This window comes from Ostrinia furnacalis, unplaced genomic scaffold (genome assembly GCF_004193835.3).
Source record: "Ostrinia furnacalis isolate ACB-3 unplaced genomic scaffold, ASM419383v2 OfSCF5054, whole genome shotgun sequence".
Taxonomy (NCBI): Eukaryota; Metazoa; Arthropoda; class Insecta; order Lepidoptera; family Crambidae; genus Ostrinia; species Ostrinia furnacalis.
In genome coordinates, this window is record NW_021135293.1 from 10,357 (window position 1) to 154,535 (window position 144,179).

The following is a 144,179-nucleotide window of genomic DNA, read 5'->3' on the forward strand; positions in this document are numbered from 1 at the left end:
GCTACGAAAAACACAGCATTTTTCGTAGCATCGTATTTTGAAATCATGTCTTCTTATTTCAGTTCACTTCCATTCTTCTCTGTTTATTTGCTGAGTATTAAAGCTTTTACTATCATTGCTTAAAGGTAAAATAGAATATTTGTCAATAGACAAATCTCAGATTTATCAGCCCTAGTCACTAATTATTTTCAAGAATATTTTGACTAGTTCAAAGTTGTAGGTTGCTCAACAACATGGCCAGTTTTGAACCAGACACTGGTGGAATATTGACAATTTTGTTCCAAAGCGGCTTGGTGTTTATAGTGTTTGAAGTATGTAAGTATGTATATTTTGCGAAATAAATGTACAAGTACGGAAGATGTAGCGTGGGCAGGCCTCCCACTAGGTGGACCGACGATCTGGTGAAGGTCGCGGGAGGTGCCTGGATGCGAGCGGCGCAGGACCGGTCTTTGTGGAAATCCTTGGGGGAGGCCTTTGTCCAGCAGTGTACGTCTTTCGGCTGAAACGAACGAAATGTACGAGTAATAATGTTTATGGCTGGCTATAGAAAAATTACTCGCTTGTTTTTTTTAATCCTTTGGGCTGGGATTACGTGAGATATTAAATATCCATTTATTAAAAAAAAGGAATTTCTTAAAAATAATCTTCCGAGCTATATTTCAAGCTAACTCAATCGAAACATAATTTGCATAGCTCGAAAGAACCAATACCGTAGAATAACAGAAATGCTATCAGAGCCAGAAATTTTATTTTAATAAAATTCAGTTTGGTTCGTAACTTTCGAGAGTGAAAACTAGTCTGGCGGAATTGCTTTTAATGCAGTTTCACCCAGTTAGCCAAAACGGCAATTTTCGGGGAAATTCAATGTTCAGTATGATTTAAGGAACAGCACAGACGCCTATTTAGGTATGTCACCCACAATGTCACCAACTATAAAGTGACATTTATTGACAGAAAAAATCAGAATGTTTTATATCTTTGTTATTAATTTGGAGGTGCGATAACTTGAGAGGAAAAATCACGTAATTTTCTTCAAAATATACGGGTACATGTTTACAAACGAGCTAATATTTTTCACAAACTGTCTTTTTGCATGAGCTCATTGCTTTTATCATACTATAATACTATAATATTATAAATGCGAAAGTTTGTGCACTGGATGTCTGGATGTTTGTTACTCTTTCACGCAAAAAAACTACTGAACGGATTTTGTTGAAACTTTACAGTATTATTGTTTATAACCCAGATTAACATATAGGCTATAACTTATGATGATCTGTGACAAACTTAATTTCACGCGGGTGAAGCCGCGGGAAAAAGCTAGTAATTTTATATTTAAATCACAAAGTCACATAAAAAACGATCACAACCTTGATGAGTAATGATTATAATACGTAGGTAGCGTAACTCATGCCTAAACCTTCGTCTAATAACCCTCCTTCTGGCGCAGTCGGATATTAATTCTTCATCTCTGAACGTTCTAATTACTAAAAATCTGTAAGAAGAAAATGACTTTCATATCATTTAAGGACAAAATGAAATGCTTGAATAAAATTGATGACTAACCTAACTATAAATTTAGATTTTCCACATTTCTTTCCATTACGTTAGAATTGTCATTACTTCAAACCTCGATATTGTGACGTTTCTTTTACCCCAGAGAATCCNCCAATGCCGAAAGGCAAAAAGCTTACAGAGAACGACTCAAAATGGATAAACATGATGGAACAAAAATAATTTTATTAAAATAGTATGAATGATTACTCCCTTATTTTATTTCTAACCCCTTAATATTACCCCGTATTTGGGTGCATACTTACAAATATTTCGAATTGAATAAATGAAGAGCATTCACAATATTTCGCCAATGTATAACAAGCCTTATGGCCTTACTATTTCGTTACTACCGTTTCGTTACGTACATTTTTTTTGAGAAATACTCTTATATCTTTGTTATTAATTTGGAGGTGCGATAACTTGAGAGGAAAAATCACGTAATTTTCTTTAAAATATACGGGTACATGTTTACAAACGAGCTAATATTATTCACAAACTGTCTTTTTGCATGAGCTCATTTCTTTTATCATACTATAATACTATAATATTATAAATGCGAAAGTTTGTGTGGATGTCTGGATGTTTGTTACTCTTTGACGCAAAAACTACTAAACGGATTTTGTTGAAACTTTACAGTATTATTGTTTATAACCCAGATTAACATATAGGCTATAACTTATGATGATCTGTGACAAACTTAATTTCACGCGGGTGAAGCCGCGGGCAAAAGCTAGTAATTTTATATTGAAATCACAAAGTCACATATAAAAACGATCACCACCTTGATGAGTAATGATTATAATACGTAGCGTAACTCATGCTTAAACCTTCGTCTAATAACCCTCCTTCTGGCGCAGTCAGATATTAATCCTTCTTCTCAGAAAGTTCTAATTACTAAAAATCTAAGGCTGAGTTGCACCACCTGACTTTAACCGAAACTATAACGATCCGGCGTATTTTGTATGGAGTTTGACAGATTTTTGACGTTTGTCAAAGTTAAAGTAAGATGGTGCAACTCAGCCTTAAAGAAGAAAATGACTTTCATTTCTCATAAATCATTTAACGACAAAATGAAATGCTTGAATAAAATTGATGACTAACCTAACTATAAATTTAGATTTTCCACATTTCTTTCCATTACGTTAGAATTGTCATTACTTCAAACCTCGATATTGTGACGTTTCTTTTACCCCAGAGAATCCGCCCAAGATTTCTCTCGTATAAAGTAATTACCTGCTTAGTTTACGTTCATTAAGAACAAAGCTTTTCTGAGCTAATCGTTAGGTACTTTAGAAAGCGCTTCACAGAAGTAGGTATGTGGGAGTAATCATATTAAAAGGACGAATTAAAGTGATGGCTCTATTATAGAAAGGACAAAATTTTAGGTGCAAAGTCATCTTTATTTGTCAATTCTTAATTAACAGAATTATTCAAAATACGGATTGACCTATTTAGGTTTAGTTAGTTATTTACTAATAATATTATTTAATGTATTTATTTTCTGTTGTAAATATTGAACCCTAATAATATACCACTGATAACATCATTACTGATATATAAAATATTTTCGAACCTATAATTTCATAACTACTTCACGGGATAGCGGAAAACACATCCATTCACGTCCTATGAGTGTTTTCGTATATTGTATCACAATCGCAAAAATACCGATCAGATTCGTCCACACTCATCAATCTTCTACAAAAATTTCCAGAATCCTGTTTTCATTTCATCAAACTATCCACTCTGTTACATTCCATTATTGGATATATTTCAATCTATGGGTCTAAAGGAAGTTCCATATACGTTTCGCGAAAGTTTGGAGCGAACAAACTTCAGAATGAAGTAAGTTTGCAAATTGGCAGTGATATGTTTATTTGAAGATGTAGTTTTCTAAGTGAAAAACTTTTACACTAGTTCCACACATTTCCTTTTTGGCGAGATCAAAATATATAAACTCAATTAAACCCACATTTTGTTAGTTTCACAACTTGTTTAAAATCTTGTGATTTAGTAAGTATTGATAAATGCTCAGTTCATTTGTCATATTAAAATTTTGCTTTTTTCTTTGTTGTTACCAAATAAGCAAGGTGTCAATCAGTAATGTCCCATTGCATAGCTAGGCACTTACAAGCCAGGTCTATGTACCATCCTAGACTGCATCTCTCAACCTTCTTTGTGCTGCATAAAAAAAACAGAATATTACAATTATTTTCGTCCTTTGGTTTGCCAAAACAACATCTGCTTTAGCAATTAAAGAACTTAAATGAGATGTCCATCTCTTGCTGACTCAACTTCATACATCTGGAAATTCATTTCCTTACGCATTGGCGTTCCGTAGGTTGCGGCTACGGCGGTGATCAATCAAACTCTCATTGGGACGTCACCCCGGCGGCTCGACGTTATCCGTCTTTTCTAATTTTGCCACACATTACGGGCCCATCACACGGTCCCAATGAATAACCGAATTAACTACACTAGAAAAAACGGCGATGCGATCAAGGCTAATTACAAATCTCTCTACAATTCAAAATGTCTATTAAAACGCGACGATAACAATTAAATTACGATTAGATTAGTAAGCTGAAGTGGCAATGGGCAGGGCACATAGCACTCAGAACTGACGACCGAGGGGGCAGCAAGGTTCTGGAGAGGAGGTTACGTACCGGTAAGAGCAGCGTGGGACGTCCTCCCACAAGGCGGATCGACGACATCATAAGCTGGATGGCACGGGATGTAGGCTGCTACCAACCAGTCAAAAAATCATTAGGCCTATGTTCAACAGTGGACGTCCTGATTAGTTAAGATCCTTTTCAGGGCACCCTCTAAGTTCCAAATATAGCTTGCTCTACCACAATATTTCACATGCTCATAAGAAGTAGCAGTTAGAACTCAAAAACCTATCAGATGTTTCAATGACGTCTGTTATGTATAGTAGCAATGTTATTCTCTTGTGTTATGTTTCTACCAGCCACCTCCGTCGATTCTTCGATGATAGTAATAATTTGCGTGACTGAGTACAAGGGTAACATTACGGACCCATCACAAGACCTCAATGAATAACCGAGTTATTTTACTTCAGAAAAAACTGGACCGTCTAAAAGCATACGTCTACTTATCAATCTTTCTAAAATTCAAAGTCTATTACTTACTGGTATGTAGGCCTTTTTCAGAGCACAAATGCCTACATGTTCCAAATAAAGCTAGCCCCACAAGGACGACCTAATGGCATGTTGAAAAGAAGTGACAAAATAAACTCAGAAACCCATCAGATGTTTCAGTGACGTCTGTTAAGTATAGTAGCAATGTTATTCTCTAGTGTTATGTTTCTACCAGCCACCTCCGTCGATTCGCCGATGATATAATTTGACGCGAAATTCATTACGTTTCGTGACTGAGTGCAAGAAAAAAGGGCCTATCACAAGACCTCAATGAATAACCGAATTATTTTACACCAGAAAGAACTGAACCGTCTAAAGCATACGTCTACTTATCAATCTTTCTAAAACTCAAAGTCTATTACTTACTAGTATGTAGGCCTTTTTCAGACCACTTTTGCCTACACGTTCCAAATAAAGCTAGCCCCACAAGGACGACCTAAAGGCATGTTGAAAAGAAGTGACAAAATAAACTCAGAAACCCTTCAGATGTTTCAGTGACGTTTGTTAAGTATAGTAGCAATGTTATTCTCTAGTGTTATGTTTCTACCAGCCACCTCAGTCGATTCTCCGATGATATAATTTGACGCAAAATTCATTACGTTTCGTGACTGAGTGTAAGAAAAAAGGGCCTATCACAAGACCTCAATGAATAACCGAATTATTTTACACCAGAAAGAACTGAACCGTCTAAAGCATACGTCTACTTATCAATCTTTCTAAAATTCAAAGTCTATTACTTACTGGTATGTAGGCCTTTTTCAGAGCACAAATGCCTACATGTTCCAAATAAAGCTAGCCCCACAAGGACGACCTAAAGGCATGTTGAAAAGAAGTGACAAAATAAACTCAGAAACCCTTCAGATGTTTCAGTGACGTTTGTTAAGTATAGTAGCAATGTTATTCTCTTGTGTTATGTTTCTACCAGCCACCTCAGTCGATTCTCCGATGATATAATTTGACGCAAAATTCATTACGGTGCGTGACTGGGTGTGAGAGCAATATCTGGGAAATTAATGTCTACGACAAGACTGATTAATTTTCTCCCGGCTGATGGCGAGATAACATTGTGTTCGTGGCTGTGTTTTTTTAGAGACAGCAATAATAATGGGTTTAAGCTGTTACAGTTTATTAGTTTTCATTTATCGTCAATATTAATGTAAAAAATATCGGAGAAAATACCTACCTAGTTGTTTTTAATCTGAAACTTGTAAAAATGTTTAGAATAAACTTTTGGCGGTACACTTTAAAAAGAAACTAATGGTCTGACTAAATTAGGTTTAGCTGTAACAGTGTTTTCAGTTTTCAGAGCAGTAATTTGTCTCTACCCTAAAAACTAAAAACGCTAATGTGACTCCGCAGGTAAAAGAACACATCGGTGCGCAAAAATAGCAAATTTATTTCACACAGTAATTATAAACAGAAATGAAATGAAAGGAGCCATACTTCAGCAATGAATAAAATCGATGAGCAATCTACGCCACCGCGAATAGAGCCTTCGTGTTCTAAAAACAGCACTTATTATGAAGATAGATGAATACTGAAAGTCGTTTACAATCGGACCTGACTCATTTGACAGCCACGAATAATTATCGTGTCAATCTAACCGAGCGATCTGAACGAAATGAGTGGCACACGAATAGCATATCGCCATCGTTTTATCAGGAAATTGCCGAAGAGCTATTACGCAGACAGTAGCGCCTATACGTAAACTGGGTTGCGATTCTCCTCTAGGGCGGCGGCCGATCTAAGGGGTGGAATCGGGTGCCGTATCATAGCAACGGGCCAGCATCCCTCTCAGTATGGTGTTCGCATTCGGCCCGGCCGCCCGCGCGCCGCTGCCCTCGGATCGCGCGTCGAACACCGCTCACACTCACATTAAGCCCAAACTTGTGCCCCAAAATGTTTATGCTGTTTATCCTCATCACTGTGTACCTTATCACTCTTTGCCATGGTTGAAAAGTGCGTGAAATCTGCGATGATGGATTAGAGTTATCAGAGATAAGAGACGGTATTGTTGCTTCGTTGATACGACAGTTGGTAAGTTATTTCATTGTTATTCGGTTTAATATTGTATCTGATATCGGTTGAGATGAGCGTACATTGTGCCGGGTTGGAGTTATCGTAATTGGAGCCCATGAATACACTGTACAGTTTATGTGTTGTCACATATTGTTAGGATGTACGAGTGTAGCGTTCGTCTACGCGTTGTTTATTAGTTGTATATCCAATATCTATGTATGTATACCGTCTAGCGCTTGATCCTCATAATGTAATTACTTTTGTTTTGTTACTTGTTTTCTTTTAACAACCAACGGCTTGACAAATACAATTTCCAAGTGTTTGGGCATTTGGAATTGAATATTTGATAGCATATGGTGACTTTCAAGCCTATTTAAAAGTATACAACTCAGTTTACCCTTACTTATTTAGGTATTTGTTTATTGACACAGTCGAATTTATTTCGCGTACCTTTCATTGTAGGTATATTTCAATTGTAAAATACCTCGAACCCAAAATCCTCAGAAGGGAAATCCATTCCAAATTCCATCGATCGTAGTTCCATTGAGTTCGAAACTTTCTTATCGAGCATTATTTGATAAATTACTTTTCAAAGAATCACATTGACAGCCAATAAAGGGTTCTCATTTGCCCACGGGAAAGTTCACGGCATGATTACGAACTTTTTCATTGTCCTCGGGTACAGATCACTTTGTACTTCCCCTTACCCTCTTTTGGTTCAGAAAAAACGGAAAAAAACTTCATTTTCCTCGATACCAATCTTGGTTTGTTTGCTTAATGTAGGTACTTCTGGAAAATTATTGGAATAAAACTCCACCGATTCTTCTGGAAATTGGGAAAATGGATACTTATTGTCCGTTATGAATGTTATCGTTCTCCAAATTGAAACTGATACGGAACGCGTTCGGTGTTACGCTTGATTGCCACTAGCTGATGTTTACGTATCATCTTATGTATTAAGTATCTACTTATTATGTACGGTCAAGATAGGCTTGAGATTAAAAGTAGGATAAGTGTTCCTAAGCTTATGTGGGTTATATGGAAATTATAAGCCAAATTCAATATTGCCAATCCCGTGAAATAGAGATCCATCTAAAAATAAATGATTATTATTGATGATTGAAAATTTTGTGGAATTCATGTTGACCTACTCTGGCGATGTCGGTTCGACGAAATCAAAGTCCTCAAATATATTTAAATTCAGTAGGTTGGTATTTACTTAGAAAACTACATGCTTGATATATTTTATTCCGAGAACTCTTAAGATTCGAGCCCATCCTGCTAATAGGTAGGTAAATAAATAGTGACTGAATTTCTTGCGCTGCTTCTTCTCAGCACTGGCCCATATATTGTCCCGAAGCAGTGGAAGGGTTAATATTGGCACGTGTAAAAGTGCTTTTTAAAAGCCTATTTTCAAAAATAAATGACTTTTTTTTAAATATAATAAATGTGAAAGTTTGTGAATGTGAATGAAATTACTCGAATGTTTGTTATTTTTATGCAAAAACCATTGCACTGATTTTATGAAACTTAACAGTATTGTGAATAACAGTTATATATGCTATAATTTATAACGATATTTTATATCCACGAGGGTGAAGCCGCGGGCAAAAGCTACAACTAAAATACGTAAACGAAAACTTATTTAAGTAGACTAAACAAATAAGATTTACCGTAACATTAATCTTATCTCATCCTAAATTAAACCTAGGGAAAAATGTTGACATTACTTATTCGAACTATGATGAGGTAATGCTAATGCCAAGAGGTCTCGAAAGAAAGGTCGCTTTGACATTTGGGAGTGGAGGAGGATGTGGGCACATCCCACGCCACGTTTCACGTTTCATGCAAACAACAATAAGCTATCTGAAACAGCTGGAGGCAATGTTTATTTTTCTTGTAATACATACCAGGCACGGAATGGTAAACAATTTTATTAGGATAAGTACCTATCAATTTCTCCAAAAGTTACTATTGCCATATTTTAATCTTTGTATATGTTACAACTTTTGTAAGGATTAGCTGAATTTGGTTTTTCCGAAAATATCATATCGAGGTAACTTAATGTTAACCTTATTTAGCACTAGCTTTCCGCCCGCGGCTTCGCGCGCGTGGACTACATTATCTACATATTTTACGGAACCCTATTTTTTTTCAAAATAAAATTTAGCCTATGTTACTCGTGAATAATGTAGCTTTCGAATGGTGAAAGAATTTTTAAAAACGGTCCAGTATTTTTTGAGCCTATTCATTACAACCAAACAAACAAACTAAGTTTTCCTATTTATAATATTAGTTTAGATAAAATTAAATGTTGTTGTTGTTCATATCTAGTGTAAAGTTGTTGGTGATCTTTTTAAATAAAGATATTACCTAGTTACGTGCATAATACAATTCAAGTAAATAGGTATGTGTGTCAATGATAACGTTGTGTCCTGAAAAAACCTGAGGCCAGTCAAATTAAATTGTCATCCCTTCGATTCGTATGGATGAAGTCGCTCCCTAGCGCTAAAACTACTTAAATTGTGCCCTTGTTATGTACCTTCTGATCTAAATCATATTCATCGCATCAGCATGTATTTACCCTACTTATTCCCAAACATCTGACCCATGACCTCATAAACAACTTAGAGAAAAATAATGCATAAAGGGCAAAAGCAATTTGTGAACGTATTGCAAACCCAGCCATGTTGCCCCATCCATCATCGCTGGTATATCGCTGTACATGGGGAGTATTAGGGAAATCACCCTAATCTTACGGAACAGTTATTAAATATTACGATGGCGTTAACGTATCAAAAGAAGTTTGAAGGTTTAGGGAAAGGAAAACAATAGAAGTTACAAACTTTTTGCTTCGATGTAAAAGATTCAGTTGGCCTTATACTCAATATGTTTATTGCTTCTTTAATAGTACATTTAGGTATTACATGATAGTTGTAGATCATTAAGGACCCTGTTGAGCGCTGCAAACTAAAAAACTTTATTAGTGTTTACTGCCAACCTATTGCGCAATCTCTACACAACAAACCTGGCTTGAATTAAAAACAAAATTGATTCAAAAGTGTCTTTGCTTACTAGCAATAAGTACATAATTTAACTTTTTTAGGTATAGTCAAAATATTATACAACTTCCAACGGGTGTTGATCTTAACAGTAACCAAAATCTACGCGGTCAGAGCCGGGCAAAGGGCTTGTAATAATTAATTGCGTCGAAAACACCAGAATATACAGTAAATTTCTAGTGTGTTTTCACTGACCGACTTGGGAAATGATGACCACAATTCACGGCTTAATTACATTTAGGAACTCATTCGTCCGATCTCCTCTGGGCCGAGCATTCCGGGCGACTATAAAATACAATGGTCCGGCTGATGCAAAGCGTGTCTCTCAATTTAGGGTTTATTATGGCTGTAGAATTTGAGTGTGACGATGGAAGTCGGAATCGACGAAGTTGGGCGAGTCCGTTTGCTTAAATCGAGGCTTACCTTTCGATATTCTTGCGCTGCTTCTTTGTCCTGATCAGTGGTAGGGTTAATACTGGGACGTGTAAAAGTGTTTTTAAAAGCCTACTTGCATAAATAAATGAGTTTTTTTATGAGTTTTATTTTTGCATTTTCATTAGCAAAGTTACATTGCAAATTATATCAATTTATCTTTTTACTTTCAATTGTTACGACACTGTTGTATTTTTTTATTGTTGTAAGATATGGGATACTCATACGTGGTCAATTAAAAGTTCAAGACCTACCCACACCCACTGGGAAACAGTTCAAAATTTGTAAGCTCTATTTAGGAGTATAACCTAGGATCTCTCTTTTTAACCTTAAACCTCTGTGATATAACGAAGCCATATAGAATCGATAAAAACACGCCTTTATAATAACAATGGTTTACCATTTACGTGGAATATCTCCACACCCAGCCAATCGACCGCGAGCAACCTTGAGGGCTGACAATATCAATCACTCGGTCTATGACCCGACCTTTGTTTTTTAACATTATTTATCTCTTTACATAGTATCGGTCTAGACGTTCCAACTACAACTACTCATGTCAAGCGAAAGTGTCTCTAGAATTCTAGATAAATGTTCAGACGTACCTTTCGAGACAGTCTTTTATCGATATAATTTCACACTCACATTGGATTATACTCTAGGCTAAAATTTGTGTGCACTGAAAAGTGTATAAGTCTAGAAGGCAAAGGAGTATAAGCATTCAGATAACCCTTTCGGGACAGGCCTTTATCGATATAATATCTCAATATTGCGCTTCACGCACTCGCGTTGGATTATTCCCCTCTCTAGCCTAGAATTTGTGTGTACGGAAAAGTGTATCAGTTTATACGTTTCCAAGAGCAAATTACTCATGTAATAAGGAAAAGTGTATCTACACGTTTCTTTCAGGACCGTCCTTTATCGATATAATCTCTCAATATTGCGCTCCACGCACTCTCATTGAATTATACCCATCAAGGCGTGAAAGGTTTGTGACTACGGAAAAATGTATAAGACTAAACATTTTCAAAAACAAACTCAAGCAAAAATGTACATGATAAACGTTCAGACGAACCTTTCGGGACAGTTATATCGATAAAGTCTCTCAATATTGCGCGTCACGCATTCACATTGGATTATACCCATCTAGGCGTGAAAGATTCGTGAGTACGGAAAAGTGGGGAATATTCTGGAATAATAAATCTCGCGCGAAACAGTACCCGATTAGGGGCATATTCCGTATAATTCTTGGGGTCATACGTCAACAGTCTACGTGCTAACGGCGCCGCGGTCGTTCTCACGTGCCCCACCTCATCTCGATGGAGTATCTTAGGGTTACCGCGTGAACGATGCGGACTTTCATAATAACGTATTGTTTTATCGCGCACGACCCTTGATAAAATGTAGGTGAACCCTTGAATATAGAGCAGAGCAGGTAATAATATAATAACCTTTCTTCAGGAATGTTACCTACATGAATAAGAAATATAATTTTTCGTACTGGCTTTTGGTAAATAGCAATGGAGCGTTTGATATGGTTGATGCCTAGCAACGTCGATTTTTTTTTTATTACATTGCTAGGGCTGTGTTGCACTATCTTACTGTAACCGCATCTATAACCATAACGGGAGTTTTTTTGTTTCGATTTTGACAGACTTTTGACGATTGTTATAGTTAAATTAAGATGATGCAACCCAGGCTGTTTTTTTTAACCACAACGAGTTAAGTAACCTTTGCAAACGATGTGACCTATCAGATCAGAAGTTTCTAATCTAAGAAGTTTTAAGAGCTAAAATCGAACGAAGTTCCTATTATTGGTAGGCACTGTTTGCCAAATCAGTATCTAAACAAAGCTTGGTCAACATCTCTAAGTATATACTTGTCTTAATTGAGCAAGTAACTGATCATTTTGTTTATACAGTAAAGTAAAGCCCAAGTCTGGGGAGTTGGATGGAGGTAAACACATAAATAAACGCCTGTTATGGCTATCGTTTGTGTCAACTTGCAACTCTGCTGCTATAAATCTAGTTTATCTATCATAATTAAAATATCTACCTACTAACTTTTATTATAAGTACATTTATGTTATTACATCGACAAAACGTAAAGAACTACATAAGTATTGAATTCATTCATTTTTCGTCTCGTTTGCACTATTCTACAAAACCCTAAAGAGTCAAAAGTTTTTTCAAGTCCTATGTAGGTATGCTATTAAATACTTAATACTAACATTTTTCTCCAAAATAATTTTCGTACAAAATGTTTTAAAGTTAAAAGTAAGCATACGAAGTAGCGGTAAAAGCATACGGAGTCGCGGGCACCGCTAGTCTGGTATGAAACCCTTCTGAAGACAAATTAAGGTGAGCATACTTCAGAAAATATTCCCCTCAATACCCTGTGAATGTTCTGGGAAAATTTTCCCGGTCCTTTGGGGTAAAGTAGGCAATTGTGGAAACTTATGCTTTAATTATACAATAATAAAGCTTATAATATTACAAAGCACTTTGAATGTTGAAAGTTTAACTGCTGGTTAAGAAAATTGTCGACGTGAATCCATTATTTTTACGATTCAACTTAAAAGTAACCCTTTAAAGTAATCTAGCTGTACTCGTATTTCAGAAGCCAAGCGCCTGAGACTTCAAATTGGAGTTGTCATTGCTATAACCTCTAAAATGTAATATTCTTTATAGGATACATTTGATATAAGATTGCTAAAAAATGTAATATGCACATGTACCCTTTGTAGATAATGTTTTTGTGTGTTCTGTAATAAATAAAACCCTTTATTTATTCCAGTACCTACCTAAATAATATTATGCTAAGACAGCTGTCTGAACCCTTCTCGAGATATGTAGCGAAATGGCAAGTTTTTAAAAATTACGAATATATCACGCGTTACAACAGACTACACGTCTTGTTATTTATACATAAATTATTATACCACATTTTTAGATGTTCAGTCGTTTGTACATGATTGTACCTACATAAAAGGCTCAGTAAGTACGTAGAAAGAGCTTGAAATATTCATACCTACTCTCCAAATGTATTGTTGAGTAATTACTCAGTTCAATAGATTCATTTTTGTAATAAACTAAGCTTTTTGTAGTGCAACATGAGTATTAATCTACTAGCTTCATCTCCGTTGCAAATAGGTACTGCACGAGAATATTCATTAGAGTCGTATCCAGACGTTATTATTAGAAATGTTTTCATTAGCACCGACATAATTTACAAATGAAAAGATGGCTTTAAACGTGGAATTAATTCGAAGCTGAAATGAAAGTCCTAAATAAACTAAAGTAAGGGTTTAAACAAATATGGAAAATCTAGGATATGGTTTACAAAATGAAGAATTTTGTCTGAGAGCGAGATATCATTTGACCTTTTGGGGGTCGATATTTATGCGGTTATTAAATATAATGGAAGGCTTACTATGAAATTTCAGGTTAGAATGTGGAATCTATTGCACACTTCGTACAAGTAAATTATTATAACCGCAACTTTTTATAATAATACGGTATTTTGTGGCGCCTTTGACGCTGAAGGTAGTTTGACACCAGTCCAAATTGACAACCTTTTACAATATCTCTACTTATTGATATAGAAATAGAATTGAAGAACATGGAGCTTATTCTAGTATCTAGATAATTGTACTCATGTTAGGCGAACCTACCCGATTAAAAATCCAAATCTAAAAAGAACTAAAGGTTAGTTTACTTTACCTATTTATAAAATTACGTAATCAATGAATTCGAAAACTCTAACCATTCATTGTCAACAGTTTCGAACGACAATATTCACGTACCTCAAAAACTAGTCAAAGCTGTAACAAATCCTGCTATTTCAGTTTCAGTTTTCCAACTGGTTCTAGTACAATTTGAATGTCCAATTTGTTCCGTATTTTGTCGTTGCGACAATTTCGCTGAGCGGTGTGTGGCTAGCCGTGGTATTCAGAAGTTAGTAAGTCAGTAACTTACTTGTTAAGAACTTATGATAGAATGGCAATGAAAAATAACTCTTGGGATAGGTTACCAGTATAATTAATCTCCTTCTATATTTTGTAAAAACACAAACTGAATCATTATTATTGTCATAAACGTGACCTTAGTTGTGCCTTAGTTGTTACAAAATAACTCGTATAAACAAAAATAATAAAAACATAAACTATTTTAATAAATAAGGTTAACTTGTTTGATTTGCTCAGTGAATCTTTCATCATCTCGTAGTTCTGAATTATTTTTTTGTTATGAAAAGTCTCAAGACTACTTTTTTTTTTCAACTGTTTGTGAAATTGCGAAAAATCTAAAACGTTAAAATAGCGGAATCGAAGCCAATGAGCAAGTTAAGTATCCAGTGTTTTATTTATGAGAATAGATCTACCGGCCTCAAACACAAGTAACAAACAAAACACTGCAAATCGTCATTGTTTAATATTATGATTTGATGCCCACAAATCGTCAAGTGTAATATTCGGGAGGCTCCAGATTTGCATATCATCCTCATTTCAGCGCGCCATTTGAATAATTGTTTAATTCCATTTGTTGTGGATGCGTTCAGTCGGGGCTGATTTATTGCCATCGCTCCGCGCTGATAATTTGTCAGTCTATTATTTATTATACTCGATCATTTATCAAATTAATCAAAGGTATAATCCTGTAGAATTCGGATAAACCGAACTAAATGCCAGCTGTGGGTTGCGGCTTCCAATCTCGCTAGAACTAAATGAGTTATGTAATGAACATGAACATTTATAACGGGAGTTATAAGCATATTGTATACGTATATTCAAATATGGCTAAGTATTATTCCTTAGTTTGCCACCTTAAGCTCTACGTAGTTTGGACCTAGCAAACTGATGTGACAATTAACTGCTATTTTTAATAACTTAAGATTGATCTCTTACAAAAGTATTGCGCATATAGGTACCTCTGGGTAGAACAGTATTTTTCACAGTAATCATAAGCTACAGATTGTCAAGATTTTTTAATGGTCTTGGAGAATACACAGTAAACGAATTTCAACCTCTCTCTAAGAAACCTTTACCAGGACAAAATTTGCATTTATCTCTAGCTGACACGATGCTGCATTGTTAACACATGTTCAGCGAGGCGTGTATTCCTTAACCTTTTATCATTTATGAAAAACTGTCGGGAAAAATACCTCTCGCAAAATACGGAGTAATTTTGTAAGGGAAAACGCCTTCATACAAAATTACACCGCTCTGTCGCTGTGGTACGTTCAAATCATTATGAAGATACTCCTTTAGAACTCCCATCAACTTATTATTATTTGATGATAACACACCCAATATACTAATATTTTGGACGATCATATTCATTACAAGTAATCCTGGATTTAAAATCAAATTAGCTACTAATTTCACGTCAAAACTTTTCTGAGTAAACACCAAATTCGACCCTGACAGCCCAATTAATTCTCAAGTGATTATAAAGTGAAATATTAATTGCTTTAATATCAATAAATAGTATTCAATTGAGTTGAGATTTAGTCTCAGCTCATAAATAATAATGAAAATAGTTTCAGGACTTCTACACATTTCTAGGTATTTGAATAATCTACTATATAAAAATAAGTCGGGTTTTCCTCCCTGACGCTATAACTCCAGAACGCACGAACCGATTTCCACGGTTTTGCATTCGTTGGAAAGGTCTCGGGCTCCGTGAGGTTTAAAACAAAAATTTAACAAACGAAATTCCACGCGGGTGAAGCCGCGGGCGGAAAGCTAGTTAATAATAAAATATTTCAGTTAGTACAGTCAGCATCAAATAGTTCGTGACACCCAAAGAGGCCAAAAAGTTGACAACACAACCTTATTCCAATTATAACAAAGACGTGCGAACTTTTTGGCTACTTTGGGCGTGACACCCGTAACTATTTAACGCTGGCTGTACATAAAAAGATTTAAAAAAATTCTTTAGTTCTAGAACAGTGGTTCTTAACCTTTAGGTCATGAGGGACCATTTTACCAAATTTCTGTCTTGTCAGGGACCACCTTATAATCATAATCGGTCAAAAGTAAATAATGTAACCTTGTTGGTGTTCAAATAAATAAATAAAATAAAAGTAAACCAGTTTGACTGCAAAAATCAGTTAAAAGTGGTTTTGACCAAGGCGTGCAAGTGCTCTTCGAGGACCACTTGGAATGCCTCCAGGGACCACCAGTGGTCCGCGGACCACCGGTTAAGAACCACTGTTCTAGAAAATAAAATATCCCAGGCGTATAGTAAAAGGTAAACAAGCAACATGCGTTGTCTCTTTTATTTATATCGTGAAAGGGGAAGACGAATCTGCGCTAAAACTGGGTCGACATGATTGATCATTGGCGATTGTGAAGCTGATATTGATTTAATTCTATTAGTTACTATGATTTATTGTTCTCTGTTTTCCAATTTCAAACAATATTAGTTATTATAATATGTATTACCACTTATGGACACCGTGCTTTAGGTATGAACTCTTTTCATAGCGGATGGAGATTTGAGAGAAACTGGTACATTTTATAATTTGTAATTGATGCCATTCGGCAACAAAAATATTATGATATACATACATAAATAAATATGTGTGATGTGCTGTCGGCTGTACAGTGTTATTTAACATTTCTTGGGTGGACTTGCCATAATTTGTGGTGTGTTCATTGATAAAATATTCCAAGAAAGATAATGGACTGTAAGTACCTACTTACTTTTTAATTAGTGGTTAAGACCCGAAGCAATGGAAACAAAACTACACCTAAATGCAATTATGTACTGAATTACAAACAAACTTATTTACAGTTACAAACTGTTTGTACTTTAAGCTTTATTTGCAAAACGTTCTCAAGTGAAATGGAAAAGGGCTGATAAAAGCAATTTAATGTGAGCCTTTTATAACGTATTTCAACGTGAAAATAGAAATAGACGATTAATAAATCTAAGTAGCGTAAACATAGAATTCTTACTTTAATTTTCATCGAATAAATAAGTTTCAAAGATTCTTATCTAGATAAACAAAATGTTTATGTTTATGCTATTCGTTGGCCGAATTCGTAAACGTGGCCCTCGTGAAGATACATGCACCTTGCATGTTTAAAGATTCATTCGATTTTGTATTACTACGGGTGCGTTTCGTTTTCAAAAATCTTTTCCAGATAACCCTGCGTCTGAAGATATGTCATATTTGATCTGCCTTACAATAAAAATCTAAGAAATAAAATGTATGTTATAAAAATAGACACTTTATGCTATAAAAATATTCACAGATATCCTATAAGTTTTTCCAGTTATTCAAGGCCTGTATTTTAATAATACATTCCCGTTGAAGCCTTCGCTCGACCCTTCTGCGCAAATAACTCCTTCAAGTACTAACCTTTTACACATTTGCTCGTAGCCTTTCAGTGGCTTTATCAATTCCAAAAATACTCNTTGCATGCTTGCTTTTATGAAGCATGCTCTGCATGCTTATCTACTTTATTAAATTATATATGATTTTTAAAAGATACGAGTATGTCTGTTATAAAGTAAATTATTCTGAACAACAACATTATGAGTTGAAGTATGTTCTTAGTAACAAACAACATTATTAATGAAAACAAAATGATCAATGAATGTTATGAAGAAAAAAGATCTGAAAATAAAAATTATGTATTTTAAATGGTTCTTGGCAGTAACAGTATTGATAAAAAAATTATGATCACTAACTGTTATGAGCTCCGTTGGTAGTAATAAAAATGTATGAATAAAAAAAGTATGAAAAATAAAATTATGAAGAGAGATTATTATGAACACAAATCGGTAGTAAGACAAAGAATAGGATTTAGAATTTTATGTGAGCCAATATAGAACCATAGATGACACATTTCTATCTGTGGGGGGACCTATAAGTGGTTATAAAGTGTTATTAATTGTAAAATAATTAATTATGTAAACCCTGGTCTTCTTAATATAAATAAATAAATAAATAAGCATAATTAATTATGTGTGATAATATTATGCTATCGGCTGTACAGTGTTATTTAATTAATCCTAAAAATCTTAACTTTTCTTGGATGGACCTACCATTTGTGGTTCTATCAAGTTATTAATTAAGCCATTGGGATTAGATACATGTTTGTTCATTGATAAAATATTCCAAGACAGTTAATGGACTGTAAGTACCTATTTTACTTTTTAATTAGTGGTTAAGACCCGAAGCAATGGAAATAAAACTACACCTAAATGCAATTATTGAATTAACAAACAAACTTATTTACTGTTACAAACTGTTTGTACTTTAAGCTTTATTTGCAAAGAGTTCTCAAGTGAAATGGAAAAGGGCTGATAAAAGCGATTCAATGTGATTAAAGGCACCGTAATTCAACGTGAAAATAGAAATAGAAGATTAATTAATGAATCTAAGTAACGTAAATATAGAATTCTTACTTTAATATTCATCGAATAAATAAGTTTCAAAGATTCATATCTAGATAAATAAAATGTTTATGTTTATGCTATTCGTTGGCCGATTTCGCGAGCGTGGCCCTAGTGAAGATACATGCACCTTACATGTTTAAAGATTAATTCGATTTTGTATTATTACGGGTGCGTTTCGTTTTCAAAAAATATTTTCCAGATAACCCTGCGTCTAGAAGCTATTTCATATTATGATCTGCCTTACAATAAGAATCTAAGCAATAAAATGTATGTATAAATACACACTTTGAGCTATAAATATATTCCCAGATATTCTATAAGTTTTTCCAGTTATTCAAGGCTCGTATTTTAATAATACATTCCCGTTGAAGCCTTCGCTCGACCCTTCTGCGCAAATAACTCCTTCAAGTACTACCTTTTACACATTTGCTCGTAGCCTTTCAGTGGCTTTATCAATTCCAAAAATACTCGGCGCATATTTATATTGGTATCAATTTTAATTTAAGTAATAAGCATAAACTATCTGTTTCTTTATTATGACTATCATATACGAGTATAGTGTTTAAACTGAAAATTAACTCCCTGAATCAAGAACAATCAAGTTTTTGATTGAGGGCTTTCAATTCAGTCAGTCAGTCAACTTGGACTCTCTCAGAATTAGGCTGAGTTGCACCACCTAACATTGACCGTAATTATGACTATAACCGGTGTTTTTTGTATGGAGTTTGACAGATTTCTGACGTTTATCAAAGTTAAAGTAAGATGGTGCAACCCAGCCTTAGCATCGTGAGGTACAGAGACAGCACGTCAAAATAAACACAACGGGATCTTATGCAGTTGTTATAGGGGTGAATTTGCAATAAAAATGTATACCCTGATGTGTTCTCTGTACACCTTGCATGTGCAAAGCTTTGCCGTAATGTGACTCGGTGGCTTAATTAAGCTATCTAAAGCACAATAGTAATTAGATCTGCGCAACTAGTAATTCCATTACCCTTTTGATTTGATGTGGGCGGTCCTTGTCTTTTAGTATCTAATGCAGTTGTGAGCTAAAACTGGTTTAATTGTTTACTACAAGCATTAAACACAAACCTCATATAGGTAGCGCAAGAAGGCGCTTGATACTAGCCGCTACCAACCGCTCATTACGGAAATAATTGGGGGAGGCCTATGTTCGGGAGGGGACGTCTTATTGCTGAAATGATGATGAAATGCTTGCCTATTGTAAATTAAAATACATTCCTAATATAAACTCAAGCAATGACAGTAAAGTTAAAAGCATCAATTTTGNACAGATGTTAAAGGGGTGAATTGGAGTAAAAATTTATACCCTGATGTGTCCTCTGTACACCTTGCATGTGCAAAGCTTTGCCGTAATGTGACTCGGTAGCTTAATTAAGCTCTTCTAAAGCACAATAGTAATTAGATCTGCGCAACTAGTAATTCCATTACCCTTTGATGTGGGCGGTCCTTGTCTTTTAGTATCTAATGCAGTTGTGAGCTAAAACTGGTTTAATTTGTTTACTACAAGCATTAAACACAAACCTCATATAGGTAGCGCAAGAAGGCGCTTGATACTAGCCGCTACCAACCGCTCATTACGGAAATAATTGGGGGAGGCCTATGTTCGGGAGGGGACGTCCTATGGCTGAAATGATGATGATGATGAAATGCTTACCCATTGAAGATTACAATACATTCTAAATATAAACTCAAGCAATGACAGTAAAGTTAAAAGCATCAATTTTGGCCTAACCATCTCTGAGACTTTCTGTCATGTTAGGACAATTTTGAAGTCTCTGAATGTGGGAAACTATATTTGCGTAGTATGTCCAAGAGTAAGTTAAGTATGGCTGATTATAATATTATGTAAATGTAACTTCAGTAAAACCTTGTAAGTATGCTAGGTAAGGATAATTTTATTCCTCAGAGGACACGATATCAGTCCAGCTACGGTCCAGCTAACAACCTACATAATTTTGAACATTCTTAAATCTGACAGTAAGTTTTTACGTGTAACCAAAATAAATTAAAACATATTCGTAGAAATATAGTAAAGTTTATACACTCGTATCATTTTTTATCATAAATGAGTTTATAACCAAGGATTGAAGTAGGAAATCTAAATATCTCCTTTTTATTTATACACTTGTATGAGTATCGGGCTAAGAAAAATAAAAATAAAAATATATAAATTGAAATTTTGAAAAGGCAAAAGGTATGCAATTGATAATAATCTAGAATTTTACCGGAGTACGGCTGCAATTCCTAATCCAGTCTGAAGCCGTTTAATTACATTTTCCATGGCAGATTAAAAGTTAGAAAATATTTATTATGAAAGCCATGATTCCCAGCGGGGACGGATATATTTAAACCGAGAACGAGCCGCGAGTGCCTCTATTGTGAGCAGGATCTGCACTTGGTTAATTAATGTTTGAGTGCGTTCCTGAAGGTTTTATTTCACTTGGAATAAAACTTAAAATAACTTTAAAAGAGGCTGGTAGACTGGAAAACCAGAGAAAAAAAAAGTTTTGGGAAATGAAAATTCGCAAAATTCAGAGAAAATGTGTGCGTTTGAGGTAAGCTTTTGGCGAGCAAAATAAAATATTTAATATCGCGATATTTTCTGCTTGTCACTGGCAGGGAAAGCAAAAGTTACCATTAAAAATTAAACAAAGTAGTAATACCGACACAACGTGTTCACGACTGAGACATTTTTTTTTCCTTTGTTTTAGCTTTTCTCCAATCTCTATAGCATGCTCCCCGAAATTATAGGATTCTGCAAAATTAAACCCAAATAGCTTTTCTGGGTAACTTAACTTCATTTTTAAATTTCACTAATAATAAATAATAATTTAAGCGGCTACTGATAATGGTGAGGCCCTAAAAAGTTATTAGTCTGCAACAAACCTTATTTCAAATCCATTTCGTTGTTTCATAAAAGGAAGTACCCTCTTTTTCTTTTAAACCAGTTCAGTGACAAAGTTAGATAGAGTTACATATTTGATTTAGCTACAATTCCTAACTCTGGCTCAGTGATTCTTGAAGTTTCTACAGGTAAGTAATTTTTGTGTTAGCTTTTACTACCTAGAATAATTCAAAGAAACAACAAACAACAGAATAACTTACCTTACAAGGTACTTATTTATCACCGAATAAACTTAGTGCTCATTTAACTTTCGGGCTGCCCAATTACAATGGTCTTATTTCGTCCCTAAATCGCAGTACCCAGATTAACTAAGTTACAATCAAATTATACCCTAAATCATGAATGTCCGTCACGTTTTCTTTGGCTTAATCAAAATTTATCGAAGACAAGAGAGAAATATAAATTAACCTCTACTAAACCTCCCGGATTTTGTGTACATAAAAACTTTAATAATGATCAAACTTCCCAATCATTATTGAAGTTTTGTTGGACTTTGGCTATATTATTGCAGAGTGTTCGGAAAGTTCGGGATCCACATAAAACTAGTTGAATTAAATGGACATGGACTAGGTACTTTATTTGAAGAGTTCGACATCGATTCGGTAGTGTGGTAACGCTATCGATCTTCGTCCACCCACAGATTATAGCTACAATAAAACAGTCTACTTTACAATTACAGTAGAACGCCGATTATCCGAACGCCGATTAACCGAATCGCCAATTATCCGAATCGGTTCTAAGCCTATTATAAAAAANGCAGTTGTTATAGGGGTGAATTTGCAATAAAAATGTATACCCTGATGTGTTCTCTGTACACCTTGCATGTGCAAAGCTTTGCCGTAATGTGACTCGGTGGCTTAATTAAGCTATCTAAAGCACAATAGTAATTAGATCTGCGCAACTAGTAATTCCATTACCCTTTTGATTTGATGTGGGCGGTCCTTGTCTTTTAGTATCTAATGCAGTTGTGAGCTAAAACTGGTTTAATTGTTTACTACAAGCATTAAACACAAACCTCATATAGGTAGCGCAAGAAGGCGCTTGATACTAGCCGCTACCAACCGCTCATTACGGAAATAATTGGGGGAGGCCTATGTTCGGGAGGGGACGTCTTATTGCTGAAATGATGATGAAATGCTTGCCTATTGTAAATTAAAATACATTCCTAATATAAACTCAAGCAATGACAGTAAAGTTAAAAGCATCAATTTTGCTCTAACCATCTCTGAGACTTTCTGTCATGTAAGAACAATATTGAAGTTTCTGAATGTTGGAAACGATATGGTAACTCTGCGTATGTCCAAGACTAAGTTATGGCTGGTTCTATGTAAATGTAGTCAGTAAAACCTTGTAAGTAAAATAAGTAAGAATAAGCTCGTTCCTCAGAGGACACGTTGTATCGTCAGTCCAGCTACGGTCCAGCTAATAACCTACATAATTTAGAACATTCTAAAATCTGACAATAAGTTTTTACATGTAACCAAAATAAATTATAATCATTAATCATGTTCGTAGAAATATAGCAAACTTCATACACTAGTATCATTTGTTATCATATATGAGTTTAACAAAGGATCTAAATATCTCCTTTTTATTTATCCACTTGTATGAGTATAGGGCTAACTAAAATGAAAAAATATATAGGTATTGAAATTTTAGAAAGGTAAACAGTCTACTTTACATTTAATAAATCTATAATTTTACCGAAGTATGGCTGCAATTCCTAATCCAGTCTGAAGCCGTTCAATTACATTTTCCATGGCAGATTAAAAGTTAGAAAATATTTATTATGAAAGCTATGATTCCCAGCGGGGACGGATATATTTAAACCGAGCACGAGCCGCGAGTGCCTCTATTGTGAGCAGGATCTGCACTTGGTTAATTAATGTTTGAGTGCGTTCCTGAAGGTTTTATTTCACTTGGAATAAAACTTAAAATACTTTAAAAGAGGCTGGTAGACTGGGACTGTCAGCCAAAAAAAAAAGAAAAATAAAGGTTTTCAGAAATGGAAAATCGTGTGTCTGAGGTAAGCTTTTGGCGAGCAAAATAAAATTGATACGTTGCAATATTTTGGACTGTCACCAACAGAGATGCAGTAAAAGTTACTTTAGTTATCCTACTTTTAAAAACATAGCATTTGAAGTAGTGATTCTGACACGACCGTGTTCACGAGTGAGAAATTTTTTTGCTTTAGCTTTTCACCAATCTTTATAGCATGCTCCCAGACATTATAGGATAGTACAAAATAGCTTTAGTACTATGAAACTTTCGTTCTTTTTTAATTTTCACTATAGGTTATTATTATGCAGCTACTGGTTTTGGTAAAGCCCTAAAGAGTCATTAGTCTACAACAAGCCTTACTTATTTCTCTTATTGAAATAGATAATTCATGGTGAACAGTTGTGCAAAAGTGATTTATAAAATATCGTGCACATTAAAATTTGGTTTCAAATCCATTTAGTTGTTTCATGATAGGAAGTATCCTCATTTTCTTTTAAACGAGTTCAGTGACAAAGTTAGATAGAGTTCAATTCCAGACTCTGTCTCAGTAATTCTTGAAGTTTCTACAGGTAAGTAATGTTTTGTTAGCTTTTACTACCTAGAATTCAAAGAAAACAACAGAATAACTTGCCTTACAAAGTACTTATTTATCACCGAATAAACTTAGTGCTCATTTAACTTTCGGGCTGCCCAATTACAATGGTCTTATTTCGTCCCTAAATCGCAGTACCCAGATTAACTAAGTTACAATCAAATTATACCCTAAATCATGAATGTCCGTCACGTTTTCTTTGGCTTAATCAAAATTTATCGAAGACAAGAGAGAAATATAAATTAACCTCTACTAAACCTCCCGGATTTTGTGTACATAAAAACTTTAATAATGATCAAACTTCCCAATCATTATTGAAGTTTTGTTGGACTTTGGCTATATTATTGCAGTGTTCGGGAAAGTTCGGGATCCACATAAAACTAGTTGAATTAAATGGACATGGACTACTTTATTTGAAGAGTTCGACATCGATTCGGTAGTGTGGTAATGCTATCGATCTTCGTCCACCCACAGATTATAGCTACAATAAAACAGTCTAATTTATATTTAATATAGACCATTAATCTTAAAATTATAGGTATATTATTAAACTTAGTAAGTTGGTAGGTCATGTAGGTGCACGAACAAAGCCGCTTGACCACTTCATTCATTTCATTGCATTTCGGGGAAAATAATGTGTTTGACTTATTTTAAGGTTTAATATTCATAATTATGTAATATTAGGATTGTAAATGATTGAAACAAAAATCTTTGAAACATACAAAATTCATCAGGTAAACCGTCTATAGGTAAAAGTGAACTAAGCTTACCTTACGAGGAGTTTCTTTGGGTTTGCTATACAAGAAAATTGGTCAAAGTAAAACATTTCAGAGATATTTATAGTGTAGATAGTTCCTATTTTAGAAAACAGTGACCGTTGAAGTGGCTGTCATCCACTTACTATGCCCGGACAATGCCTGGCTGTTTCTGACTTTGACGGCAAAGTTGTTTGACAATATGCCGCCATCTGCGACGGTTGGCTACACGAAGCTTGCATCTAATTTAATTTAATGGACGAGTACTTGCAGTTTTGTTTCAAAACAAAATTGCTCAGTCATTTTACGGTACAGCGAATCTTGAGTGCTTTGAAGCTGAATCTGAAATGCAATCGAAATGGAAAGCCTAGATCTAAGCGCTTAAATTTAAGTAGGTAGGTAGATACAGTCAGCGTCAAATAGTTCGTGATACCCAAAGGGGCCAAAAAGTTGACAACACAATTGTCACAAAGACGTCTTGCGAACTTTTTGGTTACTTTGGGTGTCACGAATTATTTGACCCTGACTGTACACAAAGCCTTGAAGCATAGAGTATCCTACCAGATTTTGCCAAGCTGTCATAGCCCCGATGCGACCAATGAACTCCTGTGAAAGTTCTAACATATCTTCTGAAAATACCATAATTCTTAGTTTAGTATTGAAGTTATTAAATTCCATGCCATGTGCCACATGTTTATTAAATCCATCATCCAAGAGTGAGCATGATCAAGACTATTCCCACCTCTCGTTCCCACCGCTGCAACTCCTGTGTAGCCAAGATCTACAGTTTGACCGCCAATAAAAACTCAACCAGTGAGCGTATCATAAAATTATAAACAAAATACTTACCATAACTAACAAATTCAAAAAGATTATGCTGGTTCGATCTCGATCACTTCTGATTAGAAATGTTTATGTAAATTCGCATGCAGATAATACACTGCAGAAACGTCAACTTATGAATATGCATAGTGATACTCAGCTCGTACCAATCTATTACACAAATACGGGTATTCTATAACCGGGAATACGCCGATAGGGACGTGCTCGGCTTGTTTCCCGGGACCCGGGGACGGAACAAATGGGAAGCGTTGATCGCTTCGTGCTTTCATGCGAAATTGGCTGTTATATGTTTAAGTTCTGGAGTCTGTACGTACCAGAATACATAAACAGTTCCGTGTTATAATATCGCAAGTCTCGAAATTTTACATACTGCTGATCGCTTCGGAAGCGACAACTTACAGCGCATTTGAAAGTAGTAGCTTTTCTGTGGCTTATGTGCAGCGGCTTTAGATATAAAGCAATTTTCTAAAGCTCTCGCTAAAGGCGCACAGATAGGTACTTAAAATGCACGTAGCGGGATCTTTCAGGAAAATCAACTTTAAGCGTTGAATACACCATCTTACTTTAACTTTGACAAACGTCAAAAGTCTGTCATAGTTACTGTTAAAGTTAGGTAGTTTAACTCAGCCTAAGACCTGTCACATATCTTAGTGCTTAAACTGTCTCTCTCTTTCTCTCTCTCTCTTTCTCTCTCATACAGTCGAGCGCTGCCTAGTACTAAAAAAATGATTACCTAAATGGCTTTGAAATGTCTAGTTACCAGGTGTTGGGGTACTTTTGGTCGTGTGAAGTGATTTTTGTACAAATTGGTTGGACCACAAATTACTACGTGACCGTACCTGTTGAGTTGTGGCTTGTTCGAATGTCAACCACACTCTGATGCCACACCACAAAGTGTGTTCAGGACAACTTGTTTAGTGCGTCATTTTAAGGTTGTTACTCTTCAGAGATAAACCTTTGTTTTAGATACTCGTAGTGTAGTAGTAATACCATCATTTGAATAAAAAATATGTTGTATATTGTATTACTACGTATATTCGCACATAGAAGATACGTCACAGTGCCAAATATTCTTTCATACATTCTCTATGAACGCATCGCCACTTGCCAATGGACACGAACATAATATTACGGATATTTTTGTGAATCGCCCATTATTGAACAACTTTAGAGGCAATGGGGAACAAGAGAATTTGCTATCTATGAAACAAATATTAATTCACCAAAATACTTATGACTTCTCTATGATGCGAATTTTTCAAAGATTGATATCTAAAAAGATCTAATGCTTCAAATAGTTTGATAACCTAACTCAAGTGCAATAAAGAAGTTTCTTCTTCAAACTATCACTGAAAAACTACGCAACTAAATAACCGGCATGATTCCACACAAATAGGTCGCTCTAACTATAGCACTACATGCTTTAATTATCCTGTCAGTCGCGCCGTGTAAATACACCCCGAGTGGACGCGGAATGAGTAACAAGCCGACGTTATTATAATGGGGATAATAGAACAACAGTGGCGTATGCGACACTTGAGGCTCTATTACAGTCATATATGAGTGATCTTAATTGACTGTCGTCGTCACTGTCCTTACAGCCAAATGAGGTCCACTGCTGGACAAAAGTTTTAAGTATCTATTGCAGTCCTATATGAGTGGTTTTAGTTGACTGATTGACTATCATCATCGTTGTCGTTTCAGCCAAATGACGTCCACTGCTGGACAAAAAGCTGACTGTAAAGCAATTTAATTTTTTCTAAGGCTTTGATTTAGAAAACGATTTACATTGGTTACCAAGATGTAAAAAAAGCTAGATTTACAATATGCTTACGATGCAAAGAAGCAGACAGAACTAGTAACAGTCAACATCACATCATTCTATACATTTTGCAACACAGCATCTACTACGATTAAGATCATTACAGCGCTTCGTAAGAGCCTAAAGCAGCTACACTGCGTTATTTCAATCTCTGCTAGTGATATGCAATTATAGAGCTAATTTGCTTTCTTTAACCTTTACCGTGGCCTTTATCGTGCAAAATAAAAGCAAATGTTATGAACGACAAGGTTATTACAAACAGGCTACTCTAGATAGAGTAGACCGTAAGCTCCTACTCAACATAATTACTGGTTTAATTACTCTGTCGCTCACGCTCAGGGATAGCTGTATTAAGGGAATGTATGAGTGTATTAAAAATGTGAGCCAGGTCTTTAGGTGAAGTACTTAGAACGCTGAAAGAGCTGGCTTATTTAGAGCATTATGATGATGACTTGTAAATAGATAAAGAATTATTTTATCTTTGTAATTTTTTTATTTCGTAAAATAAAATTTTGGGTAGAAGATCAAGCAAATACGTGATGTTACAAAAATAAATTAATCATTAATAAGACATAGCTTCTTCATCATTGAAATATTTTTAATTACCCTTTTCCCTAAATACACATTTAGTTATTCTATGTCTAGAAGAATTAACTAATTCACTTTAAATAAATAAATATCCTTGAACAATTGTTTTAATTGATATTGTAATTGCTTTGTAATAAATATTTTTGACATTTGAATTCTATTGGAGGTAGATCATGTAATATTAATAATGACTATTAATAATTTAATAATAATACTGCATGACGACTAAATGTTTGCATATCGCTATGTCGATGAAACATGTTGTTCTCGTAACAAGATAATAACTGAAATGTACCATGTTTTATGCAAATAAATAATTTAAAATTTAACATTTTACACTGCGCCTCTAGTCCCAAACTAAACAAAGCTTGTACTATAGGTACTAGAAAACGGATATAGACATACTTAAATACTTTTTTTGTAAATACATAAATATTATACATAGTAACACCCGTGGTAACACCCTTACTTACTTACTTTTTTAGTTTCTGTAAGCTTTTAAAAAGCACTTTTACGAGACCACCGACGAGAAAATACAACTAAACACAAATGAATAATAAAAACATATTTTAAAAAATAGTAAAATTAATATTACGTCATACATATAACTTTTAATTTACATAACTCGGCAAGTACATCTATTCACTACTCACATCCGATAGGATAAGAGAAGTGCTTCAAAAATTATGTAATAGCTAATTACCTACATTGTCTTATCCCTATCGAATAACGTAAAAAGTTGAGCAATACTTTAGAGCAATATTATTGAATGAAGCTTGCACCAGGATACTAGTAAATCCGGAAAAAATCAAAACAAACCGCGATTCAAGTTACGCCCACCGCCATCTATCGATAAAGTTCCATATTACATCCACATTCCACATATCGCTGCTGCTTATACGAAAGGGTTCCAAATCAAAATGCGTCGTGTCTGGCTGGCATATCTACTACGAAATAATTTCTGAATGGATTAATAACTTTATAATTATGTTTATAAAGAATACTAGCTGACCCGGCGAACTTTGTTCCGCCCTAATGGCAATAAATAAGCAGACTTTTTTTTATTTCGAACGGGATAAAAAGTATCCTATGTCCTTCTCCTGGCTCTAAACTACCTCCCTGACAATTTTCAGCTAAATCGGTTCAGCCGTTCTTGAGTTATAAGTGGTGTAACTAACACGACTTTCTTTTATATATATAGATAAGAGGGCATGCCTTAGTTTGTGATAGTTTAAAAGATCTGAGGGTTTGGTTGAGGCTGACGTTTGTCTTTAATTCGGACACAGTAGATGGAAAACGTCCCTAAATTTTATTATAACTATGATTTCCATCTTGGCCATTGTGTACTTTCTTCTCAAAAAGGTTAGCATTATAATGTGAATTCTCGCACACAATTCATGGCACCTGCTCCGGGGGTAGTTTGGAAGATAATTGGGGACATTTCTCAGTGGGGAATGGGGTGCATTTTTGACCCCATTATGGCATCGCCGCTGTGTTAACGGTTCTAATAAGCTTGGACAAGGCATTTTAAAGTTTTTTTGGATAAAATGTGCAAGTATGAAAGAGGGTCGAGGAATGTTGATAGAAATTTATTATGATTTCACCAACACATTACGCGATATAACAGTAGAAAAAAAAAATCTTTAACTACAAACAGTTTGCGTAAAACTTGTAAATTGTGCTGCTGTTTGCGATATGCGCATATTGCGCATCCCTGGAGAGCTATAAATATTTCCCAGATAAAAATATAGGGCTCAAAAATAGGCGTTTTAGTATAAATGAGTACCTATGTTATAAATAAGTGAAAATACCTTTGTTACTTCGATAGTGAGTGTAGTGGAAGTTAATTAAATGAAAGAGTGGACTGTATACAATTAATTGTCTATTCGGTATAAATTAACAATGATATTGAGACCGTTTAGTGCAAAGTCGTTGAAGAGAGTGCGTCAGGATCGTCTTCTTCGATGTTCGCTCGCGAACCGAACATTGCTCGTTCGTTCGCCGAACGTTCGCCGCTCCCTCCGGTCACGCCGCCCGCGGGCAATGTCCGTGAGTAGACAACCTTTAGATGTAGAATCTTTTTACTATACCAAAAATTAATATTATACTTTTTAAAAATAGATATTCTATAAAAATTATTAAGCTCAATGATAAAATTATTGCAGCAATCACCTGTAATGCAACTAAATGTTTTTCATTTGTGTCAAAAGGGATAAAACGATTCCAGCAAATTGCACATCAATCCGATCAGTTTATGAAATGCGAGAGCAATCGCATACCATTCCATTTACTCTAAGGTAGACAGACGCCGTTTCATTTCACATATTGATCACAAATTCGTATCGGACAGACCCGGACAGACCCGGACAAAAGGTTGATAAAATGGATAAAGTATCCTACTTTGTAATTTATTTCGACGATCTGCTAGTAAAAAGATAGCATTGTGTTACATTTTAGTTCATTGGTACTCAAAAAGTTTTCGGTGTTGAAATCGTTAGTACTTATGCTTATCTTCACTAATCTTTTTGTAACATCAAAAAATATTACTTACTTATCAAACAGGTAACTATATCTTTTTTATCAATATCTTTTACTCGTATAATAAAACTGCTAACGGACTAACACGACTATTATAACTATTAGAACGAATTTTATTGAATATGCTCGATTCATTTAAAACCCTAAAACGAATATTTTATGTTGGCTCTAAGCCCTGTAATATATTTTTAAAATAACATATTTTTTTAGCTATCCATTATTTTACTCTAAAAGCAATTTCAGCAAAAAACTGTTCCACGCTTGTTTAATAAAAGTAATAGCTTTCTATCCTATTCATCCATTAACCAATTAATTTAATAACACCTGCCAGCCTAACACTGTTTGTTGTCGTTAAAAAATCTGCTACGTAGGTATTACCAGCTGCGGGTATCGTTTGAATCAGAATTTGAATTTCTTGATATCAAAAGTTTCAAATATTTTAGGGTAAGAAGCACCTACTTAACTCGCATGACATAATAATATAGAAAGACGCTAATTATCTTGTGGGTTTCTATCGTCATCATGAGAGAGGTGTGATGATAACTATGTGATCCCGACAACGTAAACTTTGTAGCTTAGACGCTAAAATTTTCAAAGGGTGATAGACTTTTTATCTCGTGAAACCCTAAGTCCTAAATGGTCTCATGAGACTGCGGTAACAATTGATTTCTATTGTGTCTCAATTCGCTGGTACTTGAAGGGCTACAGCAATAGAAAACATGGCTTCCGTCGACCGTTGTTGTTATTTCTCAACCTTCTTACTTGATTTTCTATTAGTCCAGTCATTTAGTAGTTTTGCCTGGAATGTTATCCGGGAGCTTTGAATATGGCGAATAGTTTTCCAATATGGCGGCGCCCGCGGCAACGATAGGAGGTAGCAAAGTTGAAATTCGGAAAGAGCACATCGAAATTCATTACTCCCGGAAAACCTTCCAAGTAACACCATTATTTTGTACCAAATGACTGGACAATATCTCGCTCTTGCTAGATCCCTGAAGAGTATTCGAGTTTGAAAAATATAAATAACTTGAAAAAATCGAACTGCCTAAGGCGGGAATTGAACCCACGACCTTCCGCTTGCCGGGCGACTGCTCTTCCAACTGAGCTACTTAGACACTGGATGAACCCGTCGAAATTTTCAAGTGTAATACGCTGTTACGGCCAGCGTTCAATTCCCACCTTAGGCAGTTCGATTTTTTCAAGTTATTTATAATTTTCAAATTAGTTTGAGATGCGACTCTTAACGCTAAAAATTAAATAACTAGTATTCGAGTTGACGATATTATGTTAGTGTTCAAGCACGTGTAAAGCACAAACTTTGCGCCGCATAATCAATGAGCCGTGTCCAAACCTTCAAGTTGTAACTGCATAGAGCACTGCCTAGGGAGCGTTTACAACCCGCGACAATATTGTCTTGGCTGGATGCCATTAAAGTATAGACAGTGTCAGCATGTTCTTAATCCCCAGGTTTATAGAATTTGATCAGCACATCAAATCCAGCCATTTTTTTAATTTTCGAATCTGAATAAGTAACTCTTATGGATTTTTCATCATCATCATCATTGTTTACTTCAAGTAAATTAGATAGTTGTTCTTCTGAAGCGGAGACTAAATGACCTGATGGTGATGAAACTTCAAAGTTCATGACATAACTAAGCATTGAGATATAAGCAAAGTACCCATATTATGATCTAAAGACACAGATGAGCCTTTATTACCTTCAACACATAGACAAGAAATGAATTTCGTAAGCTTGACAATTAAAAAGATTCATTAACAAATCAATCACTCTAGCACCCAAAACTCTTAGATATAAAATCAGCGCCTAATTTCAGCAAGAGTTTACATCTTTTGTAGAGGTAGACCCTACTTTTGTTTTGTCCCTATTGCGAAACCACGGTCAGCGACTGCAATTCCCCACGTGATGTACACTTATTTGTTTCAGACGTGGCCTGCTTTAAAATGTTGGGGAACAAGCCTTCAATCTCAATCTTTAGTACTTGAACTCTCAATGCTAGGATTCCATTTTGCGCTTCGATGGACTTAATATTGCGAGGAGACCCTGCACCGTGCTACCAACTGCGCTGCAGACATTTATTGCAAACCTCCTTGCGAATAACACACATTTAAATACTTTTTAGAAATAAAAAAATAGTGTCTTGACTATTTACTATTGACAGTAGACACTGTTTTCCTTGTCAGATGTTAGTGGGTTGATTCATCTCTCTCTAATGTAAATCCTCCTTCAGAACAACATGCATTTAAATACGTTTTAGTAATAAGAAATATTGTCTTGACAATAGACACTGTTTTCCTTGTCAGAGGTCAGTGGGTTGATTCATTTCTCTTATCTAAATCAAATAGGTTTTTTTAATTAGAATTTAAACATAAATAGGAAGTTAGTTAAAATAAATATCAGTGGTTTACAACAAAGAATCATGGCTTGCATTATTTGAATTTTTTTACGCAACCCATATAAATTGAAGCTACAAGTAAGTTACTGCTACAAAACATGACGTGGCATGTAAAAGTTATGTGATCTCTGGGACATATTTTAAGTTATCCGTGAAATATTCCACTAGTCCAAGGTTTGTGTGTGTGTAAATCCAAAGTTTTATGACGTAGACCTAGACACGGTACTTTATGGTTTTGTGGTCCTGTATGGTGACAATATTAGCATCTTACATAATGTTCTTTTTGTTTCAGATATGGATGCTTTTATTCATCACGTTCCTGGTCAGCTTCCCTTGTAAGTACCTACTTTCTAATACATGACCTATTTTATTTAGGTAATAACTATAAACAATTTTACGAGCAAGCCTACGTGTTATAAAAAAATTAAGAGATGAAAAATGAAAAGGAGGATACAACAAATCTATATCCTGTATTTTTATGGCCTAGCCTAAGTTATTCTAGATTCGTTTCATCAGCTCGGACACCCGCCTCACGTCTGCAGGGCTACCCCGAAACGCTGTTTACGAAGTTTCGGGTCTTCTGTCACCGTCGCTCATTCTGGCACGTCGCTTTGCGTGAGAGAGATGGCAGCATTCGAAACTTCTGATAAAGTTTTTCGGAGTAACCCAGCTGGTAATAATAAAGAACGTAGTTATTTACCCGGCGATCTAGCGCCGAGCCTTTTTACGTCAGAACGCCCCCGCTAACGCGACCACACTATCCGAAAAACATAAATTAAGTTGAGAACTGAAAATTGCCTTTGATAAGTTCATCTATTTGGCTGAAAACCCTTGCGTCATTCGGTCCCTACTCAAGCCCCTAAAATTGTCCACGTTAGAGACGTACCGTTGTTATACCGTAAACTTGTGACGTGAATGTTCCCGACCTGGGTAAAATCGCATTGGGTCGATGTTTTCTCTAAACGGACGGATAGTTTTGCGATGTAAAAATTATAGAAACAGTACCATGATCTTTAGTAGTTAGCGGACAGCAAGTAATAGGTACTTAACTATTAATAGTATCTTATTTTAGTTAAAAGTATCTTACCTTCAAAGACTATTGGAGGTTAGATAGCCAGTTCCTCTGTGGTTGAGGATTCCGTATGAAGCGCGCTTCCATTTTCAGCCTAATCATTACTTTCCATCAGTTGAGGGACCAAGAGCTTCCAGCAGGCCAAGAGCTTCCTCTTTGTAAATAAAAATCTCAATTTAAACAAATTAATAGCTGACTGGAAAGCTAGCAGAAATATCCTTAACAATAGAAAAATCATGGGGCCCTTAGCCATCCACTCTTCTTTATACCAAATGCTTTTGACCAAAGAACTGCGTGCTTACAAAATTGGAGCTGTCAATGGCAGAAGCGTCATTGGAGGCGATGAAATCGAACAGGATCTTTGGAGACTGATTTTTATTATTTACTTCGCGTTGTTGTGTTATTCTTTAATTTTGCTCCTTTAACCGGTTGAGTCCCAGACGGCATTCATTAATGTCATAACAATTGATTATCTATTGTGTCTAGATTCGCGGGCCTTGAAGGATTAATAATTAAAATCAGCTGCAGAATAGCTATAGTTCGTTTGATCGTTCGTCGTTCGTTTGATAGTTCAGTTCTCATACTTTTTACCTAAGTCTACCTAAGTAGGTAGCCAGTTCTTCTGTGGTTGAGAATTCCGAGTAAAGCTCGCTATCTTCGGCCTGATATTCACCTTCCATCAGGTGAGATCCAGGCCTAGAGCTTCCCCGTAGTGGATAAAAAAACCTTTGATTTTTACAAAATCGAAAAAAAGCTACTAGATTTTACTGTTCGCGTTTTGTCAAATCCAATCAACTGTCTAGCGTAAACCCCAAGATATATCGTCGTGAGGTTATCAAGGTCGCTCGTCTACCGCTGACCTATTACACAGCTAAAGGGAAACGAGCAGTTAATATTTACGTTTTCACTTGACCTAGATAACTTTTTGTATAGCACATCAAGCTAAGTTATGAAATATGTATTGGTCATAGGTTCTTTATTGCAACGAAAATGTATACCTACTGATGGATACAGTTGTCAAATTCCTCTATTGGAAGACTTTCCCTTACTAAATTGACTTTTAAGCAAAATTGTCGTCAGAAATGCTCTACTTTTCTCACGTTCAACTGAAGAAAATGTTATCACCAAAGCTTATCTACCATCATCTAGAATTTTTTTAAATATTATTCAGTAATCTTCTGAAAGACATCTCCAAACGTAATTAAGTTTTCCCTAGCTTGCAAATATGTATAATTTGCACTTTAGAAGCACAGTGGTCAGGGGTAAAAAACATTTTTGATAGTTTACTTTCTCTTGGTCTTTAACCTATCTAGTTTCTATTTTCGGTGAAAAACGTTTGTATCCACAATTGTTTTTCAGTATCAATTAGTTGGCTTTTCTCCTAAGAGCCATGGCCATTCCCACTCGTCTGCTAGGCATTTGCTAATGTAATTTATAGGGGTGCCAATAAAACTGTCGCCATCACAATTTATAACCTTTGTCTTCGGACTGGCGAAACGATTACTCCACTAAAGGTATTGTCCGTGAAAACGCGTTTTGTTCTTGCCTTACTTTGTCAGGTTAAATTCAATCAAGTAATCTAAACAAATAACTTTGTGTACTCTATAAGTAATAATAATAGTAATTAGGTATTAATAATTTTGCCTTAGCACACTAACCTTAATTTAACCCTATACTTGGCAAAGACGGTTTTGGTTAATATTTGTGATTTACACTATAAATATTGGATTTAGGACGAGTAAAAATCATGTAAAAAATACGAAAAAAAATCTTAGGTATGTAGTTTTGGAAATATAGTATGTATCTTCAAGTGCACATTGCCAGCTTTGTAGTAAACTAAAAAATGGTTTAATTGTTAGTAAAAATTAGTTATTTAAATGAAAATTACTACAAAACCTTAAGCTATTCCTTATTTGAGTATTAAAAAATAAGTATATTTTACAAAAAACTGAAAACAAAGTAAAAAACCCACTTCAAAGTCTGTAACGCCTTGCAAGTATAGCTGCATTTGGATGTATGAGAACCACTCTATCAGCGTNAAGAGATGAAATGAAAAGAAGGATACATCAAAATCTATTATATCTTGTATTTTTATGTCCTATCCTAAGTTAGGTATTATTCTAGATTCGTTTCATCAGCTCGAACACCCGCTTCACGTCTGCAGGGCTACTCCGAAACGCTGTTTACGAAGTTTCGGGTCTTCTGTCACCGTCGCTCATTTTGGCACGTCGCTTTGCGTGAGAGAGATGGCAGCATTCGAAACTTCTGATAACGTTTTTCGAAGTAACCCAGCTGGTAATAATAAAGAACGTAGTTATTTACCCGGCGATCTAGCGCCGAGCCTTTTTACGTCAGAACGCCCCCACTAACGCGACCACACGATCCGAAAAACATAAATTAAGTTGAGAACTGAAAATTGCCTTTGATAAGTTCATCTATTTGGCTGAAAACCCTTGCGTCATTTGGTCCCTACTCAAGCCCCTAAAATTGTCCACGTTAGAGACGTACCGTTGTTATACCGTAAACTTGTGACGTGAATGTTCCCGACCTGGGTAAAATCGCATTGGGTCGATGTTTTGTCTAAACGGACGGATAGTTGTGCGATGTAAAAATTATAGAAACAGTACCATGATCTTTAGTAGTTAGCGGACAGCAAGTAATAGGTACTTAACTATTAATAGTATCTTATTTTAGTTAATTGTATCTTACCTTCAAAGACTATTGGAGGTAAGATAGCCACTTCCTCTGTGGTTGAGGATTCCATATGAAGCGCGCTTCCATTTTTGGCCTAATCATTACTTTCCATCAGTTGAGGGACCAAGAGCTTCCAGCAGGCCAAGAGCTTCCTCTTTGTGAATAAAAATCTCAATTTAAACAAATTAATAGCTGACTGAAAAGCTAGCAGAAATATCCTCAACAATAGAAAAATCATGGGGCCCTTAGCCATCCACTCTTCTTTATACCAAATGCTTTTGACCAAAGAACTGCGTGCTTACAAAATTGGAGCTGTCAATGGCAGAAGCGTCATTGGAGGCATTGAAATCGAACAAGATCTTTGGAGACAGATTTTTATTATTTACTTCGCGTTGTTGAAAAAGAATAAGATGAAAGTTTGTTTTTTTTGGTATGCTTTAATTTTGCTCCTTTAATAAATAAATTAAGCTGCAAAGTGATCACATTTTAAAATGTTTAATACTACCTACTTACTAAAACGGCTGTTAATGAAAGGTAAAAAGTGCGTACGATTATTGAAGTTCTCATACTTTTTACCTAAGTCTGCTTAAATAAGTATATCGTCATAACAACAATGTTAACATCATTGTTGGGTTCCGGCAGTTGGAGTTAAGCTATCCAGTTCCTCTGTGGTTGAGAATTCCGATTAAAGCTCGGCTATCTTCGGCCTGGTAAGATCCAGGCCAAGAGCTTCTCCGTAGTAGATAATAAAAACCTTTGATTTTTACAAAATCGAAAAAAAAGCTACTAGATTTTACTGTCCGCGTTTTGTCAAATCCAATCAACTGTCTAGCGTAAACCCCAAGATATATCGTCGTGAGGTTATCAAGGTCGCCCGTCTACCGCTGACCTATTACACAGCTAAAGGGAAACAAGCAGTTAATGTTTACGTTTCCAGTTGACCTAGATAACTTTTTGTATAGCACATCAAGCTAAGTTATGAAACATAAATTTCGTAGTGGTCATATTATGTGCTTTATTGCTACAAAAATGTATGCTTTCATATACGGTCATCAAATCCATCTATTGGAAGACTTTCCTTGTTATTAAAATGACATTTAAGCAAATTATCGTTATAAAATGTCTACTTTTCTCACGTTCAACTGAAGAAAATGTTATCACCAAAGCTTATGTAAAAGTTCTATTTACAGAAATAAATGAGTTTTATGAGATTTTTTTATGAGTTTTTTTTATTAGTTTTATATAATATGTACCTATCTACCATCATCTAGATTTTTTTTAAATATTATTCAGGAATCTTCTGAAAGACATCTCCAAACGTAATTAAGTTTTCTCTAGCTTGCAAAGATAATTTGCATTTTGAATGTCAGAGGTAAATATCATTTTTGATAGTTCACGTCTTTCTCTTGGTGTTTACCTATCTAGTTTCTATTTTCGTTGCAAAACGTTTGTACCTACTACAATTTGTTTTCAGTATCAATTAGTTGGCTTTTCTCCTAAGAGCCATGGCCATTCCCACTCGTCTGCTAGGCATTTGCTAATGTAATTTATAGGGGTGCCAATAAAACTGTCGCCATCACAATTTATAACCTTTGTCTTCGGACTGGCGAAACGATTACTTCACTAAAGGTATTGTCCGTGAAAACGCGTTTCGTTCTTGCCTTACTTTGTCAGGTTAAATTCAATCAAGTAATCTAAACAAATAACTTTGTGTACTCTATAAGTAATAATAATAGTAATTAGGTATTAATAATTTTACCTTAGCACACTAACCTTAATTTAACTGGATCCAAATGTATCTAGGCTAAGTTTTATTATTTATGTTTTTATTCTTATAGATTGTTTTTCGGTTATTATGCAGTGTTATGTAAGGTAAATAAGAAAGTAAATGTAAGATACAGTACTTCTCGGATGCTAACTAAAATATCCTTTTCGTATAAAATCTGCCTAACTTAATTTACCCTTTCTAGACCTTGCTTTTAAGAAGACATAAAAATCCTCTCAAGAATGTTTCAAGAAAGTAAGATTTTTTAGTTAACTGTACTGAGACTGTGCCTGTATTTTTGTGTACCTAAAATATAAAAAATAAGTTTTAGTCGAATTTGTATTATTTGAAGTTGATGATATTGAATTGAAATTATTTAGGTGCTTATCCTTTTGGATGACACATACTTACTTATCTAACTACTTCTAGTAGCGGTATCTTTAAGAATGTCCACACTTAAAACACCTCTTACTACCTGATCCCTTCATTGTATCAGGACCATATACCCGTATACTTTAAAGCGGCCACTGTGAGGAAGAAGGGAGAAAATTATTTCCTTATCTACTTGCACAGAGCCACCGCTCGATGCCGTACCAATAATTAAGCTTTGGACTCCTCCCTTTACACGTTATAAGGGTGTAGATATCAGACAAAAAATAATAGTAATTTTATGTGCTACACAAGACACCTACATAATATCCTAATTGAACTTACTTCAAATTTTAAGTATGACTAGCGGCCGCCCGCGACTTCGTACGCGTGGGTACCGTTTTACCCCCTTAGGGGTTCAATTTTGCAAATTTCCGTCTTAGTGAGCACCTACGTTATAAAAGGAAACCCCATGCAAAATGTAAGACTTAGCACTTGTAGATTGTTTCTGAGATTTCATGATGAGTGAGTGAGTCAGTCAGTCAATCAGTAACCTTTCGCTTTTATAGATATAGATTGTATTATAATATCAGGACCCCCAAGCTAGTTCACCAGAAGTAGGTGTTTAAGTGTATAAATGTAGCGTCTTATTGTAGGTACCTACTTGTATTCAGGGAGATTTTGCAAGAAAAATCTACAGTCTCTTGTGCTGTCTGTCATCCGTACCTGTTACAGTACACGACTGAAATAACAAGCCTCTGATAATATGGTAAAGGCAAACTTATTCCCTCTGTTTATAACCCTATCATTAATAGACCACCTGCGATGTCGGCTCAAGTGACCTCAACAGCTCCCCGGACAGATAGCGGCGAGCAGAAGGCACTCTGCCTACTAGCAACCTCACCTAGTGGATAGGGATGGGGGTTTTTTTTTTTACGATAAAACATCGATATTTTTCAATGCTTATTTTTTTTACTCTAGGCTGGAATGGAACGCAAACTTTAGGCTGGCAATATCAACTCAACAATTTATTTTCGATACCTATTTTGACTTACTTGACTTAAAGTCCTATTTCCACAACAGTCCTCCATCGCGTTCGGTCTTGAGCTTTGCGCTTGATATCTATTTTAAGCTGATCAAATTAAAATGGGTCGATAAAATATTGTATTTTTTAGAATAATTGGATTTTTACTTCAATAAGATTTGCGTAGAATTTAGAAAGAAACGGTTCAGTAACAATATCGCTGTTTCGAAAAGTTATTCAGAATTCAACAGAAAAATTCAATATTAATTATATCTAATGGACAAAATATGAAACACGTAGGTACCTAATGTCTAGCTTTTACAAATAACACATTCGAAAATCAATTACCAATTAAATTAAGCCTAAAACTTTATAACGCAAAATAGTTACCTACATAGCACATCCCTATTATCGATAACAAAATTATCTACTTGTTAACTTCAAGTACTAGAACTGGCAAGCGGCCAAAACGCTTCATTCTCATAGGATCGCTGGCAAATTGAATATTTAGTATCCAAATTGCTCCAAATTGATATTCGCAGTACACCTTTAACATATCTAGGGCACTAGGGCATTACGAAAGTCTGTTGTTATTCATTTCATGCTAATCGTTTTAATATAAATTTCACTATCCGCCCCAGGTATTTTCTCTAGGGATATAATTTCGAATAAGCTCTTTTATAAAACAGTTGCGTCATAAGTAGAGGAAGGTTGACCAGAGCTGTTAAGCGAGTGGAATTAACACCACATACGAGTATTACATATTTCATTTGTCATCATCATTTAGCCACCTTCTCGAAGAAGCTCAATCGCCTACTTCAAGCCTGGTTCGCCCACCGTGGAGTTGAGAGATGTGTTTAACAATCCATTTACTGTACTTTTCATAGAATCTGTAATAAATGTGGTCGGCCACAGTGCCACCTTATTCGGCAGTTTTATAAATTTGTATTAGCTTATTGTTATCATGATTTGATTTTGTATTTAACATTTTATGTGGGTTACATTTCTAATAGTAGTTCATAAATATCGAAAACACTCTGTAGAGAGCCTAAGAGATTTGTGCCCCCGAAAATGAATTCGATAAGGTAAGCCGTAGATTTATTCGAATACCACGCTCTAAGGAGCCTAAAACAATTTATTTTTTCATGATAATGGCCTCTTAAATTACTCGGATCTTGAAATACTGTATTAATCCAAGACTCACATAATTTATTTTAATTATGTTTATTTAATAGCTCCATATTTATTCAGGTTATTAAATACTTAAGTTACCTATACATTACGTTCTACATTAACAAAGTCCGTACTTCGTACCCCCGTGGGCTAGGTTATTTTAATGGGTATTTCAAAGACGAAAACCACCTAACTTACTCTAACATGTAAGTAGAGTATTTTTTTATGGGACACTAGGCAAACGCGTAGACGAATATGCATAACCTATGTCATAAGAGGTGAAAGAGTGTGTGGAACTCTATGACCGCTTTATATTTTTTTTAAAGTTTTAGATATTTTCCAAATAAACAAATACAGGGTGAAATTTTGTAATGCCACCTGGAGGGAAAGTACTCTTAATACTATACATTTTACTCAAAGAAAACATTCCTTTATTTTTGAAAAGAAAGAGAACTGCATTCAAATAATAATATGTATTTCCAAAACGTTTTCCAAAATTCACCACCATCTATATTTTCTGTGAATGCAGTTCCATTTCTTTTAAAAAATAAAGGAATGTTCTCATTGAGTAAAATTTTCTATCTACATTATTAAGAGGCATTACAAAATTCCACCCTGTATATGACTTTATAGCCTTCTGATTAACTAAAACGCAGTAACAACAGTCGCAGCCGCGCGTCATTACGAATGCATGTGTGTCACAAACGCGCACTGCAATTACAGGATAATTTACACTGCGTGTGTGTAGTGTTTACAAAGTGTTCTTTGTAACTCTTAGTTTGTTCTTGTGCGTCGGTGCAATTTTAAATGAAAGCTTGTGATGTTGGGATATTAACCTTTTTTGCAAAGAGTAAGACCACCACCTAACTTTAACCGTAACTATAACGATAACTGGTGCTTTCTGCACTGGTGCTGGAGCTATAACGATAACGTCAAAAATTTATCAAACTATACCCTAGTTTGATAAATTTTTGACGTTTGTTTAAGATAAAACCAGCTTTAGGCTGGGTTGTACAACACAGCTTTATCTACAAATACTCGTTTTCGATGTTCAAGTTCATTAAAATAATAATATAACTTACCCTGAATGACAAAATATGGTCAGACATTTTGCTCTAAACGTACTGAAACAAATAAAACAAAGATTTTTGATCCTACCTCTTATGAAGAACAAAATAGCAAAGAAGTCCCTTCTTCGTGAACAAATACGAAAACATTATGCCTCTTCCTGAAGTCTGGCAGAGAAATTGGTAACACAACTTTTTTGAATGCAATATCTTGCCAAGTTCTGTTTCTTGTTATTTACAATACGCTCAATTCAGTCACATGAAATTAACGTTCATTAACATCAAAAAACTTAGCTCAGCATTTGCATGTGCTTTCATTTAGCCTTATACATTCATGATGTGAGGATATAAGCTCAGCGTTTCAGTATGCCTTTTTTGCACACTAATATTCATTATTTATCTGTGACAACAAAGCCAAAGGTTAGTCTTAATCCAGGAACCTACACATAATTAGCGCTCATCATCTAATGAACAGAGGCGCATTATACCCGGGTCATTACGAATGCACGCCATGTCGCGGCTCACGCTGCAATCACGTGATACGCGCGAGCTTCGTTGGCAGTGAGATGTGGTGGCTTGACAGGGTCATGATGATACAGTAAGGCAGTTTTCCACCATAGGAGCGAAGCGAATAGGAGTTGTGTGTTTGAATAACCAATCAAAATTAAATTTCAGAAACAAAATTGAGCGAAGAATAGATGTGAAAAAACTGGGCCTTAGGGCCGTCTTCCACCATAGCGGAGCGGAGCGGAGATGTACTTTATCCTGCTCAGTGTACTGTAATTTGTATGGAAACGCCGCATAGGTATCTCTTCTCCGCTCTTTCAACCGTTTCTACTGTAGCTGAGCTGAAAACATCGCAGAAATGCGCGCAACCACGTGACACGCGCGATCTTCGTTGGCATTGAGATGTGGTTTGTGGTACATGTGGCACATGGTGATATACGAGTACATCCATAAGGCCATCCTCCACTAAATGGGAGAAAGCGAACCGAAGCTGAGCGGAAAGTTGATATGGAAATAACGAAATCTGATTGACTATTCAAGCACATTAATCTCCTATGCTTTGGTGGAGGCGTCACGGCCGTTTTCCATCATAGAGGAGCTGTGCTTCGTCCTGCTAAGTGCGCTGTATCTTGTATAAAATATGTCAACGTGAAATTGTGAACTCTGTCAGCTTATAATATAACGCGTTAGATTGTAAACTAACAGTGGGTTAGGTTAGGTTAGATTGTAATTTAACTACGTCAGATTATAATCTGACGGAATTCACAATTTTATGGTGACATATGCCTATAACTACGCCTACATCTCTTTCCGCTCTGCTCAACCGTTCCTACTGAAACTAAGCGGAGACGAAACGTGTTTAACCCGACTTTTCTCATCTCCGCCTTGGAGGAAAATAGACCTTAGGGTATACCCTGACTATACAGGTTGATAGGATTTTTGTTTGCAAGACCGCGAAATTCCTTTTACAATAGAACTCAGCAAACAAGGCTCATTTTAACAAACAAAATACTAATTCAAGTATTCCCTTGAGTATGTACTCCGAGAGCCGAGTATTGGGTATCGCGATAAGGACGAAAGTGACGATTGGAATTCCTACATAAATCACCGGGTCCCGAGGGAATTATAGGACTTGGCGGCTGAACCACAGTACTCAACGTTTCAATATTAAAGTAGGGTATCCCTCAGTCGGCTTTACTACTTCTGAATCTATTTACGACTGGGGATGGGGAATTTAAATTGAATTCTACAACTTTTTTTAAATCTAGATAATATGCTACTTACATTCGGGTACGTACTAGTACTAGCCACGTAGGAACATAGTACTTAATATCCATTTAGTATCCATATAATTTAGCAAATGTACGGCCACAAATTACTTAATAGTTGACAAGACTAGTGAGCATTACCTATTGGTCTGCGACCGCGATATTGCTGTCTATTACAGGGGACTAAGGTACTTTATATTGTATATCGATAAACTTTTATGGATATGGACGTAGATGATAACAACTGTCTACAGCATTTTTGCGCACGGGTTATGCATAGCTTATTTTTATTGCTTTATGACCTAGAATTAAGAATAACAACAAAAAAATGTTCTGAATTTGCTTTTATGTGTAAAAAATAGAAAAATTCATATCAATGAATGTATGAAACATGAACATAGAGATGACTCAATTTGTTGCCAAATATATTTTTTTCTTTCTTTCATTCATTCTTTCTAATTATTAAAACATACCAAACATCCATTTAAGATTCATTCTCACAAGAGAAAATTTAAAAAAGAGTCCAAATATTTATTAAAAATGAAAAGTTCTAATTTCCTGTCATGTTCCATAGAAGATTTTTCGCATAAAAATCTAACCCTATCATGCTTTCAGTATACTGGCCTTGGTAACGTCGTCTCTCAAATCTCTCACTATATTTTGATGAAAGCGTGCCCCTTGTTCTTGCGAATAAGCCCCCTTAATTATTTATAAATATATCCCAATGAGAATGGGACGTGCATCTTTAGAGACATTCTACTATGAAGATGGAAAATTCAAATCGCTAGAACTTCTTAAAAAGCAAATATTTTCGATTTGTAATCGCACTTTTTTATATAAATTTACTTATATAATCAGAATATAATAAGTAAAATCCATGCGCAAAAAAAAAAAAATTTGTTGACCGGTGTAATTATTCTGATTAAAAACCAGCGCTACACTTTTGAAGGTGACTGTCTTATCTCCCATTTTAATCAAATTATTACTTTCACTAATCCAGTCTTAAGACTGGTCGAAGTATTCTGTCTTATCCACCATCGTTTCCGTGGTGTAGCGGTTATCACATCTGCCTAACACGCAGAAGGCCCCCGGTTCGATCCCGGGCGGAAACATTTTTTGCAGTTTTCCTTTAATTTTGTTTTTACATTATTTGTATTCATTTTTTCGGCAGCGGTCTTCAAAATTTAAATATTGAAATTATACATAAGTGTGATATTCATGTCCGGTTAGATTTTGTTTCATGTTTTTTACTAACATTTTTCTCCCATAACTTGTGTATTAGGATTTTTTATTTTATTTATTTATCTATTATCGTTTCATTGCATTACAAATTGCCCTCGGAATCGCACTTTTATTCAGTCTACATTACGTTTCCTTTTTCAGTGCATGACTTCAACCTCTATTCGCTTGTTGGAACTAAAATCAATAATTAGAACTCGAGTTACAATGTAAGCAATGTGCAGAGCTGAGCCATTTGAATTACTTTAGCCGTGGATTCAGGCAGGTTCTGTTTAACTACCGTTCTATCCTAGAACTGTGCCAGTGTGCAGGATAATAATGGTATTATTTTTAATACCTTTCCAAGCGTGTTTGTGCGGATGGCTCAAACCACTCAAACTGAACATTGTGCACGCATGAAACACAAGTATCTTGTGTAGCTGTAATTAGTGGTGATTTTGCAACAAAAATGTATTATTCTGATCTGCTTTCAATGATGAAAGCTAAGCATGAGCTTATTTCCCAAATTATTTCCATGGCGTCTTTTGTCTCTTCAGGTTTTTATTTTACTGTCACTATTTTATATTTCAAAAACAAGTTATTACTGATCCGGAGATGTAAATTAATTTTATCTTGGGAAATCTAGATGACATAAAAATAGATTTTGTAGGATAAAGATAATTTATAAACCTATCAAATGAACTCGTAGCTTGACCCCTTTTCTGCGTAGGTACAACTCTTTATAAATGAAGATCTTTATTAATACTGAAGTCCTCTATTTCAACCTTTCCCTATTTAGAAATTTTGGTAATACAAGTATTCAAGTTGTAGAGCAGTAATTCCTTCCTAATTCCCCTACATGAAATTCTCCATTCGTTCCGAAGCAAGATACATTTCCAGAGCATCTTCTTCCTCGAATTAGTCCAGTAGTGGGTCACGGTGCATTATTGAATGCCCCACCTAATGCAGGCACAATCAAATGCGACGCACACTAAGCCAGCACGGCTTGAGATTGTGCACAGTCAAAATAGAACAGCTTATTTATATCGCATTGCTATCAACATCTGACGTGGTCTTGTGTCTTGGCACTTGGCAGTAAAATGTCAACTGTCAAGATGATACTGAGTGGGTAACCTTTTTGGCAACATTTCTTTTTTCTCTTTTCTCTTCATTGTCTTTGTACTTTTTTTTTTATAATTGTATTTTTATATTGCCCTTTGTTTTTTTTAAGTTGTCTAATAAATAATTTTTCTTTCTTTCTTTCTTCTTTCTTTCTTGTTGGAGTCTTAATGACGCAGTTTTATGTTCTCGTAAAAACAGTGATATCTTATTGCAAAAGGAGCCTGAACTTCTTGTTAGATTCAAGTGTTAAACTCGTTCATTCGTTTCAGCCAAATAACGTCCACTGCTGGAAAAAGGCCTTCCCGAAGGCCTAAACTCATTCTTTTATAAAGAGCTTTGCGTATGTGGATCAATTTTCATTTATTCCTGAACTCTGCTAGCACCTTCAACTCTATGTATGCCCCGATAACTTTCTTCTTCATTTCTGGTCTTTCTTTTCAAACTTTTACTATTACTATGTCTTAAAACTTGAAGTCGTTCACAAATTTTAACGGTGAAGGGGTCGAACTGGCCGACTCGAGTTCCTAGGAACGCGGGTTCGAAATCCACCGCCCGCATCGCACACGACTAATTTGTGGTGAGTCCACTCGAAACACAAGCTTATTTAGCTTAACACGAGGGTCTAATGGGACTATTAGTAATTTGTGCAATACAAATTGCTAATAATCTTAAAAAAATAAACAAAACAAAACAATAACATTTTCAGATCGGTGGCAACTTTGTGATTAAGGAAAATACTTCTCGAGTGAACTGCTCGTTATGTTTGAGCTATAGTCCAGTGAGTTCTATTTAACTTGAAGCTCGCATCCGTGGGTAGATATGTTATCCACTGGATGAATTCTAGTTATACTGGTACATAGGTAGAATTAGATTCTAGGTAACTCTATCTAGAACCATTTACGAGTACCTCTGTAAGGTTGTCTTTATTGCCTTCAACTCAATGCAGAAGATTTTTATAGAATATAGGAAGTAAGGTTATGAATAAATAGAAAAGAACATATATAAATACAATTTATCGTAAACCGTATCAAATTTACATACCTACATAAATTAAAAATCATATAATGTGTCTGAGGGATACCTGAATTTCGTTTAAGCCCTGAAAAACTCCAGTTAGTAGGGTAGGGTAGCTAATGAGTATAAATTAATTTCATGAATTTAGTTACGAGTATAATATTTAAAGTTGTTTATCCAAAATATTGAAAATGGACGACTTTAGCATATTAAATCAGTTCTATCTCTATAAGTCGCCGTAATTGAATTGAAATGGGTGCATGATGAGACCCGCCCTATGGATATAGTAGAGCTGTTAATAAGCGGCTCAAAGGGAGATTCTAATGCAAATTATGTACATTAGAAACTCTAGAGTGGAATGTATAATGCATATTGATTTCGACGGGTTCAATCGTCTGGTTGTATTACACTACACTGTTGCTAGGCCCATCTGTTGGAATATTCAAGTCACAACTCAAGAAACTTATGCCCATTTTCACCATCAATGCCTAATTTTTAAGTGACCTCTATAGTAACACATAACAGGAGTTTTGTTTTCATAGGGGTCACTTAAAAATTAGGGAATGATGGTAAAAACGGGCATTAGTCCATCTTGTCAGCCTTTTTTATTTTTTTTTTATTTTTTTATTTTTTTTTTAATTTGTGGCAACCAAACCTCTCTGGGAGGTTTATTTCTGCCAATGTCGAGAGAAAAATATTGACATAGTTATCAATAGAACGTGGGTGTTTCAGTTCTATTGATTTTACATGGATTCCGTGGAGTTAAGTATGCCCGTAAGCAGGTTTCGAGACGCCACCGGGTCCAAAGCGGGTTGTTCATACGACAACCCACTCGACACTCGATGCGCGCTCAAATTCGAAGTTTTTCAATGTTTTTTATAATTTATCACTTCACTGCACTTTAGAACACAAAATAACACCAAAGTTGTACACTAAAGTCCATTAAATAATAAATTGAAACCATTAAAACAGATCGACCATGCTTCCCGTTCAACTACCCTCCACGGAATCGAATTTGACTGTTTAGAATATTGGCAGTTAAAAATGACACATTTTTTTTTATGTGACAGGAGGCAAACGAGCACCAGCCCCCCTAGACATAACGCACTTTTTGATCGAATCCGTCAAAACTCCATACAAAAAAGGGGCTTTTCGACCACTTTTCGACTGGTTTGCGATTAAAATTTGCACTTTGTCTAGACCCACTGATGGTAAGTGATTACGCCATACGCCATACCATTACGCCCATAGACACCCGCAGACCCAGGGTCTTAGTATTTTAAACATATCTTGTAATTCGGTATTAAGGATCCCTTTTCGCTAAAGTACGGTGAGTTAGATACGTGGAAATCTTCATTATTTCTCAGAAGAAAAACTTTTGTATACCAAAAAGACACTCTAGTGTAGTCGATACTAATTAATTTATTAGCTCTGAAAGTGTCTTTATTAGTTTCTCTTTTGGCACCACTAACCCGATTTGATGTTTATTTGCCAATAATCTTATTACGAAAGTTTCCATCCAACGTTCACGGAACACTAAACTAGGATGGCAAATTTTCGTCTTCTTGCCAAGCCTTGGACGTATTTCCAAGTTATTGTTAACTTGTAACTTCAGTATTAGGCACTTATTTTATTTCATTGCCCTCTGGAATCAATGGCAGAAATGTCTAAAACCAAGTGAAAGTGAGCATCAAATAAACGGAAAAGCGTCAATAAAGAATTCCTTTTCTCTCTTTGTTTCTTCTGGAGTTACTTTTGCTGAAATGTAAATTTAGTAAAGGCGCGATTCGTAGTGGTTGTGGCGTATTTACATACTACATGTATTAACGCTGCTTTTTGTTTTGCCTTTATCTTTTGTTTCGTTGAGCCTAGACTTGGATTATGTTAGGTTTTAAGTTTTAAGAACACAAACTTCATTATTAATATAGTGACAAATGTTAGGTNTGGATACGTACTACATTAGTACTAGCCACGTGGGAACATAGTACTTAATATCCATTTCGTATCCATATAATTTAGCAAATGTACGGCCACAAATTACTTAATAGTTGACAAGACTAGTGAGCATTACCTATTGGTCTGCGACCGCGATAGTGCTTTCTATTACAGGGGACTAAGGTACTTTATATTGTATATCGATAAACTTTTATGGCTATGGACGTAGACGATAATAAAATTATTCTGATTATAAACCAGCGCTACACTTTTGAAGGTGACTCTTATCTCCCATTTTAATTAAATTATTACTTTCACTAATCCATTCATAAGACTGGTTGAAGTATTCTGTCTTATCCACCATCGTTTCCGTGGTGTAGCGGTTATCACATCTGCCTAACACGCAGAAGGCCCCCGGTTCGATCCCGGGCGGAAACATTTTTTTGCAGTTTTCCTTTAATTTTCTTTTTACTTTATTTGTATTAATTTTTTCGGCAGCGGTCTTCAAAATTTAAATACTGAAATTTTACATAAGTGTGATATTAATATCCGGTTAAATTTTGTTTCATGTTTTTTACTAACATTTTTCTCCCATAACTTGTGTATTAGGATTTTTTATTTTAGGTATTTATTTATCTATTATCGTTTCATTGCATTACAAATTGCCCACGGAATTGCACTTTTATTCAGTTCCCATTACGTTTTCTTTTTCAGTACATGACTTCTAGTTTCTGCATACTCGCTTGTTGGAACTAAAATCAATTAGAACTCGAGTTACAATGTAAGCAACGTGCAGAGCTGAGCCATTTGAATTACTTTAGCCGTGGATTCAGGCAGGTTCTGTTTAACTACCGTTCTATCCTAGAACTGTGCCAGTGTGCAGGATAATATTGGTATTATTTTTATTTGTAATACCTCTCCAAGCGTGTTTGTGCGGATGGCTCAAACCACTCAAACATTGTGCACGCATTAAACACAAGTACCTTGTGTAGCTGTAATTAGTGGTGATTTTGCAACAAAAATGCATTATTCTGATGTGCTTTCATCCATATGCTTATTTCCCAAATTATTTCCATGGCGTCTTTTGTCTCTTCAGGTTTTTATTTTACTGTCACTATTTATACTTCAAAAACAAGTTACTACTGATCCGGAGATGTAAATTAATTTTATCTTGGGAAATCTAGATGACATAAAAATAGATTTTGTAGGATAAAGTTAAAGATAATATTATTATAAACCTATCGAATGAACTCGTAGCTTGACTTCTCTTCTGCGTACAACTCTATAAATGAAAATCTTGATATTGTAAAGTACATGAATACTAAATTCCTTTATTTCAACCCTTCTCTATTTAGAAAGGGTAATATTCCAGTTGCAGAGCAGTAATTCCTTACTAATTCCCCTACATGAAATTCTCCATTCGTTCCGAAGCAAGATACATCTCTGGAGCATCTTCTGCCTCGAATTAGTCCAGTAGTGGGTCACGGTGCATTATTGAATTCCCCACCTAATGCAGGCACAATCAAATGCGACGCACACTAAGCCAGCACTGCTTGAGATTGTGCACAGTCAAAATAGAACAGCCTATTCATACCGCATTGCTATCAACATCTGACGACGTCTTGATAGAGACTCAATGACGCAGTTTTATACGTATTACGTACTCTTTTTTATGTGACAAGAGGCAAACGAACTCGTAAGAACAATGATATCCTATTGCAAAAGGAGCCTGAACTTCTTGACTAGATTCAAATTTATCTTTGGCGTAAACTCGTTCGTTCGTTTCAGCCAAAGGATGTTCACTGAGCTTTGCGTGTGGATCAATTTTCATTGATTCCTGAATTCTGCTAGTACCTTCAACTCTATGTATGCCCCGATAACTTTCTTCTTCATTTCTGGTCTTTCTTTTCAAACTTTTACTATTACTATGTCTTAAAACTTGAAGTCGTTCACAAATTTTAACGGTGAAGGGGTCGAACTGGCCGACTCGAGTTCCTAGGAACGCGGGTTCGAAATCCACCGCCACACGACTAATTTGTGGTGAGTCCACTTGTAAAACAAGCTTATATAACTTAACACGAGGGTCTAACGGGACTATTAGTAATTTGTGTAATACAAATTGCTAATAATCTTAAAAAAAAAAAACAAAACAATAACATTTTCAGTACGGTGACAACTTTGTGATTAAGAAAAATACTTGTAGAGTGAACTGTTCGTTATGTTTGAGCTATAGTCCAGTGAGTTCTATTTAACTTGAAGCTCGCATCCGTGGGTAGATGTGTTATCCACTGGATGAGTTCTAGTTCTACTGGTACATAGGTAGAATTAGATTCTAGGTAACTCTAGAACCATTTACGAGTACCTCTGTAAGGTCGTCTTTATTGCCTTCAACTCAATGCAGATGACTTTGATAGAACATAGGAAGTAAGGTTGTTAATAAATAGAAAAGAACATAATAAATACAATTTATCGTAAACCGTATCAAATTTAAAAACTACCTACATAAATTAAAAATCACATAATGTGTCTGAGGGATACCTGAATTTTGTTTAAGCCCTGAAAAAGTTCAGTAAGTAGGGTAGGGTAGGTAATTAGTATAAATTAATTTCATGAATTTAGTTACGAGTATAATATTTAAAGTTGTTTATCCAAAATATTGAAAACGGACGACTTTAGCATATTAAATCAGTTCTATCTCTATAGGTCGCCGTAATTGAATTGAAATGGGTGCATGATGAGACCCGCCCTATGGATATAGTAGAGCTGTTAATAAGCGGCTCAAAGGGAGATTCTAATGCAAATTATGTACATTAGAAACTCTAGAGAGGAATGTATAATGCATATTGATTTCGACGGGTTCAATCGTCTAATTGTATTACACTACACTGTTGCTAGGCACATCTGTTGGAATATTCAAGTCACAACTCAAGAAACTTTTGCCCACTTTCACTATCAATCCCAAAATTTTTAAGTGACCCCTATGAAAACAAAACTCCTATGTAGTGTTACTATAGGGGTCACTTAAAAATTAGGGATTGATGGTGAAAACGGGCATTAGTCCATCTTGTCAGCCTTTTTTAGAATTTGACTCTTTAGAATATTTATCTGCGATATTAGCAGTTAAACATGACTCGTACTTACGTTATAATCTTTTAAAAATAATTCTCGGAATGTAGGATCCTTTTTTCGTTAAAGTCTAAACTCACCGTGAGTTAGATAAGGAAATCTTTATTATTTCTCAGAAGAAAAACTTTTGTATACCAAAAGGACACTAGTGTAGTCGATACTAATTAATTTATTAGCCCTGAAAGTGTCTTTATTAGTTTCTCTTTTGGCACCACTAACCCGATTTGATGTTTATTTGCCAATAATCTTATTACGAAAGTTTCCACCCAACGTTCACGGAACACTAAACTAGGATGGCAAGTTATTGTGAACATCTTGTAACTTCAGTATAGGCACTTATTTTATTTCATTGCCCTCGGCCCTCTTGAATCAATGGCAGAAACGTCTAAAACCAAGTGATAGTGAGCATCAAATAAACGGAAAAGCGTCAATAAAGAATTCCTTTTCTCTCTTTGTTTCTTCTGGAGTTATTTTTGCTGAAATGTAAAAGTAAGGGCGCGATTCGTAGTGGTAGCGTATTTACATACTATATGTATTAACGCTGCTTTTTGTTTTGCCTTTATCTTTTGTTTCGTTGAGCCTAGACTTGGATAACATGAGTTAAGTTTTAAGAACACAGAAACAAACTGCTTTATGAATATAGTGACAAATAAGGGTTAAAACAATTGCTACTTTTTCCGCTGTCATCATATTACTGGTTATGCTTAAAAGGGACTTGTTAAGGTCAAGTTGACCTAACATAAAGTTTGATAAAACCGGTTGTAGGGAATAACGAAAAAAATTCCAAATAACGTGCACTTTTTTGATGTTATAAAAATCTATTGTCATAAAAATCCTATTATAATCATTATTGTGTCTACTTATAGAATTGTAATGAAAAGCCTCATCTGACAATTTATAAGCCTAGAAGACGTAATGAAAAATAATATCCGGTTTAATAACCGGAAAATCAAGGGTCACCCCGCTCATGAGATTACATTAGGTACGTCGGGACCCTTTCTTTCCCATTTTATTATTGCTGTACAGGATTTTCTAAAATCTGATTGTTTCTTATATTAAATTCGTTCCTTTTTCAGTGTATACCCGCGACATCTGTTCCTAAATTGGGGTTCAGGGGAGAAATAAATTTGTCCCTGATTAGTCCCTGCTGATTTCAATCTGACCCTAATGAGGTTACGAGTGATTTTATACGGGAATTTATCTGGAATACTATTACAGTTACAATAGATAAAACGCATGAGCCTTTTTTTGGATCGATTTTTTTGTATGAAGAAAGAAACTCCAAGAAATTTTTCTTATTTGATATTCCTTCAGATTATTAGAATATTATGCTTAGTCCTTATTATATTATGTGGGTTGTCTGGTAGAGATAGCTTCTTAGCGTCAAATCTGTCTAAATTGTGGTGTTTTGAACTTGTATTTCTTTATAAATAACTTGAAAAACCGAACTGCCTAAGGCAGGAATCGAACCCATGACCTTTCGCTTGCCGAGCGACTTGTATTTTTTTAAGAGTCAGGTTTTATGATCTCTGATGGTATTTCACCGAAACAAATAGGTCCATAATAAAGTTTTTTTAAAACCATAATTTAAATTAATTAGAATGTAACTCATTCTTTATGGACCGTCTGGTTTTACCGGAACTTTGATTAGGTTTTAATATTTTTCGCGTAACGTCTAAGGGATTGAATTAATTTGAGGGTAGTAAAAGTTTTGATTCAATTAAGTATAATAAGGCCTTATTCAATATCTTCAACATCATAATCTGATAAACTGATTTTGGTCATAGAGACATGTATGTTAATTAGTGACTAAACAAAATAGTGAATAATTAACTGAGCTGATTGAGCAAAAAATAAACCTGTACAGTATAAGTAATCAAAAATCTAATTTATAATTCATTATATTCACAAAACTCCCAAAAAAATATACCCAGTATTGAATAATACATATTGAAAGTTACTGAAACAATTAAATACTAAGAAATACGGCCAACTCAAGTTTAAAATTCCAGACTTACCGCCGCTTACCGCTTCAAAAATTCATCCTGTGTATTAATTAATAATGTATCAAATTCTCAGTTAAACTTAGTTAAAATTTCGAATTTTCATTTTCAATAAGCAAAGTTTTGGATAAAGCAATCATTTACGAATGTTCCATTCATAATGTTAGTCTTTGCCGAGTCCTAATTTAATTGGAATTCGTTAATTAAACCGCACAATGTTTGCGAATGTCAATTAAGGCACAGCTCGCTATATACTTAGGTTCTGATAGAATCTAATATAGCATATTTACTTCCATTACCAATGTAAGGTAGGTACTACATAACTTATTCGTAACTAGCGCGCTAGATAACTAGACAAAGCAATCTACCTAAAGGAATAATTATAATTATTGACTAACTCAGTGTTCCTTATTAGGTACTTCTAACAATAGGTAAAGGTTATTGAAATTTAACCAATGTCAGACTGCTTGAGTTTCAACCGAGTTTTTCTTTACTTTACATCATCATTATGGCCTTTGGAAGTTCACTCCTAGATATTAAAAGCCTTCCCAAAGTCCCAGAAGCTCTATACAAGGTGGAAACGATAAGTGATCTCACTCGATAATTTCTAAACTATACAAGATATCGAAAATCTGATTACTGATCTTTTCAAACAGATCAATAATAGGTCACGGAATAATGTAGATCTATCAGAAAATTCAATGTTTCCAGCTTCCATCTAAAAGTGTGCCAGCCACAAAATATTAGAAGTGTTAAAAAATTATAAAATAATAAGATATTAAAATAAACTCGTAAATTGCATTCTTATTTACTCGTATTTATTCATGGAAAACATTGGTTTTAGGCTTTACTTGCTTTAATATTATCAAGAGTTGAGTGCCATGACTGTGGCTGTACTAAATGTATATAGAAGCTGCAAACGTCGAGAATTTTTGGATAGATCCAGTTTATTTTGTAATCTATTATTGATACCGTTATAAACCAGTTTTTAGATATTTTGTATAGTTTAGAAATAATCGAGTGAGATCACTTCTCGTTTGCACCCTGTATAGCTCGCCAACTATATTCTTGAGAACGTCGGCCCATTGACTTGCGGGTCATCCTACACTATGTTTGCCAAGAAGTGTTCTCCATTCGAGGACCCATTTGTTATTTTGAGTAGATACTATCCTTTCATAATACGGAATTATCTTGTATCTAACTCATTAAAAGTTTATGGTAGGTGCCAACTTGATATTTTTAGAAAATTTTATGAAACTTATCTAACAGTATCGGTTTTCACAACTTTTAATGATTATTTATGGTTCTAAGTTCATGCAACGTACAACTTTGCATATTGAGTTTCGTGATCAATAACCACAGTTTTGCACATCATAGTTATGTAGTTGGGAGGTGAAAGTTTGTCCCACTAAGGCTGAGTTGCTCCATCTTACTTTAACTTTGACAAAGATAAGATAAGATAAGAAAAACTTTATTTGACACAAAGAGAAAAAAATAGAACAAACAAACGTCAAAAATCTGTCAAACTCCATACAAGAAGCACCGGTTATTGTTATAGTTACCGTAAAAGTTAGGTGGTGCAACTCAGCCTAAGTTTTTCAAACTTTCAAAGCAGTTTTACAGAAATCAAAATTACATCAATCATTTAGTTAAACTCTAGAGGGCCGATTTCACGTTATGGTATTTATAGTTTTCTAAAATTCCTTACTTAAGTAATTATAAAACTAATCCATTTTTTAAACCAGATACACGTTAGCGTACAAGAGCCTGTAAGAGAGACCTGTAAGTATTAATATACACTGACTGGACTGGCTGCTGTCATAATATTTTTGTGCCTATTTGAGTTTCACTATTTTGGCGCTGTAGGCCATACTGTAGGCAGATACGATTGTCCATGTAACTAAAATTAGTGATGTTCCTACTCGCTTACTCTTATGCTTACCCTTGCAATGTACCTACGTTAAAACTAGTTCTCGGGAAAATCGTAGTGGCTCTTCAAATTGGCACATAAAATTAGGTGTGATTTGTATCTCAATAACACTCACTAAAAAAAAGCCTCTCCAGTGTGTAGCATGGCGGTCAGTGTGTCGGTAAGGTCAGTAGCATGACGATGATAATGATGTAGAGAAGCTGACACCTATTATCTAATGTTGACCCTTCCAACACAGATCTAAAACAAATACCGAACATAGCAGCTAGATCCAGAGACAAAGCGGGTAAAGTGCCAATCGTCGTCCCGATTGAATTTTTAATGACTAGATTTAGCCGGCTTACGGTGAGATAAAATTTATGGGTCGATCAATGGCCTGATTGCCCGATATTTAACTGTCACGGCTGACAGAGACAGAGTTCCACTAATAGAGCTCTGATGGGGCCGTCTCGTCAAAATCTGTTCTACAGGATGTTGATTTCAATCCTCGCCATATTTATTTAGATGATACGTGGTAGGTGTCTAGCTGAAGGAAGCCACGTAAAGTAAGTAATGTAAATGGGTATTTTTCTTTGAATAAATAAAGTTAAAATTCGTTTTAAAATTTTTTCGAAGTAATTTTTTTTACTGATTCGTGATCAGAATAAGCTACTTAATCAACTCCCTAAATATGGCGAGTATTGAAATCAGCACCCTGTATAAATTGCCGTTTGGTCTTAAGAACCTACCTAATGCCTACTGGCGATGCTTTTTGCTGAAGAAGTTAATGTGTTAGTAATTATGTAGGTATGTTTTACGTCTGTTATGTTTTTGTTATGTTTTATAGAGCTGACGTAGTTTTGTTTACATTTCATGTGTGTTATTAAAACCATTGTTGTACAAAATGTGTAATGATTTTTATGTATTGGACGGTATCGAGTTAATAGATACGTGCCTTTGTGTGTCAATTACTTTTGCGTTTATAAAAGAACGCTTGTACGAACAAAAAGAAATTAATGTTAAAATTAAAAAGTTATGAAAGGCTTCAAAAACAAAGTAGCTGAAAATATACAAAGGGGTAATTAGTATGAATAAAGAGAAGTCCAAAAGACAGGAGGTCTTTTGGACCGATTAATCGCAGTCAAATAAGAACAAATTATAATAGTCATACTTATGTTATACTACTCCTGGTTCAAGCAGGAAACTCGAAAGAATTCTCTCGAAAGAGCTTCTTCCTTAAGTAGATCTTCTATTCATAGAGGGTACCTACTATGTACGAGTATATCTGAAATGTCCGAATCAAGCTAATATTTGATACACGATGATACACAGCGATATTAGGGGCGCCATAAAACGCGGACAAGTAATAAGCGGTATCGGGGTCACCCGTACTGCGTCGTAACGGTATGAGCGTTAATTTCCTGGCCCATTGTGCCCTCCTCCTCGTAATTATGAACAATATACGGACTCATATAATATTCTGTTATGTGAAAAAACGCTGGCCGAGGTAAATTAGGGTATCCGATACGCGAGAAGCCTCTACTAGTGACTTATGCAGTACCTAAAACAACTATATATGTTTGACAACGTAGTTAATAAACCTTATAAAATATTATCATAGAATCACATACAATTTCAGTATCATTATCAGTAAGTCATTTAGACTCCGTAAATTTCCGCCCGCGGCTTCGCCCGTGTTGAATTTTGTGTGACAGAAAAACTTTATCGCGCGCGTCCCTGTTTCAAAAACCGGGATAAAAACTATTCTATGTCCTTTTCCGGGACTCAAACTATCTCTATGTCAAATTTTATCAAAATCGGTTTTGTGGTTTAGGCATGAAAGCGACACAGACAGACAGAGTTACTTTCGCATCTATCACGATGGGATACAGCCAGGTGACAGACAGACGGACGGACTGTGGAGTCTCAGTAATAGGGTGCGGAACTAGGGTTGCCAGGCGTCCGGTTTTAGCCGGACATGTTTGGCTTTTTAGGGACTTGTCCGGCCTGTCCGGCTTTTTATTTGGTTGCCGCGCCAGGCGAAAGTCGAGCCACAGAATCATATGAAGCGCATCAGGATGTTGGTTAGCAACCGATGATGATAGTACTCACTNTGTACCTGTGTGTCGGTAAGGTCAGTAGCATGATGATAATGATGTAAAAAAAGCTGTCACCTATTATCTAGTGTTGACCCTTCCAGCACAGATCTAAAACAAATGCCGAACATAGCAGCTAGATCCAGATACAAAGCGGGTAAAGTGCCAATCGTCGTCCCGATTGAATTTTTAATGACTAGATTTAGCCGGCTTACGGTGAGATAAAATTTATGGGTCGATCAATGGCCTGATTACCCGATATTTAACTGTCACGGCTGACAGAGACAGAGTTCCACTAATAGAGCTTTGATGGGGCCGTCTCGTCAAAATCAGTATAAAATTGCCGTCTGGTGTTAAGAGTCTAGTTAATGCCTACTGGCGATGCTTTTTGCTGAAGAAGTTAATGTGCTTGTTTTATAGAGCTGACGTAGTTTTGTTTACTTTCCATGAGTTTTATGAAAAAATGAGTAAATTTACGTATAGGACAAAAATATTGAATTAATACAATACTGCGCCTTTGTGTGTCAATTACATTTGCGTTTATAAAATGAACGCTTGTACGAACATTAAAAAAATTAAAAAGTTATGAAAGACTTAAAAAACAAAGTTGCTGATAATATACAAAGAGGTAAGAGTCATACTTATGTTGACTTTTTGACCGATTAATCACAGTCAAATAAGAACAAATTATAATAGTCTCATTTAATATGTTAAACTCCTGGTTCATGTATAAAAACTCGAAAGCATTCAAAGAGCTCCTTCCTTAAGTAGATCTTCTATTCATAGAGGGTACCTACTATGTACGAGTATATTATTATCTGAAATGTCTGAATCAAGCTAATATTGATACACGATGATACACAGCGATATTAGGGGCGCCATAAAACGCGGACAAGTAATAAGCGGTATCGGGGTCACCCGTACTGCGTCGTAACGGTATGAGCGTTAATTTCCTGGCCTATTGTGCCCTCCTCCTCGTAATTATGAACAATATACGGACTCATATAATATTCTGTTATGTGAAAAAACGCTGGCCGAGGTAAATTAGGGTATCCGATACGCGAGAAGCCACTACTAGTGACTTACTTAGTACCTAAAACAACTATTTTTGACAACGTAGTTAAGAAACTTTGTGAAAGTAAGTAGGTAGTACCTATCATAGAATTTCATCATCATTATCACTAAGTCATTTAGACTCCACTGAAGGGGGACAACCTCAACAACAAAAACAAAATTGAGGCTATGCCCTATACTCCCACTGAATAGCTAGACAAGTTGAATGGAATAATGTCCTAATGATAGATACCTACAATTAAACATCCAATGTAGGTACTGCATGATGCAATGAAAAAATGAATTATTATGAATTGCAGATGTTCGCATATCCTCCCTTTGTCGCTTTTTGCGACATCTACGGGCCTTATCACAAATCATAAAATGATCAGTCATAATTATACATATATTTCAGTTATCGGAGAGCCTAACAAGAAGCTATATACAGACTTATCCACCTCCAAACCACAGATTAACCCAAAAATACGTAGGTTAATTACGCGTAGCACATTAACTCCATTATCAAATAAAGTGCAGCGAAGCGCCAGTGCCCGCGTCCGAGCTATATTTACCATGCGGTGACGTCAGAAGGCTGCAAAAACCGACCACGGGCCAGTTATTAATCCACAACTATGGTTTAATGAAATGAAGAGATCCGTAAACGAACTAAAGTCGCTGACATAGCCCAACGGATTAGTAAGCTGAAGTGACAATGGGCAGGGCATATAGTACGCAGAACTGACGGCCGATGGGACAGCAAGGTTCAGGAGTGGAGGCCACGTACCGGAAAGTGCAGCGTAGGATGTCCGTCCCACCATAAGGTGGACCGACGACATCATCAAATAAAGTGCAGCGAGACGCCCAGTGCCCGCGTCCGAGCTATATTTACCATGCGGTGACGTCAGAAGGCTGCAAAAACCCACCACGGGCCAGTTATTAATCAGCAACTAATGGTTTAATTCCACTTAATCGTTTTTATGATATAACTAGCGGCCCGCCCCGGCTTCGCACGGCTGTAAAGCAATTTCTCGGCTTTTCTCCTCTATAATATGCATGTTTAACTTTCCTCTTGAATCACTCTACTATAAAAAACTGCATCAAATCATCCGTTGGGTAGCTTTAAAGATCTAAGCATACATCTGCTGGAAGACGTAGCGTGGGTGGGCAGGCCTCTCACTACGTGGACCGACGATCTGGTGAGGGTCGCGGGAGGTGCCTGGATGCGAGCGGCGCAGGACGGGTCTTTGTGAAAATCCTTGGGGGAAAAGCCTTTGTCAAGCAGTGGACGTCTTTAGGCTGCAACGACGACGACGAAGCATACATAGGGACAGACAGATAGGAAAGCGACTTACGTTTTATATTATGTAGTGATAGTGATACTATGTCTACGGCATAATGGCAAGGTTCCAGTCGTGGATATGATCCTCATAAATATGAGTTATTTTCTACAATTACTAAGGTATAGCGTTACAGCATTCCTTACTCAACAATCAGTCAGCCGTCAGCGTTTTTTCTGTGATTGTATAGACTGCGTCTAGACAAGACATCCCTTGTGTCAGATCTAAGAATCCGTAAAAGATATCGGTCAGAAATCTGTTGGGCCGAATAGAGTTTTGCGAAGAACGGAGTGTTACTTACAATCTATTAAATCGTTATACCAATTCTTCTAATAAGTATGAGTATTAAATATAGAGGTCAAATATTAATCAGGGTCATGATGTCACCTGTTCATGTTCAAACGAGAACTCACTTATTGAAGGTGGAAATTAACTAGCTGTCATCCAGGCATTCATAGAAGGCTTTCTGTTTTGTCAATGTATTGGTATGGTTATTTCCCGCTTTTCAAAGAGTAATCCGTCGTTTGGACGTGAAATGGAGCGGTGGACGCGAATAGGTAACATGAACCTATGACATTTAGGCTGAGTTGCACCACCTAACTTGACCGTAACTATATCGTTAACCAGTGCTTTTTGTATGGAGTTTGACAGATATTTGACGTTTGTCTCAGCTAAAGTAAGATGGCGCAACCCAGCCTTAGTGTTTTTTTCCTGTGTTGCGGATTTCAGCACACGTGCGAATCTAGTCCGCAATCCGCATGCGGGCAGCCCGCATTTCATTATTTTATACATGTTTTTCCTATTCCGCGACACGCTTCGGATCACAGGAAAAAGGCGCTTAAAACACTTAAAAATAAGATCGATATTAAATTGTACTCTGCTAACAAGGGATTCGACCTCACTAATGTTAAAATACATAAATTTAGTTCGTTGAGAATAACGTTGTAAGTTGAATATTATAACGAATTGTCTGAAATAACGGACACGTTTTGTTCCAATTACCTACAATTTAATTTGATTCAATCTACGTTACAGTTTGTTATTTAAAATAATGATGAGAGGGAAAGGTTGTATCAAGCTCGCTCCTAAACAAACTGGAAAACCTTTTTAAATAATTTCTTCGCTTTTGTACAGACAACAGCACATCATACTATACATTCCTGAAGTAAAATAACCCTTATTGCAACTACTTAAGATGCCACAGTGTTTATAGCTTCATGTGCCTTTTTTAAATTTTTAAATGGAAACATCATTCACATAAAAATTCAAATATCTTGGGGACTTTACATATAATTTACTGAGACTGCTAATTCTAAACGCGGTCACACGCTTATAATATACATATAACGTATATGTAGATGCCATAAAATCCTGAAAGAATAACGGAGGGCAGAGGTGCGGTTCAATTTCACGGCTTTCATGCCAACCGTTTTGTTTGATTTCATTTGTCACAGGAACAATACTTGTCACATGCAGCCATTGTCGTGTGTGACAGCATAATTTCACTTTGTGTGGCCGAGGCACAATATAAAATAGGGTGTGCGCTTACGCTGTGTCCAAAATCAATTACTTTGACTGTAAACGTTTTGTTCTTTTTACCTGTGGACAAAATTTGTATCATTTTTGATACACATCTTTTTTGGTATTTTGTCTCTTTATCTGGCTACAGTGATACACATTATTATACCTTAGATAAGAGGTATTTATGGAATAACACAAATGTGACACAGGAAGCTCCAACTAATAAGATAAAGTAATATTGTGTCAATAAAGAGAACATTACTATTTTTATATATGTACCCATTGGACCATAAAGAAACATTGTTCGTTATAAGTCATTATTGGAATCTTCCGTTTGTAGGTATGTTTTCATTTATCCAAAGAAATGAACTATCCTGTTTTTCTCCATCATATTTAGGGTAATGATTGGCCCTTTGCTCATAAAGGTATTTAACATTACGACAACCCAGCATTTGCACAATGGTCTAGTCGTACTCGTGCGTTTAATTCCTTTTCTATGTAAAAAGTTCATGAAACTTTGTGATTTTTTTAAACATTTACTTATTTTTGCAGTGCAGGATCTTTTAGAAACTTTTAGAAAATGGCATTTATAAACCACGTAATGTGAATACACCGTTAGGTGTAACTTTAGCAGGGCCAAATAAAAAATCTATTGTAGTCTTCCTTTTAAGGGTACGTCATCGTAACCTATTTTCTTTCAGTCCACCCACTAAAAGTCCAACACAGCCATATAATTTATCTGTTCGTCCCGCAAACACGCTTCAGCATCGGGTGTGGCGACTAATACGCACTAAAATGAAACTTCCATCACTTTACGTCCGCTATTGAATTTCTAAGAACATAAAAGCTGAATAAGTATGGCTCAGACAACTTGTTCTATAGACGCTGCAAAGAATTGCAATATTGTTACAAAACTAACCAGTTGAAACTAGTGATAGAGTCAATGGTAAATATTAAAGAACTATTCCCACGTCTCTTTCCCACTGATGCAACTCCTATGTAGCCAGAATCTTGACCGCCAATAAAAACCCAACCAGTGAAGGTCAAGTTTGTCCCGGGGGAAGCTCAATGGTAACCATTAGAGATTATCTTTCCCAACCCATCTGGCTAGCATAGAAAGTGTAGGCCAATTCCTCCATTTGCCACTGGTAAATAAGAGAGGTTCGTGCTTCTCGACCTGTCCTGATAATTATGATGACAAAACGTGCTTCTGTAATGCTCAGTAGCTTAGCAGTACTCTGAGTGATAGGCTTCTGTCTAGGTACAACAATGGACTGAGGTCTATTAAGGCTAATTGATTGTGATGATGACCTTTTTTATACGTAAAATAGATTGTATGTATCAAATTTTAGATGCCCCTAGGGGTCCCAGCAGTCCTTATGGAACGGAAATAGGCCGATCTTAAGGGGACACCTTTGCCCAGCAGTGGAAATGAAACATTTTCTATCACACATGTATAAATCGCGATAAAATTTACGAAAGCAAAGGTACTGCTATCTAAGGTGCTACTTACTATTAGTGGGCTGAGTGTGAGTTTACATTAAACGCGCTCACTAGTGAGCTCGTTTAAAAAATGTATGAAAATTTTAGTTTTTGCACGTTTCCCGCTAGGGGCGCTGTACAATCCGTCATACATTTAATATCATTTTTGACGCGCTCACTAGTGAGCGCGAGTTTGATATAAACTCGCACTAGGCCCTCTGGTGTCTATTCCACTAAACTCTCTGAGGAATGACCCGAGGGTGGCACCAGAAGGTTTTATAGGCGAATCAAGTATGCAGTGTTTTTCCTAAAAGAATGTATTGATTAACATAAGCGTGTTGAACATCTATTCGATTGGATTTAACTTTACGACCTATTTCGTAAAACTAGAAGTTATAAATAAGATTATAAATCATATCTGTTTGTAATTATACATTTTGCTATCCCTGTTAATGTAAGTACGCCTTCTAGTCCCTAAATAAACATAGCTGTATCGTGCAAGTATTAAACCTGCGATATCATATCACAAAAACAAAGCACCAAACAAGTTGAAAAATGGAGAAGAACGATACATAATGATATTATCAATCATTTATTTGAGCTAAATGAATTGAGCTTAATTTAATTGGGCATTCGAAAGCCGCAATAGCCCATGTAATATTGTACATATAACGGTGCAATTATATGTACTTCTGCTCGAATAAACCTAACATTAGGTATTATCCTGAATCCACACTAAATAGAAATGTTCGGGAAAGTTATGGAAAGACAAATTTTATCAATTGTCGCAGCTATGGAAAAATTTGGTTTTAGCAAGCCTTAGTCACTGAGAAATGGTTCCATAATGAGACGTTTGTTTGTAAATAAGTATGAATATTTATGTTTTGCCTTGTTACCGCACCGAATACTTCTGGCAGGAAAAACTTTTCCCCATGAAGAATTCATACATTACTTTTCATGTCAGTACCTCTAGTACGAAAAACTTTCGAGTTCGTTTCGTTGCGTATTCAAAGTGTCATCGAAAAATTTTGTATGAAAAATTAAACAGCGCCCCCTAGGGCGGCTATAATATAGGGGGCGCTGTTTAATTTTTCATACAAAATTTTTCGATGACACTTTGAATACGCAACGAAACGAACTCGAAAGTTTTTCCTACTAGAGGTACTGATTTGCAAAGAGAGAGACAATCTTTCCATCCAGTCTTTCTTCATCATATTTCAAAAAAAATTAAATGTTTTTATATAAACATAAAAGAAACAAAAAGATGTTTCTTTGCAATAACAACGATATTTGTTGGTCGATTAACAATTCAAAAATAAATCTAGATTTCTAAAAACTTGTCTGCAATTATTAGAAATGTTTTTAGAAATATTAGATTGCAAATCCTTTTAGAGAATGTGGCGAGAAAATTTTGGTTTGGGATTCAATTAGACTACGTTAGTTCTCACTAGTTGCGATACCTACCCTAAGTGAGTTCCCGAATATATGTTAAACCTCTAAATAATTGTGGCTTCAGCATTAGGAAATCTGCAAATTGTTTACCCGCATTACTAAGTTTCTCGCACCCGACCATATTTGCGTAATTTGAACTCATATTTTCTCTGCGAACGAATAAATGTCTCAAATCTGGGAGTTTCATTTAGGATTGTGAATATACAGACTATTCAAGATTCTAATTTGTTTACCTACTGACAATTCAATAAATTACTAAGTAAACTACTTCCGACATACTTGAGAATCTGTAGTATCAAGCGTTTAAATATCAGCGTTTACGTTTTGAAACATTATTTTCTTTTCAGTAGAAGCGTTAAATTTTTTAACTTAATTTAGTCCCGTTCACCCCTCGTGGAAAGCTAAGTATACTTAAGTCATTTAAATTACTTCAATTTTCAAAAAGAAGATGTATGAAACGGCTTATTATAAACCCTAACGAGCTCTCAATCCGTAATAGAGCTATCCCCCTTGAAATATGTACGCTACTTACATTACACCACTCGTGACACGGTGAATACGTCACACGATACATTACGTTACATTATACAATGCTCAATTTAAATGAGTAATACGCTCGCACGGATAAATACGTCTTGAGGGTCGCACGCTACGAAGCCCAGCAAGCGTTAAGCCTGTTACACACTCGGGTCGAGGGCAATATCAATAATAACAGATTTAACAGCTAATTTTAGATGAATGCCTCCGTTTAGAGGTACCTTTATGTCCGTGATACCGTAAATAGAGTTAAGGCCGAGGTTAACGTGGTGATAAATTATATTGAAGTGTCCTATAATGTGTTTAAAAGATAGGTAGTGGAATGAGCACACATAATAATATTTACAGTCCGTAAGTTATAATGGAGTAATAATGAAGAGTATCTTACGATCATTCCCTTTATCTTGAAAACAAAAACAATTTTACAGATGCCTTGAGTATACCTTGGAGGATATCTTAAGATATAAAGAGAAGAAAAAATTAAGTCATAAATTTTCCAATTAGGAATTAAGATTTTGAAGAAGCAGCGCAAAAAACTTAGCCATAAAAGTCAGCTTATTTTTCAAAGGTTACAATATTTATAGGGCTATAAAACCTTGATAAGATTTCAAAACGGTAATATTTCTAGGTAACATAGATTGCTAAATAAATTGATGGCTATAACAAATAAATTTTGGACGTGTTTTTAACACCAGTCGGCCTAGACGATTTACGAGGGGACGGTTTTTTAGCAAATTGATTTTGTTCTGAGGAAAGGTCAATTCGAGTGGCAGATAAAATATGAACTATTTTTGTTCCATATAAGTCTGTGGGGACGAATAAAAGAACTGGAACGATAACAGATGATAGATTATTTTTTCATCCTCGAAAAGGTACGGACAAGGAAAGGAAAACACAAGCATCTTATGAAGTTGTGTTAAGTGCTATTTTGCAATAAAATTTGTTAGTCTGGTGTGATGCAGGCTGTATAGGTACATCTGTGCCTAAATCCGGTCTACTGAAAATAGGTAGAGGCCATTTTTATTTAACTAGAAAAGGAAAGATGGAGTTGTTTCAGTTAGGATTATTTAACTAATCTATGTTATTAGAATAAATAGGAATATATCAATTTCCGTAATTATAGCCATGTAATTAATTTACAACTTACAATTTATTAATTGAATTTACAAACTGGCGCCCAAGCTAGTAGTGATTTTGGCTTGTATTTACTTACTCGTTGTTTTGAATTTAACTGAGAACCTTTATTAACGCCTTAACGAATCATTTTTAAAAATATAATTTAAAAGGCCAAAATAATGACTATATTTTTTTACTTGTAAGATTCCATAGAAACTTAAAAAAGGACCCTTTTAAGATCACTCACGTGCCTATCTATCGGTCTGTCACAGGCAATTTTCGCAAAATCCACTTGATGGATAGACTTGAAATGGGTCTAGATATTTTTAGTGCTATTTTGGTACCCAGACACCTACTTAAATGTTTTCAAAAAAGCTCTAGCAAAAATCTTCTGTGGAGTCTACTGAAACATTTTTTTCTCGATTGCAGTATAGAAAGATTAAAAGTGCTTAAAAAATATACGCAGTAAATATCCTTATTTAACAAGATTTGTCTCAATACCCGCGATTACTTCGCCAAAAGGAACCACGACACTGTGAAGATAACGCTTGCTTTTTATTGCTTCCTCTTTTTACAAAATTTATATTTTTCACTGCAAATTAGGTTAATTACGGGTAGGGTTAAATGATAAATGCCGCCCTTTACAAATTTACGTCGTGCGAAAGGAATTAAAGGCCGTCGGTGTTGGACACGAGGAAAAAATGTCGCGTCGCGAGAGTTACAAAAGTTTCAGCCTTTTAATGGCGCGCTTTAGATGTCTTGGGCTTTAAAAACGTTCTAATGGTTCATTAGTTCATTACACATCTTGCGCGTTGACACTTTGAACTAATAGACCCTTTTAAGTTTTAATGGATTAATTTAATCCTTCTATAAATAGTGAAGTACACTCAGCGTCAAATACTTCGTGACACCCAAAGTGGGCAAAAAATTGATAACACAACCTTATTCCAATTATAACAAAGACGTGTTGCGAACTTTTTGGCTACTATCTACTATCACGAACTATTTGACGCTGACTGTACGTAGCATAGTTATTACAGTAGCTTCTACATTTTAAGGCGTTTTTGAAAAATGTCATCATCATCATATTATAAGCGTTAGAACGTCTCTTGCTGAACTTATGTTCAACTGTTTTTCAGCAGTGTTATGATAGGAAGCTTATGCCTCCCATCATAACCTGAAAAATGAAACTTTTTTTCATTTGCTTTGAAAATAAGTCGAGATACCTCCTCTTTTCATTAACTTTTGACTAGGTAAGTCAAAGTTGCACTTCTACAATCTTCAACAAAATTTCTACTGAGTACGTCAAAAATCCTTAACCCTTTGCAAAAAATGCAAATACCGTCCAATCCCGTATGAACTCGTACAAGGCAAAGCAATCGGGCTAATTAATTCGCCATGTCTACGAGTGAAGCTCGCTCGGGATGAAATATCGAGCGATGTCCTCGAATATTTCGTTTTCACTCTTACACCACACGGCTTCCCTTTGAAAAGCTGGTGCTGTGTTAATGATCAAAATTCTGTTAAAACATTCACTAACCTCTCAAAGGAAAGTCTTCTTTTAAGTTAATGAAAAAGACGATCCGCCATAATAATATTTGGATTTGTCAAACTTTCAAACTATGTCATATTTGCCTTGTTTTGATGTCAGATCGTAATTGGATATTAATTGACACCAATAACCAATTTTTATTTTATTTTTTTAATAATTTAACCAATTTTTCAATGCAGAACAGCACTTATTTCAAATCGAAACGATGCCACAACAATTTATTAGTAAAAGTACCTACGACGAAAGTAAATAGGCATCCGAACTTGACCTCACTATGACTGTATTTACCTACTTAGAAAGCGAACCAAATACAATATTCCAAGTTCAAGTTACAGAATACGAAATTTGTATCTCACCGCGACTTCAGCATCCTGAACTCAAAGACTCAAAGGTTTATCTGTTAATATTATAGATCTCAAATTTTAAGGTCCACTTGCAGAATTGAGGATTAATTATTTAAGTGTGAAACTTTAGGGCCGGTTGTGATTAAACGATAAGAAAGATATACCTCAACTTAATTATACACTTTATTCCCTTAGATCTGGTTGCTGACGCTATTTAATGCCTGTAAGATATCATTTAAGTCCAAAGATATTTATCATATTTTATTATAATAGCTAACAGGCCCTTCTTCTGCCCTTACCTATCGGTCTTGCAAGACAACTGCAAAGGTTAGCCCTAAAATTGAAAGGATATAAAATTAAAATGTGGTGGGAACTATGTTCCCACAGCCTTATTAAGGGTTAATTGCAAAAAAGTCAGCGATGTATCGGCGCCCTTACAGGATGAAATATCGACGCGAACGAAGCGATATCGTCCAATATTTCATTAGCACTCGTTACCCTGAATACAGTTCCTCTTTACAGCCATTAAAACAGTTAATGCCGAGCCTTTAATTATAGAACTGAAGGGAGCACTGGATTAAGGTAATTTGTATACAAATTGCTTCTTGAATATCATTGCTGACGGGTTTTGTGTACACAGCCGAAGAGCTAATGATGCTGTTTGCTACTACCTGGGCTGTTTGAACTGCGCCGATCCGTAATTGAATTATTTCAACGCTCGCTTACATTAAAGTGGGAATTGTGGGAAAAATATCTTTGGCCACGCGCCGGTGGTTCCGCAATCGTTGACGATGTTAATATAGTTTATGAAAATATCTATGATATTAATATCAGCTAAGAATAAAACAAACTTATATTTAGAACTCGTGAAGGCAACTCTTTCCGCGTAAAAAAATATATTTTATGTTATCTAAAAACATCTTAGCAGTCGACTACATTTAGCGGACCTAAATGTGTTTTCTTTACTTTTACTTTACATGTAAATGAGGGGCCTAACACTGATACAATAAAATGCAGTTTACACACCAAACCCGCCGATATTTGTCGTCGATTCTTGAGATGTTGTCAAAAGTCATAGAAAGTAGGTACTAGTCGTATTTCTTTTGAAATAAAGTATTTAATACTGACTTCTGGCATTTAGATTTCATGAAAAATACCTAATCAGACATATTCCCGGAAGAATAGTAGACTTGTTTGACTAATAGATCCAATCTAAACGCTCAACTCAGCTGCGAGACCGCAAAAAATCCGTAAACTCCTAAGTCGTCAAAACAAATTAGAGTGAACGAATAAAAGTAATAACAACTGATAAAAAATACTAACGAATATATTGAAAAAGTTACTACGAGAGTTTCCGATGCTCATTCCTGTCACGTGCCCACGTCAGGATTCACTTCGACGTATTTATTCTATTTATCCTGGATTCTTTCATGTTTTCTAAAGTAACACAGTTAGTAGTGTTTTGAGTTGATGGAATAACCATTCTTGTACTTACTGTCGTGGTTAAGTTAATGTTGGTTACAGTTACAAATGACTGCTACTCTGCTCAAAAGGTTGCATAAATCAATTATCGGTAGAAATAAATAAAATAACTCAACATCTAGATGAGCTCTATTCTGAGAAGACCGTTTTAAAATTACATTACTGAAACATTTCAACCTAAAAGTCATAATATCTCCTTTGTTAAATTACGTATTGCTACGAATACCGTTTATTACAGAAAATGAATATTTAATTTTGAAAAAGAATTCAGCTGACATTAAACCATTTTAAAATAAAAATCCACTCTCGGGTTGACAAAAATGAATTTAATAAACATCCACCAAAAACTACAGCAGAATTAAAACATGTCGGATGTAAAGCAAAATTTTAAGTGGTGCGCACACACAACTGGCTCTCAAAAGACTCTGGTCAGCTTAAAACGTTTAACCGATTTAAAATCGTACGAGCACATAATTGCGCCGCTCCACCTCGCTATTGAATGAGAGGTTAATGATAAAGTGCTGGATTGCCAACTTTTTATGCGAATGTGAGTCATTTGAGTCAACACTGCTGAGAATTACTATTAAATATCGTTTGGAGTTTGAAACAAACTGTTTTGCGTCTTATATCTATACTAATATTAGGTATAAATGCGAAAGTACTCTGTATGTCTGTCTGTCGGTCTGTCTGTCTGTCTGTCTGTCTCGCTTTCACGCCTATACCACTGAACCGATTTTGATAATTAATTTGGCATAGAGATAGTTTGAGTCCCGGGAAAGGACATAGGATAGTTTTTATCCCGGTTTTTGAAACAGGGACGCGCGCGATAAAGTTTTTCTATGACAGACAAAATTCCACGCGGGCGCAGCTGCCGGCGGAAAGCTAGTATCTTATAAGTGGCTTTAGTAAACAACTATGACGTTTTAAGCAATTTTCACGTGGTAAAGCTACTCGTAAATACATACGTTTGTGTTACGAACGAACGACTCACCACAATAGTCGAGCGGCGGGGATCGAATCCTCGAACCATGAGTCGGCCAGTCCAACACCTTCACTGTTCAGCTGTCGTAGCTTAAAAATGTGAGAATATATTTCTACGTCAAAGTCCTTAAGGGAAGGGTGCTGAAAATACTAAAAAACGTGTTGTGGCCATTTTGCCTCAATGAAATCAACCTCATATTTACTTTGACGTTCATGCTTACAGTCGCATTGGCTATTTTGATCGAAAACATCCGGATAAACATACCTCTACCAAATAAGGAAGTCGACATGACCATCTTTATGAGGATAATCCGTCGTTTGTACACCCCTAATATCTCTGAAGAACTGCCTTTATAAGTTTGCAACGTCTCTATACGGAAGTCGACTAAATGTAGCACCTTTTTTAATTGTAATACCTAATCAGACATATTCCCGGAATCGGTTTTAAAACAACTCTGGTATGCCGACGTTTGTATATCCAACAGTTCTTTTTCTCACATTACTTTTCCCTAGCTACGCTCTACATTTTTGAAAGTTGCCAAGCTGAAGAATGACGTAATAAGTGAAATTATTAATTCATGACGTTGTTATCGTAGTTTTTCAAAGGGCAGCATTTTTACATAAAATGAGCTAAGTTAGAGCTTAACGGTTATGTTATATTCGATAAGTATGTTGTTTCGACTACTTACAGCTACAAATCAAATTAAATTAATTTATTTTGCATGTAGGCTTTTAAAAAGCTCTTTTCTTTCAAATAAGTAACAATTTCTTAATTAATCAATAACGATAAGTTTTATCATAAACTGTATTACGTATAATTTTGCATAGTGAACTCAGCCTGAGCGTTTCCATCGTTTTAATTACACGTTGCACAAAAGAGAGCTGAGCTAAGCGAGCTAAGCTCGTGGTGGCTGCGTGAGCCGACTACGCGACTTGCCGAAAGCGAAGGCTTATCGAACGGAGCCGGCCGGTGGATTAGCTAGCTGGAGCTATGTGCTTGTGGCTAGATGTGTCCCAAATTAGTCAGCCAGATCTACAAGATTTAAAACTGAAACTAAGTGGTCTCTAACGTGACATTCCTTAACTAGTACGAGTACATGAGTTGCAGCTTCATGTACCTAGTGAGAACATGGGTCTAACGCTACATTCATTCATTTCAGCCGAAAGACGTCCACTGCAGGTCAAAGGCCTCCCCCAAGGATTTCCACAAAGACCGGTCTTGCGCCGCTCGCATCAAGGCACCTCCCACCGCAACATTACCTTTTTAGGTAATGAGAAATAGCTTGATGTTTCGGCTGTATTGCTACAGGTTACAGTCGTGGACCTTGGTCATAATCAACACCACATAATAAATGACATGGCAATACAGAGAAGATAAATGTTACGCAAAAGCGAGCATGAATTTGAATCTAAGACGAGCGTTTGCCCTATTGATGGAAACCTCTTTACCCTTGAAGCTAGATGGATCTATGTTGATGCCATCCACATGCTTTTAGACACCTCTCAAGTCCGAGTGCGCGACATGACATCAAACATTTGAAACACATTTAACACGCGCACTCGTCGTTGACAGCTTTTAAAAGCAAAGTGGCAAAGTGGCAAATTAAAGAAGAATGTATCTTACTTTTCCCAAACCCATGAGAGATAATATTTTTAATATTAAATTAGGACTTACGAAACTTAAACTTTTCCTCGGAAAGGTTAATCTTGTTTTTGTTAGTATGTGACTTATTAAGATATTCTGCTATTCGGGGTAGATAGGAATCCAACAAATCGAGATCATTGAAATCGGTCAAGCCGTTCTTGAGTTATAAATGTTTAACTAACTTGACTCTATTCTTGTATAATATTTTCTTTGTGATACTAGGAAAATAAGATGCGTATAGCAAAATCGTGAAACATACGTAGGTAATATAGATTTTACTCGTCAAACATGCCCTGAATAAAAAGAGCGGTCGCCTTAGCGACAGCTTACTGCCGCAATCTGGGGCAGTTCGATTTAATTTTCATCGATCAACAAGTATTTCTCTCAAAGTGAACCGACGAGTTTGTGCAATATTCATTATTGCCCACCCCTGGGCCCAGGGTACGTTTTTAGCACGGCTTCCTTAAATCGGCCTTAATTAACTGAGAGCTTCGGAATACGGGGAAGAGACCTCTTCAAACTCCGGCCAAATACGTGCTACATTATTTGCTTTGCCGAATTAAGGGCACCTTACACCTCGCAATTTCCTTTAACAGTATTATATGAACTACCATTTAAGCTAGAATTGACTTATAACATTTTACCCGCTCAGACGCATTCAGCTAAAAAATATGCAATTGTAAACCTGAGTTGCACCATCTTACTTTAACTTTGACAAACGTCAAACGTCAAACTCCATACAAAAAGCACCAGATAATGTTATTGTTACGGTTAAAATAAGGTGGTGCAACTCAGCCTTAGTAAATAGAATCTGCAAGGCTAGTAACTTTCTAACAAGTAAATACTGCAAAATTCATAAAACATTGTTTATCTCCAAAAAATATAAGTAACAAAAGTCATCCAAACAAATACTACGAACTTCTGCTACAACGGTCCGAGAATTACCGAAGTAAGCAAAATAAACAAGCCCTGAGCAAACAATATTCCGATCGAGAATGCCGCAAACAAAATAATAAAAGTTGAAAAGTATAACTGGGAGGGGGTCATTATTAACTGTGTTTTATACTTGGCCACAAGAAAGCGGTTTTATTAGCAAGTAAATAACAATTTATGTGTGCGTGTCCCGCGGAAGGTAATAGAAAAAGTTTTAGGGACCAAAGATAGTCGTAAAAGTGAATACGCTTTCATTTCATGGTGAGAGCAATGAAGTGCCGAGAGTGGGCCGCTTTATTTGTTGCTTTGTTTTTAAACTTACTGAAATATAATTATCGGCTCAAGTTAAGAAGTTTTAACTATTGTTGTAAACTTANTTTAAAGTTACTTGTTTCGTGTTAATACTTTATTAGCCTATCTTTATTAAAGCTTACTTTTTAATTGTTGCTACTCATTTCCAGTGAAGATGAAACTGTATTAAAATAGTCTAAAAACTCTAAAAAGTATCTTCTTTATTAAAAGAAGATGATAATTTTTACTTCGTATGTTAATAAACCTAAGTAGGTACATAGGTATAGGTGAAAATACTACAATATTCGTTAAGAGCACATCATTAAACTTGTACTCAACTATAGAAAAGGATTTCAAAAATGTCCGCGTTCCACCGACTAAAGGAAGTCAAGAAGCTTAGACAATACTTGGACATTAATAAGTTGGTTCGAGTAAATCCTTTAATTCTTCCGATTGGTTTCGAGCGGAGACCGCACGATAAATTCGGATTAGCCTATCTGTCCCGGGAAGAATGAAGTTAATATCTACTCTTAATTTATTGCCTGGAAGTACCTGGATCCATTGTAAAAAAAGATTTATCCTTCCTGCGTCATTACCTTTGAGTTATTTGAGTTGAACCGCCGACGTCTGTTGAAAATTTTGGAAGATTTATTTTGTCTCCAAAGGCCTCCCTTTAGGTACTTTTATTGATTCGTCTATCATAGTAATACAGCTACTAAAATAACTACCTTGTACTAGCGGTGATCCCTCCCTTTTTATCCCGTTAGGGGATCAAAATAATTTCTTAGAGGATAATGACTAGCTGCGTGCCTCAGTGCAATTTGTTTTGTTGTTTGAGTAGTTGCCTTTTACAGATGGAACACGCACTAAAGTGTACCGTTAAACAAGTGTCATCNCGCATTTGAAGTCGGTTTTATTTTTTTAAAAAGGTAATTATATTATAATAGCTTCTTAGCCCTTCTTCTGCGCTTACCTATCGGTCTTGGAAGACAATTCCAAAGGTTAGCAATAAAATTAAAAGGAAATTAAAATGCGGTGGGAACTATATTCCCACAGCCTTATTAAGGGTTAATTGCAAAAAAGTCAACGGTGTATCGGCGCCCTTACAGGATGAAATATCGACGCGAACGAAGCGATGTCGTCGAATATTTCATTAGCACTCGTTGCCCTGAATACAGTTTCTCTTTACAGCCATTAAAACAGTTAATGCCGAGCCTTTTATTATAGAACTGAAGGGAGCACTGGATTAAGGTAATTTGTATACAAATTGCTTTTTGAATATCATTGCTGACGGGTTTTGTGTACACAGCCGAAGAGCTAATGATGCTGTTTGCTACTGCCTGGGCTGTTTGAACTGCGCCGATCCGTAATTGAATTATTTCAACGCTCGCTTACATTAAAGTGGGAATTGTGGGAAAAATATCTTTGGCCACGCGCCGGTGGTTCCGCAATCGTTTACGATGTTAATATAGTTTATGAAAATATCTATGATATTAATATCAGCTAAGAATAAAACAAACTTATATTTAGAACTCGTGAAGGCAACTCTTTCCGCGTAAAAAAATATATTTTATGTTATCTAAAAACAGCTTAGCAGTCGACTACATTTAGTTGATTCTAAATGTCCTTACATTTACTTTACATGTAAATGAAGGGCATAACACTGATACAATATAATGCAGTTTACATACTAAACCCGCCAACATGAATCGTCGACTTTTGACATGTTGTCAAAAGTCATAGAAAGTACTAGTCGTGTTTCTTTTGAAATAAAATCGCCTTGCTGTGTGTGTAGATTCTCTAGTACCGACTCCTAGCATTTAGACATTTTCATGAAGATGAAGAGATATTTCCGGAAGAAAAGTAGACATGCTTATATAGGTTTCAGTTAATTAGATTTATTATGGTATCTTCCGCATAGATTAATCAATAGTAATATTAATACGCTTACAAATACAGAAAATGGTTTGTCCTATGTGGAATTTGAAACTTGACATCAAAAGGACGGCTATTAACGTTGATATAGCCAATATTAATTTCTCTATAAGTCTCTAGTGAGTTGAATAAACCTATCTTTTATTGCAAAGTGAATCAAGATATTAATATTCAGGAAACTAAGGCAATAAAGTAAATTTTTGTTTGCCTTTATTTTCAAACTTGCTGATTTTCAGCATTCGCGATTTTTAGTTTATCCCTTAAAGGTTTTATCGCACGCGTGTACCCTTACTGAGAACCGGAATAAAACCTTTCCTATACCTTTTCCTTCGGTCTCAAGCTCTCTACCAAATTTCATTTAAATAGGTTCAATGGTAGTTCTATAAGTGTGAAAAGATGGTTTAAGACGGAGAGACAGAATCCCTTTAATATAAAATATATTTGTTGTGATTAGTAGCAATTCTGCAGCCATAAAATGATGAATAGACCCAATCTAAAATGCTGAACTCAGCTGTCAGACCGCAAACCCGTAAAACAGTACAGTAAAGTACAAATACAAAATCATTTATTGTGAATCATAGGTAAAATGGTGACATGATGTTACATTAGGTAGTATCACTATGTAAACAAGAGACACTATCACTATGTAACAAAGAGCATACAATTTGTCAAACAACAATAAAATTTGGCAGTTACATAAACTAATTAGATTTATCGTCAAAGAATTCAGATATACATATTTGTTTGGACACCCACAGCGCCANTTTTTTTATAGGTCCATGAGGAATACATAGAAAATATAATAGAGTTGGTTGAACAGTTATGGGTAGACTTCTCATCAGGCCACCGGGAATTAATGCGTAATGCAGGGTCTGATGAATTGACTGATTCCACTTATGTGAAAGATGATTTATATGATAAAATGGAAGAAATGTATACATGGTATAAATGTGAGTTAAAAACCAGTTTACTGAAATTTACTTCGCACTTGAATCCCTGCTGTTCCCAAGATGGTGCTTCTCAAGTTGTTTCGAAACCAAGTCATCTTAATTTGCCCAAAATTGTAATACCATTATTTACAGGCAAATATTCGGAATGGCCAACATTTTTTGATTTATTTACTTCATTGGTGCATCATAATGATGACTAGAGATGAAACGGATAGTTGTTTGGCCGGATACCGGATACCGGATATCCGGCCAGCTGGTAGGCCGGATAGCCGGATATCCGGCGGCCGGATAGTTGGCCCATTGTGTCGTTGCATGTCGTGACGAGTTTAGCGCCGCACAGGTGCTTCGAACGCGATCAGTGGGTCTATTAATAGACTAGACTAGTCACACTTTTCGAAAATCGAATCCGTCCGAATAGAATATCAGATTTTGCCACTTGTCTAGGGGGCAGATCAATTCGGGCGATTTCGGTTGCTATCGTGAGTGTGTGATTGAATAGCGAAAATTAAATTAGTTTACTTGTTGCGTAATCTGTCTGAACTGCATGCATCATGTCATCAGACCAGCAGTGAAAAAAATATCGTTTTTAGGGTTCCGTAGCCAAATGGCAAAAAACGGAACCCTTATAGATTCGTCATGTCTCCTATTTGAAAACTCAGTTTAAACTTCTGAGTTCGACGCACGCACGTCAACTTCGTTCGTCCAACACGCTCCTTCTCTCCACTCCTTCCCACCGCACTGGTTTCCTCTCTAATTCATTTCTCCTCAATTCCATTCGCCTTTGGAACGCTCTTCCCGAGAACATCAGGCAGGCTCCTAGTAAGTTTGTTTTCAAAAACTCTGTGCGCAAACATTTTCTTGAACGCATCATGTCGTCTTGATCTCCCTTATTCTCTCCTTTTCTCCCTTATCCTCTCCTATCCTCCCTTACCTCTCGTCATCCATTTTATATAAATTATATGTATGTATTTATGTATATATTTTGTATAAATATATATTATAATATTTTATGTATTATATTGTGTACATTTTTGTAGCTTTTTAGCACCGCCTACTCAATATCTCTGTTTTGCTCAAGGTCAGCTGGTAGAGAATGACGTATGGCATTAAGCTCGCCTTTTTGTACGGAACATTGTTGTGTGTGCAATAAAGTCTTTAAAAAAAAAATATCTGTCTGTCTCTCTGTCCGTCCGTCTGTAACTTATCTTAATGTAAACCGCATTAAGATTTTGATGCAAAAATAAAAAAAAAAAATATTGGGGGCTCCCCATACTTAGAACTGAAACTCAAAAATTTTTTTTTCGTCAAACACATGAAATGAAAATGAAAATGAAAATGAAAATATTTATTGCCAGAATCAAACAATACAATAACTAACACATACGTGTGGGGTATCTATGGATAGGTCTTCAAAAATGATATCGAGGTTTCTAAAATACTTTTTTATAAACCGAATAGTTTGCGTGACAGACGCTTCCAAAGTGGAAAAAAGTTGCCCCCCCCCCCCCTCTAACTTCTAAAATAAGAAAATGAAAAATCTGAAAAAAACATATGATGTACATTACTATAAAAACTACCAACGAAAATTGTTTTGAACGAGATCTAGTAAGTAGTTTTTTTTTAATACCTCGTAAATCGTAAACCGCTTATTACCGCGTAATCTTTCATACTAANAATATTATAATAACATTTATTAATTAAATAAGTCAGTAAAGTTTTTTTAAATGAAGTTAGGCTGCGTAAATACTTTTTACTATAATCTAACGATCGAACGCACAGCGTTGAATAGAGCTTTGTGATTGGTTCGTGTGTCACCCTGTGCGTCCACGCGCACTGTGAGACCTCATAGTAATGATTTTGAATACGGGCGTTAGTCATCAAAACAAATTAGAGCAAACAAGTAAAAGTAACAAAACTGATAAAAATACTAACGAATATATTGAAAAAGTTACTACGAGAGTTTCCGATGCTCATTCCTGTCACGTGCCCACGTCAGGATTCACTTCGACGTATTTATTCTATTTATCTTGGATTTCTTCATGTTTTCTAAAGTAAAACAGTTAGAAGTGTTTTGAGTTGATGGAATAACCATTCTTGCATTTACTGTCGTGGATAAGTGAATGTAGGTTACAAATGACTGCTACTTTCTGTTGAAAAGGTTGCATAAACCAAATATCGGTAGAAATAAATAAAATAACTAAACACCTAGATGAGCTTTATCCTGAGAAGACCGTTTTAAAATTACATTACTGGAACATTTCAACCTAATAGTCATAATATCTCCTTAGTTAAATTACATATTGCTACGAATACCGCTTATTACAGAAATGAATATTTAATTTTGAAAAAGAATTCAGTTGACATAAACCGTTTTAAAATAAAAATCCACTCTCGGGTTGACAAAAAGAAATTTAATAAACATCCACCAAAAACTACAGCAGAATTAAAACATGTCGGATGTAAAGCAAAATTTTAAGTGGTGCGCGACACACAACTGGCTCTCAAAAGACTCTGGTCAGCTTAAAACGTTTAACCGATTTAAAATCGTACGAGCACATAATTGCGCCGCTCCACCTCGCTATTGAATGAGAGGTTAATGATAAAGTGCTGGATTGTCAACTTTTTATGCGAATGTGAAAGTCATTTGAGTCAACAGTGCTGTGAATTACTTTTAAATAGCATTTGGAGTTTTAAACAAACTGTTTTGCGTCTTATTTAATATTATAAGTGGCTTTAGATAACTATGACTTTTTTGTATAGAACATTAGCAATTTGCAACGTGGTAAGCTACTCGTAAATACATACGTTTGTGTTACGAACGACTCACCACAATAGTCGAGCGGCGGGAATCAAATCCTCGAACCTTGAGTTGACCAGTCCAACACCTTCACTGTTCAGCTGTCGTAGCTTAAAATTGTGAGAATATAAAATTTTAAAGACCAAATTAGCCATACATTCTACATCAAAGTCCCTAGGGTAAAGCTAAAAAAACGTGTGGTCATTTTGCCTCAATGAAATCAAACCTCATACTTACTTTGATGTTCATACTCATAGTCGCATCGGCATCGGCATCGTCGCATTTTGATCGAAAACATCCGGATAAACATTCCTCTACCGAATAAGGAAGTCGGCATGACCATCTTTATTAGGATAATCCGTCGCTTGTACACGCCTAATATCTCTGAAGAACTGCCTTTATAAGTTTGCTACGTCTCTATACGGAAGTCGACTAACTGTAGCACCTTTTTTAATTGTAATACGTTCGGTGTTATTACAACTCTGGTATGCCGACGTTTGTATATCCAACAGTTCTTTTTTTCACATTACTTTTCCCTAGCTACGCTCTACATTTTTAAAAATTGCCGAGCTGAAGAATGACGTAATAAGTGAAATTATTAATTCATGACGTTGTTATCGTAGTTTTTCAAAAGGCAGCATTTTTTACATAAAATGAGCTAAGTTAGAGCTTAACTGTTATATCATATTCGATAAGTATGTTGTTATGTTGTTTTGATTACTTACAGCTACAAATCAAATTTTAAAAAAATATTTGTAAGTATGCTTTTAAAAAGCTCTTTCTCTCTTTCAAATAAGTAACAATTTCTTAATTAATCAATAACGATAAGTTTAATCATAAACTGTATTACGTATAATTTTGCATAGTGAACTCAGCCTGAGCGTTTCCATCGTTTTAATTACACGTTGCACAAAAGAGAGCTGAGCTAAGCTCGTGGTGGCTGCGTGAGCCGACTACGCGACTCGCCGAAAGCGAAGGCTTATCGAACGGAGCCGGCCGGTGGATTAGCTAGCTGGAGCTATGTGCTTGTGGCTAGATGTGCCCCAAATTAGTCAGCCAGTTCTATAAGATTTCAAACTGAAACTAAGTGGTCTCTAACGTGACATTCAACTAGTACATGAGTAGCAGCTTCATGTACCTAGTGAGAACATGGGTCTAACGCTACATTCGTTCGTTTCAGCCGAAAGACGTCCACTGCTGGACAAAGGCCTCCCCCAAGGATTTCCACAAAGACCGGTCCTGCGCCACTCGCATCAAGGCACCTCCCAACGCTAAATTACTTTTAGGTAATGAGCAAAATCTTGATGTTTCGGCTGTATTGCTACAGGTTACAGCCGTGGACCGTGGTCATAATCAACACTACATAATAAATGACATGGCAATACAGAGAAGATAAATGTTACGCAAAAGCGAGCATGAATTCGAATCTAAGACGAGCGTTTGCCCTATTGATGGAAACCTCTTTACCCTTGAAGCTAGATGGATCCATGTTGGTGCTATCCACATGCTTTTAGACACCTCTCAAGTCCAAGTGCGCGACATGACATCAAACATTTGAAACACATTTAACACGCGCTCATGTCGTTGACAGCTTTTAAAAGCAAAGTGGCAAAATAAAGAAGAATGCATTTACCCAAACCCATGGGATATTAAAAATATTAAAATAGGACTTACGAAAATCTTAGACAGTCTTTTTCCTCGGAAAGGTTATCCTTGTTTTTGTTACTATGTGACTTATTACAGCTATTCAGCTATTCGGGGTGGATAGGAATCCAACAAATCGAAGATCATTGAAATCGGTCCAGCCGTTCTTGAGTTATAAAGGTTTAACTAACTTGACTCTATTCTTGCATAGTAATAATATTTTCTTTTTGATACTAAGAAAATAAGATGCGTATAGCAAAGTCGTGGAACATATTTTATAGATTTTACTCGTCAAACATGCCCTGAATAAAAAGAGCGGTCGCTGAGCTACCGCAATCTGGGGCAGTTCGATTTAATTTTCATCGTTCGTTCGTTCGTTCGTTTCAGCCGAAAGACGTCCACTGCTGGACAAAGGCCTCCCCCAAGGATTTCCACGAAGACCAATCCTGCGCCGCTCGCATCCAGGCACCTCCCGCGACCTTCACCAGATCGTCGGTCCACCTAGTAGGAGTCCTGCCCACGCACATAGCTCGTAGAGCTGATGGCCGCTGGGGCAGGAAAGTTCTTGAGTGGCGACCATGAGCCGGAATTTTCATCGATCAACAAGTATTTCTCTCGAAGTGAACTGACGAGTTTGTGCAATATTCATTATTGCCCACCCCTGGCCACGTTTTTAGCGCGGCTTCCTTAAATCGGCCTTAATTAACTGAGTGCTTCGGAATACGGGGAAGAGACCTCTTCAAACTCCGGCCAAATACGTGCTACATTATTTGCTTTGCCGAATTAAGGGCACCTTACACCTCGCAATTTCCTTTAACAGTATTATATGAACTACCATTTAAGCTAGAATTGACTTATAACATTTTACCCGCTCAGACGCATTCAGCTAAAAATGTGCAATTGTAAGCCTGAGTTGCACCATCTTACTTTAACTTTGACAGACGTCAAAAATCTGTCAAACTCCGTACAAAAAGCGCCGGATAATGTTATTGTTACGGTTGAAATAAGGTGGTGCAACTCAGCCTAATTAAATAGAATCTGTAAGGCTAGTAACTTTCTAGCAAGTAAATACTGCAAAATTCATAAAACATTGTTTATCTCCAAAAAATATAAGTAACAAAAGTCATCCAAACAAATACTACGAACTTCTGCTACAACGGTCCGAGAATTACCGAAGTAAGCAAAATAAACAAGCCCTGAGCAAACAATATTCCGATCGAGAATGCCGCAAACAAAATAATAAAAGTTGAAAAGTATAACTGGGAGGGGGTCATTATTAACTGTGTTTTATACTTGGCCACAAGAAAGCGGTTTTATTAGCAAGTAAATAACAATTTATGTGTGCGTGTCCCGCGGAAGGTAATAGAAAAAGTTTTAGGGACCAAAGATAGTCGTAAAAGTGAATACGCTTTCATTTCATGGTGAGAGCAATGAAGTGCCGAGAATGGGCCGCTTTATTTGTTGCTTTGTTTTTAAACTTACTGAAATATAATTATCGGCTCAAGTTAAGAAGTTTTAACTATTGTTGTAAACTTAGTTACTTCGTGTTAATACTTAATATTAGCCTATCTTTATTAAAGCTTACTTTTTAGTTGTTGCTACTCATTTCCAGTGAATATTAAACTGTATTATTATACCTACTTAGAGGCAAAAAAAAATCTTTACTAAGTTGATCATTATTACTTCGATGTTAATAAACCTAAGTAGGTACACAGGTATAGGTGAACATACTACAATATTCGATAAGAGCACATCATTAAACTTCTGCTAAACTATATAAAAAAAAAAATATTTTAAAAATGTCCGCGTTCAACCGACTAAAGAAAGTCAAGAAGCTTCGACAATAGTTGGACATTAATAAGTTGGTTCGAGTAAATCCTTTAATTCTTCCGATTGGTTTCGAGCGGAGACCGCACGATAAATTCGGATTAGCCTATCTGTCCCGGGGAGAATGAAGTTGATATCTGCTCTTAATTTATTGCCTGGAAGTACCTGGATCCATTGTAAAAAAAGATTTATCCTCCCTACGTCATTACGTTTGAGTTATTTGAGTTGAACCGCCAACGTCTGTTGAAAATTTTGGAAGATTTATTTTCTGTCTCCAAAGGCCTCCCTTTAGGTATTTTTATTGATTCATCTATAACAATTTGATGATAGTAATACAGCTACTAAAATACTTTTTACTAGCGGTGATCCCTCCCTTTTTATCCCGTTAGGGGATCCAAATAATTTCGTAGAGGATAATGACTAGCTGCGTGCCTCAGTGCAATTCGTTTTGTGGTTTGAGTAGTTGCCTTTTACAGATGGAACACGCACTAAAGAGTATCGTTAAACGAGTGTCATCACTCGTACTTTTTGATACTTTTTAGCGCTATTGCCTTAAACTCCTATGTAGCCAGGATCTACAGCTTGACCGCCAATAAAAACCCAACCAGTGAAGGTCAAGTTTGTCCCAGGGGAAACTTAAACTGTCATTGGACCTGCAACAAAATTAATCAGAAGAACATAGGAGGAGTTCGAAGCTAAGGTTCGAAGAAAGCTTTAGAAAATAAAATTCATATTTTAACAATTAGTTTATAATAAAAAATAATTGCCGGTTCCTTGTCAATAAATCAATACAAAAGAAAAAGCAATCCACTAAATCAGCGTGAAGCAAATCGGACATTCGTCAGTCCGCGAATGTTTACGGCTCGACTCGGCCAAACGTAATAAACACGCGTTCACCGATACATCTCGATTTTTATTCCGATTCTTCGCCAGCATTCGTCAGTTGGGCGCGAATCGATCCCAGATTTGGTGGATTCAGGTCAACAGTTTGTTTTGCTCTGCGGTTAGTTGCTGCATTACTTCGCGACTCAACGGTGAGTTTATTTGAAAATCAATCGAGAAGCCAGGATATGAATAATATTTGTTACCCATTTTATTACTTCATATTTTATTAACAAACAAACAACTCTATTATATCTTTTACCTACTCGTACTAAAGTCGTCGAAGGCATTTTTGAAACGAAAGCACATGGTACAAATTATGGTGTAAAAAATGTATTTACATGCCATACACACAATAATTACAGGGCTAGCACATAGTAACTATAGGTTTAACAGCAATGTTCTAGAACTAAAATAAATACCCACAGCAATAACGTTAAAAATATACCTACTAAACACTAAAACGCAAAACGTGTAAATCAGACAAAGCTGAAATTTTATTGTCTTGTGCATATTACACATACAGCCGACAGCACATCAAGCTTTACATTTTTTGTTGCAAAATAGAACCTATTACAACTAAATAAGATGCCATGATGTAGAGCTTGATCTGCCGTCGTCCGTAATAGGTATGCTTGGAAGTAGGCCAGATACAGAACAATAATATTTCTTACAGAAATTTAAGAGCGGCTTTTCAGAATAATTCCAAGAGGCATTTTCAGTTAATTTACGGGACAGTTAAATTCTTTAAATAAATATATGTTGTATAGTTATATATATTACAAACAGGAAGAGAAAGTATATTTTTAATAGACCGTTAAACGAATCGCAGGAAAAAGTTTTATCAATTTCATTTACCAACATAAAACCCTATTCAGCTGCTTTACACCTTCTAGATAAAACTCAAAAGCTCTCACATAATATTTGATGATGTTCATGTAAGCCCCAAGAATAACAAGACCCGATATTCTGAAGGAAATTTATATACTCTAGTAAAAGAACGCATAAACTCACAATAGATTTCCATAGCTGAACGCGGCCCTCGTAACTACAAGCATGTGGTCGACATATTGTTATACAGGGTGGAATTTTGTAATGCCACCTGAAGGGAAAGTACCCTTAATACTGTAAATAGAAAATTTTACTCAAAGAAAACATTCCTTCCTTCATCCTTATTTATACTTAACACTAACGATCGACGCAATAAAATTACAGGTTGTAATTTTTAACAGATTTTAGTTGGTTCGATTCCTGGGTGTGGCAGGCAAATTTTTGGAAATCTTTGAATGCAGTTGTATTTCTTTTCAAAAATAAAGGAATGTTTTCTTTGAGTAAAATTTTCTATCTACAATACAAGAGTACTTTCCCTCCAGGTGGCATTTCAAAATTCCACCCTGTATTCAAAGGGTATAAAGCGACAATGTCAAATAGAATGGGTTTTATAACCTTTGGTGTTATATCAGATTTCCAAGTGCCCATTAAAGTGTCAGTAGCGCATTAATGTGCGTCGGTGGACTGCACAAGGGAATTTCATAATTCCTTTTGTTACAAACTTACTCTAATAAAGAGTTATTTACAGACACGTCGCATAAAAGTGCTTTTATCATCATTTTAGACAATTCAATTTAATCTATTTATCTATAAAAGCGAAAGCTCTCATCACGAAATCTAAGAAACTACAAGTGCTAGGAGTCTTAAATTTTCCACGCGTACGTAGTCGCGGGCAGCCGCTAGTCAATTATAAAGTAACTAGCTTTCCGCCCGCGGCTTCGCCCGCGTGGAATTTTGTCTGTCACAGAAAAATTTATCGCGCGCGTCCCTGTTTCAAAAACCGGGATAAAAACTATCCTATGTTCTTTCCCGGGACTCAAACTATCTCTATGCCAAATTTCATCAAAATCGGTTGCGAGGTTTAAGCGGGAAAGCGTAACAGACAGACAGACAGACAGACAGACAGACAGACAGACAGACAGACAGACAGACAGAGTTACTTTCGCATTTATAATATTATATATAATATATATATATATATATAAATATATAATATATATAATATATATATAGTTGGGATAAGTTGGGATAGTTGGGATTTAAAAACAGCGGTACATCTTACATCTGATTTGTTGCATTTTGATATGTAAATGGCTGTAACCTGTATGTGTACTTATTGAATACAATAAAATAAAATTTCAGAAACTTATTATTTTTTTGGTTCAACTTATCCCAAAAATCATAATACATAGTTTGAATCCTTATTTTAAATAGATGTACCGTTTTCTAAGTAATCGGTTAATTTTTGCGGATTTCGAAAGTTCTAGTTCCTCACTTTATTTTCTGGACTGCCTGTTTTCAGATGTCAAACATTAAACCAACAAAAGTCTCCGTTAAACCACACTGTTGACCGAATCTAGATTCGAATTTGCCAAACAAAGCGACCAGAATCGTACATAAATTCAATGAGGTGCAAATTGCGACCGAAAGCATTGGCGGTATTGGTTATTTGTGAGAGAAACAACGAACCCTCCTAATGAGCGAGCAAACTGACCCCACGCATTTTATCGGCGAATATAAATCGCTGACCGAAACCTGAAACGAACGGACGGCGGTCGGGTGACCAAGTGATATGCGATAGTTGGGAAAACGCTTGAGGATTTATAGACTTGCTAGCTCATGGTAAATACTATGAATTTGTCACTGAATTGTAAAACTATAGATTTTTTTTAAACTTTTTATTTTTATCTATATCCAGCTGAAGATATGTTAATTAGGCCCCATTAATTTTAACTTTAAAAATATTCGTTCTCCAATTGCACTTTGACATTAACAAAAAGGTATTTTATTCTACATAAAAAATGTGCCTGTGTCTTAGAACTTTACATTAGGCTGAAAATAGTGACTGAGTTTCTTGCGCTGCTTCTTCTCAACACTGGCCCATTTATTGTCCCGTAGCAATGATAGGGTTAATACTGGGATATGGGATACTGTGTAAAAGTGCTTTTTAAAGGCCTCCTTGCAAAATAAATGAGTTTTATGAGGTTTTTAACTTAATTCCTTGTTCACTGTTCTAGGAAGTTCAAGTCCCGAAATATCCCACAAAACCCAAAACCATGGTCACAAAAGTGACACCCATTGTGTTTACATTCCATCCAACAGTAAATCCAGTGGCAAGAACGACGTTAGCCGCTTTTCAGCCAGTACTGGGAGCTTAAATCATACATAATAGGCTAGTTGCCTAAAAAAATTTTTTTAGTCCGTAATGTTTAATATCAAAAAATATTGGACACGTATATTTTTATTTGTCAATCTAACAAATAATTACATAGTTATGGTGCGTTGAAGTTGCGCACGACGTCACAACGTGCGGCATTTTTAAGCAAGCGTTGACGTCACGGGCCTCTTCTTATGAACTTTGGGGCGCTTTATCTCTTTAAATTTTCATTAGTTTGAAAAAGTGAAAAATACGTGTAGAGTATTTTTTGATAAGTTAACTGACGGACTAATTAAAACTCTTGCTTTTTGACCCAGGCAACATCCCCATTGTGTGCATGGACTGTTTCACTGGTCCACTGAGATAGCGAACTGTTTTGGCTGTTTATTATTTTATTTTATTTTATTTTATTTTGTTTGGAAAACATACAGTGAAACAATAATAGATTAACCACTGCTTATGCCACTTATGACAGCGCATTCATCAATATTTGATATAATTTCATTAATTAATGGATGTAGGTTACCTACGCGTCATCATCCAGGTACACGAAAATCAACATAGTACGAGTAAAAGCTACCTACAGTTATTCGAGACATGATTTTGGAATTGAATCAAAAATAAGCTCCACACTAATGTTGAATAAACTAAGCACAACACAATTACCTACCTACTTATTATTTAAATTAAGGCATCCTATACACCTAATTTTCTATTATGCCTTTTATAAATTAGAATTGGCACTCCTTTGACTACAACTCCTTCGACTGGCATAAAAACATTTAATATGGACATACCTATTTGAGACGATAAGATAAAATCTGTCTCTTGTGTCCTTCGTACTTTTACGCAAGTATTTTGAAAAATACTGAGGTCAATAAACTCTCCAGGTATTCTGGTACGCCCCATCTATCTTCATTTGCATAGATTTTCACCAAAACCCGCGTAGCAGATGCTGCCGTTTCTATTCGTTGAATAGCATTTGAATATTGGGACAGCCATGCAAAAATACCTAGACTACCATAGCGAGCGCCATATCAGTGTCTTTGCAGGGTCCATAATACGTATTGTGCTGCGAACAAAGGACAGCCGACGTGAGCCTTTATTTGGCTGGATCGAACCAAGGGCAATTTTGACTATTGCCATAATTGGGTCATTCAATTTGAAAAACACTGTCGTAGTATTTTAATTTTTGAATAAAATAGACTAGAATAAAACATGAGTATATGCTTTTGAACCTACAAAAGATCGAAAATAATACCATACTTAATGCAGGCATGCAAATACAAAAAAAATATTGCACTATGTAGGATATTGGAAAATAATTATTTTGTCATTTCGGAAAAGAAAAAGAAACACGCATTTGATGTTAATATATCAAACGTTACGAATACACATTATTACACATCCCAATTTTATTATCGTTGTTGTGACTTATGCATCCGAAAAGAAATTGTAAACATTGTTCGTAAATAATCATGATAAATCGTTGGAAACAACTCCATCCACAACACTTGTTACTCCGTTTGTCAAGAAAGACGTTATCGTGGTTCCTTCGGGAACTGTTTTGCGCAGTCAAAATAACTTTCGTTAATCCAGGGCGGTAATTTATAATCCAATAACAAACCTTCAAAGTTATACCTGGCTACACCGTTGATCGAAAGGTGGGATTAACTCTACAAAACTCTCAAACTTTTAACATTTATATTAATAGAATTCATTAAATGCTAACGAATGAATGACAATAGTCTCCGAATACTGAAAAGTTATCGCGACATTGCACGTGCCACTGAAATGTATTGTGCTGGTAGAACAAAAGCTATTACATTATACAGCTGAGGTGGACACAATTGATTGTTTCTGATTGTAATTCTCTTAAAAATAAGCCTTGGCGCAGACCATCGATTTTTCGTCGGCCGATAGTTTAGTCAGGCAGTTGATCAGTAAGTGCGCACACTACCTACGCCACGATTTGATTGAATTTCCGATTCTTCATACAATTTTAAATCGGGCACAACTATCGGCTAACTAAAAATCCATGGTCTGCGCCTAGGCTAATAAGGATTTATCATGCAGTTTTAAATTACTTGCTTGTTATAAGATGTTACTCAATTCCCCCTCACACTAGATTTTTATTTACCGCCAAGCGTAAGACTGGAAAGACTCCTAATACAAAGGAGCTATTTCAAATGTATTCTTCGCGAGAATGGCTAGAATACATTGTCATAGAATACATAGAATACAGTCGTGGCCAACAATGCGTTCAGTCATTTGCCCGCTATCTCAGGTCAGCGACGGCAGCCATTGTGCGCCATTGTCACACGCATCGCGTGCTCGATGGGAGCTGTGAAATTATTGCGAATTGTTCAGCAAAACTATTCATAGAGCGTGTAGTCTTAAAAGTGGTCACACTAAAGCTGGACATTCATTGTCAGTTAAACTGATTAATTATTTAAAAAGTTTTTGGATGTGTGGTTGCCGTTATTTTATGATGTCGTCCTTAACACGAAGAACTAATTAGGATAGCAACTGTGATTAAGTACTTATAACTCTAATTCTCTTTACCTGCACTCCTTAAATTGTTCGAAGTTGCCTAGATAGCGTCTTAGCGGCGCAGATGTGAGAGCTATTATGGCGATTAAGCAACAAATAAATAGGTAGGTATAGACTTCTTTGACTGACCTATGAAGTAATAATGTCATTAGTGTGTTCGGGTCGTACTATAAAATACGAAAAATATTAGGATTGCTATGTACCTAATATGAAAGACAAACAGTTTTAGTCCAATCACTGAGTAGGTAATACTGACTGGGTGGCTTGCATAATACAAGCTTAGCCAGTCCACAGAGAAAGGAAATTCGAAACAATTGTTACAGATTCGCCTATAGTTCAGAATAAAGCCGGGCACTTGTTGGGTCTATTCAATTGCAATGCAGTACAATGTCGGCACACTTAATGACGGCAGTTGACCCGGGCATCGCCACAAATGAGGACCACGGACAAAATGTGGCTTTAAGTCCAGTCCATATTAATATTAATAATACTAGTTTTGCCCGCGGCTTTGCCCGTGTGAATTTGGATTTGTGACATAAAGAGTGTCGCACCGTTTTCCCTTTCCCAGGGTCACAAACTATATTATTCCAGATTGGTTCAGTGACTAAGTGTGAAAAGTATTGATAAATTGACTTATGTGATTGTAATTATTTCCATTTTGCTACAAAATGTAGGTAAAATGCCATCGATGTAGTACTTGAAATTCGTACAGCGAATATTCGTATTAGGCAGTTTCAACTCCATTGAATTTCCGATAGTATAATACTTACATTGTTTCAGCTACGTACCTAACCAAATGCCTATATCAATTACATAGTATACCAACCAATTAGGTAGCTAAATAAGCTGTTACTATGGGGACTAGACTATATTCACATAGATAGTTGATATTATAATATTATAATATATATTTTCAAGTTGATATAATATTTCTGTGTGTAATAATGTTCCGTTTCTCATTTGTAACATTTACCAAACAAACTATTTACAGCCTATTTTCAGCGTTAAAAGCTAAGTCCAGTATCAGAGACAAAGCTTTAAGCACTCATATATTTAATGCCAAGCGCGAAGTCAAAGTGGAACGTATTAAAAATTCAGTGGAATATCCTGACCAGGGCTTATCATCGTAAGTAATTAATCGTGGACTTTGCTGGGGTTATAAATGATAAGTAATTATGGCACCCTTATCTTGAGATTACTGCGATAAATTTTACGTATTTTCCTCTTTTGGAAGCCTTATCTTGTAAATTAATGTAGTACACGGATTAAATAAAAGTTCTTTAGAATACCAGCGGGTAGTGGGTGCTAATGTTTTAAAAAGCCGTAGTTAAGATTAAGGATTAAGGTATAATTCCGTTCATGGCAATGCAGAGTTTCTGAGATAAAAATAACTAATAAAAAACAATTCATTCGTTTAAGAGACACAACACAGACATACGCCAAACTTATAGCAACTGTAATTTTTCTCTTGACTCCCAATGTTTTAAATATTAAACATAACAAACATTTTTCTATTAAACATTTAGACATCTTTTTATATGATTCACAACACTTTTAACTGGTGTTATTGTTTAACTTTAAAAGACCCGCGATATCACCACCGGGTGGCGAAACAGGGTGATGTGGCATGTAGTAAACATCATTATCCATTACCTAAGTTATCATCAAGTCTTCCAATTCTGTATGACACTAATACAGTATTTAACCACTGACATTAATATGGTTTAAATCATATCTAAATCTAATAAGAACAAGAGTTTAATCTCCACTCCCGATTCCCGTCTAGAAATGCAGCATCAAAGTTTAATTCCAGATTGTAGCCTTTGCCAGCGCAGCCGCAGCCCGCCCAGAACAATGGCAGGGCGGGCGCAGGGCGGTGAAAGGTATCAGATCGGGCGAATAATCGAAACGCAAATGAGCGGTTGCCCTGTCGTGCTTGAGCAAGCAATGCCGTGGATGAGACAAAGGGACTATTGTAACGGTATCTTCTAAAGGACGCCGAATTTGCATCTGCATCTGAAATTGCATTAGACTTATCGTGTGCTAGTTTCAGTATATTATCACTGTCAGTATGTAAATGGCAACCGTTACTGACTGACATCAACTAGTTCAAACTCTGAATGAATACAAGTTATTATGACTAAGGCTTCAACCACACCAACGCGTGCAGATCGCCATCGCCGGCGCGATCATAGGGAAATGACAGGTCGCGTGAACTGTCATAGGTCGCGCGACCTGTCATTGGCCTTTGATTGCGCCGGCAATGACAATCTGCACGCGTTGGTGTGGTGAAACTTTAGGCGTCCTCTAAAAAAGGATTTTCCAAAAGGACAATGGGCAAAATGGTACCCGGCTCCAATAGATATGTGTCTAGTATCGTTTGAAAGGTCTTACCAAGATGAATAACTTTTACTATGACCACCAGCCTGAGATCTGGTTGTGTACGAAGATATACATACTTTTTTGCAGAATGGTACCCGGCTCCAATAGTTATGTTTGTAGTGTCATTTGAAAGGTCTTACCAAGACAAACAACATTTACTATGGCCACCAGCCTCAGATCTGGTTGCATTCGAAGATAAAGATACTTTTTGTGTAACCTAAGTATCATACAGTATGGAAGGCAGACGCGCTCGGGGCAGGGCACCGACGAGATGGTCGGACGCGGTGAGGAAGACGGTGGGCGGGAGTTTGCATCGTGCGGTCCACACAGCTTATGACCGCAGTCTGTGGAGGAACACTATCTGTGGTCGCGATCCTCATCAGTGAGGGACCGAGGAAGAAGAAGAAGAAGTATCATACGTGTCCATCGTATGGTTCTTAGGTTATGCGAGGCAGGAAGGTTTTACTGCTCCAGCATCCTTCCTTAACTCTATAGTTATTGATGGGGATAGTTGTGAAATAAATATTTTTATTTAAAGAAGTACTACCCCCTTATTAATAAAAAGTTACACCTAGGAAGAACCTTGGATTAAAATGACATTTCCATACCAAATGACAATTTAAGCTAGAGTTCAACTAGGGTGTAACTTTTATTAATAACTAGCTTTCCGCCCGCGGCTTCGCCCGCGTGGAATTTTGTCTGTCACAGAAAAACTTTATCGCGCGCGTCCCTGTTTCAAAAACCAGGATAAAAACTATCCTATGTTCTTTCCCGGGACTCAAACTATCTCTATGCCAAATTTCATCAAAATCGGTTGCGAGGTTTAAGCGGGAAAGCGTAACAGACAGACAGATAGACAGACAGACAGACAGACAGAGTTACTTTCGCATTTATAATATTAGTTGGGATTAGGGTTAAAGTTTTATTACTTCTTAAGGGTTTTATTATGGGTTGCTAAAGTGAATAAACCCAAAAGACCCAATAAGTCTACCCACAAGATGGACCGACGACCTCATAAAGGTAGCGGGAAGGCGCTGGATGCAGGCCGCCACCAACCGGCTATTGTGGAAATCATTGGGGGAGGCCTATGTTCAACTAGACGTCCCATGGCTAAAATGATCATGATGATTATGATGAAAGCGAATAAAGGGCTAATAGCTTGGGTAGTTCATCGTAGGTATAATCCTTTCCTTTTTAATGCTTCTTTTAGTTATATTAATAGATTGTAGTCATAATACATACTCGTATACATGGATGATTGTGTTATACTTTCATTATAATACTTAGTGGAATTACTGCTTTCAAAACGTGAATTAGAACTGGCCCCATAGCAGACATTTTCCTAAATCTAAAGACCTTTTAAAATATATATTGGTTATGGCTATTGGAGCGGGTACCACTTTCCATACATTTGTGCCCATCATCCTTTGCCCCTAAGAGGATGAAACGAAGCTCAAACTTTACTTGAGCGAAGCCGCAGGAATAAGCTTATAAACTTAGGTATAAGATTAATTTAATAGAATAAAAATTATTTAGATAGGTATCCTTTTTGTGTGGATTTGGTACGACTGAAAAGGTAAATCTAAAAGATTACGTCTAGGAGAGCGCGTGGGACCTAAATTATTATTATTAACTAGCTGACCCGGCGAACTCTGTTCCGCCTTAAAGGCAATAAATAAGCCATCACAATTTTTCCTTATTTGCTCACCGTTTAGACCTACCCTGGACTACGACAAACATTTTAAAACCAAAATCAGCTCAATCGGCCCAGCCGTTCTCGAGTTTAAACGAACATCAATTCATTTTTATTTATATAGATAGATAATGTAAATTAGTAGGGCACCTGAATTCTAAGGCTGAGTTGCACCACCTAACTTTTGCCGTAACTTTAACAATAACCGGTGGTTTTTGTATGGAGTTTGACAGATTTTTGACGTTTGTTCAAGTTAAATAAAAGTAATATGGAGCAACTCAGCCCACGTGTTTCGTATTTCTTATTTACTTCAATTAAGTTTCCATTTGACACATAAATGTTTAATTACTATTTAATTAAATGAGCTGTATCTTACACATGTTCTGTTAGAGCCTTGATCTTTTGAATGAAATTGAACAGTGTTTTGCAAGCTTGTTACTCCATTATTGAATTTCCTTGTTACTTATACAAAGGAATACGGTGTCTATTATGTAACAGATAATAATGACTATACTCGTAATTATGGATATCAAGTTTTGAATAAGAGAATTATTAAATACTGGAAATCATTGAGGAAGGCCTGCGTTCTACAGAGGATGTTTCATATTTGTAGGTTTTGTTCGTTTCAGCCAAATGAAGTCCACTGCAGTCAGGTCCTGTCAGTTCAGGTCCTGCGCTGCCCGCATCCAGGCTCTTCCCGCGACCTTCATACCTCAGATAAACCGAGTTGATTTGATAAAGTCCCACCTATTTTTTTTTAACCCTAAAAATAAATATTCACTTTGATTGAGCAACTTCCAGAAAAAGTATTCCCCAAAACGTCTTGATGTACTGCAGCAAATGTTCGAGCGGGTCAAATTGGCGTTATTTTCTCTAGGTCCACGATTCTCAACCTTGGCTAAGCAGCGAGTGACCGTAAGAGCCTCTCTGGGGGCGCGTTCGGGTGTGAAACGGTGTATATTTTATTCATGAACACCTGGAATTCTTCAAACACTCCGGTTTGGACCAAATTTCGCCGCTGTAGGTTTATGTGGAAAAAACAATAGTATAATGTCATTATTATCATGAAATTGGCAAAATGTAGCTTTATAAAAAGTCTATAAATGTTAAGTAATAAAATATGGTAAGATTATTTTTTTATCTTATTTAAAAGAAATAACGATAGATGACACCATTACTTTAAGACAACTACCTTTTAATTTTCCGTCCCGTTTTCCACGACAAAAGTTGTGACAATCGAAAACAATAGTTTGAGAGGATTACCGAAAAAGTATTGCGTTCGTAAACATTGAATTGAACGCAACGAGAAACGTTCGGAGGTATAAAAACTATAAAACTAACTAGCATACGTAACAAAGTACAGAATGATCATGTTGGATTCTATAAGGTTCTTTTTTATTTGTCTCTTTAGTCACTGAGTCACTTCATTACCAAATCACATTTAAGGGCACTTTTTACGAAACGCAGAAGTTCAAAAGTAAATTCTAAGTAAGGTTTTTGTGTTATTGAGTTTGTTCCGGCGTTTCTTCTCAGCACTTGCCATATGTTTGTCTCGAAGCGCTGGTAGGGCCCAAAAGATAAGGAGACATGTAAAGTGCCCCATAAGGGCTACCTTTTTCTTTTTTTATTATTTTCTATTGACGTTCATAAGTGCCACTTGTGGTCTAAACTGAATAAATATTTTTGATTTTGATTTTGATTTTTGATTTTGATTGGTTTAATTCAATATTTAAATTAATCACAGGACAGGTACACAGTAAATGTACTTTCGTATACGGTCTCAGAGCTCATCAAACATAATCTTTAGGTTTTTCAGAATAATGTGATGCATTTCAGACTTTATTAACAACGTGTATCATCTACCACTCGAAATAAAAAGTCACACATACGGAAATTTTACCCAAAAAAATAAAAAAGACATAAGCACGAATTTTAAACGCGCGAAAATGTGAAGTGAATTACAGTCTTACAGTGTTTACTTGCAAAGCAGAATGATAAATGTGCATAATTCGTTACGGCGGAGGCTGAGCGCTCCTCAAAACACGAAGTAAGATTGCCGCCATGTTATTATGCTAATTTCCAGAACATACCGTAAGAATTTGCAAAATTTCTGTCGTATGTAATATCAAATTTACCGTAATATCTGTGATAGCAAAAACGGCCTATATTAAAATCTTAAGGAAGTAGGAAACTCTACATAATATTATGTATCAAGCCCACCAACAGCCCGACGGCCTGGTGTCGGCGGCTTTATTTCAAAAGAATCATGTCGACGACTCGTAAATTCTATAATTTTTGACAACATGTCAAAAGTCGACAACTTATGTGTACTGGTCGTCGGATTTGGTATAGACTGCATTACCATATTAATTATATTATTATATACATCCCTAGGTAGGCATATAAAAAGACAATAATTTTAGCTACCACAGCTAATCAGAAACCGCCGGAGGCTCTTTACGTTACCCTATTCAAAAAATATTTAAATGCAGTTAGAATTTCGAAAGCTGTCAAAACAAAATATTTATTGCGACCCGTATCCCAAAGGCGCAACCATATCAAACGATGAATGGAACCGCATATATCATTATACGACCACAATACAGCGTTCATTCTTCCACATTCTTCCTAACGCTTCCACACAATGGCTTGGGCTATTGATCACACCGATGTCTAATTACAAGCTGCATATACAGCTCGTTATTTCTGCTCGGCAACTGGAAACATGGACTCGATAATGAAGCAGGTTTACGGGCTGAATGCCAGGTTGAGGACTGCCGACCTATTTATTGGTTTTAAGCCTTCAATGTTTTTCTGGGACGTTTTGTTAGGGCATGGTTCACGTCATGTTCGTGGTCGTCACTCGTTAACAGTGGCCCTACCTTCATAATAGGTACATTCCTCTTTATGAGATTGCGCAGCATTAACATTTTTAGATTTATTTATATTAATTTTCGTAAAATATCGCCATAATATTATCAAACAATACATGGCGCTAGGTTAATATGGTGCTCCGAAAAAAATAATGACCTGTTGTAACCCATAAAAACGTTTTAACATTTAAATTGTTCATTACTCCCATGGGGCTGTACTGCGATGCGAACAAGCAATCTTCTTTGATGTTAGGAAGTCATATACTCTCTTAAAAGTAAACATTATATGCATTACCGAGAACTGCGTAAATGGAGCCCCAAACGCCTCAACACACTCTGTTAAAACCCTCAATGAATTGGATCAGAAGAAATCAGATTACCTCAATACTTGCTAACAGCCGTCCCAACCTCAAATCTCGGTGGGGTAGATACTGTCAGTAGGATCTGGGAACAAAACTGTTAGTTCTACACACTAAGTCCAGCGGCTTTGTTTCAAAACAGACATTTGGACAACTCTTGTCGGCTGGTCGGCGATAGATCGCATTATACTCTACTCGTATGATAATAATCAATACATTTTAACTACCTTTATGTTCTTCCTTCATCATTTTCAGCTTTTGGTAATCAATTGCTTGCCATAAATCTCCTCACAATGAACGCCACAAAGCACGATCTCTTTTTTTATTCAGTCGGCTAGTCCAGGTTAGTTATATTCTAGACTGATGACAGTCTGTCGAGCAGATGGGCGTTCTAGACTACATTTACTGTGACTTCCCTTCTTTGCGACTGGTATGCATTGAACTGCATACATACTTAATAGCTTACGAAGACTGGCTAATATGGAGTTATCCATACCATAAAAGTGAATCACTAAAACCCGTTCTTTCCCGGACTGCAAATCTTCCATCGCATCCCTACTTTACTGCGCCTTCTTCAACTATGTCAAACCATCTAACCGGCACAACGGTGCCCTAATCACGTCGTTAAATCAACGAGGTGTAAAAATCAGCGTAATCTCATGAATTTTTATCCTCCGTCTGTACTCGGAGAAACGATCGAAATGTGTTAACGGTAACGACCTCCTACATTACTAAGATATGCAGTCCGAATCGTAGGGATTAGTGAAGTGAGTTCACTTAGCGTATTTTCTTAAGTGATTTTCACCGAATATTATTTCTATCTTTACGCCCGCGACTTCACCCGCGTGAAATTTAGTCCGTTACAGAAAAAAATTATCGCGCACGTCCCTGTTTCAAATACCGGGATAAAAACTATCCTATGTCCTTTCCTTGGACTCAAACTATCTCTATTAAAATCGGTTTAATGGTTTAAGCATGAAAGCCACACAGACAAACAGACAGAGTTACTTTCGCATTTACAATGTTAGTAGGAATTTCATTTAAGTCATTTTCAGTGGCGGAAAAATATTTCTTTATCAGTGAATGTTTCGACCCTTCAACGTAATTTATGGTTTTCTGCAAGAATTATAACTAATAAGTATAAGACCAAACAAAGTTGCTCTCATGCCACCGTTGCATGCTAAAACATACAGCTAACTGCAATTTAACCCTTACAACTAAACCATTTAAATTTCGCTGCAAAACGCATATCCACTCCAAATACATAACTAGCAAGCTGTCAATTAGTTTTATGTGCTCGATATTCGTATATCACCAGCCGCTTTAATTGAAATGTATTTTTGGGATAGGGTTTATTTTCAGGCATATCGTAATGGTGATAAATGCCGAAACACTGAACACATTCGAGCTTTGATGTGCACTAGACTGTAACAATATGAGCTTTTATGTGAGTGGAAGGTGGTACTGGTAGGACAAAAAGATTATAAGACATGTGAAAGCTCTATAAGAGCAAAACTTGATTTAGATAGGTACTAAGTTTTTGTTATGATGGAGCTGATATATTCGACTGTATCGATCTAAGCTCCTAAATAAAATATAGGAAAAAAAAAATAAGCAAAACTGTAAAGCTTTTTTATTAATCTTTTATTTTTATTTTAATATTTTGACGATTTGTAAGCACTATTTTTAATTGTCCATGCAAATAAAGGAATTTTGACTTTGACTTTGAAGAGATTTCGTGTTTTACTGGGACCTGGAACCTTTATTGAAAGACGACAATTTTGTTTAGTTGAAAAATTTAACCTATAACTACCTACTTGAGCAAGTTATATGTATTAAAGTTAGCCTCTACCCGAAGCTCCTCTTGCATTTATTTATTCAATCTTCATCACATCTTCCAAAAACTAAATAAATTACTAAATAAAGTAGCTCCAGGAAAACTAAACCTAACACCCAAATCTTTCACACCTACCAATTCCAAGAATCCTTTCAAACTCAAATAATCTTATTTCTAGAACTTGACGTATAACTACCACACCCTTAAAATAACTTGTACAACAAGCTGCCAATTAATTGTTTGTGCCTACATTCGCTCATCGTCAGTCACTCAATGGAGATGTATTTTTGGAACAGTGTTTATTTACTGGCACAATGTAACAGTGACAAATACTCAGCGTATTCCAACGGACGCACGCTTTGACGTCCACTAGACCGTAACTCTACTATGATTTTTTCCCTGTGAAAAGCGTCTAGTGATTTCACGAAGCGTCACGTAGTATTCTTTTGTCTCCTTTTCATCATTTTTTTTTCATTTTAGCCATAGCACGTCCACTGCTGAACATAGGCCTCACCCAATAATGTCTCCTTTTAGCTTTTAGGTACTGTTCTTTTTAATTAATAGTAGTTATTAACAACGTTCCACATAAAACAGTAGCTGCTTTGAACAATGTTACGATGATTCATTCAAAAGTCGCCCGTTATCAAATAGTGGAATCACTTTTCACTTCAATAATTTTGATTCCACAGTAAAACGCAAAACTACCGCTCGTAAAATAAATGTATACTCACGAGCTGTCAATTAATTATACGAGCCGACATATTCGCCGGTGACTACAATTGAAATGTATTTTTGAAACAATGTTTATTCATTGACGCGGTATAATAGGGATAAATAATTAAACATTTTCTCTACAAAAAATTTTAGAGTTCATTATCAGCTGACTCACTCAATTTAGGCTACATCTCTATTCATCAAAATCCTCAATAGCTTTTTAGCATAATTTTCTTTCTATCTATCCGCTAACATAAATTAGGAAAGAACGGCGTCATTAACAAAACGCCCTTCAGAAATAATGTACTCTGAAAAGACTTGCGTTCCTTCGTTTGTTATTAAATATTTTTAAATCTTCAACTGTTTTCTCAATCGCTGACAGCAGTGAAAAACAAAAGAAAACCGGCGTTACTTGAACAAGTACGAGTGTTTTCCTCGACTAGGCGAAACAATGAATAACAGTACAAAGGAAGCGTTTCAAGGCAGTTATCTCTAAAAGCTCGTCAAATAGTCTTAAAATACACTCACGACCAACGAAATTGGTCACTTTATCGGTTGGCATGTCGGATGAAACAAAGTACCAATACATGCAGTCGTTAAGTTAAACGATTGACATGAAATTGTAGTACTGAAATTGACGACTCTAAACGTCAAATATCTGGAATTGCGTCAAACACTATCAAACAGCCACTACAATTTAATATCGATACTTTTGAACAATATAATTTTACCTTTCTGCTATTATTTCCGGAATTCGACCATATTACTATTGAATGAAAGTGATTGCTATTGAAATACATAGAAGGATACATTTTTTTTTAAACTGTAATATTTTTCAGATATTGTGATACATATCAGACGTTTTACTGTGAAGTTTTGCGGCCAGATTTTTCGCCCGTGAGTGTACAAAGCTGTAACTGGCGTTAGGAGTCCGTCCTCGTTAAGAGGATACTGTATACTGTCGTGACATAGTTGCTGCATTTCAGTTTCTATTTCAATTTGAAAGTAAATCTGGAATATTCTGATTTATGCATTCATTTTGTTAACTCGACGTTTATTCGTTACTATTATATTTCTATAACGATTTTATTATTGAATCTACATTATTTATGCAACTTGATTTCATTTTTTTAACTAATAAACATTACATTGATAATTACTTTATTTCGCGGAAAACAACAGAATGAGTTTTTGGCAAATTTTATCAGTAAATTAATTAAATGATAGCTCATCATTTATGATTGATTGATGGTCCTAAATAATAAAATTATTAGTATCGAACAAATAAGCCTAGTAATATTTAGGCATATTTTTCTAAAAAATTCAAGAGTTTCTTGATAAAATATTATCGTCGCCAAAATTTTAGGAACGTAATTTATTAAGAGGTTAAGTAAATATTTTCAGGTCCTCTCCATTACCTAGATGAAAATTTATTGATATCTTTCAACTACTATTTTCTAATACTGAAGATTAGATGTTGAAGAGTATCCACATTTTCGATATTACTCGTAAACCAAATGTAGGAATTTGGATCTCTATAACAAAGTTTGGTGTTTTATTGGTATTTAGTCAAAATAACTATTTAAAATACGTAAATATAAATATTTTAATTTAAAACTAGGTATTTGTAACTTGCTGAGGATTGTTTGCAAAGTTTCTTATTTTCCCTGAATATTTCAAAAAAATATAAAATAAATTAAAATTCGAAATTGAAGGTTGTTGTTATTATTACTAGCGGCCGACCGCAACTTCGTACGCGTGGATCCCGTTTTACCCCCTTACGGGTTGAATTTTCCAAAATCCCGCCCTAGTGAGCACCTACCTTCTAAAAGGAACCCCCATTCAAAATTTGAGACTCCTTGCACTTGTAGTTTCTGAGATTTCGTGATGATTGAGTGAGTCAGTCAGTGACCTTACGCTTTGAAATGAAACGATAAATGTAATCCTCAAAAAATAACCACACAAATATAGCCGCCAAGCACTTTTAACGTAATTTTTCCACATTTCTCCGCTGTTACGCACAACACACACCGGCGAAAATATACGTAACATTACCCTAATACTGTAATGCACTCAACGAAACGCCGCCACTTGATACGAATGGCCCGTTTTTTCCTCCAGACATGCAATTTATGATGCTCGCGAGATTCTCATAACCGAGACGCATCGTTTCTTCAAGCAATATGAGAAAAATATAAGATGATGAGGCGGTTAACTCTTTTGGGTCGAATTTTTACAACTTAACACTCTCTTTTAGCTGGGGCTAAATATATTTTCATGATATTATAAAATGGTTTAAAAAGCTGAGCTTCATGGTAAGGGCCCAGGTGACATGACCGTGTAATGTCACATCTTGTGTACGGCTGTCACTTGCACGCCATATTCCAGACGGAGTACTAATTGGATTGCTCTATTGAATAGCTCCGGCATAGTTATTAGAACTGCCTTATTAATATACAAATAATACCTCCCAATTAAGCGACTACGCTGAATTTACTAAGTATGCTTATGATATTACGGAATATAGTATCAAAATCGTACACACATTGAGGGCTTAGTGTGTTTATATCAAACGTTGCTACTAGCGAGCGCGTTAAAAAGTATATGAAGATTTTAGTTCCTAAAAGTTTCCGCTAGGGGCGCTGTCACAATCTGTCATACATTTATATGTCACTTTTTTACGCAATCGACATCGAATGCGTTTGACGTAAACTCACACTACGGCCCCAGAACTGTAATGTAAAGCTATGTATTTTTTACGTGACTTTATTCGCAGAATCATTTCATTTATATCAATAAGAATAAGAATAATTCTTATTCTTATTTATATCAATAAAATAAAACTACTGTTTATAAACACTTTAAAGCTGGGTTGCATCATCATACTTTAACTTTGACAAACGTCAAAAATCTGTCAAACTCCATACCAATAACACCGGTTATCGTTTTAGTTACGGTCAAAGTTAGGTGGTGCAACTCAGCCTAAGTGTACTGGAACAGGAACTAATGATTTCATGTTATCATTAGATTCACAAACGTGTTTGATAATAAACCTTAATTTANTGAATTTATACGTAAATCATTTTCAACTAAATTCCATGGAATTCAATTTAGATACCAATGCGGTGCCAGAGTTCCAAGTATTATTATTTCATGACTATAGCCGACATCACATTACATTTTAACCTTTATTAATATAAGTCATTATGTAGACTAAATTAAACCTAAATTACACCTACTTTGTAACTAGACAGATGAGCGGAGGTCTCGTTTACCTAGTTTTGAAAGTTGTAATAAAATTCAAGGGCAAAGCATATTAATATCTACATAACTAGCTTTTGCCGGTAGCTTCGAATGCGTGAAATTCAGAAAAACCAACTTGTACTATTCGTTTTAAAAAATTTTTTTAGGTATACCTAATCTACCTAAACAATATTAGTTAATGTAGGGATATAATCGTATCATAATTATTCGTTTATATCTTTTCCGCTATTACTAGAATATTTTCTAATGCATACGTTGAGTCAGCCTTCCGCATTATATTAATATTTCAGTCGCTGTCAACTTTTCCTATAAAATATTCTCGTTCCTTTCTTTACGCTTTTGGCACATATAAATGGATTCAATATTTTATTATTTAGTCACTGATGTGAGCGCGGAAAGCGGCATAAGTTAAAGCTATTTTTAATTCTGGATTGTTTCGAATTTTGTATCAAATATGATACATTCCTCTACGTTCTGTCACTAGTGTAGGTGCTGTTAGAACACGCGCACCTAAATTCAGCCTATCAGCCACCCAATCTCGTGCTGCATTACAATTAGCTCTGAAGTAATTTGTAGCTGGCACATGGACCAATTTGTTAAGGACTAATCGAGGTCTTTATTAGGGGAAACGCAGACGAACGATTTATAATGCGCTGCTTATTATGATACATTCCTCTACGTTCTGTCACTAGCGTAGGTGCTGTTAGAACACGCGCACCTAAATTCACACTTAATAATGTATAATTTTACCTACGCAACATGGAGATGGTAGATGGATTTACCACTTGTAGGTATATTCTCTAACAATAAACTTTTTCTAACAAATAAAGCCAAATAACATGCATCTGGTGATTTGAGTTTAAGTCTTCTTGGTAATATTTGTTCGCAAAATGAAGAAATGATATATAAATCTTTGATTTGGTTTATTTTACGATTATTAACGCTAAATGAAGAATTGGTGATTTGATTAGGAGATTGATATCATTTCTATTAATTTCACTCTACATTGAATAAAATACAGACTCACAGCACGAAACACCAAATAATTTAAAGATGTCGATCGTGTGTAGCAGCCTTAGGGCCGGTGTGTCAACCCAGTAACCTATAAAGGCCTCTGACAGTTTAGTTCTCGAGATTAGAGGTTGTAGCATCTTGATTACAGAGGGCTCTCGTTTCATGGCTGAGACGTCACTCCATTATGCAAGTGCCTATTGAATCGCCCGTAGAAGAGCTTTAAGAGGTAAAAACCATTATGGCACCTTTCATCGAGTTGCTGGAAAACTACAGCAAAATTTTGAGTGTAAAAACCCTAGAGAAATGTCTACTTTTTGGATGAAAATGTTTTTAATGAACCAGCAAGCTACTGCGTCAAGTAACTCATTATGAAAACTATTAAATGTTTTCATCAAGGTTCTAATCCTTATTAAGCAACTCTTTATAGGCCTTATTAGGAAACGTAATAAAAAATGTAAGCTAAATTAAGTATAATATGTATTCATTAGTCAGTACCTCATTAAAGCTTCTAATACAATAAAAAGCAACTTTTTATAGTCCTTATTAGGAAACGAAACCAAAAGTGCAACAAACTACAGAAGTGACTTTTGTTGTCACCCAAAACTGTTCCGGAACTGTAAAAATATGTTATCCTTAACTTTCAATGTAAGCACTTCCCTAACAAGGACAATAAAACATGATTAACCGGCACAACTGGGGATAGGTGCAATATATCAATTTGATGGAAAAAGTATTTTCTCACGCGCTGCAGATGTGCCAGTTATTTTTCCACGGAAGGTCCAGGATAGACGTGTAAATAGAAAGACATAATAGAAGAAGATGTAGTAATCACGACACCCATTAAGGAATCAACAGGTGATGAGTTCATAAACACACGTTTTTAGGATCCTCTTTTGTTAGCTACACAATGATCTTCCAAGTAACTCTTACCGTGGTCAGGTCTTTGTGGAAACCTTATTAAATCGAACTGTAACCATAAATTAATCGGGTTTTTTCTATGAACTGGTTCATCTATATACGAGATATTGGAAATGGTTTGCAAATTCAATTCAATCCATTTAATTCACAAACTGGACTATAAAGAAAGCCAGCTATACTGCTGAAGCTTCACATCACATTGGGGGCAAGTATTAATGTCATTTACTTCAGGGGTCATTGAATTTCTAATCTAAGTAGGTATTATTCACACAGTATGTTAATATTCATATAGGAGTTAAGTAGGTACGAGTACATCGATATCAGTGTGTTTATTTATGATCCAATCGCTACAATACAATATCTGCTTAGTAAATGAAGGTTTGACTATTAAGGCAATAATGTGAAAGTAACCAGTATCATAGTTATCTAAGATTTTGAAACTTGTGAGCAGCTTGTGACCACGGTTGCAGTATAGCAGCCGAAACGTCAAGCCGTGAGTAGGTACATAATGTAACTCAGCCATAAATGTCACGTTAGGGTCCGTGTCGTTTTATTTTACCATAGATCCAATTTGAAGAAGGCCTACTGCGGCTACATTAATTGTAAAGAGAATGTGGACTTGGCACGTAAATGTCGTCGTGTGAAAAATGGCCGTAGCGCGGCCCGGTAGTTTTATCGATAAACTCTATGTCTATGGTAGAGTCGAATGAAATCAGAATAAAGAGGAGATTTCCTTGCTTCGACGCGCTTTTATCGACTACATGCCTTTGTGTTGGCATTATCATAATAATACGATATTAGGCTCGGGGATGCATACTTTGTGGTTCCACATGAAAAGATACTGTTTAGCTCAATCCTTCGTATATTTATATGGGGTTTTCGAATGTTATTTTTTTTATTTTTGTTTAAATGTAATAAAAATTTTCATTGAACCCTTATTATATCTATTAACTAGACTAGCAAACGCAATTACTAGGAAGGTGTAAGTACATAATAACATCGATAATTTTCAATTTTCATGACAATATTACATCACAATTAGTCTTTAATTATATCGATAAAGACTTGTCATTTTCCCTGCACACTCAAAGTAAGCTAACCGCTGAAGTGCAATCTCATATGACCTGCCCATCAATCGCCGTCGAGTGTGCTCACTTTCAATTTAACTTCATAAATTCGCCCAGGAAACTTTCTTTCGGCAACTTTGGTATCGGAAAGATTGGCAAGATTCAAGTTTGTTACGCTATGCTATGATACGGTGAAACGTGTTTGATCTTTATAGGCAATTGTTCTTGCTTTAAGAAGACAGAAGTGAAACCAAACCAACAGAAAATTGGTACTGCTGGAATCATCTCACTGAGGAATACTTGTGCTAATTAGATTGTGGTTTCTAACTAAATTAAACTAAACTGTGCTAAATTCCAAGACTTGTGCTAATTGTGATTTTGCGTTTTAAAACAATATCTTCACAGCAAGATTCATATTTCCTGATTAAATCAAATGAGTAGAACTATCTTCCATTATTATAAAAGATTTTCAGCGAAAATTGAAAACGGTTATGACGACTAAATGACGGACCAAATAACTTAATATAAAGATATAATTACTACGTATTACCTACTCATACATAAGGTTTACTGCGACTAATGGTCAAGTGCATCATACTAATTTGCCCTCCCTCAGCGAGATGCGAACTCGTTCCCACATCTTAACTTTATAAGTATCTATGTATGTTAAATATTAGCTAAGATTTTCACGGTTTCTAACAAAGAAAAGCATACATATTTTTCTAGCCCTAATCCGATCCCCAGCTAGACACGAAGCTTAACCTCAAATTGGCTTGAACCAAAGCACAAAGCCAAAGAGTTACTTAAGTCTCACGCCGTGACATCCAGTTTATACCGCGACTCGAGCTGATTGCTTACTCTTCACTGAAACACAAAATAGATAGGAGCAGAAGGCAATCTACATACAAAGTGCTCGGGCAACGCACACATAGACAACGCTCACGGACACGATGTCGTCAATGATCGCAAACCACTCTAAACCAGTGCGAGCGCGAAAGCCGCCCGCTTAAAACGTGCGTATGCAAAATGAAGTATATACATACAGGTCTTCTGTTATTATCTATTTTATGACTGAAACGCTTCAGTCTTAGAAAATTCAATTTGCAACGCTCCGTGCATGGAAATAAAATATGCATCATGCGTTTTGCATGCATCTCTCGCAAGCGGTTCAAGAGGGCTTTAAAGGAACTGTGTTTTGCGGGGCAGTCTACCTCGAAGCGATTTAGCTTTGCAATGATAAACGTAGACGACGTACGTTTCTACTGAAATCGAGTACATGGAGCAAGTGAAACGTTGTTATTTACATTTACTCTTAGATATTTAAATTATCGTACGACTCTACTTTCTCTACTCTCTTTCTACTCTAATGTTTAGTATACTCAAGAAAACTTCAGATCTGTGATTATTTGAAATTGAAATCTTGAATTACTTACTTGAGTTTACGTAATTAAATCCAGATTTGAGCATCCCTACATAAGTACGAGTAATAAGTACAAATTATTGTCAAAGCTTACACAAATACAACCTACATCCACAATTAAAAGATTAACCAATACAAATTACTGAAATCATGCGTGGCCGGGTCTAATATCTCATTTCACGCTGAATTAATTCAAAACAGAACAATGTTCTGATTCCAGCACAAATTGAAACATGTTTTCTAACCGCGATTGTTTGGAGCTACACTTTGTTCGCGACACTTGTTACCAAAACAGAAGGCAGTGGTAATAAGTGTGCTCTCTGAGCTCAAATTCGCGCGACAGAAAATTATCCGAAATAAACATTTCCAGTCCGAGTTGGACTGGATCTGTGTCAAGCGACTTTGGGCCGAGAGCACACTCCGCCCGCCAATTACAGCGCACAGCGCCGGTCGTCGAGTATCGTGAAACTTTTATTTTTAAATACAAAGGAGATTATGAGACGAATATTTTTTGTTCGAAGACGAGTGCCTTTGTTACCAAAAGCTTTGTTTCAATACACAGAATTCGATTTGATCTTCCAGAGTGCTTTTATTTTTAGAAAATTGGTTATTGACTTATTTCTCGTTAATTTGTAACAGTCTACAGTAAATCTTTGATAATAATCATTGAGACTTAATTAAATTCGTCTTTTTACACATGAACAGTAAGGCCGCTTGTAAACATCAGTTTTTTATCGGATTACGGCCCGATTTTTTCACCCGATACAGCGATGGTGTATGGTATATAATGAACGTGTGTACAATGTACATGCATCGGAATTTCTCGGTCCGGCGAGAAAACAAAGGATATCTGTTTTTTGACTGTCCGTCTTCCAGTAAATAAACGGATGTCTACAAACGGCCGTGATTAGAGAACATTGATGAAAAAGTGTAATTAAAACGTATTGTAAGTACCAAGTTACGCCGCATGAGTATGACGAAACTGTTAACGGGCAGTGTATGAGTTTAATAAAATAATCTAAAAATCTTACATTTATTTCACTATTATGTGATTGAGAAATTTAGTAGACTTTCATATTATATTTGATGAAAAATTATATAAATACTCTTTGCAATAAAACTTTATAGGCTTTAATGCAGTAGAGCTACTCGTAACTATCCGAATTATTACAGCATTATAGTCGAGAGTTCTGAACTCATAACTTTTTATATTAAACTACCAGACTCCTTAAATCCTATAATGGACACACACTTACTCATAGTAATAATAGCAGAAACCTCTCATAACTTCTATTAATGTTATAAAAACATCTTTATTTTGCGCTAATAAAAACTATAAATTTTATAAGATATAACACACAATACCTGGTAATTTCAGTGAACTTATTTAAGAAAACAATAATTCTATATTAAAATTATAAAGCTGAAAAGTTTGTTTGCTTGAACGTGCTAATCTCAAGAACTACTGGTACGATTTAAAATATATATATTTTTGTGTTGGATAGCTCATTTATCGAGCTTTAGGCTAATTAACATCACCCTACAGCCAATATGGGCTGGTTGTTATTCAAACTATTTTCACGCGTACGAAGTCGCGGGCACAGCTAGTTAAGGATAAACCTCAGTTTACGTTATATGTGCTCGCTAGCGACTGTGTAAAAAACTGACATTAAATGTATGACATATTGTGCAGCGCCCCTAGCTTCTAAAATCTTCTATGAAATCTTCATAGATTTTTTTGACGTACTCGCTAGCAAGCACACCTAACTTAAACTCATTGTAAGCACACTGATCAAGTTCAAGCTCACAAAATGTCATTTTCTATAGACGGGTAAGAGAAAAAATACAACATAGGAACATAACAAATCTGTATTGTGATTCCGGTTCGGTCAATGACAGCTCACGAGTGGTGGTGCTTGACACGGATACTCCATGCTGATTGGAGTTCATTGTCGCTCGAGAGTCGCTTCTATTGTGGCCTGAGGAGCCCCAGATGAAGTCTTAAAATAACCCAATAGTACACCTACATGTACAGTTAACATCACATCTGAAAATTTGCAAAATAGCACCTATTACAGTAATTTTTATGTACAGTCGAGTTCATAAAATATATTGGCAGTGCCAATGTTTAAAAATATTACTAGCGTTTAACGATCATATATTTCAATACAAACTCAAACATCAATAAAATGTAATCACATTAACATGTTGCAGTACTGCGCTACTGCGCTACAATGTTTTGAAACATTGGGCACTGCCAATATATTTATGAACTCGACTGTACCAGTACCATATTGAAAAATACAACTGCTCTCAACTGATACATTATACATTATATTAGGGTCTACCACACAAAGTTGATACAGTAAATAATAGGAAAGGTTATTGATTCTGAATGATTGTTTCAGGTGACCGAAAGCCCGCAAATGAGCTACACTGAATGTAAGTGGTTGACCTTGAGTTGCTTGCAAAAATGTAGCAGTGTTGTAACGAACAGTAGTCCGTAGACTCGTAGTGGAGTAGCTACGATACTACGACGTAGCGATTGTTTCGTAGTCGGTATCCGTAGCACGCTTTATTCAGTCTCTTGATAAACAAAAGAATAACCGATTATTCTATTATTAAATTAAAACTTAAGCAAACAAAAAAGAAACATGTGAACGTTCTTTTCTCATTTACAAAAAAATAAATCACCAAAGAGGCGTAAAAGCAACGCGGAAGATTACATTGTCGCGTCCTCAACCGGCGACAAGTTCCCATCATTCTTTATTTCGCCCTAATGAATCCGGGCAGCCGTACCGGGATTATTTTTGTAGCTGACAAAAACATTTTCGACAATTTTTCAAAGTTTTGACACAGATTTTTTGTTCTTTTATTTTTTATCAAGATTACTTTGGTCAATTTTTTCATTGCGGAAGGCGTCCCCTCCAAATCATGAATCAATAAAGTTATTAAAAATCTAACAATCAAAGATCTGCCTTATATTTTACATGATTCATTTTAAGATTCAGTCCAAAAGTGTATTTTCGAAAATATGTAGGTTCGAATATAATTATACGTAGTTAATTGAATTCAATGTTTTAATTTAATCAAATAGTAAAAGGCCTATTTATATATAAAAGGTGTAAATCCAAAGCAAACGTAAAAACAGTGGAAAAATAATTGTACAAAGTAAAAAGAAAGAGCAAAATTAGGTCCTTGGACGCGATCCAATACTTCTTCTTTACAGTGTCAATACTAGCTTTCTTTAATTATGTTCGATCCAAACTGAGGGTAGTACTCAAAGAGACCATTTTCCTTTATTTAGCACTTTGAAGTTAATTTTCGTATCAGTTCTTTTACACAAAGTTGCGAAGAGGGCAAGCAATAAATTAAATCGCTAGAAGGATTTATGTCCCAAGCAGGTACACATGTGGAAACTATACCTTTGTTAAATGGACTGAGTCTTCGACTAATTGAAAAACTACTCAAAGAGTAAACTCTTATTTCCACATTTTATAAGCTACGAGTATGTAAGACATTCATAGTTATCATTAAAGAACCTATCGTTTTCTATTACGAGTAGCGCCTATGTACAAAAATATAATTGTCAGTGTAGTTATGATGAACTGTTAGTGTAGTTTTTTTTTTTGAAGGGACTCGCGCTGGTAGCTTGAAGAGCTTTTCCAGCTTCACCGGGCAGAGTGGCGAGTACAGAAGGTACTCTAGCCGTTTAGCGATCGTCGGTGCGCGTGCCGACGAGGCCGAGTGTGGGCTTCGCTTTTTTTAATATATAAATGTAAAGAAAACAATAGGTGCTCAGCGCCAGTAAAGTTCATTAATTTTTTAATTGAGTCCCAAAGTTGAAAGAAAATGTTGATTTCAGTATTTGTCCCATTTAGACAAATACTGAAATCGCTCAATCTTACTTTACTCGTACTGTGAAATATTGGTTTTCTGAAAACCGTTAAAAGTATAAGTACCTAGAAAATTTAGTATGATTTAGTACCTTGTTGGCAAGATTACTAAATTCTATTATCGCTGTACACGTTTCTTTAAAAACATTGTTAGTAACATTCGAATCAATTTAATACCATCCCTCCATTGAAGCGAATTCCTTCTAAGCCCCTGAGATGTTATCATGACCATCTTTGCATACGGGCTACTCCTCAACCCACTATCGGCCTGGAGATTTATACTCCTCTATTTTTTCTTGCCCTATCTCTTCGTGGAAAGGATAAAAATGGACATTATCTTTGAGCACCCTTAGTTTTATAGCGCTGATTTTTCACGTCATACCGTGTTGGTAACATTGAATGGCGTTGTTTTTCATTTTCTTGACGGCAACATTTACGCCCGTATTCACAAACGATACTTGCTTAAATGAAGCAGCAATTCGAACGCACAGCTTTGAATAGAGCTCTGTGATTGGTTCGTGTGTCACGCGCACTGTGAGACCTCATAGTAATGTTTGTGAATACGGGCGTTTATTTTTCTAACAATAAACCTGCTTTGTTTAATTCGCCGACTTAAAGATATCTTAGTAATAATTACAAAACAAGTAAGTATAACATTAACAAAAAACAAAATCATGATATTATTTTATGTTTTTGAGGAGATATCAGTACCAAAAATACGCTATACCTAGGTAAAAATATCTGTTGACATCACTCGCAAAGATTCCCATGTCTATCTGTCACCATAATAGCATGTCAGCCCTAAAACTATGTCTTCATGTCACGTTCTACTGGAATCACAGAATGTGACGAAAGTCATCCCTCATGTGTATTTTTACCCGACTGCGCCAGAAGGAGGGTTTTGTTTTTCACAATACGATTGCAGCTGTAGGAGAGTAGTCGTTATGTTAGAGGGTTCTAACTTATTCTTCAGATTGCACTTTTTGCAGATTACATTTCCACTAACACATTTGGTAAATAAAAAAGTTATTGCTACATTTATGCAAAAAAAAATCTAATAAAAAGCAGATGGTGTCTAGAGGCCCGGAAAAAATGATAAAGCACGTACACATGGCCACACTGTTAACTATCCATTTCCGTTGTTGCTCTCGCTCTCATCAAATGGCGATTCTTTGCGATAGAACGAGCCGACATGACAGGCAATGGATAGTTAACACTGTTGCCGATGGTACATGGCGACTGACAATATTTTTATTTTCGTACTAATATAATTTACGTAGTTTAGATAACCGGTGCACGTCCGCGCTGTGACAATCTGTCCAGTAGTCTAGTCTGTTCAGAATAAAAAAGATTTTATTAACGCCCGACTCACAAACATTACTATGAGGTCTCACAGTGCGAGTGGACGCACAGGGTGACACACGAACTAATCACAGAGCTATAAACGCAATCTATTCATCGCTGTGCGTTCGATTTTCTGCTTCACTTACGCGAGCATCGTTTGTGAATACGGGTGTAATTCTACTGCCTAAAAGTGGGCTATATGTATGTAAAAAATACCTCAATTTCGTAGGACAAAGCCCGTCACCTGCCCACATCATTCGCAGTTACGTCACTTCCATAGCCACGCCATGCCTCTCACCATAATAGCATAGCCCACACTTCGTCTTCAAGTCACGTACTCCTGGTCCGAAGATGTGACGAAAGTCATCCCACAGGAATCTTTTATTGCGCAACCCGTGTCAGAGGCTGGCGGGGCGTAATGGAAGCTGTTGAAAAATAATTGAAATGGAACAAACAAAGAAAATTCAAAGGGTAAATAGTACCCACTAGTAACACTAGTATATTTAAAAAGAAGTAGGGTCACTACGGTTTTTTACGCCAGGTGCCTTTACCTGCTGCTTTTTAAGCTAGATGAAATAACTATAATAACTTTCAGGGATAAGTGCGAGTATTAAAAAACATACTATAACGATACACACAAATTGTGAATTTGTGTTATGGAAAAAGGGCTATTTTAAGGATATTCATCATCATTATCATCATCATCATCATCATCATCTCAGCTATAGGACGTCCACTGCTAGGTCTCCTCCAATGCTTTCTATGTTGCCTGGTTGGTAGCGGCCTGCCAGCCTGAATATTACCTACTACCAATTCCAAGATTCCATGAATTTCAACAACATTTGTCATTAAACCGTTTTCAGTAGAAAATACATTTCAAACAGCACCTTACTTGCATCGTTTTATAAGTTTTTAAACCTTTTCCATCCCTTACCATCGATACCATTATACGAGTCTGATACAACATAATACGCTCCAATTTGCTGGACTTAAGATATTATAGTCGAATAAGTACCATCTAAGCTTCTACGATATCCTGAATAATGGAGACCAGGTGTGTCCAATATAACTATCATTTCCATGAATACGTTTGGATGTTTGAACACTTGATAAAGCACTTACATAAACCTGTATGACTGATATAACTGACTGAACATTTTTACAAATAAATTGGTTATCTTTATTTGCATTTATTTGCAACAAAATAAAACAATGTTGTGGTGCTGTACTTACGTCTTAAGTCCATAAAAAATAAAGTTAAAAATATAGAGCGAAAAAAAACAGCATCCGTGCCTCAATACATTTATTTTGTATATCTTACCTATAAAGCATACATATTAATGTATAAAAATATTAAGTAAATGATACAATTTAATGGCGTTCCTTCGTACCACTTCAAATGAGCGAGAGAACGTAAAACTGGCTACATTTCGCCCATGAGTCTTAGTTATTTTATACTATGGAACAAAGTACTCTCGTAATTGTAATAATTTTAATTGTGGTTTCCTATATTCACAGCGAGAGCTCTGAGAGAAAATGTAGGTAACTTCAAAAGCAGTATAACTACTTAAGACGCTTTAACTGCTTCCTACTTAGTTTTTATTTCTAGTATTTTGAAGGTGTAGTAAGAAACTCATAGTATCATAGGAATTTCATTGCTTTGCTTATGTGATATGAAAATCTCAAGTCTTACAATTTAGACTATTTTCAAACTTATTAAAGTTTCTAATGGATAAAAAATACATAATCACAAGTTTTAACAACTCATATATGCTAATGTAGGCACGTGTAATGTGATGTTAAATTATCGAAAAACCTTACTCGCGTAATAACGTAACGTCTAAAGCCGTGAATTCAAATTTTAGGTATTACTTTCGTTTTGAGATTGTCTCTAACCCGCGTTCGGTGTAAATAACCTCTTCGTAGATTATCCATTCCAATGATAGGTACTTATTAAAAGTGAATTTTCAATAAAACACTTTTATCGAACAACGGAAGCCGCGTGAATGACTGAATGACGTTCACTCTCCCTCCGAATGGCGGCGCTATTGAGGCGTGGGGAAATTGCCGCAACTGTGTCGTACATTGCAGATATTGCTTTTGATATCGGGAATCATATTCTACTCAAAATTGGTTATGAACTTCATAAAGTTATCCAAGGGAGCCGCACAGTTAAACTTATTATGAATATTACTTCTTTTATTAACTTCATCATTGTCATACGTACCATCAAACCTAGCTGTATGTTTTTTTTATGGGACAGGAGGCAAACGACCAGTTGGAAAAAATAAAAAATATCATTAATCATTATCATCATTTATTCTTCACTGCAAGAACACGACTCTTTCCAAATTACCAGAGGCAAAATGGAGGATATGTACTTATTGACATACTTACTACTTATTGTAAAATATGTAATTGTTTAATGCTGATAAAATTTACTTTATTTGTTTTAGTTTAGATCGGTAATCTGATTTCGCCAGGACATTTTATACTTTAGCTTCTCCTACCTTGAATAATAAGGTCGAGTTTACAAACAACGATTAGCATAAATCAAAGCACTACGTTGAAGCTTATCTAAATTTTATTTTCCAAAGGACAACACCCCAGAGGCGTACAGTTTTCAACAATTTTCCGCACCTATTTTACGCAGTTCTGACTTTTATTTCAGTGGATTAAGGTCTAAGGGTGTGATATAAAAACGTTGTCCACAAATTAGAGTATACGTCACTGTCATGGCCGCGGACGGTGGCCAGTAATGGCCTGTGAAATGAACGCTATGATCACGACCTGATGGAAATATTGACTTCGTAAATCGGTAAGGCGGAACAAAAAAGTTTCGTCAAAAGAGGTGGTAGGAAAAATATAATGACGTCATGTAAAAAGTTCTTAAAAGCAACACATAAGTAAGTGTGAGTTTTAAACAAACATTTTGTACTAAATACNGTTTTCTACGATTTGCAGATACTAAATACATATTAATACTAGCTGACCTGGCGAATTTCGTACCGCCTATGTTCATAAGAAATAATGTAGGATTCTAATAGTGAAATAATTTATCAAATCGGTCCAATTGTTTCGGAGCCTAATTCAATATAAACAAATTATGAAATCTTTCCTCTTTTTAATATTCGTGAGATGACGAAATAAGCGAATCCAGAGTCACTTTTTATTTGATTTGTTAACATACTCGTAGAAAAGTTTAATGTTTATATTCCATCATATATTTTATCTCAAATACTACAGTAAGAATCCTCGAGAAAAATAGTCTAGGAGAGGGTTCAGTCTTAACAGACGTCGAGTGGATATTATACACGGAAAGTGTTTTAACCTAATTTCCTGGGCTGCAATATTTTTTCTATCTTCATTAGGTATTTGTATAAAAAGCATACCTAACAGTTCATTTATTTTCAAGCCTTGGTGGTGGCAAAAGCATTTTGAATTTTCATACTACTACGTATTAACTGTTTAATTTCGTTTCTAAAAACCTTTTACATTATTATTGTACAAACGTGTGCTAAAAGCTTTGTTAAAATAAGGTCAACATAGATTATATAAAGTTCTGCACGTGTTATTTGTTTCCTAGAACTAAAATATTCCAAAACGTAACATTATTTTGAACACTTCAATTTTATTTAACTTTGGTCGTTAAAAAATAAACATGTCACACCTGTCATATTCACGGGACCGAATTAATGCGAATGACTACTTTTAAAACAATATTGATATTTCAAAAAAATATCACATTTTGTTATTAATTTTCTTTCTACATTTATAAAAATGCGCCAGTTCAAATTCATTTATTTTACATTTAGGCTTTCAAAAAGCTTTTACACAGTTAGATGGCACTCTGTTATTATGATATGTCATCAAATTGACTCAATATACTCATGTCGCAACTGCATTCGACGTGCATACGAGTATTCCTTGATGCAGGTACTTTAAACCTCATCAAACACGTCCAACTTCCAAACATTTGCGCCATAATTTGTGATGGAACCTTAGATACGCATTATTTCCTTGACGCGTGAAGTGGCCTCTGTTTGGCCAAGCCTCCGACCTGACCCCAATAAATTGGCAAGATAACCCTCAAACTATTAAGGCCTTCTTTAAACACCTGGACGAATGGGCTCGGCTCCACGGAGTCAGCGCGTTGGCTTGGCCAGGCGCCAGGCATCTACCTAAATGGTTCAAGCCATTACACGGCTGTTTGAATTAGCATACGAGTAAGCTTATCTGAGATCTCTATAATTGTTTATTCTAAGCTATTAGCTTCGGTGAGCACTCAAAACGCTCAAAATCTAGAAATAAACGACCTAGATTGCCGATAGTAGCTGGAAAATATATTTCAATTTTATCTATTTAAGTACTTATGTTGATGAAACCTATTAATAAACATCGAACATGACTCGACTTGTTCACGCCTTTCCCAATTTATTAACTGTTTCCTAAATATATTAGGATGTTATTACTTGGGAGAAAACTTGATAAGTCATTGTTTTGATATGGAGCCCTCTACAGGTCTTCACCTTTCGATACCTTTTCTTTATTGGTCTTCGTCTTATGCCTAGAAATTATTACTAAAATAAAAAATTTTAGAAGGAAACTTGAACTCTGTCTGTTAACATTTTTAACATGTTAACATTGTTCAGAAAAGGTGGCGTAGTAGAGTGTTCTCCAATGGATAAAAATATCTGTTTATTTCAAAAAAAAAAGTTGCGACTTTTAAGCTGAATTGCACCATCTTACTTTAATCGTAACTTGACAGTAAGTGGGGTTTTTTGTATGAACTTTGATGATTTGTTAAAGTTAAAGTAAGAAGGTGCAACCTAGCCGTAGTCATGCGTCACGTAATCCTACCACACATCTTACTGCCAAAAACTAATTCCATTAGAAGGCAGCGAGAAAATTCCTTCCCCATTTCCAAACTGGCTCCTTATCAAGTCTAAATATACATTATATAACTCAAAGGTGACTGACTGACTGACATAGTGATCTATCAATGCACAGCCCAAACCACTGGACGTATCGGGCTGAAATTTGGCATGCAGGTAGATGTTATGACATAGGCATCCGGTAAGAAAGGATTTTACGAAACTCCACCCCAAAGGGGGTAAAACGGGATTCACGCGTACGAAGTCGCACTAGACACTAGTCTACTATAAATGTTCCTGTACTAAAATGAATAGTTTATTCCAACCACTAATTAAACCTACTAAATTCAAAGCAGCTTCGCTATTTGCATGCATTGTACCATAATAAGTACTTCATATGCGATACGACAAAAACACATGCCAGATACGAATCTGCAATGTAACTGCAGTGGAATATTTAAGAATTATTTGCATTTAGTTTGGTGGCTTAATTAATACAATCTTGGAAATCTGGTGTTAAAATTACAGTTAAGTTTCTGGTAAACAAAAACTTTTCTTATTATTATTGCAACTACATTATTGTCAAATAGTTTGTTTTTGTTTGATGAGAAATAGCACACGTGTAAAGCTCACATGCAAAAGCTCGGATAAAATAAACTCATCCGAAAGAATCTTAATTGACAGAGTAAAATATTTTAATAAGCTTGATTGAATTTCAACCTCCGCCCAAATAAAACAACAGTATTCCATTTACAATGATAATGACGCATCTAGGAACGGAGAAGTTAATTAAATTACCCACTTCCAATATTGGATCTGTAGTTAATTTAAAATAGGACTTCATGCCCTGATTTCATTTAACTCACAATGGTAATCAAAACTGCATTAATATCATAGGATACTAGCTTTCCGCCTGCGGCTTCGCCCGCGTGATATTTTGTCTGTCACAGAAAAACTTTATCGCGCGCGTCCCTGTTTCAAAAACCGGGATAAAACTATCCTATGTCCTTTCCCGGGATTCAAACTATCTCTATGCCAAATTTTATCAAAATCGGTTCAGTGGTTTAGGCGTGAAAGCAAGACAGACAGAGTTACTTTCGCATTTATAATATTAGTATAGAAGTATAGACAATTGACAACCTTATTCCAATGTAACAAAGATGTGTTGCGAACTTTTTGGCTACTTTGGGTGTCACGAACTATTTGACGCTGACTGTACTCACAATTATTATAAAAGTGCTTAGATATCGGACTATTAATTTACCTATATTCAAAAGATGACGTAGATCCTGAAAGGAAAATGAAATTTTCTATTAACTCGTTTCGCAAGCTTAAATTTTCAAAATCATGCTTTTATATTCAAGTAAAATCCATAGCCCTTTGTTTTATAAGCTCAAAAGCTTTTATCGGAACAGGGACTTGAGGTTATTTATATCAAGTTGGGAATCCGTTTGTTCAACCCTTGATGGTGATTAGATATGCTTCATTGCTTTTCTGCTATCAATTAAAATTGTACAATATTATAAACCAAATTTTAGTTACAAATTACTCTTTCATCTGATTGCACATTGCAATATGTTTTTGGTATACTTGATTTTGTGTGTTTAGCTCTCAAATGCGCAACAATTTCAAATGTACCTACCTATTTCAGTTATAATAATTAAATTTGGCTGACCCTTATATTAATTACAAACTCGCCCGCCTTTTGGATGTTTATAAACATGCTGTATTCATTTCGAGCGAAATCTAAACTTGAATTTGCTTTATTACAACCAAAGTTTTGTCAACAAAAACTAGGCTTTAAGTATTGCCTTTAGCTCACGTGCCACTTACCTCAATTTTTGAAAGGGTTCACTGAAAGCAGATTTTTCGCAGCAAACGCCAATTTACATGAACTACGCAGAATCCAATTCTAATGCAAATGCTTCGCAAACAGCGCACAGCGTCTTTATTCATGACTAAATGCCAGAATTAAACCTCCAAAGTTAACACAGAGTTCCACTTCGTCCCTTTGAATTGGATTAAAGTGGCGACTTCAGGCAGTCTTGCGGGTGATTAGAACTATTCTACAACTTCTAGTGTTCGTCTTGGTTATAATAGTTTGGAACTTTGAGTTAGAAGTCTTTTCTACAGCATTTTCACTTGGGAGTTTCGTCAATTGTCACACAATAATATTCAGTAATTGCGCGTTAAAAAAGTAACCGCTTAAGCAAAGTTAAAAATTATTAGGTAATACGCCTGTATTCACAAACGATGCTTGCATAAGTGAAGCAGCAAATCGAACGCACAGCGTTCAATAGAGCTCTGTAATTGGTTAGTTTGTCACCCTGTGCGTCCACACGCACTGTGGACCTCATAGTAATGTTTGTGAATACGGGCGTTACTTATTAATATTTTTCTAGTATTAAGAGTCGCATCTCAAACTAAATTTTAAATAACTTGAAAAAATCGAATTATCTAAGGTGGGAAATGAACCCACTACCTTTCGCTTGCCGGGCGACCTTATAAAAAATATATTTTCAGGCTGCTACGTCACCAAAAGTGTGTGTTTTAGATTCTCTCACAGAAAGATTTAAAGATTCAGATTTCCTATTTCGCTCAAATTGTTAACAAAACATAACCAAAATAAATATTGGAAACCTCGTAGCTCTAAAGATAAACCTTAAATCATCAGACATCAATGCGTTCTCCCGCTGCTCCCGCGGTCCCTCAGGACCAATGCGTCCCGGTTAGGATAGATAACGGGACGTAAACATGGACGATTGGAGGGATTGTTAGGGAGGAACGATAGCACAATGAAGACTATTCTTTGGCAGACAGTCGACGGATCTGAATGAGAATAGTTTTGAAGCTTTGGCTTTAATTTTTAGACTATAATACTTACTATTAATTTTGTCCCGAATAGTAGTTTAAAGACCAGACTACAATGCTATCTAAAGGTGTCAAATGAGCATGAGCAATCAAAATTAAATATTCGGTGTGATACTTTGTTCGAATATGTGGGGTTAGTAATTAATTCAATCTTGACTGTCTGAACAATATTTGTGTCATTAATCAAAAACTGCTAGAATCTCTCAGCAATTCAAGAATGTAAAACCTCTTTACTGTACTTGACTGTACATTGTTCGATAAATATTTTGGACCTATGCTATTGAAGAAACCTTGATGCCAAATGTTTATTTATCCTTCTTCGCATAGCATAGTATCAAATTAAAAGTTCCAAAAAAGTGTAAGTATCATACACGTTTTTATTTTCTCACATATCGTCTGAGTTAGTGATATACTTTCAGCGAAACAAACAGCGACCGCTTTAATTGAATGTATTATACTCATGTAATTGTACTACATTATTATACAGGGTGGAATTTTGTAATGCCACCTGGAGGGAAAGTACTCTTAATACTGTAGATAGAAAATTTTACTTAAAGAAGACATTCCTTTATTTTTGAAAAGAAATAGAACTGCATTCAAAGATTTCCAAAAAAGACAATGCCGGAAATTGGCGTCTTTTTTTTTCGCGCGGCCATCGACCAAACTTGATTTTACAAAATAGTGTAATAAACCAAACTTACTATGACATGTATACCTCTAAACTCAGTCTGAACTGAGTTACGAGCATTAGAAGTTTGAAGATTTTCATACTAGATTTGCTTTTATCGCGCAAAGTTTTGTAAGAAATTGCAACAAAATAGTGAGATTGTATGTGTAAACCAACAATACCATCCATTAAAGGCTCCAGACATCAATCAGTATGGAGCAGAATCAGCGCAATAAAAAATAGCGCAATATTTTGTTGCAATTTCTTACAAAACTTGCGCACAAAAAGCAAATCTAGTATGAAAATCATCAAACTTCTAATGCTCGTAACTCAGTTCAGACTGAGTTTAGAGGTATACATGCCATAGTAAGTTTGGTTTATTACACTATTTTGCTATCAAAAACAAAGTTTGGTCGAAGGCCGCGCGAAAAAAAAAGACGCCACTTTCCATACAAAATCTGGCATTGCCATTTCCTTGCCACACCCGTGAATCGTACTAACTGCAAAAAATTATACCCTGTATTTTATAGCATCGATCGTTAGGGTCAAGTATAAGGATGAAATCTCTCTAATAAACTTGACAAATCAAATGAAAGGAAAACTATGAAATCTTAAGTTATTTTAATGATTTACAGAAAATTTTATGGTGTGGGTGTGAATTTTCGAAAAAAAATCAGAAATCTTTGAATGCAGTTCTATTTCTTTTCAAAAATGAAGGAATGTTTTCTTTGAGTAAAATTTTCTATCTACAGTATTAAGAGTAGGTACTTTCCCTCCAGGTGGCATTACTACAAAATTTCACCCTGTATCCCAGAAAAGGGGGTCATAGTCTCGCATCTAAGCCCAATTTAAGTTCCCGCACATTAATAGAGTAAGAAACTTCGCGTTAATAGTTTCCATAATACGCGCAAAACACAATTAGCAAGTTTATTTTGCGACGCAAATAGACGGGACTCTCGTGAGATGAAAGTTTGCTATACTGCTAGTTATATTGCAAGGAGGGGGATCGATTCGAAGGTTAATAACTAATTACTCGTAAACACGTAGTAAGTAAACAGTTTATAAAGTTAATTAAACAAAAATGTTACTACAGAGATCTGATATGGGGCTGAATGATTAAAACAGAATAAAAGCAACAAACCAATATGTTAATTATCACTCATGCGTAATTAATAACGGATCGCCATAACAGAGGAACCGCAACCGAGAATGACGGCTAAATTGACTTTATTTATAAATTAACATACTGACGCGCATATTATTCATGCAGTTAATTAAAAAGTAGCATCCAGCCATACGCCTTTTAATCACATTAAAAGTCCCAGCATAATTAACAGTTCATAAATTCCCGACGAAGCAGCATTTTTTGATAAGCTCGCAATCTAGCAAAAATAAACTAATTTCGATCTCGACCGGCCACTAACTGACTAACAAGTCCTCTCTTTGTTCACAGATTTCCGCCTCTAACGCTTGCCGCATGAAAACTTAACAAGAAAGGAATAACGGCTTTTTAACCTGTACCTCTAGTACGAAAAACTTTCGAGTTTGTTTCGTTGCGTATTCAAAGTGTCATCGAAAAATTTTGTATGAAAAATTAAACAGCGCCCCCTATATTATAGCCGCCCTAGGGGGCGCTGTTTAATTTTTCATACAAAATTTTTCGATGACACTTTGAATACGCAACGAAACGAACTCGAAAGTTTTTCGTACTAGAGGTACTGATTACTTCAGTCTTTAACAAAGTACTTTCTCTAAAGTTTAAACTTTAAAAGTGTGAATAATACTAAAAAGTAGTGAAGTGTGGTGAATAGTGATGCATGTGCAATGAGTGTACGTTTAGTGTCAAGTGCAAGGGTGCGGTTCGCTTGAGGAGCGAAGCGTGTAAAGCTGGGTGCGCAACGCCACGGCGTCGCCGGTGGAGGGTCGCGGGGGCGCGGGCGACGCGGACGAGCCCGCGCCCGCGCCCGCGCCCGACGCGGAGGCGCCTGTGCGCCGCCGCCGGCACCGCCCGCTCTACCGCCGGCTCTTCCATTATGTGCGCAGTGCCTGGACCGGCGTCAAGTTTGCACTAGGTACGATCAATGTCGTTGCTCAAATGATTTACACTCGTAGTTGAAGTAGAGACAATTTGAGACTATTAGGTTCATACTTGCCCGCGCCCGACGCGGAGGCGCCTGTGCGCCGCCGCCGGCACCGCCCGCTCTACCGCCGGCTGTTTCACTACGTGCGCAGCGCCTGGACCGGCGTCAAGTTTGCTCTAGGTAATATGGATGTTCAATTCATGGCTCTTAGTAGGACGTCTATGTTATGAATACTAAAGAGAATCGCAGAGAGTCCGAGAGTTTATGTAGAGACAAAATTAAGACGTGCGTATTATAGACAAAACTATTAGGTTCATATTTGCCCGCGCCCGACGCGGAGGCGCCTGAGCGCCGCCGCCGGTACCCGCTCTACCGCCGGCTGTTTCACTACGAGCGCAGCGCCTGGACCGGCGTCAAGTTTGCTCTAGGTACGAGTAATATCGATGCTCAAAACTATTACCCTTGTAGTTTAAGAGACATTTTGAGACGTGTTTATTATAGATAAAACTAGGTTCATACTTACCCGCTCCCGACGAGGCGAAAGGCGTCAAGTTTGCGCTATATCGATGATATTACCTATTAGCAACCTTATCATCTGTTAGTTACTCAGAGCAGGCGAGTATCTGAATGAAAAATCCCTGGGGATGTTCAGTGATTAGAAACTCAGTCTTAAATTGTAGCAAAAGTCTCGACGTCTTAAGTAGAGCGCCTGTGTACCGCCGCTGGCAACGGCTGCTTACGCCGGCTTTTCCACTATGTGCGCAGTTCTTGAACGGCAAGTTAGCAAAAGAATACCATAATAATATAAAAAGGTTAATCTTTCACTCCTTAAAAATCACTAATAGGTAGGAAAACACTTAGAAAATGAGCCTTTTTCGCTTCTTATACACTCCGTATCTACTCCACAAACGGGTATTTTAATTAGCAAAGAGGTTCAACTCGCTAACGACCTCACAAGAAAATGCGGAGGTAAAACAATAAGTCTGGCAAAGAGTTTACTCTTTTTGCGTCGGTACGTCCTCGGAGGCATTGTTACACTTTTTCCTGCTCCCTGCTTGCCAACTTATGCTAACTAGTGAGGGGAAAACGTTGAAGAAATACTCTAGTATGACAAATCACAGAGAATTCACGTAGGTACCCTTATATTTTTATATTATTAACATAGCTATGTCTATAATAAGTATAAATACCCCTTATGACACACTAATGGGTTTGCAATGTGAGACGACCTCGTATAAAAGATACATGGTTAGTATCAATTACACGCATGTCATAGTGTCATAACTCTTGTTAGGTCATCATAACCTATTAATTTAATGGCTCTTTAATAATACCATTTGTTCCTACCTAAAATCAGTTATTTTCAATATTGATATCGATTAAATGAATGACATAATGATTTGAAGCTAGACAAATAATAATGATAATTTTGCTTTGTTTAATAACTAAAGTCACGGAATACTAGGGAATTTATCACTAGTAAATACTAAGTACTCCAAGCACAGTTCAAGTCTAACTTCACCAGTTCTTACAACAATGTAGAAACACAGCCAAGTATTCAGCAAGGAATTTGCGAACGAATTCCCGACTTAACACATCGCTGAGCTTTTGTTAAGTAAACATCGGTTAAAGAAAATGTTTGATGTTTGAAATGAGAGATCTACTCTAGGTTAACCGAGCACTTGAAGCGTACAATCAAAATCAACTCTGCCATTTATACGTTTAAGTCTATATTTATTTGTCGAATTCAACTCTTAGTTGTGACAAACCAAAGAAAATAATATTTACATTACAATTTATGCTTCATGAGAAATATAATAGAATCAAACTCAGATAATAAATCTACATTCTCATCAATTCTTATGATTTATCACCAAGTCAATTACCTAGGTACATAATCGCTTCATTACTTTTTATACTAAACAAATCATATCATTATTTAATGTTCATAAGGTAAACCATTATTGGTAATTCATCTGACTTCTCTTTTTCTTTTGTAAACGAAAAGGGACCGACTAGTAATGTGGTCTACATTTAATAGTAATCCTGCTTTCATAATTTCTTAGTTAACGAAAGCACCCGGAAAGCCGTAGTCCGCAAAAATTGTAAGATTACGAATAACCAAAATCATATTTTTTTCTGAATGTGCCGTACAAAAAGTTGTAGGTATCAAAATGGGCCGATGCCTATCGAATACAGTAGTGCCGCGACGTCGCCGCAGCAACATAAAATAAAGTGTCCTCCCAAAGTGTTCTCGTAAAGCCGAGTATCGGCATAACACCGGGCATTAAAACGCCTCTATATTCGGGTTCCGTACAACATTTTCATCATTGTTACATTACACCGTAACCGTAAAAAGTTAAGGTGCGGACTAATATAATAAATTTTCAGGTAAGCCACCATATAATTCTGTATGAGCTCATAATTTCCAATATTACTGACCGTTACGTTTACATTAAGGCTGATATTAACTTCATAAAGTTGGAATAATTTAATGCTGTCTCTATAAAGTTGTGGGATGGTAACCCTAGATATTACAGATAACAACTGTCTATAGTATTTTTGCGCACGGGTTATGCATAGCTTATTTTAATTGCTTTAATACCAAGAAATAAGAATAAGCCCCCATAATTTATCTATACATGTATCCCAATGAGAATGTGACGTGCATCTTTAGAGACATTCTACTATGAAGATGGAAAATTCAAATCGCTATAATCTTAAAAAGCAAATATTTTCGATTTGTAATCGCACTTTTTTATATAAATTTGCTTATATAATCAGAATATAACCAGTAAAATCAATGCGAAAAAAAAAATTTTTTTTTGTTGACCTGTGTAATATACGATCTGGTTAGATTTCATAGTTATGCACTGCTGCAATAAAATGAAACAATATCCACATAGAAGAAACTATTCTAGCGGGTAGTTACATAAATATATAAAACTTTTTCTTTATCGATTTTAATAACTGAGTTAACAGCCACAGTATATTCGGAAAACAGGTAAACAAAGTTTCCCTTAGGCTGAGTTGCGGTTAACGGTAACCAGAACGATAATAATCGGTACTTTTTGTTTGGAATTAGACTGATTTTTGACGTTAGTCAAAGTTAAAATAAGATGGTGCAACCCAGCTTTAGTTTTGTCTCACTTGATATCGAATTTATGAGGCGTGTTGACATCTACAAAAGATAAATTTTAATTACGAGGTAGTGACCTCTAGGTGCTTACGTAATGCCTGTTAAAAAAATATCTTACAATATTACTTCAAATAGGCTTCTCTAAGACATTTATAAGCTGTCCTATTGTTCGATATTTTACCGCGCGTAATTGAGCCTAACGAAAATGCCAAAAGCATTTTAATACTATTGTTCGCCTTTTAAAAGGCCTTATTATAAGCCAACGAACTCTCAAGCCATAATTCTGCAATCACACTAATATTATAAAGGCGAAAGTTTGTGAGTGTGTATGTTTGTTACTTCTTCACGTCTAAACGGCTGGAGCGATTTTATTAAAGGCATGGAATTATCTGACACCCTGAATTAACGCCACACGCTACGTTTTACCGTGGGGAACACCGCGGGGCACAGCTAGTTTATTATGTATACGAGAACATACATCATAATGCAGGAGTTCTAAAATAATGAATAATGATTCCATTCCCATAATCTACTTCCAAGAGCCGCAGAAGAGCAGTAACTTTGTGTTATCACTCTATTTAGACTCAGAGTTGCTTTTGTTTATGAGTTATAATTTTGTCCCCCAAATAAACGCCGGGGCATAAATTAAAACTTTCCCGGGAGTTTAGGCACATTCCGCCACCCAGGTGAAAGTTGGGGAGTTCTTGGAAAATGCCTGCTTTGTTCGGCAGGTATTGGAATAGACGTAATTATGTTACAAAATACAGCCCTTTCAGCGTAAAAGTTTATTGGTTCACCAATTAGTAGATTAAAGATTGTTGTTATATTGATTTTTATAAAAATAAGGGGAATTTAAACCTTATTAATACTGCAAAGGCAGAATAAAAGGCAAATTAATAATGGTAGCAGTGGGTGGGGCACATAGCTCGCAGAGCTGATGGCCGCTGGGACAGAAAAGTTCTCGAGAGGACCAACGATCTGGTGAAAGTCGCGGGAAGTGCCTGGATGCTGTGAAAAACCTTAGGGAAGGCCTTTGTCCAGCAGTGGACGTCATTCGGCTGAAACGAATGAACGAAGTGGTTTAGGCAAGAGAGGTACTAACATTTGCAGTTAAATGGACTGGATATTAATTGTGACATGGAGTTTGTAACATCCTACAGGCATTCGAAATTTACTCCAATATTCGCTTCTGAATAGCTTTCCACTGTTTTGAACACGCCAATGGCAAATTAATGGATTAATGTTCAATTTGATTTTAAACCAAATAGATTTGTTGTAGCGTGCTACAATTAGATGCATTCTTGTGGTTTTCATTGTAATAAAACATTACTCATCATCGTCATCATTATTTCAGCCACAGAACGTCCACTGCTGAACATAGGCCTCCCCCAATGATTTCCATCTCACCGGGTTGGTACATTTTACTATTTAAATTGTAAAAGTTAGTAACTACTATTGTAGTTAAAATTCGTTTTTTTATAGTTATCTCTCTTTCACAATTCCAGACGCGTAGATGTGTATCCCAACACTTGTACAAGATAGGACCGGCTACTACGAAAACTTGGATTGGCACCGCATTAGGGTCAGTGTACCGCTGTTGACACAAAAGAAGTTGACTTCTATAGAGACCGATGCAGTTAAGAGTCACGAGAAAGGTTTGCAAAAATTTACCACAGCTCGAATTAAGAACGGATTTCAATTAAAATGAACAAATAAAACGATTGTGTACAAATAAGACCCATCCCGCTTCGTGAGGCGAAAGGACAATGCAATGTTGGTATAATCGCAGTGCAATTAAACGCTGCAATATTATTCCAATAATAACGTTCGGTAAATTTAAAATGAAATAACAAGATTATTTAACTAGTTACTAAGTCAATTTCGATATTAACGAGATAATCTATTGTGTTTATATAGAGTTAACTGAAATGTTCCACGAAGAAAGCCTTTAAAGGTTTGTTTAGGTTTGTTGCGCTAAATTTTCAACACAGACACAGCCACTGAGGCATATAATTAATTAACTTTATAGGATTCATTATCTTCAATTTTCTCTAATTTGGGATGGAACGCATAAAAATATTCCGATGCTTTTCTACGACGAATTTTCATAACTCCATAATGCGGTAAACACGTAGGCTCGCACTATTCATAATTTAAATGTCCAAACTGTAGAGGCGACCGTCCTCGACATAGTTAAACTTATTTTGCTATATAGTCGTAATAAATAAGATTTTTATTGCAACAAAAAAATATAAAATGAAGTAGGTACATGCTTCAAAATTCCAAGATATTTTAAGCGGCCTTTTTAAACCCCTTCCTAAATCGTACTCAATCAATACGCAAGAAACTTTTTAGGTTTTATCAATGGCACAATTCTCACACCCTTTCAAATGCGTAGTGGCGCTCAAGGGGATCTTCTTAAAAGAATAATTCGACCGTAAGAGCCGAAAATGGCCGAAACATTTCACCGTGCGCCGAAAACAGTCGATAGGGGTCGTTAGAGCCGGTTAATTTCCACCCGGGTTGAAGAAAGGAAGGGATTTCGCACCAAATTGTTCATTCCGACTCTACGATAGAGTCTTTATTGTGAGTCAGTGGGAAAAAGTTTTGTAAATGGATTTTTTATCTGCTTAGTCCAATGATGGTGGTTTTTGGGATGCTCCAAACCGAACCCAAGTGAGGAGGAAGTTATTTTCATTAGAACTTTACTTGAGTATAGTTACAGTGTAGACAAAAACTTTTCTTCTTATGAATATCAATATTAATTCATTGCAAACTTTTTAATATGCTAAAGAAATTTCATAGAAGCGAGAGTTCTAATGTTCGAAAAAGTACTTTCTGCGAAACAGGCACAAGTAAACTTTTATTAACTTGGAAATAGCAAGGAATTTTGTTCCACGAGTACGAAGTGGCCCACTGTGCTGCCTCTCAGTAACAATTCCGAGAAAGGTTGCTCCGGTGTCAAATGTACAGGCCTGGCTGAAGAGACCTGAAGTTTAAAAGGTCCCAATAGCCATTTTGTTTTAAACTTCGCCTTAATGAAATTTCGAAAACAACAAAAACACTGTACTTAATTAGAGAACTCCGAGGATCTGAAGGTAAAGTTTAACAAGACCTGCTTTGTAAACATTAGATTTGGCTAAGTAGCTTTGCGTGTACCCTCAGTAAACGGAGATATAAGGCAGGTCTTAAGTCTCGGGCTAAAGTTACGGAAGATGTAGGTGTTTTGAAATTCCTTATCTTTGTTTATTTTTAACCCCCAACGGAAAGGACACGTTTTTTAGAAATATATTTACTTTTGCTGTCTTTCGCGAAGACTATAATCCAGACCTTTTCAAGGCGACTTAGGGAAGGTATGTAGCTTCTTAGACTACATCTCACTTAACACCAATAATTGCGGTCAAATACCTGCCTTGTTCTGCTTAAAAAAATACATTTTTTTACCGGAGGTTTGTGTGACTCTCAGAACCCAGCGGCCGTCATCCTGGCTGGTTTGGCTTGATGTTTTAAATAACAGACTGCACCCCCAGTCAAGGTCTATTTTACCAAAAGTAAGTAATACTTTATACAATTTTACCTATTTTGTGATTGAGAAAAGAAACTGATGGTAGCGGAATAAGAAATCCGCTTTGAGCAATTGTGACGAGCTCAGACGTATAATGATCTGTTCAGGGCTGAAGAAACATCAAATAGCCCGAGCGAAAATAAATCTTAGTAATTCGTTTCGGATCTTGCCAGCTACTGTCACTTGTTTACTGGCAAATTTTCCAATGCGACAAAGTTTAGACAAATTGTGACCTGCTATGTCACAAAATCTATATTAGTTAGTCAGTTCTTAGTCTTGTGACCAATCTATTTTAAGTATTATCACGTTACTACGTTGCGTACGCAGCACGTCATGAATGTGTGAAAATACTTTCAGTAAACTTTGCTTGCTTGTAATGCATTATCCTGAAACCAGTAGTCCAATTTAGGCAAACTTGGAAATAGGTCAAGACTCAAGAAGAAAACACTTCACTTTTCTGTCATACTGACATGTAAAGTTATTTATTTGTTTGTAAGATTATTTCCGTCACTTTCTTTTTATACAGCAATATGTTATGCAATAGTGTCACTTGTGGTCTAAACTGAATAAATATTTTTGATTTTGATTTATTGCCGACCATAATGGGCGTCATATGAGCTGAATTGTTGGCTAGTTTATACCCAACTTTATGGTAAAATAAAGCATATCGGCGGCAAACATTAATCATTAACAAATCCCCTCGAGTGCGTACAAGCACAACGTGTCGGTGTGTTTGCCAAATATTGAATTGCGTCTCACTATTGCACCGCTATCACAATGACTACGTATTCTAAGAGTGTTCTATTCTCATCGAATGATACGTATTTATCACTGTACTTGTGTAAAGTAAGTTTGATTTATGTTTATTTTGTCGTGCTTTCTAATAAAGGCTCTCTAATAAAGAGAGCCGTGGGTTTCATATTGAATTTGAGTCGTCATATTTCAATAAACTTGAACTGTGTGGGTACTTTGGTACGTGACAAACGCAGTCCTTATTTGATCAAATGTTTTCATTATTCTTGTTTATAAATAAAGCTTTTGTTCCGTGGCATGTTAATTATAAAGCATAATTACCATAACATAATCTTGTTACGCTTATAAATTGAATGCAAAACGTAATTATCGTAAATCTCCCAGTCACCGGGATAACATTCACCTAGCAATATACGGGCACCATCTGCGAGGTGAACTAATAAAGTAAACACCGCGAGGATTTCCTTCGAAAATTAATTAAACAAACACTATAATTTGGACTAGTTTACATTTGGATCGTGTCTAAATTGTCGCCTAATAAAAGCTTGGCACCGAACCAAACTTCTTAGTTTTGTTTCTTACGGCTCTCGTATAGTACGACTGTTGTTAAACAAGTGGCATCATAAACAATCTCCGTACTGTCATTTAGTGCTCTTCATTGATTTGTAACGTGTAAATCACATATTTAGGGCGTATTTAAACGTTTTGAAGTCTGATTTGAACATGCGCCAACGTGTCGTGAACTTGTTACAAATCATAATGCAGTCTGAGAGTATTGTTCAGAAACATAACCGCATATAAATAAATGTGTAGTTGCAGCAGCTAAAACGGAGCTGAAAGAGATCGGCGGGATCAAACACAATGTTAAAGAAAGACCGCTTTACGTTAACGATAAACAAATGGTGAAGAATGTAGTGGGTGAGGGATCGAGTGATAGTGAAGTGAGTCGGAGAGTGAGTGTAAAACAAGTGAAGTCGAGTTTAGCGCAATATAAAAAGAACGGCAAAAGAATTAGGGGCAATGCGAAGAAAAGGGTGACATTTTCGGATGATCAGTCTCCGGAAAGGGCCCCGTTTTGGCAGCGTTTCGTCGGATTCTTCCATTTGCTCTGGAGTTGCACGAGAACTTCTGTACAGACCGCATTGCGTAAGTTTATCTTTTTATAATACCTACACTCCGTGTGTTTGCCACCCTTTGACCTTTTTTTTCTCGAGCCGATTTTTTACGCAAGAGTAAACTGCATTATTCACGGCATCTGCCTAAAAGTTGAAAACGTTCGATCTTTTCTAATTTTGCGAGCAACCTTTTCGTTGTTATTTTAGGTAATCCTTGAATATTTTATACGACAGCACAGAGACAATATTGTCAAAGGTTTCTAACCTTTTAGTTTTTAAAAAGCGTTGAATAATTACGACAATACAGTTTTTTGCTAAAGAAGTAGCTGGTTAATAAAACATAAAAAGTAATAATGTTGCCTAAAAAAGTACAATTCATATTATTTTAACGACCTTTAGTATAACAAAACGAAGCTTTAGTAGAACTGAAAGCTGTCTGTCTAGTGAAGGGTAAAGTTAACTAAACTGCGTCAGAGATGACATTCAAGATAATCATAAAATGGGTGTCGTCAATCTAATAATTACTTGTGGCACTAACATTAATTATTCAAAACTTTATGAAGGGCAAACTTGTCACTTAGTTTGTCATTACTGCGAATAATGCGTTTGAAGATTGCGTTAAAACTATGTCACTTGGATAATGATACAACGTTCAACACAGTGAAAATCATAATAAATTCAAACGTCAGTTCTTGTGAGTAAATACTGGCCATCAAAAATTAGAACTCTATATAATTTTCACCATTAATAAATTTATTAGTCTTACAAAAATACTTAAGTAATAGAAGAAATAAATAAAATCTCATACAATAATGCACTTATTCTCGTACAGTGGTGTGCTCATCAAAGTACACATTGCACACACGCAGACATTTATGTTGCAAAAATACAACTGCATAATTTGTTATTATCAGAACGATGAAATCATGAAACCGGTGGTAGGTAAGGGGTTGTATATTTCTCGTGGTCCTTATTATAATGAGATCTCCCAAGAAAATATTCCGGCTGTTATACTGAACAAAATTCATTGAAGTTTGAACAGTTTACACAATTAATTCCGCTCCAAACAGGATCCAATCAAAAACTGATCATCCTAACCGGCGGTAATTTAATAATCATTTTGTCCTTAATCGATTACGACAAAGTCTAGTTTAGGAAGATGTTGAAGGCTTACGGGAGGATGCGCCATTTTGTTTTGAATTCATTTTCTTTGCACTACATACCAAAGTGCCATCCTTTGTTAGTGAATTTTGAAGTTAGGTAGCCTACGCCGCGATCATTATGGGCGACTATTTAATGGCAGTCCCTGACTAATTTCTTTTGACAACTATAATTATTCTACGATGGACACTAGACGGCACTGCCATTCAGACGTCTTGACAAGTAAGATTAGCTAAGAATGATTTATTTTACGCTCTGCAACCGAAAACGCTTAAACTGTCGCTTATGAATTTTTGAAGACACAGCACAGACATAACTGTCACACGAGTTTCGAATATCGATAATATAGCAACAACAAATTCCTAATTACTGCAACCAGTAGGCATATTAATTAACTTAAACATTGAAACCTCAACTAAAGTTGCGTCGAACGCATAGTTCCTTATTTACTCTACATATAACGTACTTCATAGTTTAGTATCTTTGACCAGACAATTTCTGCTAAAACTTTCCTTCCTCTATTGAGTACCCGAATCATCTTGAAGTTCGAAGAGATGTTCATTTTCCTCGAGAAAGTTTTTAAATTAATGAAATAACCCGGCGCACTGTACAAATACCCTGATAATTCCGATGGCAGTAATGAGGGGAACAATTTCATTTAATTAAACAGGTTTATTTTAATAAAATGATCTAAAATGTTTTGGAGAAAATTCTGAGTGAAATAGAACATGAAATTCGTCTGTTTCCTCCCTTTAAAAAGCTAAGCTTTTCTACGACCGAATAGAAACGTATTATATTCGAAGTTATTGGAAAAGATTTAATGTAAATGAAAATATATTGAGTAAGTTTACTCGCATATTAGAATTATGATGTTCAGTCGACTCTACATAAAAATACGTCGACACGACGAGTAAGAAATTATATTGGATTTGGAACTTCATACTTTCAGAGTATCTAAAGGTTCATATCAATTTAATAATGTTGTCATTTTACTGGTGCTAACCAGAATATGTAAACCATGTTAAATCAAAACCACGACCACTGCAACATGATTTATGTCAAACTTCAAATTAGGCTATTTACAGTCAAACGCGAATCGTTCGTTCGTTCGTTTCAGCCAAATGACGTCCACTGCTGGACAAAGGTTTTGCGCAATGCACGGTCCTGCGCTGCCCGCATCCAGGCTCTTCCCGCGAACTTTACCAGATCGTCGGTCCACCTAGTAGGAGGCCTGCCCACGCTACGTCTTCCAGCCCGTGGTCGCCACTCGAGAACTTTTCTGCCCCAACGGCCATCGTCTCTACGAGCTATGTGCCCCGCCCACTGCCACTTGATTTTAGCAATTCTGCGAGATATGTCGGTCGCTTTGGTTCTCGTGCGGATCTCCTCATTTCTGATTCGATTCGATCACGCAGGGAAACTCCAAGCATGGCCCGCTCCATCGCCCTTTGGGTGACCTTGAGCCTTCTTATGAGGCCCATAGTAGGCGACCACGTTTCAGATCCATATATCACTGGCAACACACACTGCTCGAAGACTTTTGTCTTGAGACACTGCGGTATTTGTGACGTGAAACGCGAATATTCAATTAATTTAATAATTCCCGCACCGTGTGCCTACATCACTAGGGCCGGCAAAACCCCGCCGCCAAACTTCACTCTTTGCGGAATTAATGAAATTTCCGATGCGCGGGATCGATTGCGGCACAATTCCGGACTAATGAATAGTTGTCAATCACATCACTATAAGTACCTACCTACTGTTATCAATTTCGCTTAAAATATTCGTGTGGTAGAAAAAACAAAATTCCAGTTCGGCCACGCGTTTTATTATTCATTGGACAAAAGGTTTAATGAAAAATTATTCGCAGCGTAGCGTGGCAAAAAATATTTATCGGAGCCTCCATAATTATTTTTATATTAACAGTAAGTAGAGAATTTATTCTGGTGGAAGTTCAATATTTAATCATAAATATTCAAAAACCTACTCGAACCTGTGTCTGCTTAGATGCCGCTTTACCAATTAATTATGCTGCATTATAATGAACCTGACGAAAATGTATTTTTTACTGTTAGTGATAAATTACAAAGAAATAAAACAACAGTCACATTACTTTTGTGCAAGTCAGTTCTATTGACAGCTTACATTAATATAAACTAGTCCAAATTAGTTCAACAAATCGATTGTAAGATTATTTTATAATGCCTCATAAACCAACTGGAGCAGGCAACCTGTCTAGAGTTACAGTCCAATGGCTTAAACTTAAGTAAATCACGTCTTCGGTTACTGCACTCTACTTACAATCAAACATAGCGGTTACAATTTTATGTGAATGCGATATTTTATGAAATGACATGGTTACAAACTATGTACCTACTGCTCAGTAATGTAACAATGAATTTGATTTTATAAAAATTGTAGATGGAGTATGTCCTGGGACATAATATTACATGCCTACTTATATTTCTGTGGGTAAAGTTATTACTTTGTATTAAACTTTCACTTAAATCTCTGCCTTGTCACGCATCAAAAAAATATTGCATAAAAAAGTTTTACTTACGTCAAAACCGTTAACAGTGTGCCTACCATGAGTTTACGTTAGGTGAGCTCGCTAGCGAATACGTCAAAAAATTCTATGAAGATTTTATTTCTTGAAAGTAGCCGCTAGGGGCGCTGCACAATATGTCATACATTTAAATGTCATTTTTTTACGCAGTCGCTAGCGAGCACACCTAACGTAAACTCATGGTAGGCACACAGAAATCGTATTAAGATGACACTGGGCTCACTAAACATTACTTTTTTTTAGCCAAAGACTGTCTTCTATTGCAAAAAAAATAATTCCGCCATGCATTCCAGACTGCAATGCAATTTGCAATAACTACCTACTCAATTTTCCCGATAATTTTCCCTAACACTGGAAAATTGCGATTGACTAATAATGACCTAAATTTATTTTCTGCCGAATCTAAGTACCGCATCTGTTTCAAATGTCTGTTATTTTCGTCATTGCTTCCAGTGAAAAATGTCTCCATCGTACCAACTTTAATTTACCGCTTAAAGAATTTGAAAGATCCAGCAATTTGTTACACGGTAGAGACTATTTCTTATTGCTGGCTCTAATATTTGCCCGTGCCACTTTTACGATTAATTTACTGGGCGCCTCCGAGGTCTCTACTCGGTTTTCTTTCCAAACATCCTAGAGCTGGATCCCACTTAACACCAGGTGCGATTGTGATCAAATACCTGCCCTATTATGCATTAAAAATGCATGACATGGTATAAGCTGTCTTACTTACTAAGCTGGTGCAGCGACCCAATATGAGTCTTGGTCTTCGACAATAAGGGTCTCTACTTACTCTGCTACTTCGGTCTGTACTGCGTTCTGTTATAAACTGACACAATTCATATTGATTTTATTTACAGTTGACTAGTAACCTTTCTTACCAAGATATGAGTCTAGCTAGACCAATTATGATCACCTTGTAGAATATTCAGATACTTTAAATCGTTTGTTAGTCGTATACCTCGAAATCAAAAAATCCTTGTAGCTTTTCACCTATTCGCATTTCGCCGTGATATCAAAATTTCTGAATAGATTTTTATTCTTGTAATATAATTTTTGATCGCTTATTACAATTGTCTAAAAAAATCATAGTAGATTTACTTTCCTGCCTGTGTCGGCTTAATAAATAGGCTATTGATAATACATGCTACATCAAAATTTGCTACTGTTGTAAAAATCTGTTAAAAATATATGCTAGTAACAAAATATACTACCGATATTACACGCTACAACAAAAAACGCTATCACGGTGAAATGCGAATAGGTGAAAAGCTACAAGGATTTTTTGATTTCGAGGTATACGACTAACAAACGCTTTAAATTGGCAGCGTAGGACGTCCACCCGCAAGGTGGACCATGTTCAACAGTGGATGTCTTTTGTGACTGAAATTATGGTGATACAATTGGCTTTAGATAAGTAAATGAAAATATTCGTCCACTAGTGCTAAAGTTAAAGAATAATTTCGCGTAAAAGTGTAAGCTGTTTTTTGGGTTGTCAAAGTTCTGATCTAGGATAGCAATATGTTTGTGACACTCATGGCTATTTCTCATCGCCACGGTTCTCATCGTCACCTTCGTGGCGAATTTTATTTCTAACTTATTTCAACTTTTTGTAAACAAAAATTGTAGCGCTTGATGTGAAGATTGTATTCTCAGTAAATCAGTCAAATAGTGAGTCTCGTTTGGAAGATTTAACGTTTTGAATTTTTTGATGCCACGAAAGTGATTCTGTACATCACAGCAATAATTTTTTCAAACTTTACTACTGTAAGTGACTCTTAAGTGTTTATAAAACATATATTTTGTCTNGTGACAAACGCAGTTCTTATTTGATCAAATGTTTTCATTATTTTTGTTTATAAATAAAGCTTTTGTTCCGTGGCATGTTAATTATAAAGCATAATTACCATAACATAATCTTGTTACGCTTATAAATTGAATGCAAAACGTAATTATCGTAAATCTCCCAGTCACCGGGATAACATTCGCCTAGCAATATACGGGCACCATCTGCGAGGTGAACTAATAAAGTAAACACCGCGAGGATTTCCTTCGAAAATTAATTAAACAAACACTATAATTTGGACTAGTTTACATTTGGATCGTGTCTAAATTGTCGCCTAATAAAAGCTTGGCACCGAACCAAACTTCTTAGTTTTGTTTCTTACGGCTCTCGTATAGTACGAGTGTTGTTAAACAAGTGGCATCATAAACAATCTCCGTACTGTCATTTAGTGTTCTTCATTGATTTGTAACGTGTAAATCACATATTTAGGGCGTATTTAAACGTTTTGAAGTCTGATTTGAACATGCGCCAACGTGTCGTGAACTTGTTACAAATCATAATGCAGTCTGAGAGTATTGTTCAGAAACACAACCGCATATAAATAAATGTGTAGTTGCAGCAGCTAAAACGGAGCTGAAAGATATCGGTGGGATCAAACACAATGTTAAAGAAAGACCGCTTTACGTTAACGATAAACAAATGGTGAAGAATGTAGTGGGTGAAGGATCGAGTGATAGTGAAGTGAGTCGGAGAGTGAGTGTGAAACAAGTGAAGTCGAGTTTAGCGCAATATAAAAAGAACGGCAAAAGAATTAGGAGCAATGCGAAGAAAAGGGTGACATTTTCGGACGATCAGTCTCCGGAAAGGGTCCCGTTTTGGCAGCGTTTCGTCGGATTCTTCCATTTGCTCTGGAGTTGCACGAGAACTTCTGTACAGACCGCATTGCGTAAGTTTATCTTTTTATAATACCTACACTCCATGTGTTTGCCACCCTTTGACCTTTTTTTTCTCGAGCCGATTTTTTACGCAAGAGTAAACTGCATTATTCACGGCATCTGCCTAAAAGTTGAAAACGTTCGATCTTTTCTAATTTTGCGAGCAACCTTTTCGTTGTTATTTTAGGTAATCCTTGAATATTTTAAACGACAGCACAGAGACACAATATTGTCAAAGGTTTCTAACGTTTTAGTTTTTAAAAAGCGTTGAATTAAGACACTACAGAGTTTTCGCGAAGTAGCTGGTTAATAAAACATAAAAAATAATAATGTTAAGTACCTACCGAAAAAAGTACAATTCATATTATTTTAACGACCTTTAGTATAACAAAACGAAGCTTTAGTAGAACTGAAAGCTGTCTGTCTAGTGAAGGGTAAAGTTAACTAAACTGCGTCAGAGATGACATTCAAGATAATCACAAAATGGGTGTCGTTAATCTAATAATTACTTGTAGCACTAACATTAATTATTCAAAACTTTATGAAGGGCAAACTTGTCACTTAGTTTGTGATTACTGCGAATAATGCGTTTGAAGATTGCGTTAAAACTATGTCACTTGGATAACGTTCAACACAGTGAAAATCATAATAAATTCAAACGTCAGTTCTATAAATAATTTCCACCATTAATTATTAGTCTTACAAAAAAGGATCTATTCACCTACTTAAGTAATAGAAGAAATAAATAAAATCACTAATGCATTTATTCTCGTACAGTGGAGTGGTCATCAAAGTACACATTGCACACACGCAGATATTATGTTGCAATAATACAACTTGTTATCAGAAAGATGAAATCATGAAACTGGTGGTAGGTAAGGGGTTGTATATTTCTCGTAGTCCTCATTATAATGAGATCTTCCAAGAAAATATTCCGGCTGTTATTCTGAACAAAATTCATTGAAGTTTGAACAGTTTACACAATTAATTCCGCTTCAAACAGGATCCAATCAAAAACTGATCATCCTAACCGGCGCGGTAATTTAATCATCATTTTGTCCTTAATCGTTTACGACAAAGTCTAGTTTAGGAAGATGTTGAAGGCTTACGGGAGGATGCGCCATTTTCTTTTCAATTCATTTTCTTTGCACTACATACCAAAGTGCCACCCTTTGTTAGTGAATTTTGAAATTAGGTAGCCTACGCCGCGATCAATATGGGCGACTATTTAATGGCAGTCCCAGGCTAACTTCTTTTGATAATGATTACTCTAGCTAGGTCTTAGACTTCAGACTTTTTGACAAGTAAGATTAGCTAAGACTGTTTTATTTTACGCTCTGCAACTGAAAACTATTAATTTTTGAAGACAAAGCACAGTCATAGAAACTGTCACTCGAGTTTCGATAGAATATCGATAACAGTTTAGCAACAACTAAATCCTAATTTCTGCAACAAGTAGGCATATTAATCAACTTAAACATTGAAACTTCAACTAAAGTTGCATCTAGCGAATAGTTCCTTATTTACTCTACATAGTACGTACTTCATAGTTTAGTATCTTCGCCCAGACAATTCTGCTAAAACTTTCCTTCCTCTATTGAGTACCTACCCGAATCATCTTGAAGTTCGAAGATGTTCATTTTCCTAGAGAAAGTTTTTAAATTAATGAAATAACCCGGCGCACTGTACAAATACCCTGATAATTCCGATGGCAGTAATGAGGGGAACAATTTCATTTAATTAAACAGGTTTATTTTAATAAAATGAACTAAAATGTTTTGGAGAAAATTCTGAGTAAAACAGACCAGGAATTCGTCTGCTTTCTCCCTCTAAAAAGCTAAGGTTCTCTACGACCGAATAGAAACGTATTATATAGAAATTATTTGAAAAGATTTAATGTAAATGAAAATCTATTGAGTAAGTTTACTCGCATATTAGAATTATGATGTTCAGTCGACTCTACATAAAAAAAAATACGTCGACACGATGAGTAAGAAATTATATTAGATTTGGAACTTCATACTTTCAGAGTACCTAAAGGTAATAACATACCTAAAAGTAATATCAATTAAATGATGTTGTCATTTTACTGGTGCTAGCCAGAATATGTAAACCATGTCACGGTAATAATATCATACAGTATTATAACTTCATATAAACCGACGAAACGCGAGCTTTCCTTCGAATTTCAAATCTCGGGACGCGGTCGAAATCCAAAAGTTAGGGTTAGGGGTGTCGCGAATGTGCCGAACGGACGTCGGATGGCCTAGCTAGTGTTGAAAATAACTAAGGTGATTGAATTTGACTACCGTCATTTACGGTCAAATTTGTCAAAAACAAGTTATTAACAGTCAAAAATGGTCATTTTTAGTCAGTTTGATTTGAAATAAAAATTATATTGTATTAAACCAGCTTTTGCCCACGACTTCATCCGCCTGAAATTAAAGTAACAGGTCATTAAGTACTCATTATGATTAGTAGATTCAAAATTATTTTAGTATATTTTTTTAAATTAAATCTACTAACACAAAACAACACGCATTTTTATCCTATTCCATTCACATTTATTTTGTTTGTCTAAATAAAAAAAAATACAATCACAAAACTAGATAGAAATTCTAAGTAGACAGACGTAATTAGAATGGGTACTGTAGGTGGGCAGCCCTATCGCATGTTGTCATACCGTGACGTACCGCGGGGCTATTGACATTTATTTCAAAAATATGGCCGAGTTGGAATACTGTATAGATAGTATTACCGTGACCAAGTAAAATCAAATCCACGACCACTGCAACATGATTTATGTCAAACTTCAAATTAGGCTATTTACAGTCAAACGCGAATATTCAATTAATTTAATAATTCCCGCACCGTGTGCCTACATCACTAGGCCGGCAGAACCCCGCAGCCAAACTTCACTCTTTGCGGAATTAATGAAATTTCCGATGCGCGGAATCGATTGCGGCACAGTTCCGGACTAATGAATAGTTGTCAATCACATCACTATAAGTACCTACCTACTGTTTTCAATTTCGCTCAAAATATACGTGTGGTGGAAAAAACAAAATTCCAGTTCGGCCACGCGTTTTATTATTCATTGGACAAAAGGTTTAATGAAAAATTATTCGCAGCGTAGCGTGGCAAAAAATATTTATCGGAGCTTCCATAATTATTTTTATATTAACAGTAAGTAGAGAATTTATTCTGGTGGAAGTTCAATATTTAATCATAAATATTCAAAAGCCTACTCGGACCTGTGTCTGCTTAGATCATGGGTGCTTTACCAATTGATTATGCTGCATTATAATGAACCTGACAAAAATGTGTTCTTTACTTTTAGTGATAATAAAATAACAGTCACATTACTTTTGTGCAAGTCAATTCCATTGACAGCTGACATTGATATAAACTAGTCCAAATTAGTTCAACAAATCGATTGTAAGATTATTTTATGATGCTTCATAAAACAACTGGAGCAACCTGTCTAGAGTTACAGTCCAATGGCTTAAACTTAAGTAAATCACGTCTTCGGTTACTGCACTGTACTTACAATGTTACATTGCGGTTACAGTTTTATGTGAATGCGATATTTTATGAAATGACATGGTTACAAACTACTGCTCAGTAATGTAGCAATGAATTTGATTTTATTAAAATTGTAGATGGAGTATGTCCTGGGACATAATATTACATGCCTATTTACATTTCTGTGGGTAAAGTTATTACTTTTGTAGTAAACTTTCACTTAAATCTCTGACTTGTTACGCATCAAAAAAATATTGCATAAAAAAGTTTTACTTACGTCAAAACCGTTAACAGAAATCATATTAAGATGACACTGGGCTCACACTAAACATTACTTTTTTTTAGCCAAAGACTGTCTTCAATTGGAAAAAAAACACCCGCCCGCCATGCATTCCAGACTGCAATGCAATTTGCAATAACTACTTACTTAATTTTCCCGATAATTTTCCCTAACACTGAAAATTGCGACTGACTAATAATGACCTAAATTTATTTTCTGCCGAATCTAAGCACCGCATCTGTTTCAAATGTCTGTTATTTTCGTCATTGCTTCCAGTGAAAAATGACTCCATCGTACCAACTTTAATTTACCGCTTAAAGAATTTGAAAGATCCAGCAATTTGTTACACGGTGGAGACTATTTCTTATTGCTGGCTCTAATATCTGCCCGTGCCACTTTTACGATTAATTTACTGGGTGCCTCCGGGGTTTCTTGTTTATTAGTCAGATAAGAACTTTTATCGGTAAGTAAATTAAATATTCGGACACTAGCGCTTATCGGACGGAACGTAAATCACAATATCGTAGTATTTTTCAGTTGCCACAGTTCTGATCTAGGAATGCAATAAGTTCGTATCACCCGTATAGCAGGAGTCATAAATACCTTAGTATTTTTGAGTTGTCACAGTTCTGATCTAGAAATGCAATATGTTCGTGACATGTTCTACACTATTCAGACTTAGTTTCCGCCCTTCTGTGCTGCGACGCGGTGTGGATGCACAATATCCGTTCCTGCACTGTGTAGGTACACATTGCATTTGTGCTAGATTTGTTACTGTCAACGGCATAAAGGTTCGCACGTTAAGGCGTTCCTTTATTGTAAGAACAAAACGTTTTAAACTTATAGGAAAGGTTTTTGAAGAGCTATTTTCCGTAAGTTGGAGGTTAATTCAGTTCAAATGTATAGAAAACAATAGCATTAGATAGTGTGGACTAATCATAGCTAATGGTATCTCTCGTTTCTTCATTTTCTGTATGATAAAAATAAATAACCCAATTAAAGTAAATACTGTACCTTAAGCTCATTTAATCAACCAATCAGATACGGTTAGCCATAGAGTAACTTTGTATAGATGTGATGCTGCTAGCTAGCCAAGATTTATCACATAATCTTTACAATGTTTTGTTTCGTTATGAAACAGGGTGTTAGGTAAATGGGTATATGAGCCGACACTAGCCCATGTTAACATGGGCATATAAATGGTATGGTGAAGTCAGAAATTTGATATCATCATTTTATTTTTTTACATTTTCATACAAAATAAATTTTATAAAATCCGATTTGTATGAAAATTAAAATAATTAAAATGAAGATATCAATTTTCTGACTTCACCATACCATTTATATGCTCATGTTAACATGGGCTAGTGTCGGCTCATATACCCATTTAGCTAACACCCTGTATACATAAAACAGTAGGAAAGGTGTTAATTTATGACACTATACTTTGGAATTAGCCCGGCATAATGTCTGCCATAGATCATTTCCTTCTGTCTTTCTAAATTGCTTCTGTTAATTTATTATTATGGGCATATTTTTAATGGCTATATTTCTTGACACAAATTTCTAAATTAACAACATTTATTTTCATTAACTAGTCATGTTCACACTATTTATTACTGTTAGTTAGTCATTGTATTATAAAATATGTACCTAAGCCCATTAGGTACCGTACTAAACATATTTTTATAAATCAGCAAAGAATACCGATAAATACTTAAAAAAAATTATAAATAAGCTTAAAATATAAATATTAATATAAATATTTATTTCGTCTACAAATAACATGAACGTGTATTGTAAATACTTAAACTATACAAAATAAGCAAATTATTTTATGAATATATTTTTACTGGTTTTACACGTCAACTTGACTTTATTGGACTAAAATTCAACATAATCTATGGTCGATAAAGACCGCGCGCTTTTCCTCGAATTAATTGTGAACAATAATTTAAATTTATNTAATTTATTACTAACGATTACAACTTAAATTACAAATTCCAGCTACAACATAACATTCGCAACAGATTTCTGGAACAATCCAACACAAACAGAAGTTAGCGTCGCAT

The 144,179-nt window shown here is 35.8% G+C and overlaps 1 protein-coding gene, 1 long non-coding RNA gene and 2 other non-coding genes across 5 annotated transcripts in view; all 4 read left to right on the forward strand.

The window, feature by feature from the left end:
- The first annotated feature begins 6,535 nt into the window (after positions 1 to 6,535).
- On the forward strand, positions 6,536 to 109,974 carry LOC114360492 (uncharacterized). The gene is made up of 3 exons (XR_003656517.1): positions 6,536 to 6,755; positions 33,417 to 33,459; positions 109,958 to 109,974. It is a non-coding gene; the product is annotated as an uncharacterized LOC114360492 (long non-coding RNA).
- Positions 45,103 to 45,175, forward strand: TRNAV-AAC (transfer RNA valine (anticodon AAC)). Its single transcript has one exon. It is a non-coding gene; the product is annotated as a tRNA-Val (tRNA).
- TRNAV-AAC (transfer RNA valine (anticodon AAC)) lies at positions 49,718 to 49,790 on the forward strand. The gene has a single exon. It is a non-coding gene; the product is annotated as a tRNA-Val (tRNA).
- A 27,791-nt stretch (positions 109,975 to 137,765) lies between the features above and the next one.
- Positions 137,766 to 144,179, forward strand: part of LOC114360485 (Kv channel-interacting protein 4) — a 120,870-nt gene continuing 114,456 nt past the window's right edge. For both annotated transcript variants that reach the window (XM_028315207.1, XM_028315208.1), the window contains exon 1: positions 137,766 to 138,313. In XM_028315207.1, the coding sequence (XP_028171008.1) occupies positions 138,067 to 138,313 (247 nt within the window). In that variant the 5' untranslated portion in view covers positions 137,766 to 138,066. The remainder of the gene's footprint in view (positions 138,314 to 144,179) is intronic.